The sequence below is a fragment of the Saccoglossus kowalevskii genome, chromosome 1 (assembly GCF_978046115.1).
Source record: "Saccoglossus kowalevskii chromosome 1, keSacKowa6.1, whole genome shotgun sequence".
NCBI lineage: Eukaryota > Metazoa > Hemichordata > Enteropneusta > Harrimaniidae > Saccoglossus > Saccoglossus kowalevskii.
In genome coordinates this window covers 19,766,129-19,910,307 of record NC_140641.1, presented here as the reverse complement: position 1 = coordinate 19,910,307, position 144,179 = coordinate 19,766,129, and the positions used below count along the sequence as shown (strand labels likewise).

The window sequence follows — 144,179 nt, the reverse complement described above, 5'->3', positions numbered from 1 at the left end:
AATTTTTTTTATTTTTCTATCACTACTCATAACATTAATCTAGTAATGAATTAGTTAAATTGGTGAATTTTAAATTGTTTTCAAATAAAATACCACACTTTGTACGTCCTTTGCGATTTGAATATACCTTCATGACCCACTGAATATCCCAAATAGTAAATCAGTGAAATTTAAACCCAGTGAAAATTAGTCATTTTACAGTAGTCTACTCTGTCCTGTTTGTAATTTTTTTATTTGAGAAGTGAGTATGAGTAAAAACAATGAATTAATGAAATATAAAGTTTGTGAATTATGATATCAGTTGTGAAAAGTGAGATTTGTTAGCGCTCAGGTGTGTATCTGTATTTCAATTGTGTAATCGTAATAATGACAGAAATATTGATGTAAATCTGCACCTTTTACACTATCTTTTAAACAGATTAGGCCAGACTTTTTTTATTCCTTGTTTCTCGAGTTTTTATAAGTCAATTTTTTTGAGGAGGGCGAAAAAAAAAAAAAAATTACTAGTAATTCTTTTTTTCCCATTAGATTTGTGTGATTCTCAAAGAATTGTAAGTGAGATCATTGATCGGAGAGAAAAAATGAAATAAAATTTTATTCCATGTGTAACCTTGTTTCTCATCTGCGCGAGACTTGGGTACTTTGATCATGATATTCTCACGAAAATGCAAATTGGGTTTGTTATGCGGCGGGCGGAAAAAAAAGGAAGATAAAAATAAGTTTTTTTAGCAATTTTTTGCACTTACAAGTCGGCGGGCGCGAGACATTATGCTGAAATGAAATTTTATTTTTATTTCATTTTCGGCTCGTGTTCATTCAGCGGGTTCGCGAAACAAGGGATAATAAAATTCTGGCCTTACTTACATAAGGGCATGCACTCTTAATAGAGAAAATATTATAGTATTCCTTATTGTACTTTTAAACAGTATTTATGTCAACCTTTGACTTTTAACCTTTGACTTTTAACCCCATTCAATTGCCAAAGTCAGTTTTTGTCGTCTTTCCCAAAATAATACATTTTTGATTCACACCTGTAGCCAATAAAAAAAATTATGTCCTTTTAGTTCAAAATTATGAGAAAAACTATTTAAGAAAGTACATAAAAGTATGCTTAATTTTGGACCAAAAATTTTAGTTGGAAAAATGTTGGCACCTTAAGGGTAAATCACTTATCACATGTCTCCTATGTTAATATTGACAATGAAACATACACAGTTGTAATACCAGATTAAATATGAAACATACACAGTTGTAATACCAGATTAAATATGAAACATACACAGTTGTAATACCAGATTAAATATGAAACGTACACAGTTGTAATACCAGATTAAATATGAAACATACACAGTTGTAATACCAGATTAAATATGAAACATACGCAGTTGTAATACCAGATTAAATATGAAACGTACACAGTTGTAATACCAGATTAAATATGAAACATACACAGTTGTAATACGAGATTAAATATGAAACATACACAGTTGTAATACGAGATTAAATATGAAACATACACAGTTGTAATACGAGATTAAATATGAAACATACACAGTTGTAATACCAGATTAAATATGAAACATACACAGTTGTAATACCAGATTAAATATGAAACATACACAGTTGTAATACGAGATTAAATATGAAACATACACAGTTGTAATACCAGATTAAATATGAAACATACACAGTTGTAATACCAGATTAAATATGAAGCAAATACACTTTTTTATTTTAAATGGAAAACAAATTTCAAGCAACATAACTGAAAGAAATAAGTTCTGTTCACAGTGCATTTCTTAAAAAGGCCACTTCCTGTGTAAATTGAAATACTGGCTTTTTTTTTATTAAATTGTCCCTATAATAGCGTCTAGTGTTGATATTATTGAGGTCAACGTTTGATGTCACCAGACAAACAACCATTACCATTTACCAATAACTGATTTGTAATAACTTACAATTATTAAACAAACCAATTGGTTATAACCTCTGGCTGCATTATAATAGTAATAAGGAATGGCCCATTTGATATCTGGGTGGGGTTAATTGCATTAAAGCCAACATTACATTGAAACAAATTCTTTCAACACTTTTCATGCAGCCATATATCTTGAGGAACAGGCCATTTAATATTGGGGGGGGGGGTTTGAAGTCATACATTACGTTGAAACAAATTCTTTCAACACTTTCCATGCAGCCATATATCTTGAGGAACAGGCCATTTAATATTCGGGGGGGGGGGTTTGAAGCCATACATTACGTTGAAACAAATTCTTTCAACACTTTCCATGCAGCCATATATCTTGAGGAACAGGCCATTTAATATTCGGGGGGGGGGGTTGGGGGTTGAAGCCATACATTACGTTGAAACAAATTCTTTCAACACTATCCATGCAGCCATATATCTTGAGGAACAGGCCATTTAATATTTCGGGAGGGGGGGGGGGTTGAAGCCATACATTACGTTGAAACAAATTCATTCAGTTCTTGACATGCAGCCATAAATCTTATTATATTATACATTTGTCGATTGTGATCTACTATCATGAGAATACTGCAAATTATACTCGGAGGCAGTACTGCGATCATATCGACTGGCGCTTAGATTTGATCAGTGAAATCATATAGTGCCTTAGTGCAAACTTCGTGCCATTCTTGTATTAACCTTATTATTATACATCTTTTTCTTTCATAGTCATTTATTTACTGAAAGATATCAGCCCAAAATGTTAATGAAAGTTGTTTTGTGCTATGCGAATGTTTGAGTTCAGAGACGGGAGTATGTAACCCCCACGTGTAGAAACAAAAGGACTTAAAAGTGTTTCCTTTATCCTTCCAGTCAGTTTACAACAAATGTAATTTTTTGTGTATGGCAAATTTTATTGTGGAGATGCGCTTCTAATAGAAAAAATACAGTTGATTTAAATCATCAAAACAGCAAACATTGCTAGGGATTACAGTAATATGAAATATGGAGCTTGTGATTGTGCAATAAAAGCAGTTTATCAGGGATTTTTTTTAAACAGGGTGCAGCGACCTCATGCCATGGCCATGCGCCCCCTTACCCTGGGGAGCAGATCCTCTGGCAACCATAAAATTCTGAATGACCAGGGATCACATGTGGCCACAGTCTTCAACTGTGACCTGTCTGATAGTAATTTTGTCCCGAAGGAAGCCATAAAATGCTCCATTTTAACCATACCCTGGTATGGAGAAACCTATCCCCCCCACTTGGTGGCACTGCTGAATTGCAGTTTTTTTTCTAGAAAAACCCCTGTTCATCATAATAAAGCCTCAATCCTGTCGCAAAAATGTATGTCAACTACAGATTACCTGGGTCTAGAATTTCTTTCTAGAGTGTCTTCAGGACTTCAGTATACTTTATATTCACAATAAAGATGTCTGTGATTACACCCTCACAGATGCTAACAGGTTAAAAAGTTTGAATCAAAAATGTCTGACTACATCATACCAAACATAATCAGGTTAATAAGGTTAAGGACCTATGGGTTGCTGCCTTATTTGATCTGTTTGTAACACACACGCCTACGTAAATGACTTGATTTCTTTCCAGCCACACAAAATATTATTATATTTCTTGCAATATTCCTAGAAACATTACTAACAGTGTGCGTTTCCTTCAACTTTTAAGAAACCAGGAAGTACGAACACTCATTTGCATATAGAAAGTTCCATGACTGTAAAATACTTAGCTGTAATTAATTTTCGCAGAAAAAAAAATTTGATGTTTTGTATGGAATTTTATTTTCACTGATTTTTGGCAAGTTGAATGAAAAATATAGGAAAAAAGGTATATTCACTTGATTTTATTTTCAATGAATAATTCATTCAGTAATAATAGTGAAAATTAATTCCAAGTGAAAATAAAGTATTCTACAGTACATTTGATGGGATAAGGGTGCTCAAATTTGAAATGGAATTGTATGTTTGTAATAAATAAAAATTCATTGTGTTCAAATGTAGAACACTCGCAGGATTATTTTGCTTATCATATACCTTGTATTGCCCCTCCTTGTAACGCTATGGGAAGTGCGCCCTCACATCTGGGCAATAATTTTCTGTATCACATCTAGCCCAGCGCTCATCATTCAAAACAAAACACGTCATTATAAATTACGAAATGTGTTTGAGGTCACACAATGGTAAAATTGTAATTGTAATTATACCTATAAGGTATATGATAAAACTTTTATAGGCTGGTTACTGCTTTTGCTGCCCTAAGTCGTACGGCTTACGCCTTGGGCCGCAAAAGCCGTATCCAATCTATAAAGAATATTAAAATCTAATTAATTTTGAATACAAATTCATGAATTTGAAAATGGTATGTCTTCTCACTATGTTATGTGCATCCATTGTGAAAATAATCTAGGAGGCACTGGCTTTATAGGATTGAGATTGTCAAAGTCAAAACAGTGTTGTAATGATAAACCGATAGGAAGATAGTAGATGCTGAAAACAAAACTGAATCCCAACTTTACAGATAATGGAATTTGTACTTCCCCCATTCTGCATTCCCAATTAATAATATATACTGCAAGTATTTACATATATTAATTTAATGTTAAACATTATGAACCACACTGGCAGTTCTTACTTACAAATTGCTTTGGAATACATTGCTGTGCTGGGAATTCAACTGTTGTTGATGGCTTCAACTGCACTTACCGGTAATACTAAATTTAGTACAGCTAGAATGAGTTGATGAAATGTCAACTCTATTTAAGCCTGATCTAATGCGCTATTAGATTAAGTTGTCTTGCAGGCGGTCATTATTGTGTAACCCCTATATTCTTGGAGTCAATTGGCATTATTAATGTATCCCAGTTGCTGATGGCAACGAAAGCTTACTGTGATTGAGGTAGATTGATCGTAGCTGAGATAGCAGAAACTTGGAAGTTATTTGTGCTTATTATATGTAGAGATACTTTCATCCCACATTACACTTGTCTTGCCTTCAGATAGTGCCATTATCACCTTTGCAAAGCTAGCATTATTGTCTCTAGAAACATTGTTTCAATCTGAGTGGTACCTCCGAAACATTGTTTCAACTCATAGATTTAGTCAAATCAACTTGTGTAGAAGTGAGGTTAATGGGATGCTATGAGGGGAGTGAAAAGTTTAGCTATTTGAATTCAAAACACAGATTTACTGACTTTAAAATTATTGACTGAATTGGAAATGAAACCATACGTGATGCGTACTGTATATCAGAATTTTTTCAAGCAGTCATGAGGAATTATTAGGAAAATAGGTGTCAAAAATACGATATTTTTTCCTAGAATGTGATAATCTTGACATTTGTATTATTTAGTATTAATTGTCATGCTTTTATAAAATGTGTTTGTTGTTGAAAACCTACTGTAAAACACTTAATTTTAGCTGAAATTAATTTTCTCTGAAAAGACTTTTTGGGTGTTTTGTATGGAATTAATTTTCACTGATTTTTGACAAGTTGAATGTAAAATTTATGAAAAAAGGTATATTCGCTGGATTTTATTTACTCTGAATCATTCCTTCAGTGAAAATAGCAAAATTAATTCCAAATGAAAATAAACTATTTTACAGTAATTGTGCTCAAACTTGTATGTATAGCCATCTTTAGCAAGGCAGCTTCTACACTAAATTGTGTTAAAATGATTTCCATATGTAGTGGCTGTACTTTGAACATCACATGAATTTTACATTGTTTAAATTTATGATATTTTGCTCTGCTTGGCTGCAGCACTTCAAAGTTGCACTCTCAAATCCTTCATCAAGTTTATTTGGATCATGAGACTGTGATGTGTAATATTTGACTGTCTGAATTTGGTGCAAATTACCGTGTATACTAAATGACTAATATTCAATGATTTTCAGCACGTCTGGGTGTTGTAGATCGTTTCGGCTTCTCATTTGATGCTTTATTTATTGTTCCAAAGTGATTCACCATGTTTGAAATACAATATTTCAGAACAAGAGTTTGCGTAGTGTTCAAATATTTACATTTACATGCAGATTCATAAAATTTAAATACGTATAAACATATGTAAATTTCCAAGAAACCAATAAAACTCTAACTCAGACTCAGACTTGAATACAGTTTTTGTTTTTCAATAAAATGAAATATTATGTGAGTGTATTAATAGTGGAAGCCTGGTTACTGTGAAAGCTAGGTCACCTTGAAACAAACAAGAAACTTGTGTCCCTTGCAAAGGTTCCCTTGCTGGTAATATTATTATTAATGAACATTTTTATTTGGCGTAATTTAAATGTCACAGAATTTTACAGCTAAATTACATATACCTATAAATTCTTACAAGATGGCTGTGAACAGTGAGTAAGCGAAGTACACTGAAAAAAAACGAGTATCACTACTGTTACCAAAGACTCAGAAATGGATTGTATGTGGGTTAAATATAGAAAAATCTATTCAAAACTGGCCTGAAGACGCTTGCCTGTAAAAAAAAAAATTGAGTTGGTCGTAGGTGATTTAATATACCAATACTCGCAGACCAGAAGTTTATGTATCAACAACCTCTTGTTGGTATTCTCAAAGCGATGTATAGCTTAGTGCATCTCTGATGCCGTCTTTATACAATGCCATCATAAAAAAATCTCAAAGAATACTGTGATATGCAAGCTTACGAAATTTCAGTTTAGGAGTGGTTTCTAATAAACTATTGAGACCAATGTTTGTCTATGAAAATTGAATTCTAATTTTGACACTAATTGATAGAATATAATTGTGCATCATCACTGATGTTGCACGGGGTGTTTACAAGGGACACAAGTCTCTTGTTTGTTTTGCGATAACTTAGCTTTTGCCATTTATACCCATATATTATATTTTATTGAAAAAAACACCCCAAAACAAAGATTTTATGCAAGAAATTGTTTGAAAGTGAGAAATTGTTTGTAGTGAAGAAAACACTAGGACTTAAGATTATTGCTGTGAACTTTACATTCATTTTAAGAATGTGCTTCAAATACTATGACGTCTGTGCAAATATCTATGTATGTAGAGATGTAGGTAGAACATCAATCAAGTCAGAATCCACACTTTAATTACATTGGAAGTTTGTGTGAATTTATAGCCATTTCCTCCAAAGGTCATGCAACACTACCTCCAGAAAACCATACCGTTAATTGCATCATTCATTACATAGCTCTGGGCTAATACAATTGCGCCATTAAAGTTAAGCCAGTTTACACTCCATTAACTTGCTTAGCAATTGCAGACACAACAGTTCATTGGGAGCTGGAAGAATATTGTGCCAATTATTGTTTCCTTTTCTTCAATTGCTTTTTTTTTGGAACCCCCCCCCCCAGTTTTTAATGGTCAACCCCTTTGTGGACAATTCTAAGAAACTTTTCTAGCTCATTTGGCCATAAAACACAAATAATCAGAGGCTTGGCCCTGAGACATAAATCATCAGAGGCTTGGCCCAGATATCTGAATTATTAGTCTCATCCACTCCCACTCTCTGCAGGTTTAAAGCACGTGATAATTAGTTACACAGCTCCTGCTGCTGTTAAAGTTGCTTGATCTCAGTTTGAGACCTCCTTGGGGAAACACTTTCACGATTTCCCTCCAGTGTGTGAAGAAATGTTTTACACACCATAGAATGTAGTTGTATACAAATACACAGCAAATGAGCAATAACTGAGATTTAGGTGATACCATTAATGATGGAGGGGTATAAGCTGTCCTCACTAGAGCTTCATCTCTAAATATTTTCACCTCAGCTCAGTGGTATCTCAAGCGTGATGATTTGGAAATAATTGATGTATTCCTGGTGGTTTTAAATGCAATTAATTTTAAACAAAACATTTTTATTAGGACTACTAGGAATTGATTATTCAAATTAGTTTCAGGTCACTCATGTTATGTTTTATTTAATGTTTTATGGTGTGTAACAAAAGGCCTGGGTTTTGGTAATATGCACTACAAGCAAATCATTTCATGTAAAAAAATGACATGAACACATTAACCATTTGAATGACAAACATTTTAATTATAATATTATTTATTTTTCAATTTTTGTAACACTTACATTTGCTTTCTAAAGACTAAAGATTGATTTTGTAAAATTGACAAAAGTTAACCTCAGTATTCAAAGGGTCAATTAGATGAAAAGTAGTCAGAATTTACTCTCTGTGTTTGCTTTATTAGTCCCCGTTCGGACGAAGTCCGAAAACGGGGACTTATAATTCGGTCTCCGTGTGTCCGTGCGTCTGTGCGTCCGTCCGGAGTCATATCTCAGAATCCCTTGGACCGATTCCGTTCATTCTTTGCATGTGCCTAGTACTTTATGTGGGACATATGCACATGCAGTGGTTTAGCGATTCGATTTAAAATGGCTGACTGGCAGCCATCTTGTTTTTTGAAAATGTTGTATTTTGGACATGCTATGCCAGTTTTCATTAAAACTTGGTACATAGATCATACATGTTAGGATACATGTCCCCGACCATCTGTGAGTTCCTGAGTCTGTCCGTCCGACCGTCCGTGTGTCTGTGCGTCAGTCTATCCAACGCCATATTTCAGAATCCTGTGGACCGATTCCGTTCATTCTTTGCATGTGCCTCGTACCTTATGTGGGACATATGCACATGCAGTGGTTTAGCGATTCCATTCAAAATGGCCGACTGGCAGCCATCTTGTTTTTTGAAAATGTTGTATTTTGGACATGCTTTGTCAGTTTTCATTCAAATCTAGTACATAGATCATACATGTTAGGATACATGTCCCCGACCGTCCGTGAGTTCCTGAGTCTGTCCGTCCGACCGTCCGTGTGTCCGTCTGTCCGTCAGTCTATCCAACGTCATATTTCAGAATCCTGTGGACCGATTCCGTTCATTGTTTGCATGTGCCTAGTACCTTATGTGGGACATATGCACATGCAGTGGTTTAGCGATTCGATTTAAAATGGCCGACTGGCAGCCATCTTGTTTTTTGAAAATGTTGTATTTTGGACATGCTTTGTCAGTTTTCATTCGAACTTGGTACATAGATTATAAATGTTAGGATACATGTCCATGACGATTTATTTCACAATTGGATCAAAGATGGCCGACTGGCAGCCATCTTGTTTTTTGAAAATGTCGTATTTTGGACATGCTTTGTCAGTGTTCATTCAAATTTAGTACATAGATCATACATGTTAGGATACATGTCCCCGACCGTCCGTGAGTTCCTGAGTCTGTCCGTTTGTCCGTCCGTGTGTCCGTGCGTCAGTCTATCCAACGTCATATTTCAGAATCCTGTGGACCAATTCCGTTCATTCTTTGCATGTGCCTAGTACCTTATGTGGGACATATGCACATGTAGTGGTTTAGCGATTCGATTCAAAATGGCCGACTGGCAGCCATCTTGTTTTTTGAAAATGTTGTATTTTGGACATGCTTTGTCAGTTGTCATTCAAACTTGGTACATAGATTATACATGTTAGGATACATGTCCATGACGATTTATTTCGCAATTGGATCAAAGATGGTCGACTGGCAGGCATCTTGTTTTTGTTTTTTTATGCGGTATCTTGGACGTGCTCTGTCAGTTTTCATTCAAATTTGGCACATACATGTACTTTATACATGTTAGGATGCATGTCCATGACAATTTGTTTCAAAATCTGGTCAAGGATGGCTGATTGACAGCCATCTGACTTTTTGGCCTTACTACTATATTTCCACAATTTATGTACCATTTTCATTCGTATTTGGCACATACACCATACATATCAGTGTGTTTCATAATCAGATCAAAGATGGCTGAATAACAGCTGTTTTTATTTTGGCTATATTACTATGACACGAAACAAGTGTTTTGATGTAAATAAACAATCTGTTGTATACGCCACTTGGAACTCAAGTTTCAAGGACACGCTCGCGACAACCCCTTCGCTTTAATATGACGAGCACAAAGAGAACTTAATGGGGACTGTGTCATTTTCAATGACTTGTTTATCATGAGATTACATAAAGAGGTGCATCTATACTCAAAATAAATTGTAATTTTAATAATCCAGTACACAATAAATGGAACAATTTAGTAACAAGAGTCAGTAAAATCTGCTATAATGCTGAAAAAGCAGAACAATAAAACCGACCAGCGGGGAAATAAAAAACGCACTACCGGTAATATGGAGATTGAAAAAACAGGACGTTTCGGGTTCAACCCTTCCTCAGCAACACAATAAATGTGTGTTTTTTGTTTGTTTTACATGTGCTTCTACTCTAGTCGCGTAATGCACTTCAAACAGAGTTTTTCTCGCATGCTGTACATGTTGGATGATGTTGGATGATGTTGAATATGTGGAGCGACGACTACGAGAACAACAAAATCTGAAAAAATGGGACACTATCAGCCCTGAGACTGATACAGTATTTAAATTGTCAATCGTTATGCATTCTTTGTATTTCATGAAAACAATGTATTTTACATGTGTTGTATAAATTGCATGGAACCCATGAAGGACTGTGTGAGATGACTGTGGTCCTAATGGTAGATTAAAATCAATCTCCGTTACAATGTTACAAAACAATGTAACGCTCTGTGTAGCTCACATACATGTAAGCCATGACTAGCCTCAGGGTGCTACGACTATTAAAACTATGAATAAAGTGGAATTATGGTGAAACTATGGCAACAATTATGGCCTTTCAACAATGAAAAATCTCCAAGGGGTAATTCTAACCACTAGCCATTCTTTCTCTTTATGTGTTGTGGTTGTTGTGGTAATAAAAGTGCTGTAAATGTCTAGTGGCTTCAGGATTTATGCAAATTAAAATTATACTTTCAATACTACTACATGAATGCAGGTATGTTCTGTCTCGTTTAATTTTGCCTGCTAGGATGTTTTATGATTCGTTGATTAATATGTATTCGTGCAAACTAAATTTTTAAAGAAAAATGACTCACTTAAAAAAAATACTTACTGCGACAAAAGTTTGTGTTTATCACTGACTCCCAAGCTGCTGAAAATTAATTAACACTTTGAGCGCCAAAGTCAACTTTTTCACCATTCTCAAATTAAAACTGATTTTTCCTAACTTTTGTTCAAGACCTGTAGCCAAAAGAAAATTTTGCCAATTTTGGTCCAAAATTATTAAATATAATAATAATGAATTTTAATATTGCATCCTTTGAAATAGTTTCCATTGGTTGTCAGCAATAAAATGTTAGTAATAAAGTACAATACATATAATACCAAAGTAAAATATTAGGTGCATTAGTTCATAGACCCTCTACTGGAGGGTTAGGGTTAGTTATAACTATTTTCATTTTTTTTACCAATTTTCCTGTAAAGTAAAGGAAATTATATGCATTTGATTCAAAAATGTTGGGAAAAATACCAAAAAATGAGCAAAATGTTGAACCAAAGTTTTGCTGGGAAAATTTGTAGTATACAAAAATGTAGCACACTTGAAACAGAAATTTTCGTAAAACTTTGCTAAATTTAACTTTTTCAAATTGTGAAGAAATAAATTTGTGTTACCAACTAGATTTTTGAACTATAAACCGGAATTTTATTTATTTTGCCCAATCCGAAATCAAAAATGCCACCAAAGTATGGGGAAATATCAAAATTATTATTTCCATGGAAACAAGTTTGAGCCTGTTTTCTCAGCAAATCAGAAATATCAAGAGTTTGCAGTGTTTGTATAATTTCAAATTTTTGACAAATTTGTGCAGTCAAGTGTATGAAAACTCTGTTTGCAACTTTACTTTGGTTACTTGTTGTCACAAATTATTTCACAAATTATAATAACTATGTTAGCTTTAAAAAACAAATGTTGTTTCCATTCTTACCATAGATGGCGCAATTCATACTGTTTCTTCATTGTTACACTTGCAATCAGGAAGTATTGGGTCAACTGGCTATTATTCTTTGATTTTAAGAAAATAGGCCTTATGCATGACCCCTGAAGGTCACACATCCTGGCACTTTAGAGGGTACTACACTGGCATGAATTTTCCAATGTTTAAATGTGTTAAAGAAAGCAAATTTTAATTTGTTAATAATATTTCTGGTCATGAATTATTTTTTGAAAATATTTGACAACAAGTAAATTCTGCAGATTTAATCAATTTGCCAACATCGGCCATCGTGAGGTGGTAGAATAGAATAAAATGGTTAACTCTTTTTTCTTTGTGAAGCACACACTGACAAGAAACATTTTTTTTTAGTTTGGCCTAAGACCTCAATGACAATTGCTGGCAATGGCAAAATAACACGGTGAGAGTGACTTGGTTCTCTCACAATGTATGTACATGTACATATAATATTTTTTACATTGTGATAAAATCAAAATGGAAATACATGGGTTAATACATTCATTTCTTTCCTAACTATGTACAATGTTTTCTATTCTTAGATTTTAGGTAGTGGTTTAGTGGCTGTTGGATTATGGCTACGTCTTGACCCTGTTACTCAGCAATATGTGAATTCTGTGGAGGGATTAGATCAATACTACTATGGCACATATGCAATGATGGGGTGTGGTGCTTTCATGATCCTGGTTGGGTTCCTAGGATGTTGTGGTGCCTGCTGTGAAAGCCAGTGTCTTCTCTGCATGGTGAGTTTTTTACTTGCATTGAATAGCATTCAATACAATGACAATTCAAAAGTAAAGTTAACCTTTTCACCACCAGACTTTCTCGTCCAAATTTTTCTGCACTTTTTTCTAATATTCAATTTTGGAGCCAACAGACAAAATTTTCAGTCTGTTTTCAGTTTGTACTCCAAAAAAATTTGGATATTTTTGTGCAGACGTACTATTGTGGAATACTTTATTTTCGCTAGAATTTATTTTCGCTGAAAAGGGCTTTTGGGCGTTTTGTATGGAATTTATTTTCACTCTTTTTTGATGAGTTTAATGTGAAATATAGGAAAAAAAGTATATTCGCTGGATTTTATTTTCATGGAATTGTATCTTCAGCAAAAATAAATGCCAAGCGAAAATAAAGTAACTTACAGTATTTGTGATAAAAAAGAGGGAAGTGGCGGTGAATAAGGGAAGTTTTGATTGGTTTCTTCCAAGCTTGATGGTAACACATTAGTGACATTATTTAGAATGTTGTATCAATAATATTGGTACATGACATGAAGAAAGTGTTATCATGTATTTGAATGTTGTTTTTACATGAACTGTTTACTGGACATATCATCTCATTGTAGGCGTTTAGACTCAGAGTGAAAACTTATGCATGTTTGGTTTGCTGAAATACTAAGCAAAAAATTGTTTTCGTTGTTCTTCACAGTATGTTGTTTTACTCGTCTGTTTGTTCCTCATGGAAGTTGGTGGCGGTGTTTGGGCTTACTTCCATAAAGATAAGGTGAAGGAAGTTATTACAGAGGGACTGATGACTACAGTGAAAGATGTCTATGGTAAAGAAGGGTCTGGCGAAGTGGCCACTAAAGCTCTTGATAGCCTGCAGAGTGATGTGAGTTAGTTCTTTTCAATATTATCATGTATCGTATTTACTGTAAAACATGTTGAAAAAGCGGCATGCAATTTTAGCGAATTGTGGTAAAATGACGTAATAGCGAATCTCTCTTGTCATTGTTGATTTCTTTGTTTGGCGGCCATTTTAAATTGACAATAAAGTCATTAGTGACATCTTGAATTAGCGAATCAGTTCTCTTGCTAAATTCGCGAAAAAGACATGCTCGTGAAAAAGACATGTTTTACAGTAATCTATTAGTAAAGCATGCATTTATGTAAATGACAAAGGTGTGTTTATTGTCATATTAGGTCACATTTTCATGATCCACTATACAACAAAAGCTCTTCTTTGTTTTTATTTAGAGATACTCTTCTAATAGAACAAATGTGATGTTCATATTTGTGCATTAATACTGAGTCGTAACTATTTATCTAGTTAATTAATGCTTTCAGCTTAATTAGCCACCAAGATTGGGCTCGATCACCACGCCGGGCTCGGGAAAATAATATTTATTTTTGAAAAAAAAATGCGTCATTGATTTCCACGACACTTATAATGAACTTGAAGAAACAAACATGTTCATAAAAAACACACACATTTTATTACAAAACGATTTACATACCGTCTGAATTTATGGTGAAATAACGGGTAGGGTCTGTGAGGAAACAGTGGACGAAGGCATTTATCATTATCTTCGTTTTGGTATGTTTTCGTTTGTACGCAAACTCTCGCAAATTTTCCACCATGAGGTTTTTCAGCACGATTTGACCTGGAACAACTTCCTTTGACCTAACAGGTCATGTCTTTCATTAACCAATCAAAATGATGTGTCATAATGATGAAATTTTCCGATTATTGACGATGATTTTTTAATGCAATGCGGAAGTGAATTACCGCAATGTTAAAATGCGATCTGTAGCACTGATTGCAATGAAAAAATGATGATTTTTTTCCCTAAAAACTGGCGATTCGCAATTTCCGAAATATAAACGACGGTTAATAGTAACTGTGGGTGAACTGAGTGTGGAGGAAGAATTTATAATAAACACCTTTAACGGTCGCCAACATCATGTCGCATCATTCAAACCCTAGGCCTTTCATGATAGTCTCAAAGTAAACCATGCCCAATAACCAGGTACATGACTTAACGATCACATTTTTGGCTTTTCGAAAGTTACTACTCAAAGAAATATGGATTACTCCAGTATTCCAAATCGGGGTTCATCCTGAGTAAATGACAGAATAGAAAGGATGCGAACCACGTTGTGTACGTTCGCCATGCACTCTAAATTTAATGCGAGTATTCTCATAAAAACTTAAAGCACGAACCAAACTACCATGCCAATCACGATTATTATAAAATGAAACACACCTTTTACACACATATTTTAAAGAATATCATCGACGCCCAGTAAAAACACTCTGGGCTTATAATCGTGAATGCCCTCAACTCGATAAATACTTAGTAAAAATATAGGGATGGGCTTCATACTCGGGAGGGGCTTACGATCAGGGAAGTACGGTACTTTAACACAATTGGGCTTCCACTCTCTGAATACTGTGGTTCAAACGCACAAGGCTCCAACCCAAGTTATAAAAAAGCACATTGTGCATATAAAAGTTGAGTTTATACTAGTAGTGCACAACGCTTGGCAGCATGCACGGCTATGTACAATGGCGTATACGAATGCGATCAGATACTAAAACGTCATAGCTTTGAAAAGTACCCGGATGTTAAATATTTTCGTTCGTTATTTATTCCCCTCCTTGAATGGCCTCCATGGTGTTTAATTGCAAGCACTTCAAATGCCTATCCAAGCTACAGTTATAATTAAAACAAAATTAAACCACTGCAATATTATTTCGAATACAGTTTAGAATATACACAACTATAAATTAAGGCCGCATTTAGGTTCGCTTTAATTCTCCAATTTTGGTGAATATTTTTGTAATTTTGGTAAAAAGTGATATTTTTGAATTCTTGTTGAAAATAGCAAGTCTGATTGCCTTGATACTATAAATATTGTTCATTTTCTTATGATATCTTCAGTTCTTTAATTAAAATGTGCATTGCTAACAGCGGAGCTATCTCAGCCGACGGGCTGCTTGTTTTCTTATTTAATTGACCTTTGACCGACTGGAGTGATATGGGTAAATATTACAACATTATGATGTGGTAAAAGCAAATATCATACCCTTGCCTTTTTGTGTGTTACAATACAAGTGTCCATTGTTTATAAATCTATTATAAGCTCTTTAGAGGACCACTTAAATTCATATTCAATTCTCTTTACTCATCCACAATCTCATGTTGTGATGTATATAGTGGTAAGGGGATAGTACTTCACAGATTTATTAAGCTCTCATTAATGTGGAAATAATAATTGATAATCTGAATTGTGATTGCCATGACTACACTAATTTATTCATTTGTTGAAATTAAATGTCAAAGTGTAAATTCAACTTGAAGAAATTAAGATCTAAAGTTCAAGAAAAAATATAAACAATCTTTGTGAGATTTTCACTGTTACAAAATGTTGTGGTTTACATAACTAACCTGAAATATCAATAAAACTTCATATCTATTATAATTATTATACAGTACCCTGTATATGTCTTGTATTTCAGCTAAAATGCTGTGGAGCCAGTGCACCAACTGACTGGTATAATTCGTATTACTCCGATGAAGTAAGCACTTTGTCTTTAATTTACTCGGTTCCTGACAGCTGCTGTAAAGATGTGACTGTCGACTGTGGGAAAAACAAAGGTGTTATTTCAATACTTGGAGATGCTCTGAATCTTCCAACTAATTTCTACAGCGAGGTAATTTATAAAGTATTTATTTATAATATTTATATATGCTAGGCCACACTATGCCACGCTGGGCCACACTATGCCACGCTGGCATATGACATTGACATGACTGACATCACTGGCTTTCAATATGACATTGACATGACTGTGACATCAGTGGCTTTCAATATGACATTCACATGACTGTGACATCAGTGGCTTGTCAATATGACATTCACATGACTGTGACATCAGTGGCTTGTCAATATGACATTCACATGACTGACATCACTGGCTTGTCAATATGACATTCACATGACTGTGACATCAGTGGCTTGTCAATATGACATTCACATGACTGTGACATCACTTGCTTTCAATATGACATTCACATGACTGTGACATCAGTGGCTTGTCAATATGACATTCACATGACTGTGACATCACCGGCTTGTCAATATGACATTCACATGACTGTGACATCACTGGATTGTCAATATGACATTCACATGACTGTGACATCACTGGATTGTCAATATGACATTCACATGACTGTGACATCACTGGCTTGTCAATATGACATTCACATGACTGTGACATCACTGGCTTGTCAATATGACATTCACATGACTGTGACATCAGTGGCTTTCAATATGACATTCACATGACTGTGACATCAGTGGCTTGTCAATATGACATTCACATGACTGTGACATCAGTGGCTTGTCAATATGACATTCACATGACTGTGACATCAGTGGCTTGTCAATATGACATTCACATGACTATGACATCAGTGGCTTGTCAATATGACATTCACATGACTGTGACATCAGTAGCTTGTCAATATGACTCTCACATGACTGACATCAGTGGCTTGTCAATATGACTCACATGACTGTGACATCAGTGGCTTGTCAATATGACATTCACATGACTGTGACATCAGTGACTTGTCAATATGACATTCACATGACTGTGACATCAGTGACTTGTCAATATGACATTCACATGACTGTGACATCAGTGACTTGTCAATATGACATTCACATGACTGTGACATCAGTGGCTTGTCAATATGACATTCACATGACTGACATCACTGGCTTGTCAATATGACATTCACATGACTGTGACATCAGTGGCTTGTCAATATGACATTCACATGACTGTGACATCACTTGCTTTCAATATGACATTCACATGACTGTGACATCAGTGGCTTGTCAATATGACATTCACATGACTGTGACATCACCGGCTTGTCAATATGACATTCACATGACTGTGACATCACTGGATTGTCAATATGACATTCACATGACTGTGACATCACTGGCTTGTCAATATGACATTCACATGACTGTGACATCACTGGCTTGTCAATATGACATTCACATGACTGTGACATCACTGGCTTGTCAATATGACATTCACATGACTGTGACATCAGTGGCTTTCAATATGACATTCACATGACTGTGACATCAGTGGCTTGTCAATATGACATTCACATGACTGTGACATCAGTGGCTTGTCAATATGACATTCACATGACTGTGACATCACCGGCTTGTCAATATGACATTCACATGACTGTGACATCACCGGCTTGTCAATATGACATTCACATGACTGTGACATCACCGGCTTGTCAATATGACATTCACATGACTGTGACATCACCGGCTTGTCAATATGACATTCACATGACTGTGACATCAGTGGCTTGTCAATATGACATTCACATGACTGTGACATCAGTGGCTTGTCAATATGACATTCACATGACTGTGACATCACCAGCTTGTCAATGACATTCACATGACTGTGACATCACTGGCTTGTCAATATGACACTCACATGACTGACATCACTGGCTTGTCAATATGACATTCACATGACTGACATCACTGGCTTATCAATATGACATTCACATGACTATGACATCACTGGCTTATCAATATGACATTCACATGACTATGACATCACTGGCTTGTCAAAATGACATTCACATGACTATGACATCACTGGCTTGTCAATATGACATTCACATGACTATGACATCACTGGCTTGTCAATATGACATTCACATGACTATGACATCACTGGCTTGTCAATATGACATTCAGCTCTGAGTGAAGGAATTAATTCATCTTTTCATTGATACTCACACCTGTAAATTGATTTATTTTAAAGGGTTGTTCGGAGAAATTGATTACAGAGGTTAAGAGGAATTATGTTTTAATTGCTGGTATTGGCATTGGTGTGGGCATTGTACAGGTATGTATTATGAGGTTATTGCCAAGGAGCCACAAATCACATCCATTCGTAAATGAGTCTTGGCCAAATTGGCTTTCCTATTGAATCTGTGGCACACTCATCCAGGGTAGGGAACGATCCCTTTTGGTGTTAAACCATTTCAACAGGGGAATGAAAAGTATGGCGTTCATTCATACATGTTAATTGAGCAAATTTTGTACACATTTTTTTGTATTATGAATCAAATTTGTATGCGAGTATAGTTCCCTTACTAGTGTCCCAGTATACATATGAAGGGATGACTTGGATATATTTATTTCGTGTTTAATCAACATACTCGTAGTACTGTATTTTCGCTGTAATTAATTTTTGCTGAAAAGACTTTTTGGGTGTTTTGTATGGAATTTATTTTCACTGATTTTCGACAAGTTGAATGTAAATATAGGAAAAATTTTACAGTATACCATAAATAACACACTCATATTATAGTTCATGTTTCTCTTTAAATAAAGGTACTGATAAGTCGTGTAATGTCTTTACAGGTACTGGGCATAATATTTGCACTATGTATGTGCTGTGCATTAAGAAGAGGTGGAAGTGGCAAGGACTATGCATAAAGCAGATTTTTTAGCTCAACGGCCAAGATTATAATGGTGTCTGACACTAAGATCAACTCATTGATGTATTTTAATGAATTTTTTTTTTAAATCTATTACCAGTGTAGGTAGGTAATAAATCTATAATCCCTGAAATTTAGAGCCAGTCCAAACTTGTGGCAGTTGGCATTGTATCTGTCAGTCGTAGTGTCAAATGTCATCACAAGTTTGTGGCTATTTCTCATTTTATCTTCATCATTAATTGTGCATATCAGTCAAATGAAATATATTACTTCTCTGAAACTACTGAAATTGAAAATTTTGAATGATGACTGCTCTGAAAACTACTGATAATCCAAATTTTGAATGACTTCTCTGAAACTACCAAAATTCAAAATGTTGCAGGACTTCCTTGAAATTAATGATATTCAAATTTTTGAATGATGGCTTCTCTGAAATTACAGATTTCAAATAACATAAAGCAATCTCTGCACAAGAGTACAAGAAGTATTGTTTTAACTGATTATTTAAATAAGCAGATGATCATGTTCTTTATTAAAAATTTAATTTGCTGAAAATCGCCCTCTAGAGCACTAAACTGCTTTGATTTCACATGTGATCAAAAATAACATGCATATTGAATGTTTTTACAGTTGAAATACTTTTTACTTCAATTTTGAACTTGAATATTCGAATATCATACTCTTTCTGAATTCTATTGGTTTGAACTTGTATGATATCACTGTTCCACCTGAATATGTGGGATTGTAGTACGGTATTTTTTTTTTTTTAAATTAGCAATAGTTGAAGACAGTTGAGGAAAACCGACTGTAAATCTGTGTATTTTCTCTGTCTACAATCTAGGTCACGAAATGTTCCACCCAAACAAGAGAAATATTTTTGTATGAATCATGTATATTAATTCACATGACACCAATATCAGTCACATTTATTGTCTTAAGCAAAACATGTTGAATTAAAAAAAAAGTTTAATAATAGTTTGAATCCACCGAGATAGTTGAAACAAAAGCATACAAGCGAGAAGGAAATATTTCCCTTCTCTGTATCCATAGTAACATCTATTTTCTGTCTGGTATTAGATACATTCCTAGAAATTCCAGCATTACTGTAAAACTTTTTATTTTGATGACATTTGCGAGGACGAAGTTTTGCGAAAAACTTGCTGTCATAAAATAACATGTCTACTCCCTGTTTTCAAATGAAATTTTCTACTTTAACAGTAAATTATGGTTTTACTTGGCTATTGAAATTTGTGTCTCTCACAAAAATGAAGCAGTTTAGAGGATTGAAAGTAGTTTTGGCACTATGATATTAAAATCATTAAATAAGTAACATGCTGCATTTCAATTATCGTCCATTTCCAATGATTATTCGCCTTTAATGCTGTTAGACTTGCCATCAATGTATTTAATTAGCATATTTAATCAGGATAAGTTTCATCAATATTTTATCATTTTTATGGAACTTAAAGTTAAAGGGTTGTTTTGTAGATGTATATGAGCAAGATCTTTTAATTACTTGGCGTAATATGTATTTTTTTTTTAAATTAATCTTAGAGATATTTTAATCATGTTCAATGTTTTATGAAACCATGGTGATAAGGTATGTTTTTTAAAGATGTGGGCGAGTGAGTGGGTTGGGGTGGGAGGCTGTGTGAGGGGAGGGAGCTGTAGAGGGTGTTGTATTCAGTCATAAATTAGATATGTAATGATTAACTCTCGTTAGACATTTGAATTAATTATTACAATGTAGGCATTAACTTACCGGTAGTTGTATACTGTGTATATTTATAAATAACTGCCTCAATTATCAATATATTGACATCAGCTGAAACTATTGGTTGGATAGAATCTCATGATGACCAAATGCATAATCTGCATATCCAGATGTTTTAACCAACCAGGAAAAGGTATTTGGTCAACTTTCAAATCATGTGACATTTACTAACCAATAAGAAACTGATGTATAATCAGAGAACATTTTCTTGTAAAAACAAAACAATATCGTAGTAATATAAGTTTAAAAAAATTACACATTTTCGGTAGACATTTATGTACTTTTTTAATTAAGATATCGCCTTTATGTGTAAAACCTTATAACAAGATTTGTAGTTATTGCAATAGGTTTATAAAAAAACATTAATTACCAGTGCACTGCTTGATTCACTTTTCACAACAGAAATTAGGGAAAACTATGAATATATATTAAGTACACATATAAATAAGGGCTTCTTTAGAAAATGTTTGAACACAATTTTAAGGAAGTACTGTTGAGTAATTCTGCCATACACAAAAAGCACCAAGGGTCGTGTAAAAGTATCAGAATGTGTGACCTTTAAGGGTCATGTAAAAGTACCAGGATGTGTGACCTTTAAGGGTCATGTAAAAGTACCAGGATGTGTGACCTTTAAGGGTCGTGTAAAAGTATCAGGATGTGTGATCTTTAAGGGTCGTGTAAAAGTATCATTGTGTGTGACCTTTGTCGTTCATAAATTAGTAAAACCTTATAAACACCTTACGATTTCAACTGTTCTATTGGTTGTAATGAAGTAACATACATGTACATGCTGCAGACACTGCCATCCAATGTTGAGGAGTGACAATTTGTACATATTCCATCCCATTATCAAACATTTAAAGGTATTAGAAGAGAGGATCAGCTATTCTGTTTCAGTCTGGATTTGAGAGAATTTGAAAATTACAAATTATTTCCACTCTCGTTGACAACATTTCTTGAAGGTATTGAACAAACTTCAGTTTGTGTTTGTGTAGATGGCCATGCGTATCAAAGTGTGTACATACCCATGTTTTTCATTATAACCATGAGAGTATTAAATATTAGAGTTAAGTGGATCAAGGAAAGTTTATGAACAATTAATCTTCACTACTTCACAATATAGATGCCAATTTACTATCATTGAGTCACTATCATTGAATTTATGCAGGCCTATATGTTTGTATAATCTGTAAAAATCAAAAATTTAACTTCAAGTCCGCAATCGTTGCACTGCGTCATGGGTCCCAACATGTTTACTGTATTTGCTCTATTATAAGTACATCATTAATAAAACTCACTCAACCCCAAAATTGCATTGCTTGTATCCTTGAGTACAATTTTACCATAGATACACCACTCATCAACGTAAACGCAAATATGGTATACATGAAACTGGTTGTTTTTCAAAGAATCTGAATACATCCATTGCACGGTGCCTGTGGTCATTTACCTGTAAGTGAATGTGGTCTTGTCTAACACAAGTTTTGTTTATCATTTAACAACTCATTAATTTTCTGGAAAATGTTTTAGTGATTTTACTTTTATCATTGTAAATTAGTTCAGGTTATTAAAAACTTTCACGACTTAACATTTAATATATATTTGCACTCCATTACTTTATTGTATTTTTTATTAAACGTTTATTATATACATGTAATTGTGATGAAGCATTTTTTTTGTTACCATGGCTACCATCCTAGAGAGAACATGTTTTTTAAGGGGCTAAGAAAATTATCAACGTTTTGATGTACCAGAAAGTGTGTATATTTTGATATTCATTAAACAGGAAATCTTAGAATAGAAGTCTACTTGCATTTCTTCTTTAACTATCCATTATGGTGAAACTTCTATGAATAATACTGTAAAATACTTTATTTTAGCTGGAATTAATTTTCGCTGAAAAGACTTTTTGGGTGTTTTGTATGAAATTTATTTTCACTGATTTTTGTCCAGTTGAATGTAAAATATAGAAAAAAAGGTATATTCAATGGATTTTATTTTCACTGAACCATTCCTTCAGCGAAAATTAATTCTAATTCTAAATGGGGGGGGGGGTTACATAGGGGCTAGTTTGCGCATGCTAATATTGCACCAAGATTGTTGTGCTCTATGGGTTAAACACACTGGTGTTCACGATTATATTAAAGTTCACATCTGCAACTACAGAGGGCGCTTTACAACAAATGGACAAAAAAGTTTGCACCATAGAGGGCGCCAATTCTTTCACTTCGTCCTACAAGTTAAATTTATACAATGTTTGCGCTTGGTTGAATTCTAATTCTATTTCTAATTTTCTGCAACATGTATGTAATAATAATCTTCAGCTGAAATGGTTACAAAATGAATGTAAACCAAAACAAGTTTTGTTTTGTCATGCCCATTTGATAGTTGCCAAGATTCACAGACTTCTAACAGCTGAGGTATTTGAATACTTTCTCTTGCATCATGTTTCAAATAAAATTTGGAGAAACAAATGATTTGATTAATCAATGATCATTTTGTAATTGACAAACCAGTAACATATACTGTGAATGCTTGTCAAACAAGCAGCCTCTCGGCTGCGATAGCTCCACTGTTATTCATCAAAATTAGAGAATTAGCGATATCACAAAATGATCAAATCTGAAAGAGGTCTACCTGTAGTACCTATATGTATAACAAAAAAGCAATCGGATTTGCGGTTTTTAACAAGAAATCGAAAATATCACTTTTTACCAAAAAAGACAAAAATATTCACCAAAATTAGAGAATTAAAGATATCATCACGAAACAAACAAATCTGAGAGAGGTCTACATGTAGTACCTATATATACGTAATATCAAACCAATCAGGCTTGTGGTTTTAAACAAGAAGTCGAAAATATCACTTTTTACCAAAAATGACAAAAATATTCATAAAATTAGAGAATTGAATAATCATCATGAAATGAACAAATCTAAGAGGGTTACCCAAGGTACATGTACACCAAGTATCAAAGCATTCAGACTTATAGTTTCTAAGAAGAAGTTGAAAAAGTAAAACACAGACGCCGACGGACAATCGCTCGTATGATAAGCTCCGCTCGACAAAGTCGACAGCGAAGCTAAAAATATCATTAGATGGACAGTCTTTATAGGGACTTATTCTCACACAATTAAGTGCGTCAGCCATGAAAATATATATTATTTAGCATCAGCATTGGTTCCTTTGGTGATGTATCGCCCCCACATTCCATTTGATAACATGGTATGAAAAACATTTTTTTTAAATATTTACTTAATTGAAACTGGTACCAGAAGTGTTTTTTCTGATAAACATTTATTACACAAATATTTTTCATACAGCTACATGTAGGTTTAACTAAAAACATACATTTTGTGATAAATCTACAAAAACCAGACCTGGCGAGTAAAGTTTGCTACCCCCCCACCAATATCTTGTTGAAAGTGAGGAATCCATGTGACTTTCCCTCAAATAAGGTACATGTATTCAGTGTTCCGTTGCATCTGTGTTTTATTCATTCAACACAAAAAAAAATGTTTCTGGTTGTAACTTTTCCCAAAAATGGGGTAGTGAGACTGTTTTGTTGTTGCTAAAACACAAACTTTTGCTGGTTTCTTCACTTCGTCAACAGAGGGCGCTGTGCAGTAACAAAATAAGAAAAATCAAGAGATTGGCTTGTATGCTGACAAGAAACATAATTTGTTTTTAGGCCTAAGCGGTCATTTTTTGAACAAAACTGAAATTTGTTTTTGATTCAGACTGTATTATGTAATGTTAAGTAGTTTACATAATCAACACAATAAACTATTTTCACTATATATTCTTTCCCGATATCATTCTTAAGTATTCTCACAAGATCTTGAATTGAATCTTAGACTACAAGTACCAGAATAATGTCAATCTCAAGCTCTCCAATGCCTATATTTTCAGCATGGAGCCTTCTTTTTTTTGTGCCTCAGTGATGCAACCTTACTTGCGCATAAGCAAGCTTAAAGGGCAGTGGTCATCACGCTATGTCATGTACGATATGGGACTCATAATGACGTACACAACGTGTGTAAAATACATTGTTTGCATGAAATTCGAACATGTGCTGCCCAATGCCACTTAAAAATCAATAGATCATTTTCCGTACACTGCGAGAATCACGCGTTATGCGTGAAATCGAACGTAAAAACAGGACAAACAAAGGTCATAGCATCGTAGTCGCGTCAAACATCGCGTGGGATTCGACAAACGCGAAAGTATTTCAGGGACACTTCCATGCTTAATAATGTGCTGTCCACATTTGATGATAGGCAATTTCGATTAAGTGAGGGTATTCGGAAGCAATATTCCTCTGTCGAAGATCGGCCGGTCAATGTAAGCTACGAAATAAAGAAATTCTAGTTCAAAATCAAATCGTTCGATTTTTGCGGCAGACGTTCGACGCGCGTCTTTCATGCATCTCGCGAGATCTCGCAATTGTTCGGAAAATCCTCTATTAATTTTTAGTCCAAACTTCAAGTAGAAAATCACAGAACTGGAGATATTTTTCATTGAAATAAATTTTAAGTTGTCTGCCACCAGGACTATTTGTAATATATGGGTTGGTCTTTTTATACCCAGGTATATTTGCACAGCCTCATGCATTTTGGTTAGTTGACCTTTGAACTGATCTCCAAATCTGTTACTTCAGGAATTCATGCAAGGTGCATTTCATACTGCCGTATTTGCCCTAATAGTAGCGCATACGCTTACATAAATTACAGAGGTATTTCAATGGTAAAACTAAATAACATTTTAATGATTCAGTATATACCAAATGTACTGTAATTGTTGGTTTATATGCAGTTCTATTGAAATGCAGTTCTAAAAAGCAAATAATTTAGTTGTGTCTAAATACATTGTATGTCAATCAGAAAATGTATCATATAATTTTATTAAACAATATTTCAAATTTGAGAAAATAAAAATCACATTTCACTTACAATACAAAATATTAAAAATATCGTAGAGTGAATAATATGGGGAGAAGTTACATCATTACAAAAACTGACAAAAAAACAGAAACCTAATAAAGTTACATTCACACTTTGCAACTATGTAAAACATCATTCCTTGAATAAGCTAAAAACATATAAAGTGTACATACGTTGTTGATTTTGCTGAAACATGAAATATCACTAGCACATGTACTGCCGTTCTCATGCATCTCATTTGAGCATTTAAGGTGGAAAACACCTAGCCCCCAATGTCAAAATAAATTACCTGGTAAGGCCAGAATTTTTATTCCTTGTTTCTCGAGTTTTTATAAGACAATTTTTTTGAGGGCGGCGGAAAAAAAATAAAATTCTTTTTTTTCCATTAAATTTGTGTGATTCTCAAAGAATTGTAAGTGAGATTATTGATCGGAGAGAAGAAATGAAATAAAATTTTATTCCATGTATAACCGTGTTTCTCATCTGCGCGAGACTTCGGTACTTTGATCATGATACTCACACAAAAATGCAACTTGGATTTGTTATGCAGCAGGCAGTAAAAAAAAGAAGATAAAAATAATATTTTTTTAGCAATTTGTTGCGGGCGGGCGCGAGAAATTACGCTGAAATAAAATTTTATTTTCATTTCATTTTCGGCTCCTGTTCGGCGGGTTCGCGAAACAAGGGATAATAAAAGTCTGGCCTAATCTACAGTATTCTTGTAAATTGAATTATTTTTTTCTCTAGATTAATAAATATCAGAATAATATATCTGGCAGTTTTTTTCTTACAGTTTTCCTTTCTCAATTATCAATGATGCATAACAGATTCCTAGAAAATAAATAAATGCTGTAGATAATCAAAATGTCTGAATCATAATTGTTAGTTTTGTCTAAAAAGTAGAAAGTAATTTAATAAATATCTCTATGAACATAATCTATAATTCATAAAGTAATATCTCTATAAACATAATCTATAATTCATAAAGTAATATCTCTATGAACATAATCTATAATTCATAAGTAATATCTCTATGAACATAATCTATAATTCATAAAGTAATATCTCTATGAACATAATCTATAATTCATAAGTAATATCTCTATGAACATAATCTATAATTCATAAAGTAATATCTCTATGAACATAATCTATAATTCATAAAGTAATATCTCTATAAACATAATCTATAATTCATAAAGTAATATCTCTATAAACATAATCTATAATTCATAAAGTAATATCTCTATGAACATAATCTATAATTCATAAAGTAATATCTCTATGAACATAATCTATAATTCATAAAGTAATATCTCTATGAACATAATCTATAATTCATAAAGTAATATCTCTATGAACATAATCTATAATTCATAAAGTAATATCTCTATAAACATAATCTATAATTCATAAAGTAATATCTCTATAAACATAATCTATAATTCATAAAGTAATATCTCTATAAACATAATCTATAATTCATAAAGTAATATCTCTATGAACATAATCTATAATTCATAAAGTAATATCTCTATGAACATAATCTATAATTCATAAAGTAATATCTCTATAAACATAATCTATAATTCATAAAGTAATACTATATTCACTTACAGTTACAAGTTAAAAAATAATTCAACATGTCTTTTAATTTTATCATAACCACTTCACTTTTAAGGGTGGTTGGCGTTGTGCCTCGCGTGTGCGACATTTCTGTAGATAAACATTGGTTTTCCCGCAATCCAATCCGCTCTTGTAATGAAAATCAAGAGTACATGTTTTTATCTGGGTGCAACATGCACTAATTACCGCCGGTGGCTCCTTCGATACCTTCCAATCACCAAAGAAATTACCTACTTAAAGCTTGGTAACATCTCAGTGTCACACGCAACGTAATATTACCGTAATTGGTATAGTACAGGTGTGATGGTTCAAATACCAAAATGGCAACAGTAACAAGAAAGACTACCCTGGCGGCGATGATAAAATACGAACATGGAGCCAACAGATGAGGTTTCAACTGGTACTGGTATTATTATACTCTGTAAACATCAAGTACAATAACGCGGTAAAACTCCACTACTCCAATAACTAGATACTTAAACTCCAATACAATTCAACGAGATCTCCGATCTGAACTCAGTGCTGAACAACTCCCCTATATATACCCCCACTGTCTATAAATAGACCATTACATCAGCATACATAATGAGCCTGGAACTTACTACAAATTTCTAGAATGTTCCATTACCTTCTATTGCCTCCTACAGTGTTCTATTACCTATTCAACCATTTTCAAAAAATATAGAATATTCCACCGAGACACAATACGGTTCTAGAACATTCTCAGTGACACGGAAGTGGTAAATAAGTCGTATGCGACACTCAGTTTGTACTCTTTGGTTAAAATTACCATCTTTGTTTATATGAGTCCAATATCTCATACATGTGTGACACAACGACCACTGCCCTTTAGGTAGAAGCCTACTCATGAAGAATTTATTCATTTTTCAATAAATTGTACTTTTTGAGAAATATGTCACAGTAAACTCAAATAAGAATGCTATATTATGGGTACAATGAGACAATATCTTCATGAAATAATACACAATAAACCAATGAACATTGCCATGCGATTTATGGTTTCTACCCTAAGTCTTGTCACTTAAAATGCCTTTGACCAACAAAGTAATTTTTTATTACTTTGCACAAAATATTCTCTCGAAATATTTCTATAATGTTTTCAAAAATTTGAATCAAAGCCACTGTCCAATTGGTACATTTGGTCTCAACCTAAAAAAAGAAATTACAGAAAAAAACATACAAATGTTGGTGGGAAAGGTATGGCATTAAAAGAATATTAAAACACTAAGAACAAACAGTTACAGTATTTGGTAGAAACTATTATTGCCATTTAGTGGAAAATAACAAATTGTTGTAAGCCACCAATATCTCACAGTATATTCTACATGTATACAGTAAGTACTGGGGTATTATCTCTACATTCATTCGTTACTTCATTATTTATTCACCGGGTTTTAATTTCGTTATTTTCACTGATGAGTAAAATTTGCTAAATTAAATCTACATGAACATGTAAAATAACAATAAATTTCATTGTTTCCTTCACAAATTTGTGAAATTAAAACACAGTGAATATGCTTAAAACATCAAAATAGTGAAATTAAATGTCAGTGAAAATATTAAATGGTTTTACAGTGTATAAGTATTGACATATTTAAAGATTTAATGTTTACAAAAACTTTTATTAGTTAAAAATACAGCTACTTGCATTATATTTTGGTCAATATTTTATATTGCAATAAAAATATGGAATTTTAAAAATACCCTTGTTTCCCCTCTCTGAAAAATATTAAAAATGAAGAGCTATAAAACTTAAACATCAACATTTGAACAATGTGAAAGGCACTAAGATGTGTTTATATTTAAAAAAGAAATATTTTGTTTTATACTGGTAGCTTATCATTCACATCTATAAAAAAAACTAACCTTTTCAACACCTTTTCCTGATTTACATCACAAATTCTCAAAATAGTCCTGTTTATAGTCTGCAATTTCCTTCAAAGATTGGAACAAAATAGCTCAATGTTTTGAATAAAAACTGAAAATTGACTCAAATTTGTTTCTGTTGGCTCCAAAATTAGTGTTCATGTCCAATAATATTGAGCGAAAAAGTGCAGAAAAATTTGGGCGAGTAAGTCTTGTGGTGAAAAGGTTTAGGCTAAAAAAAAGAAATAGGTTTTGTTTCTTGTCCCCGGAAAATGATATTGAATTACTTTATTATTCTGTACCATCAGAAGATATATACTTTAAGTATTCCATACGATATATGCACATGCACTAAAGGTTGAATTGGATCCACAAAACATCCTCTGAAGAAGATAAATAATATTTCTCCATTCTCTACTGTATGTTGTCCACTTCATCCTTTGGGGTGGAGGTGGGGGTGTGGGGTATCAAAACTGGGACACAATTCTATGACATTTCCTCAAAATAAATAATTGTGAAAGAATGGGAGATAAATATCTTTAGTAATGAGTCAAGTTTTCAACCTCCACACCCCAAATCTTTTTTGGGCATACAGAAATAAGTTTTCAATGTCACACCCCCAATAATTTTTTGGGCATGCAGAAATGAATTTTTAATGCCCACACCCCAATCCTTTTTGGGGCATACAGAAATGAGTCAAGTTTTCAACGCCCACACTACCCAACCACTCCTCATCAGCACACATGTTTATATTGTAGTCATGGCACCACTAACTCCTACCTGACTAACATTTTTCATATACATATTATTTTGCTTGTGATCTACAGCCAACGGGAAATTATGGCCAGTTGGTCCACATTTTAAAAAAAATACATAATAATGGGCAAAATATAGCACTAAAATGTTGGCATTAAAAGAGTAAACAATTTATATTTCATACTTATGTAATCATCGTAAAATTTTGCAAATTTATGATTTTGATTATCAGTTATATTTTCTTGAAATCAAAAACTTTTGTGAATTGTATAACCAAAATGTTGATATGTGCTCAAAATTGTACTATGATGAATAATACTATATCAACACGTATATTGCCTGAAAACACTCTGCACAAGGACAGAAAAAAACACAATAGTGAATTTTATAATACCAACCCACATAATTGTTTTCAAATTTTTTTCAAAAATTTTGAAAAATAAGAAAAATTTGCAAAATTCTGTGCCAAGAAATTTGGCGGGAACAGTTACAACATTCAAATGGCTAATTTAGTAAGTGGGGATTAATGGCAGTCAAAAAGAACCCTGATTTGTACAGTTTGGAATAATATATTGTGATTTTTTGAGGAGACTGAACTGAACAAATATATTTATTTGTATGAAACTAAAAATGTGAATGTTAAATACTGAATACTACCATTCTATCTTCAGGTGTGGTTCGGTAATTTCATCTAACATCTCACACTTCATCATTTTACACAACCTTTCTTTTGAAAAAGCTGATTAAAAATAGACTTCATATGAAAACGTGTTTCAGTATGAGTATTAATGTTTCGTTGTTCAATCTTAAAATATTATATTCACAACCATCCACTGTTATTCTGATAAAAAATTATCAGTAACTTTTTTTATATTTTTTTAAAGTTAAAAAACTCACAATCTTGTTAAATTGGATATGCTTTACTATATCCGTCGTCGCCTTTCCGTAATGAACAGCACATACACATAGAGAAGATCATGCCAAGTAACTGTAAATACAAAAAAAAAAAAATATTAGAAAATTAGAAACCTGGTTTCATACAATAATATTTCAAGTAGTTTTGTTTTCTTTAAATTTGTGTTCAAATCACATAAGAAATTTGTCATTGTCACTGTGACATCATTTTTTTTTATGAATGACTATGACATCATCATCTATGAATGATGTCACTATCCATATGATGATCACTATGAATGACATTCTTACTTTTGAATGATGTCACTAGTTATGAATAACTTTGTCAGTTACAATGATGTCACAATTAGTTTACATGAATAATTATGCAAAAAGTCATTAATGCAAGCAGGAACATAATAAACAGGTAAATTTACGGTTTTATGGTGATGTTTGATATATTTTTGAGAGGAATGCATGATCAAAGTACTCCTTCAAAACATTGTTGAATAATATTGTCAAATTCTGACATGTTTTACAATATTCTATGAATTATGTTATATATTGTTAAATCAATGCAAATGATTCTGAATATTAAACATTTGTCGTAATCACAAGAGCTTACTAAACTTAGAAGTTGCATAACCATAGTATGTAAACAGATCAAATACTTTATTTTAGCTGGAATTGATTTCGCTCAAAAGACTTGTTGGGTGTTTTGCATGGAATTTTTGACAAGTTGAATGTAAAATATATGAAAACAGGTATATTTGCTGGATTTTGTTTTCACTGAATCATTTTACAGTAAATGATTGAAGTGATTTGTTTTATCCCAAACAATTTTATTACTTGTCTTAAGCAAATTCAGCCTTGTTTGCTGCGTTATAATTTGGCCTAAGAGCTGGAAATTGCCTCAGAACACGTTAAAGTAAATGATTAGGGGAGTTGTGCTATTAAAATGTTTGTAGGTTCAGTCAGGCAATGTGTGGACCAAAACATCGCCCACTAATTGAAACCCCGCCCATGGGCAGGGTTCAGAATGGGTGGAGTATCAAACAAATCCGGTAAAATCTGTTTTATATGTTCTAAATTGGAAGTGTGATGATTTATGTAATAGTTATTGTGAGTTTTAATTTGGTCAGTCATCAGCGAGAAATGCAGCACTCTGAATATTACACCACAAAATAAATTTGTCTTGTTCTTTACTTGTGTGTTTGTCGAATGACGTTATGCATTCCTTATAGCCACTTCATTTGTGTACTTCCATCTTACCTGTATTGCTCCTATGCCTATTCCAATACCAGCCATCAACACATAATTCTTTTGTAATTCTATGATTCCATCTTACCTGTATTGCTCCTATGCCTATTCCAATACCAGCCATCAACACATAATTCTTTTGTAATTCTATGATTCCATCTTACCTGTATTGCTCCTATGCCTATTCCAATACCAGCCATCAACACATAATTCTTTTGTAATTCTATGATTCCATCTTACCTGTATTGCTCCTATGCCTATTCCAATACCAGCCATCAACACATAATTCTTTTGTAATTCTATGATTCCGTCTTACCTGTATTGCTCCTATGCCTATTCCAATACCAGCCATCAACACATAATTCTTTTGTAATTCTATGATTCCGTCTTACCTGTATTGCTCCTATGCCTATTCCAATACCAGCCATCAAAACATAATTCTTTTGTAATTCTATGATTCCGTCTTACCTGTATTGCTCCTATGCCTATTCCAATACCAGCCATCAACACATAATTCTTTTGTAATTCTATGATTCCATCTTACCTGTATTGCTCCTATGTCTATTCCAATACCAGCCATCAACACATAATTCTTTTGTAATTCTTTGATTCCGTCTTACCTGTATTGCACCTATGCCTATTCCAATACCAGCCATCAAAACATAATTCTTTTGTAATTCTATGATTCCGTCTTACCTGTATTGCTCCTATGCCTATTCCAATACCAGCCATCAACACATAATTCTTTTGTAATTCTATGATTCCGTCTTACCTGTATTGCTCCTATGCCTATTCCAATACCAGCCATCAACACATAATTCTTTTGTAATTCTATGATTCCATCTTACCTGTATTGCTCCTATGCCTATTCCAATACCAGCCATCAACACATAATTCTTTTGTAATTCTATGATTCCGTCTTACCTGTATTGCTCCTATGCCTATTCCAATACCAGCAATCAAAACATAATTCTTTTGTAATTCTATGATTCTGTCTTACCTGTATTGCTCCTATGCCTATTCCAATACCAGCCATCAACACATAATTCTTTTGTAATTCTATGATTCCATCTTACCTGTATTGCTCCTATGCCTATTCCAATACCAGCCATCAACACATAATTCTTTTGTAATTCTATGATTCCGTCTTACCTGTATTGCTCCTATGCCTATTCCAATACCAGCTATCAACACATAATTCTTTTGTAATTCTATGATTCCGTCTTACCTGTATTGCTCCTATGCCTATTCCAATACCAGCCATCAAAACATAATTCTTTTGTAATTCTATGATTCCATCTTACCTGTATTGCTCCTATGCCTATTCCAATACCAGCCATCAAAACATAATTCTTTTGTAATTCTATGATTCCGTCTTACCTGTATTGCTCCTATGCCTATTCCAATACCAGCCATCAACACATACGATAATTCTTTTGTAATTCTATGATTCCATCTTACCTGTATTGCTCCTATGCCTATTCCAATACCAGCCATCAACACATAATTCTTTTGTAATTCTATGATTCCATCTTACCTGTATTGCTCCTATGCCTATTCCAATACCAGCCATCAACACATAATTCTTTTGTAATTCTATGATTCCGTCTTACCTGTATTGCTCCTATGCCTATTCCAATACCAGCCATCAACACATAATTCTTTTGTAATTCTATAATTAATTTTTCACTGCATCCCTGAAACATATCAGTATAGATTTTTAAAAAAATTTTAAACTTAAATGATTTTTTATATGTAAATGTTTTTCTGATTTCCATGTTATTTATTGGGCCCCAAAGACACAACAAACATTGCTAACAGAATACGACCACAACTTTTAAAATGTTGATGAATATGTTGCTGGTGCTTTTGTAGAATAATACTAATTTATTTAATTTTCTTGAAACACAAAAATTAAATATAATATACACGAGTCGTCACCGTATCGCAATAAGTTACAGCCTACCATAATATTGCGGTTTTGAATGGAGTATCTGCATCCTACCATGTTTGGAAATGTGAATTCCAAATATGGAACAATGTTGGACCTTTTTGAAAATGTAGTTTATAATGAGAAAGTTCCAATAATTGTCACCAATTTACTTAGTTTTACTTTTACAAGTGATTGGATCGAGAAAATGTGTATATATAAATAAGATAATTGCAAGGATGCAAGTATACATTCAGACAGTATGCAGACACATTGACCTCCACAATTCATCAATCGATACTCCCACTGTACTGTTTTCATGCATACTTAGTGACATTCTTTCAATAATTTAATATTCATTCATTTGAGAAAAAGTGCAACAAAATATATTCAACATTAAATTTAGATAAATGAATTAAGAAAGATGAAATTACACGACTGACTCCTGTCAATCAATTCTAATTCAGTCAACAGTTTTAACAAGCAGCCTCTCGGCTGAGATAGCTCCGCTGTTAGCAATGCACATTTTAATTAAAGAACAGAAGATATCATTAGAAAATGAACAATATGCATAGTATCAATGCAATGGGACTTGCTGTTTTCAACAAGAATTCAAAAATATCATTTTTCACCATAAATGATTGTGGTTTTTAACAAGAAGAAAATATTACTTTTTACCAAAAATGACAAAAATATTCACCAAAATTAGAGAATTAAAGATATCATTACAAAATGAACAAATTTGAGAGTGGTCCACATGTAGTACCTATATACGTAATATCAAAGCAATTGGACTTGTGGTTTTTAACAAGAAGTCGAAAACATCACTTTTTACCAAAAATGACAAAAATATTCACCAAAATTAGAGAATTAAGGATATCATTACAAAATGAACAAATCTGAGAAAGGTCCACATGTAGGACCTATATATGTAATATTAAAGCAATTGGACTTGCGGTTTTTAACAAGAAGTTGAAAATAGCACTTTTAACCAAAAATGACAAAAATATTCACCCAAATTAGAGAATTGAAGATATCATTACAAAATGAACAAATCTGAGAGAGGTCCACATGTAGTACCTATGTATGTAATATCAAAGCAATTGGACTTGCGGTTTTTAACAAGAAGTTGAAAATATCACTTTTTACCAAAAATGACAAAAATATTCACCAAAATTAGAGAATTAAAGATATCATTACAAAATGAACAAATCTGAGAGAGGTCCACATGTAGTACCTATATATGTAATATCAAAGCAATTGGAATTGCGGTTTTTAACAAGAAGTCGAAAATATCACTTTTTACCAAAAATGACAAAAATATTCACCAAAGTTAGAGAATTAAAGATATGATCATGAAATGAACAAATCTGAGAGAGGTCTACCCAAGGTACATATACACCAAGTATCAAAGCATTCAGGCTTGTAGTTTTCAAGAAGAAGTCGAAAAAGTAAAACATTGACACGGACGACGACGATGGACAATCACTCATATGATAAGCTCCGCTTGACAAAGTCGACAGCGGAACTAAAAAGTAGGCCGAGTGAACATAAACAAGCAGACTGTCGGCTGAGATAGCTCCGCTGTTAGCAATGCACATTTCAATTAAAGAACAGAAGATATCATTAGAAAATGAACAATATGTATAGTACCAAAGCAATGGGACTTGCTGTTTTTAACAAGAATTCAAAAATATCACTTTTCACTAAAAATGACAAAAATATTCACCAAAATTAGTGATTTAAACATATCATTACAAAATGAACAAATTTGAGAGAGGTCCACATGTAGTGCCTATACATGTAATATAGAAGCAATTGGACTTGCGTTTTTTAAAAAGAAGTCGAAAAAATCACTTTTAACCAAAAATAATCACTAAAATTAGAGAATTGAAGATATCATCATGAAATGAACAAACCTAAGAGAGGTCCACCCAAGTTACATATACACCAAGTATCAAAGCATTCAGACTTGTAGTTTTCAAGAAGAAGTCGAAAAAGTAAAACATTGACACGGACGACGACGATGGACAATCACTCATATGATAAGCTCCGCTTGACAAAGTCGACAGCGGAGCTAAAAATTAAATGTTTCATTGCTATTGATAACTGTTGACATAATTAACATCTATCCATAACTGCATTTACACAAAGTAGCTATTATAATTGACCAGTGCTTTCACAGCCGACTACAATCATGCAATTTCCCCTCAACTATTAACTTACTTGTCTATATATTCCAACATCGATACCTAAATCTTCACCAATTATTTTTCCAACACCACATCCATTTGTCATATCTACACAACAACTATCTGGTACAGAATATTTGCGTATATTTTCATTATAATATGAATCCTTCCAGTCCACTGGACCATTTGCACCACAGCATTCAAGCTAAAAGAGTTCATTAAGGAGATCATTAATTAATTGCTCATCAAAAATCATACCAAATACCAAATTTGCTCTACTGTAAAATACTTTATTTTAGCTGAAATAAATTTTCACTGAAAAGACAATTTGGCTGTTTTGTATAACATTTATTTTTTCAGTGAATTTTGATAAATTGAATGCAATAAATAGGGAAAAAAGGTGATTTCATTATTCATTCATTCAGTGAAAATAGCGTAAACTAAATTCCAAGTGAAAATAAAGTATCTGACTCTATTAAATCGGGGGGAGTCGTCACTCGTGCATGCGTCAGATGACCAAAGTGTGTCATTGTTTACAAACAAGCATCTACCCATGAGCCTTTCCGTTTTTAACATGAGTTGTTATCGTCATTTGGAACTCAATTCCCGTGCGTGCGCAGGTGACGACCCGTCTGCTTTAAAAGTGCAATGTACGCATTGTACGCTGGATCATTATATTGTGACTTATTTTGATCATAGACATACCTTTATTTCGTACATAAGCGCATGCGCTTCTAATAGAGCAAATACAGTTTGCATAATAATTGAATAAAAAATAAAAATACAATATTATTTTAAGGGAAGTATGTTCTTTGCATTTATCCTCCTGAATGTCTCATTTATTAACCATGCAACAACAAGTGCATGAAATTAATTTCAGTGGCAGGTGAAAAAAACTTGTTTCAACTCTAGATGGCGCTGTTTGTCAAATGCATATCTGATCTTAGTTCTGAAGCCATTTCTCACAATGTTTTAGATCAATACTATATTGTGTGCAACAAGAAACCAGTGATCATTAAAATATCTAAATGAGAAAGTGTTACTATATACATAATTTTAATATTCAAGGTATGACCCCATTAATCAGAGGTCAATTACATTCATTAAATTATCAATTTCAAGATGAGAGTAATAATTTTATTTTTCAACTCAAACCATCACAAGGTTTAGTATAACAAGAAAAAATACAAAGACGCAACAACATATTAAAAATTGTAATTTTACAAGTGTTCTGCAAATTTTCCATAATCAGTTTTTCAAGCCCTCATTTTTCAAAAAAAAAGTTTTTGATTTTCATGGGCTTATAATGAAATGTTTTTTGTCATCAACAGTTTCATCACCTCACTTTTCAGTTTGAATTTTTCTTCAACCCTTTTTTATTTCTAGGGTGTGATCATGCCGCCTACACAAAAACATTTAATTCACAAACCTGTTTACAAATATGACAGTAAAATGGCGATTGACATTCTTAAAGGCTGGTGAGATCATTAACAAGTTCAAATGGACCCTCTACATTATCAGCTGTTTGGATGTCATTTGGTGTTTTTTGGATACCAAGCAGCTGGAAACATTTTGAGAAATAATTTATATGTTGAACTTTGACACCATAACCTAGAAATTACCATTCATAAAACATCTGATTTCTGTATACTTTGTTTTTAAAAAATGTAAAAGATTTATATCCAATGAGAAACTATGTCTATTTTGTCCAAAATTAAAAATATGTAAAAATACATAAAAATGTGAAAAATTTGGCACTAAGATTTTGGCAGGAACATTCCTGCTATTTTTTTATATTCAGTCATGTAAAATGGTAGTCAGTATTAATATATTGCATAAACATCAATTTGGTATTTTGTTTGTCAATACAAATATTACACTATAAAAACTAAGCAATAGATTTTGATTGTTTTCCAAATTGAAATGTCACATCATCACGATAGGCATCAATTGAGGAATATAAAAATAGCAGTATATAATATTTGGGTCACTCATCATGATTACCTAGATTACACTGAAATCATGGGACCAGCATGGATGGATATGTCATTCCATGTCACTTAGGTCAAAATCAGCATCCCTTTTACCTTGTCTTAGAGATAATTAATGCTATTACAACATACCCCTTGCTGCAGTGAATCAATAGCAGCCGTTACAGTCTCCTCAGTTCCCTCTGTGCCATATATATTGAGTACTGCATCTTCAAGGCCTTCGTTTATGATAGTAGCGACTTCTAGTCGGTGATAGTATGCCCAAACACCACCACCGACTTCAATGACAAACACACAAACCAGTAGCACAAAATACTGTTCAAGAAATACAACATGAATATTGTAAATGATTTAAAGAAATTAAAGAGCCTGTCATCATGCTGAATGTGATTAAACGTTGTGAAAACAAACACACATGTTACTATGACAGCAGTGTATCAGACTGGACGTAGGACTTGTGTATAAAATGATTCAATATTTGTTTACAAATGAAAAAGTTAATGTTTTTTACTCTATCTTTTGATGTTGTGTGGTCTAATATTGGTGACTCCTTTAGACTTATGTATACGCCATTGATTTAACATTGATTTAACATTGATTTAACAATGATTTAACATTGATTTAACAATGATTGAAGTTATCGGTAATTCATTGTCTGACAAATTGTTGGTTCAAGTTTTTGCACATTTTTCATTATTTTTGTATAATTTCTTCGTTAATTTTGGATCAAATGGACATAATTGGTCATAATTTGCTGTTACCTACAGATCTTGAACAAAACTGTTGAAAAAAGTTACCAATGTCTATTAAGATGTATAAGGTAAAACTAATTCATATATTATAAGGATCAAGCCTGAAATTCTTGAAATAAAACAAAAGGGATACATGGTTTATTTTTTGTTATTTGGTTATGAAAAGTGACCTTCCTATTAAAGCGATGGTACAATGGTTAACAAATTGGCTGCAAATCAGGAAGGTTTAGTGTTTGACTCTTAGATTAGTATGTTTGCTCAGAGTACGTCTGTCCCTGCCTTTCAAACATGCAGTAATAGATTAGGGAGGTTAGTTTGCTCTTGCATTCGCGATTAGCACCACATAATAAGTAGTGGGTTTAAATACGATCCCTGGTATAAATTTGTCCAAAAACTTCTACAAATTACAAATATGACAAACACGGATACTAATCAGGCAAATTTTTGCAATCTGTTTAAAGAAAGATTATACCAAATTTACTCAACAAATGTGGAAAGTCAGTTGAACAAAACTGGTCATAATAAACTAAGTACTTATAAAACATTCAAAAATAATTATAAATTTGAAAAATACTTGGATGATATAAAAAACAAAAAACACAGAGTAGCATTAACCAAATTTCGTATTTCAGCCCACTTCTTGCCAATTGAAATAGGTCGTCACAGGGGAATAAATAAAATTGACAGGGTATGTAACAAATGTGACACTAATGATGTGGGTGATGAAAAACATTACTTTTTTCATTGTGACAGTTTTTCTGAACACAGAAAAAAATTCCTCTATACATTGTTCAAATACTCACCTGACTATCAAACATTACCAAATGGAGAATTGTTTATTAATGTTTTCTCTAGTGTAGACAAATATATTTGTAGTATTTTAGCTAATTTTGTTTTTTCAGATTTTAAAATTATTTTAGATTAGTTGTGATACTGTATGTTTCTTACGTTGGACTTTACTCAAGCATTGTTTTTGTGTACGTTCCAAATAAAATATCCTATCCTATCCTATCCTAATAACAACGAAAAAAAACGTCAGTATATAATAGCAGTAACAATAAGGTCTCCTGGTACAAAAATACATAAACAAAGAAAGCTTATAAAGAACTCCTGTGTGCTGAGAAAATTGAATACATGAAATAAATATAGTTCTGCTGTGTGAGAATCACAATAGTCAACACAATTTGCTCCACAATTCGAGATAAGTATACATGTATCTACGTCAATTGAAGTGGCAATAGCTCCAACTATCCATATTTTATGCATGAATTTTGTTTTCAATAAAACATTACCTGTGTTATATAATAATAACTTTATTACACTACTAAAAACCTTCAGAGGGTTTTTGTATGGTAAGGAACATATTAAATACAAAGAAATACAAATACAAAAAATTCAAGAGAGATAACAGTTACCACAACTTGCACCATAGCATATACAATTAATTTGCACAGATACCAACTGAAAATTCATCAGGCCTATGATTTGTCCCGGGACACCTATGTTCCAAGTTTCATTGAAATTCACTGAAAAGTTCTAATACTAAAAGTGGCTAATTGTTATGCAGATTAGATGATAATATTCTAATCAGGTCTGTTGATTACCCCAATGCAGCTATATAAGTTTTATTAAAATATGTTAGATCTATATCAAACATACAGCTACAAATTAGGTAATTAATAAACACAGATTTATAGCATAATCTAACCATGTCTGTGAACCAAGTTTCACCAGTGGAAAAGTTGATTGCCTCATTATTATGCAAATAAAATCATCGATATGTGTGGTTGTCAACCAATAACTACTGGTAAACAGGTTGGCACATTATCCCAGTGTATCTACCGGTATATACAAAGTTTCATCGAAATCCGAACAGAGGTTCTTGAGATACTGGTGGAACAGACATACAGACAGGAAAACCATTGTGTGCTTCGCAAATGGGAGTAAAAAAAATTTCCTTCCTCAGTTATCAATTTGTTTTTGTATGAGTGTATGTATTATAGCCAGTAAAAGCAAATAAGTTAGTGACTGGGCCTTCAATAATACTAGTATATGTCCAATTACTCTAACATAAAAACTAACACGATTATGAAAACAAAATATTGAGAATACTCACCATACAGAGAAGACACTGGCTTTCACAACAGGCACCACAACATCCTAGGAACCCAACCAGGATCATTAAGCCACCGCACCCAATCATCACATACGTGCCGATGTAATACTCTTCTAAGTTGTCGATTGATTCCACATATTTCTGTGTATTAGGGTCTAAAAGTAACCATAGTCCTACTGCCGCTAAACCGCATCCTAAAATCTAAATAAAGAACAAATTTTTTTTTTTTTAAATGTTTACGAGTTCAAAGCCTATTCTCTAGCGTAAAAAAGTATCTGCTCTATTAGTTTTTAACTGACAAAGGTGTGTTTATTATGATTTAAGAATTTATTGGTTTAAAACAAGAATATTATAATTTGATATACAGTACATGTATTAATAAATTCATAAATGTATTCTAAACTCTATAAAAATATATTATACAGGTTTGAAACAAGAATATTTTATAATTTGATATGCAGTACATTTATTAATAAATTCATGAATGCAGTATTATGTAAAAGACACATGATTATATCTGCATCAAACTGCATCATGACATAGTGTTTTCATATTTCAATTTTTTAAGTTAAATCAGAGGAACATAATGCTGATACTTTATATTCTTGGCATTATGACCGTCTTTGTGCATGTGTGCAGCTGCGAATTGTTTTCAGTTCTGTTTACGTTTGCAACACGGAATTGTTTTTTTTTCAGTTCAAAGTTCATGTGTCTCATGAGTAAAAAGAATTTGTATTTGACACCTAAATCCTTGCTGTTTTCTTTTTTTGAAGTTGGATAATTGGATATGATTGTATATATATATCAGAAGTTGTTCAATTATTGTCACTGCACTAGAGGTGGGCCTTGTCTTATGAAGTTCCATGTTGAAAGAGACAATCAAAATAACAAGTACATAGAAACATACATACATGCTTCAGAAGGACATGTATAAATAAATACCAATGAGTTCATAAGTTTTGAACTAAAGTTTCAGACTGACGACAAGAAAAAAAGCAGTGGTTGATTTTGATATCTGTGACCTTTTTTATCTGTTTATTCTACTCAACTACAGAATTTAGCAATATCAAAAACGAATCCCATGAACATTTTTTAAAACCCAAGTGCGGTGGTCGTCATGATGTGTTGTATTCACCATGGGTCCCATGCAACACATATAACACATGTAAAATACATTGTTTATTTATACAAAATTTGAATGCGGGTTGCGAGACAACTTTGATCTTTTAATTGAAGATGCAATACCAACAGCTTTAATTATTTATATATCGAGTACCAAAAATAATAGAATTTACATATTCTATAAAAAACATATCTGCACTTGTTTCAATATTCAAAATTTTCCCATATATGGGACCAACATGTTTTGAACAATTTTCTTTGTTTACATCTTATAAAAAAAGCACTACAGTGCTTGGTGGAAATTAATCCAATTACTTATCACTAATGTTTGTACAGTACAAAACTTTTTTGTTGCTATTCTTGGCTGTTATCTCAAGTAGGAAAAAGATGTAAAGTAATGAAGTTCTCATGGGAATACTCTATACTGACTTTAATAGTGCATACTTCAGTAATCTTGAGATAACCTCATAGTATTATAAAATCATTTTTTTATATTGCATGGAAACAATAATGTGTATGTGTGATGTTTTTGGGACTACTTTATTTCATGTGTCAGAATACATACTTTTGTAATAAATGGTGTTACATATTATTATTATACATCTGTCATCGTTGCCATAAGTTACAGCATGCCGTAATTTTGCAGTATTTTATGTGGTATTTTCATCCTACCATATTCGGAAATCCGAATTCCAAATATGGAATGATTACGTGCTTAAGCATCCTCTAATTATGAAAACAAACATGGCAGCCACCAGAGTTTGACCAGACTCCACACAAAGGCATTCCTATGGTGTATCCTAGGAAGGAATAAGATGTATAATAATAAGGTTATTACGAGGATACCTCAAAGTAAACACTCAGACAGAACTGTGTTCGTGCATACTTTGAGGTATCTTTGTAATAACCTCATATTATAAAGTGCTTCGTTTTAACTAGGAATTTAATTTTGCTTATTGTGCAGAAGGGATGCACCAGTGAAATGAAAATATGTTTTTTCTTATATTTTAAATTCAACTTATCAAAAATCTGTGAAAATAAACTCCATACAAAACACCCAAAATTAATCCAGCTAAAATGTATTTTACAGTATCTGATCACCCAAGCGTATTGATATGAAAAAAGTAGCGTCTAGGTGGAATAAACGATACAATAATCATGAAATCTCTTGTTTTCTTTGATGTTTTGTGTGTTTATCATAAAGCAAAAATATTCGACAGCAGACAAATAATAGCTTCATGAATTGTTGATAAACACTAAAACCGACATACACAGACATAAGGTGGTTTGTTATTTCCATGGAAACCAAATATCCTTTTGCAGCAAAAAATCCATAGACAGGCAAGGCTGAGATAGTTTCTCTATGATTTCCTATCTGAAGAAAGTTTTTTATTTGAACATGTTATTATATCTTAATTTCGGTGATTGTATTCATTTAAACATTTGATTGGAATTTAATATTATTATGACCAATATTTTTAATTTGTTCATACCTACTTAAGGATTCACAAGTGTTGGAGAAAATTAGGTTGTCATGGCAATTTACCTCTTAACTCTTTGAATGTGAGAGTCATCTTTTGTTTTGTTTAATGTTGAAGTTGCACAAATTATACCTAAATATTTTTTTTCATATTTTCAAACATTTTTGACCAAGAGATGTAAGCAATGGAAAATTGTACCCATTCAGTCCAAAATTAGTAAATATATTATAGAAAAATCATAAAAAATGTGAAAAATGTTGCTCTGAAATTTTGGCGGGGAAGCAATTATGGTGTTCAAAGGGTTATGGTAAAATTCTTTATTTTCATTGCAGGAGTAGTATATCAGCAAAAATAAATACAGTGAGAATATATTTTTTCCTACTGGTAGTTACCGGTAATTGCATGTAATTTATAAATAATAATATAATAATAACAAGTCATTGAAAATGACACAGTCCACGTTAAATTTTTAAAAGGTCTCTTTGTGCTTGTCATATAAAAGTGGAGGGGGTTGTCGCAAGAATGGCCTTGAAACTTGCGTCCCAAGTGGCATATACAACAGATTGTTCATTTACATCAAATTCGAACACCTGTTGCGTGACGACCCTTCCGGTTTAAGACAGCAAAGAAAAACATAGATCACAAGATACTGTATAAAAAAAGAAAGAAAGATGCCTGCCAGTCGGCCATCTTTGATCCAATTGTGAAATAAATCGTCGTGGACATGTATCCTAACATGTATAATCTATGTACCAAGTTTGAATAAAAACTGACAAAGCATGTCCAAAATACAACCACTGCACGTGCATTTGTCCCACATAAAGAACTAGGCACATGCAAAGAATGAACAGAATCGGTCCATGGGATTCTTAGATATGACTCCGAACGGACGCACAGACAGACAGAGACCGAATTATAAGTCCTCGTTTTCGGACTTTGTCTGAACGGGGACACTTTTTCAGTAGTTGCTGTCCCTCAACATGTCAGTAACATGGCTGCCACAATTAAACAATTCTCACTAGCAGTCAATCTTGTGTAAAATATCACAAGAAAATAACTTAATACGTGGTTTTCAATGACAACATTTTCCAATGAATTTTTAATCCTAAAATTCTATTTTGCTCAATATTTGATATGAGAGTCTTCAATGAAATAAATATACATCACTTTCAAATTGGTGCCACCTACCTCTATGCCGGTAATTAACATCAGTTATAAATAGAATTTAATTAGAAATTAAATGCTTGAATTATCATTATAGCAATTAATAATCGTTAAATATCATTTTCCATGTATATAATTAGTCAGACCTTTCCTTTTTAAAATGAGTGATCGCTCACTTGCTCACACGAAAGTTTGCCAAGGGTATTAAAAACCCCCCTCAATTTTTGTTTGTTTTTTATTTATGCACATGCAAAATTATTTTTCAAACAGTGAAATCAATGTCATAATTCACCTTAGTACTTTTAGGAGAGCTATTTTTTATTCTCCACCAGCCATTTTCAAAGACTAGGCCTGCAAAATTGATCATGAACTAAAATTGATGCGTTATATTATATGATCACTCGTTATTTTCATTGTGTATTTTGACAATTCAGCATAGCACCAAGACATGATCAAGGACATTCACATAATGGATACTTAAGATGAAGATCCCAAAAGGGGGTTAAATTACACAGCATTCATGAGAATTCCCGACATTGTTAAATGAAGTCAAAAAACTGTGAATGGAATGTAACTTGGTTTTAGATACTTGAAAATTGAAATCCCAGGCCTTGTCGAACTGCTCAATAAGAGAATGAGAACTATCTAAAATATGGCAACAATGTTCATAACATCTTAGTGTGCAACATACATGTTTTAATTTTTTCACCACCACATTCTTCTTTTCATCCAAATTCACAAACTGACCCCCCTTAGAGTTTGCACTTTCCTTCAGAAGATTGGGACAAAAATAGCCACATTTTTTGAGTAAAAACTGAAAATTGGCTCAAATTTAGTCTTTTGGCTTCAAAATTAGGGTTTATTTTCAGAAATATAGAAGAACAAAATAAAAAAGTGCAGACAAATTACGACGAGAAAGTCTGGTGGTGAAAAGGTTAGAACTGAGATATTTGAACAAGTCATTATTGATAAAGTACCTGTATAAGCTTTGATTATGAAACTGTGTCAATAATAACAACATACATAATATATTGTGTATTACCTATATGTAAAATTTGGATGCCAACAACAGGTAAAAACATCATTTTCACCCTATTTTTTGATCAATAAATACATATTTTGATCAAAAAAGACCCCTTAATTCACTTTGATTGTACAACTGTGTCTATCGACATATGTAATGTAATGTGTGAAGTTTTAATGAAATTGGAAAGAACAGGTAAAAACACCATTTTCACCCTATTTTTATCCCAAATGACATATTTTAATCCAAAGAGACCAATTTACCAGACTTTGATTGCAACATTGTGTCTATCAACATTTGTAACAAACTGTATATTACCTTAAGTGAAGTTTTACCAGAAATAATCAAAGCATCATTTGTACCCTATTTTAAAACTACAATTACACCCAAAAATATACCTTTAAGGTAGAAGCCTAGTCATAATTTTTGTGAAAGTTGGCCATGAAAATGTTCATCGGTTTATTATGTACAATCATGAAGCTATTGTCCCGTGGTACTATGAAATAGCATTCTTTTGTGTGTTACAGTGACGTATTTTGAGAAATTTGTTCTAATATTTTTCAAAAATCGCTATTATTAGAACAATTCAATAGAGCACAATGATAAAGACAAATTTTATTTCCTGCCATTTTTTAAACCTAGATTTTTGAAATAATTGAGAACAACAAAAAGTACCCCATCATTCACAATATATAATTTTTTCAGCCTATGTCACCAGGCTAAATTTTGAGATCTCTGTCATAGAAATCTATGGTAAAAGCGTTATAATACTGCCAAAATGGCCGCTATCCACTAAAATACAACCATCATTTCCTCAAAAATTAATCTGGTGACCCCTAACTTAATTTAGTAGAAAACGAATAAGTGTGGGTATTTGAAATCATGAGTAGACTTCTACATTTAATACACTGTGATTGTGAAATTGTGTCTATCAACATACCGGTATGTAATCTGTCGTGTATTAACTACAACTGAAGTTTGAATGGACACTTGTGAAACAAAACTGAATTCATGCTTCAAATATGCCTAATAATAATGGTCAAGCAGTTTTGACAATCACTTCATATTTATAAAATATTTCTTTTAACAATCATACTTTTTTGTACACAATTTATCTTTTCTCTGTGATTCTTTGTAAATCACACAAATTTATGTGTTTTCACTGATTTTTGTTAAGTAGGATAACAGTATTTACAACAATTGATATTTCCACCAAAACAAAGTTATCCTGTCGTTCCGCCATGGTACTTACTACCTGTATCTCATAACAAAGTTATTCCATATTCATCCCACAGTACTAGTATTATTACATATGTACTGCAGTTTATTTTGATTCGTTCCTGAAATCAAAATCGTTATTTCCACACCTCATATGCAAATGAGTCTGAGAGCAAACAAAGTAGTCCCTTCAGGAGTACCGTTTTACGAAACGTAGCAGAAATAAACAATATTTAGAAGTGCGATATTTTACCCTTGGGGTACATGAATATACTTGCCGAGTGAAATGAAATTTGAACAACAGTAACGGTACTCTTTGGCAGTCACTTATTTTGACAAAAACTAATTTGCATATCACCCATGCAATAATGTTTTCGGTATTTTCACGGTCGATATGCAAATGAACATGGTATTTCCATTTGCTATCGAACTATTTTTATTTTGTAAACACATTTTCGTCTGCTATTTTGTCCGGTTTAAATCGTTCAGCAACGTTTTTAGCATGTTAGATGTACATCACATGGAATACTACGATTGGGAGAACTTAATGTATGTTGACCACCTGGAAACTGAGTTTTATAAACCTTGAAGGGCTCTCGGAAGATCCACCCGCCGTAAAATCATCGATTACTATGGAGATGCTATCATCAACATCGAGATACCAGGTTTCTGCTGGCGACGTTGCGGCGTTACTCAGTTCCAAATAAAGATTACCCGGTACCAACACCAAATGAGCAACATTTAAACCGGTAACCAAGACTCAGTCAATCCACCACCAGCAAGCAATATCACACACGAAGTTGTAGCGCGCAGCTCAGTGACGACCGCTGTCGACGAAAGTCATCTCATCAGTGGAGTACCGCAGTTGCACGGCATGTTTACCAATGCACAATTCTGTGGAGGAACTTTTAACTTCCACATAAATTGTGTATCATAGTCGTCCAGTTCAAATTCTGGTTCTGTCGTGGTCCCAACTAAACGTCCACGAGTTATTTATTCGGACAGTGACTCAGATTAGGCGTCTGATTATTTTATTTTCAAACAAACAGTGACACGCATTCTCTGGGCGCATTCTACACTGACACGCGTTCTCTGGGCGTAACACTATATTTGAACATATTAATGGGCAATGGAGTTTACGACCTAAATTCTATCCCGGTTTGTTGCACTTTTTTTCTTTAATATGAAATAATTAAATATGGAACATATGTAATAATAACAGAACCCCACACCCTGCCCGCTTCGCTCCTGAAAGTATGGCTACAGGATATACCGCATCACTTGTGAAAATAACTTCCATACGCAACGAAAGTCACAGGCAGGGTGTGGGGTTCTGTCATACTACTTGTCTCATAAAAAAGATATTCCATATTCATCCCACGATACTTGATACTACTTGTCTCATCACAAAGTTATTTCATATACACCTCCCCCATGGTACCTGGTACTATTTGTCTCAAAACAAAGTTGTAAATCATAGATTTACTTGTTTGTATAGTAACCTCAACTACCACAATCAATTCTATTAACTGGGCTAAAAATAAAATGTTGTTTGAGCGTTTTAATTATTAAAGTGAGTTTAAATCAATGGTGGTTCATGACTGGATAATTAACGAAGGTGATTGAGATTATATATAAAAAAAACACTGACAGAAAATCACAGCAGTATGGTCTCAAAAACTAAAACTAAGGCATACAAAATACAATATGACTAAGAATGATAAAACTACAAAAGTAAGAAATACAAATTTAATATTTCAGAGAAAATGACATATTGGAAATTATGACATTTAGATTAATTTTAATTTTTATATAGACTGGGCTTATTGTGCTCAGTCTGGTAGTTGCTCTCTCATACATAAATATTTTCTATGTACTTTGCTAACATAAAATTAAGAGATGTTTCATCTGAAGTCATGATTGCGAAGAATTCGTTGAAACAGAGGGGGTCTTAACTAACAGGAGGGGGTGTAACTAAAAGTATTACAGTATGTGCACGAGTTTTTTGATTAACTCATTAAATATTATAAGTTATTCAGATTATTGAGCATGTTTTCCATGTGTATTAATTATTGATAACAGATAGCACAGCTATATTCACACTACTCAACTGAAGAAATCGTATATTGTTTCTAAGTCTACAACTGCCTACCGACTTCTGTCAATCCAAAATTGACAGCACTCATAAGGTATTTAGTTTGGATACAGTCTGAAAATGAGGACTATTAACTTGTGCATACAGCAGCAACTATGAAAATAAAACCATGTAAAATTCACTCTCATTTTTGTAAAAAACTTCACCATCTCTACCATACAGAAGTTCATTGAACAGAAATTGAACTTAAAGTTTCATTAATTGTGCGCATAACATAACATAACAAAAGCAATTTTTAAAGGTCAAAAGTAAAATTATATAACATGCTGAAAATCTGTATATAACAATTAAAGGGTAGTCGTCGCTGCGCATGTGCCACATTTTTGTTGATAAACATTGATTTTCCCATAATCCAATGCGCTCTTCTAATGGAAATCACAAGTATGAGGATTGATCTGCGTGCGACTTGCACTAATTACCGCCGGTGACTGCTTCGATACCTTCCAATCACCTAAAAAATCACTAATTAAAGCTTGGTAACGTCTCAGTTTGTACTCGTATCTGCGCAACAGTCAAAGTCACCATCTTTGTTTATATGAGACCCATATATCTTGCGCATGCATGGCGTGCTGACTACCAGGGTACTGCGCTTTAAAATGCTGATTGATTATTGATTATTTTTTCATTGTTTACTCAATAATTCAGATCATTGAGTATTTTTGGAGTGCAACGGAAACGAATACTAAGGCTCACTTAAAATTTAGGGACACATCAATATTTATGCGGGTGGGAGCTATCTTACTCAGTAATATTATGCTGGGGTGGGTCACAAACTTTTTATTTATTTATTTATTTATTTATTGAATTCAAATTTATTCTAGCTTACTTTACCTCATAGAAAGATTTTTAGTGGATGGTATCAATTACTGTAAAATAATTTATTTTAGCTGGAATTAACTTTCGCTGAAAAGACATTTGAGCTGTTTTTATTTTCACTGATTTTTGAAGAGTTGCATGTAAAATAGAAAAAAAAGGTATTTCACTGATTCACTCCTTCCTTCAGCAAGAATAACGAAAATAAATTTCAAGTGAAAATAAGGTAGTTTACTGTATACAGGTGTGTTATACATTAATTAGCATTAATTAGAATTAATTAGCATTAATTAAATAATACATTATTGCAAAATCCTATATACCTAGATGAATTCCAAGATATAACGAACCATGAAAAATTCATACAAATGAGCAACCTAAACATTACATTAGGTAATCAGAGAAACCATAATGTACATTAAGAAGTGTTACAACACAAGGAACTCATTATAAAATACTAGCAGATACATGCATGTTTATTCTTTTTTTTGTATTTTATAATAAATGCAATTACGTAAAACCTTTTAACCAAAAAAGAAATTTCACATTAACTTTACGATGAATTCTATTCTATTCTATTCTAATAGTAGTAGTTACTCAAGGCCAAAGTAATGAAAGTTTATAATAATAATAAAGTATATTTTAGAGGCAGTATATTTTAGTTGAACTCCATGGTTGACCATTTAATTTACGGGATTACTCTAGGAAGACATGCACTGAACATCAAGGAATCAAACAAGTTTAACCTTCGACCCCCCAACTCAATAACATTTTTGTCACTTCACAAAATATATAACTTTGACATAATTTTGTCAAACTTCTGATGCTAAAAAAATTGATGTTCATTTGGTCCAAAATTAATAAAGAAATTATAAAAAAATAATATAATTTGCACCAAATTTTGGCGAGAAAAATTGTTGTTCAAATGGTTAAAGAGATGTTCAAATTAAAGGTATTTTATAAATGGGAACATCTATGGAGATCATCAACTGAAAAACTGCATGTTTTTATTAAAGGCCTTGACAAATTAAACTGGCTGTATGCTAAAATGTCAAGACTGTATATATGTAAGCATGGAGGTACCTCCATGATGTAAGTAAATACAGGATACCTGTTTATAAACAGATAACAAGGACTATATATTCATCGTCACAAGTATAAGAGATAAATCAAAGAAAGCTTAGAAAGAACTCCCGTGTGCTGAGAGTATTGAAGACACATTAAAAATTAATTCAAAATTACTTGTACATGAGATATTGATGGAAAAACTGAAAACTAATTATGTAAATCAGGTAACTAATATAAACAGAACAGAACAACAAAATTATGAATTATTATGCTAATTAGAGAATTAATATGAACAAATTTTAATCCAAAATTAATCAGGCCTGTCTATTGTCCTAGAGCATTTATGTACCAAATTTTATTCACATGTGATGATCAGTAATTGAGATATCAGTGTTAATTAATTATGTTAATTAGGTGATTAATAAGCATAAATATTTACCAAAAACTAATTGGGTCTCTGCATAGTTCTAGATTCATTGTGATGTGATGATGAGTACTCTTTAAAAGTTTCATTAAAATCCAATTTGTGGTTCTTCATATATCAGTGGAACATTCATAGAAACAATTAACTAATTATGCAAATTAGGTAATTAATATCCACAATTATTTACCCTAAAACTAATCAGGTCTCTGCATAGTTCTAGAAGATCTATGTAGCAAGTCTCATTGAAATATGATGATTAGTACTTGAGATATCAGACAAAAAGCTGAAAATTAACTAATTATGCTAATAAGGTAATTAATATGCACAAATATTTACCCAAAAACTAATCAGGGGTCTGCACAGTCCTTAAGTAAATATGTACCTGACCAGGTTTCATTGAAATGTGATGATTACTACTTGAAATGTCAAAAGCAGAAAATTAATTAATTATGCAAATTAGGTAATTAATATGTACCAGTACTGATATTACCCTAAAAACTATCAGGTCTGTGCAGTGCCCTATGACATCTATGTACCAAGTTCCATTGAAATGTGATGATTACTACTTGAAATATCAAAAGCTGAAAAATAATTAATTATGCAAATTAGGTAATTAATATGTACTGATAGTACCCTAAAGGATCTATGTACCAAGTTTCATTGAAATGCGATGATTAGTACTTGAGATACCCGTGGAAAAGCTGAAAATTAACTAATTATGCAAATTAGGTGATTAATATGCACAAATATTTATCGAAAACAATCAATCTCTGCATAGTCCTTGAGTATGTAAGTACCAAGTTTCATTGAAATGTAATGCTAACTACTTATATCAAATGCTGAAAATTAATTAATTATGCAAATTAGGTAATTAATATGTACTGATATTACCATAAAAACTATCAGGTTTGTGCAGTGTTCTATGACATCTATGTAACAAGTTTTATTGAAATGTGATGATTAGTACTTGAGATATCAGTGGAAAAGCCGAAAATTGATTAATCATTATGCAAATTAGGTAATTAATATTGCACAGATTTTTACCCCAAACTAATCAAAACCGTGCATTAGTTTGGAGCATCTATGTGCCAAGTTTCATCAAAATCCAATGAGCGTTTTTTTAGATATCATGGAACAGCTAAAAATCAGCTAATTATCATGCAAATTAGGTAATTAATATGCATGGATTTTTACCAAAACCTAATCAAATCTGCGCATTGGCCCAGAGCATCTATGCACAAAGTTTCATCAAAAAACAACATATGGTTCTTGATGGAACAGACACACACACACAGACAGACACACTAACTTGCGAAGACTACCTCTTTTTGTGCTTCGCACATGGGAGTCAAAAATAAAGGAAAATGTATGCGTAACAAAACATAACAATTCTATTTCAATGAAGTAGGCAGTTATGAATACATAAATGAGATATTTAATTATTATATCGTATGTGTTTTATTATTACATCCAGATTTAAATCTGGTACAGCTCAACATGTACTTGATTATCAAATGTTTACACTGGTGACAGACATTACAGCATATCATGTTATTTATAATGTGTTTATAGCGATAAAATACCACAATGTGGGACCATCTCTAGAATTTAATCTTAAACCAGAACAAAATAAAAAGAATTAAAGAAAGCCTTGAAGAGAAAGGTACATTATGTTAAGGTTTTCTTTCATTATGAAATTTGAGCAATACTTATTTTTTATTTCATGAAATTAAACTCTTAATTAAGCTTATTGCAAACAGGTGATTGTGGGCTTCTTATCACTTGTTTCTGACAGATTAGACTTTTAGTTCAGAGGCCATGTTTGCAGTTGTGTAAAATAAACATGCTTGTTTATTACTACCGTAAAATCTGTATTAGAAGCCGCATCTCTAATAGAAGTCGCACCCAATCTTTTTGAATAATTGAGAATCAAAAATTCATTATTTCTCATAAGTGTAGATGCTCTAATAGAAGCCGCATCCTCTCTGTTGCATTCTACCATTGTAATAGAAGTCGCGGCTTCTAATACAGATTTTACAGTAATAGGTATTTTCAGCTGACTCTTATACTCATGTGCAATGCATACAGTGAATGTCAGAAACCTGGGGATTTTATGAATAATTTTTTATATGTCAAAATTGCTGTTATATTTTAATTTGACCAATTCAGAAATTTTACTGTAATATCATCAGGAGTTAATTCAAATCAGCAAGCAATTCATTTTGGTTTTGTTGCAGTTGCCATGTCATGTGAAGGCATGTGCACGTATTAGGTCAGACTTTTTATTCTTTGTTTCTCAAGTTTTTATAAGGCAATTTTTTTGAGGAGGGCGAAAAAATAAATAAAATTAATTCATTTTTTCCATTAGATTTGTGTGATTCTCAAAGAATTGTAAGTGAGATCATCGATCGGAGAGAAGAAATTAAATAAAGTTTTATTCCATGTATAACATTGTTTCTCATCTGCGCGAGACTTCGGTACTTTGATCATGATACTCCCACGAAAATGCAACTTGGATTTGTTATGCGACAGGCGATAAAAAAATTTTGTTTGCAATTCTGAGATAAATTATTTGATTATTCTCAGCACATTGCTCAAAGATGAAACATTGCAAGACAAATTACTTTGTAATACTGTAAATCAAGTAATTGATATAGAATAAAATGTTGCATTCAAGGGGAAAATTTTGTAATAGTCACTGTTACTAAATTGTTTAAATATTCCAATAAAAATATTTACTGCTATAAAATTAAAATTAGATTGTTTCCCCATGCTCAAGTGGTTTATTCAGATTTTTATTACTGGCCATTTTGCTCATTTTAATAGGGAAAAACAATATGATCACAGTTAAAAAGTTTACAGCAGTCAAGATGTGACCTACTTTAAAGCATATTATGTCAGTTTACACAGAAGATCACCAGGCTATATACCATGCCTTTCAAACTCTGACCCAGATATTAGTAATGGCTATATATACCTGGTCTGTATACGTTAATCCTATACTAAGAGATACTGATTCAGCATGAAGTGAATAAAATATATCACTTTGGGAAAATCCATTATAAAATTATTGGAACTAATAACCATTGTAATAACTTATAATAATTAAAGATGAGTCGACATAGAATGTTTGTTTACTTTTAATATTTACAAGTAGGCTAATTCCTCTGTAACTGTAGTAGTTTACGGAAAAAAAAAATTCTTCAAAAGTGATATTTTATGATTCAACTTAGAGGTGAAATTGAAATTACATAAAACAAAAACAAAAAACATTTTAGTGAAATCATTTTAGAACAAAGCGAATGATTATAAAAACAAAAACATGTCAATGCATAACTATGCCCAAATTGTTAGAAAGTAAGAAACACAAGTGAATATTTATGGTAGAAGCCTTCTCATAATTTCTGACAAAATTGGTTATAAATCGCATGACAATGTTCATTAGTTTATTATGTAAAATCATGAAGCTAATGTCTCATGGTACAATGAAATAGCATTATTTTGTGTGTTACAGTTAAGCTTTTTGAGAAACGTGTCCCATTATTTCTTGAAAATCGCTATTGTTAGAACAATTACATAGAACACAATGTACATGTAAAATTTGCATTGTTGACACTTTTTAAAAACCTAGATTTTTGAAATAATTCAGAACAACAAAAAGTACTCCATCATTAACAATATATTATTTTTTCAGCCTACATCACCAGGCCAGATTTTAAGATATTGCATTATATTTCTGCCATAGGAACCTATGGTAAAAGTGTTATAATAGTGTCAAAGTGACGACTTTTCACTAAAATACAACCATCAAATTCTCAAAAATAAGGCTGGTGACCCCCAACAGGGTCCATAGCACCAAGAGCCAAATGATTTCCAAGACTTTTCCAGACCTTTTCCCAAACTTTCTTGCATCCCCCCCCAAGACATGTTTCCCCCTAGTTCAGGCTAACATCATCACTAAAGCTCATCAAAGTTCTGAGGATATTGTAGTTCCCTGGAGAAAACAGGCCTTTCTAAAATGAATTAATAACTATGAAGAAATTTATACACTTTTCAAAGATTTTTTTATTTTTCCTGTAATTTAAAGACAACTGAAAGACTTTCCAGACCTCAAAAAATCCAAAGACTTTCAAAAGATTTACCCAATGCCCAACCGTTTTTAGGTCAATATCCTTATATTGCCTTGGAGTACAGTTTATTGCAAAATGAATAAATTCTGGGTATTTTAATTCATGAGTAGGCTTCTACTTTAATGTTACTTGTCACAGATGAGTGGGTAAGCTGTAAATACTTGTGTTCACATACTTCACTGCACTGTAATATCTCACAAGTTGTTACTGCTAGTTCTATAATCCAACTAAATGGATGGTAATTCATGCATGCATGCATTTTGTTTAAATTTGTATATCAAAATTCATTAATTTTTTTTTTATATTTCATGAATTTTTTTGTTTGTTTATTGTTTCTAAAATTCTGACTACAAAAACTTTGACAGGAACATTTTTTAACTAGTGTAGTAACATTTTTACCAGCAGCATGAATAGTTTTTGGGCAAATGTGAATATTTAATAATTGTTATAACCTCAAACTAATGCTTACTGATTGGATGATTGTGAACTAATTCATTAATATTAATCAGAACGAACAGTGATATCATTAGTCAATTAGAATTCTAACATCCATTTCTATTATTAAAAATGTATTTTTATAGAACATTAATTAAGACCTTGGATTTATGACCTTCACTGTACAGTATATACTAGTAATCAAAACATATTACTGGTATTTTTTTTTTGCATTTTTACCCCGATTAATTAAAAAATAATGTAAAAGAAAAAAATATTTATTGGGTTCAATTCTAGAAGATTTTCTGTTGTATTCACTAGATTTTAATTCACTAGTTTGAAAAGGAAACAATATGCTCGTTTGTAAAGTTTGAGTATTTAATTTAGTTGGGTAATTTATGTTTTCATCTTACTTTGCCTTGTGCACATTCCAAATATTGTAACCTACTAGTATCTTATACTTTTCACCCATACATTTTTCTATATGAGTAATCCTAGGTGTGATTCTATTGCTATATGCGCCGCTGTCAACCACCAGTAATTTAACCAATGAACAAAATGTCAGAAAACTTGAGTAACCTTTTTTTTTTTTACTAGCATCACATTAATATTATATGCTACATATTGCAACATTACAATCATCCTGACATTGACCGAGAGCAGACATTCGTAAATTTGATGAGGGCGCTACCAAATCAATTAGATAATGGCTTGACATACAGTCGAAGGTAAGCGGGACAGTTAAACAATTTTTTTCTATTTCAAATTATAAATCGAAACGATGAACAGTTCAAATGTGAAGTGACAGAAACATTCCTTTCAATAACATTTCAAATGTTGACGAAATATTAACTAGACAAATTAAAGGTTAACTAGGGTCATAATTTACTAGCGCAGACGACAGGTCCGACAATAAAAACAACCACCATTCATGCACAAGACAAGATGAAAACTACTTCAACTAATTTTACGATTGTCGTATTTATATTGATTATAATAAACGGTGAACGAATTGCTGCTAATGAAATTAGATTTAATGTGAAATGGGAGGGTTGGGTTTCAATTTAAAGGTCGACGGTCGTGGTTAATAGGCGGTCGCGTTTCCCCATGTTTGTCGGGGAACTAGTGACCGGAGTCCACGTATAAACAAAGAAATCCTGAAGAAACTTTGATTGTATACACAATATAGAGAAGATATACCTTTTATATTCTCCTTGTATAAACTCACCAAAATTATAAAGTTGAAAATCAGCAACATGTACTTCGAGCACTGGTAACATGGATCGTCGGCCATTCTGGGCAGTTTTATCCGATTCCTTGTGTTCGTTAAAAATATCTCGAATAGTTCTTACAACAACTGACAGTCGAATGACGCGCGTACTCTGCTACAAGGAGATGAGTTTGGAGGTATCACTATTGGGACTAGTTAATTCTACCAATAGGGGTGGCCGGTCTTGGCGATAGCCCAACGTGGCTAGACTGAGTATCCTTCACGGGGAAACTGCCCTTACATGTAATTCATATCCACCAGATTCGTAGTCGTAGCCGTCCAATCACACGTGTTAAAACAAAAATGGGGCAATTTTCTATTTTTCGACTTGGCTGATCAAGACCCTGTACATTTATTGTATTCAACATCACACATTTCATTTTTTACTAGTAAATGATGAATTTGGCAGATAAAAGGGAAAGCCAAGCATCTCTCGGAGGGATAATTATACCCGGAGTAGAAAAACGTGTTCACTTGGCGGTTATGTGTTCCTCTACTTGATTTTCAAGTAGTAGGTTCCACAATACTGTGACGAGAATAAACCTTAGAATAAACCAAACATGTTTTGAATCTTAGATAAAGTACCGGTAATGCGGTGCAATATGGCGAATGTAAACACACCTATGATACTCGAGAAAACTATGTCGTGCTAGGTCGATACAAAATATGATGACAAAGCGGACGTGACCAATGGAACGGACGTCTGCCCATTGACGTCATTCCATGAAAACGAATGGTGACTTTGTCTAGTTGTCTAGTCTAGATGGCGCTATTACATATTCTCGGTCGGGGAAAATTAAAACATCTCTTCTTCGCGCCGTTATTTTCAAATCGACATAAGCTATAGATTACTGGATTATTTGCATTTTTGCAACTGTCTTCAAAGCTCAATTATAAATTGCAAAATGCAGTTTAGGTGATTTTTTGGCAAATGTCATGAAATATGCAAATTAACAAATTAAAATCTACTATAATCTGTATAATACTAAAAATTGGCTTTCCTTACTCAGTACTTACTATAAAGGATAACAAACACAGAATATAGAGATTCGCCGCTAAGACTCACAATATTAAGCGATGTCCGAATAGTGATAACACACTCATTGCGCCCTCTGTCGCCTGAGTTGGGAACTATAGCCATAGTTTCCATGGTTACAATGAGATAGAAATGCGTAATAAGTGTGTTCTGTTCTGTCCCGTTTTGTTTTGTTTTGTTTTTACGGCAGGGAATACTCAAGGAAGGATGACAAATTATGTTATACATCTAAAATACTACACTTAATTACAGTACCAACATCTCGGCAGTTCCTGTGCCAACCAAATAACACGTAGAAAAGCAGTAAGAAACGATTACTGTGACCTCGTTGAGTTAAAACGACAGTGGCAGCACCGTTAGTCTCTTATTATTTTATACTCAAAATTGCGGTAATTCTAAGCATATACCGAGTATCGACGGCTTAATTTCGTTTTCATAGTTTATCCCACATCTCACCCGTCTACTTTTTCACTGTTTATGTTTACACTGTCGTTGTTTACGCTTTGAACTGGGAGATAAAATCTCAAGGAGAACGTGATGACACATTCGAACGAGATCTGCGTAATTGGGGAATGCTTGTCATAACCATCAGAACAAGGTCGATAAACATAACGTTCTGATCGATGTCGTTTAAAATAACTGAGAGGAGAACGAAGGAAGTGAGAAGTCGGTGCTGAAATGCAGATTTTCTAAAACCAGTGTGATTTGTTAAAGAGCGGTGGTCGTCCCGCCGCGCATAGTATGCGACATTTATGTTGATAAACATTGATTTTCCCACAATCCAATGCGCTCGAGTACGAGTTTTGACCTGGAAACAATTATTGACTCTATTTCCACAACAGAAAGCACATTATTCGAGAACTTACAGTAAAAGTTGCAAAACAAGAATTATACCGATTTGAATCTAGGGCAAATAACACTCATAAAGGGGATTATAGTTGATACACGCCATGAAGAAATAATTTATTGCATGTAAGTGTCGTCTGGATATGCAACGTTAAAGACAGTAAAGTTCATTAACCTTTGTCTGAAAATGAAAACGCCATTAGCTTTACTAAGTGGCTTCGTTGGGACATAATATACACATAACGTATTGTAACCAAATAGGCAAACATTCTTTTCGGATTTGGAAGAACATATTGGACGTCTTGTTGATTTTATTGTAAAATGAGCGAGACATTCAAAGGGTCACGAAAACCACCAATTACGCTACTGTAAAAAGCGTTAACTTTCACATGTTTTAGTTGATTTAATCATGGTGTATGATCATCAAGTTTTCGATTCATGCCACGTGGCAATCACGTGCCTACGTTTGATAGCACCGGGAACAAATGTTGCCTGAAAAGAATACATATGAAGTAAGAATCTGTTATTTTATTCAATTAAAAGAATCAATGAAGAATTCAACATGAACGTGCTTTGAATTACTGGTACGTATCGTTAATTCAAAGTGCATGCCCGGTTGTCTAGCTCAACATCTCGTTTCTGTGCGACTATAACACCGTGTTTAACGATTTAATCGGTGTACAAAATCATCAGAGATTCAATTTGAATTTCGAACACAAGTTATGAATAATACATTTCCGTTTTTGTGTGTGTGTTTGTTTGTTTGTTTCTTTGTGTGCTATTTTGTTCATATATGAGCAAATACGCAGTAACGCTACGAAAATAAAATAACCAGAAAATGTGTAATGATGTGACGCGAGAACAAATGAGGTAAAATATACGACAAATTGTGGCTGACGAAATGCTCAGTTCGTGTCCCTAAAACAGAAACATAGATTCTGCAAGAAACTGTACATAATATTGACACTTCCAGATATTGTAAGAGCAAACATGTCCTATCAGTGAGATTGGTACCACCTGTCAATACTAAAACGACGTAACCTAGATCCAGTATGTACCCGCAGCGTAACCTGTACAAGGTTTGCTTTTTTGCCGCCTGTTGTCTGTAATCCCTTCTCTCCCCGCTTGTAAAAGTAAACGGATTCTAATGGAGTACATATATCCGCTGCTTAACAAGCAGGTATCAAGTTTCAGATGGCGAGTGGCGTTAATTCATAATAACATAATATTAACACTACACGTTTTTCGATTTGAATAAGGTGATGTCTGCAAAATCAGTGGAGGCTTTATTACAGTAAATACGACATATTTCATTGAAGATTTAATGTTGGAATCAATTGGGTATTTGACACGTTCCGTTTACTTAATGTGCACGTTCTGGTGTACCCGTCGTGTGAGAGTCCAATAATATTATTTTTTGAAGATGAGTTAAGCAACATAAAAGTTTTCATGACCACATGTTTCGTAGCATTCTTGCCGCCAGAGATTATTTCCGCTTCCAGACACCGCGAAACGCTTGCCAAAATAGGGCTGTGGTGTGCGACGCTGGGTTCGTAGACGACACGTTTTAGAGGTCCACTCAGGCTCATTTGCGAGATATTTGTCTCATATAATGGATATCTGGCGTTGCAAATCGCAAAACCAGAATTTAAAACTACTAAGACTTAGTTTGCTGTTACTCAAAATGGGCGTCACTTTTATGATATTCCCCTCGCGATCCGCCACATCATCAACGCATATAAGTAATGCATTCAGATTTATGAAAACGTCATGTGATGTAGTACATGTATATGTCTCGGTTAATAGAATATTCAGCTACATGGCAATGTTTACATTTTGATATTGATATTACTAGCGTTCGACGCTACGTGGACTGTGGGTGACACTCTGTATAGACTAAAATCTGCAAAATGCGATAATACTAGTATTACACAAACATACGATATTCAAATATGTTTCGATGAAATGGTACCGCTGGAGCTCCGACGCCAAAGCACAGAGTAGCTCAAATGAACAGATTAGACATGAACTACTAGTATGTTTGGAGTGTAGCGGATAAAAAAAACCTGCCGATAGAGAATGCCAGCAACATATGGCACTTCATATATATCTAAATTACTAAGTCGCCGCAGTGAACACGTCACTTCGTACTTGAACCGATTACAAATTTATCATGATCCAGGATGACCGCATGTGTCTGTATTTACGCGTAAATGAAATTAGCCAGCTGTGAGATCACGAAACGTTAATTACCAACTCAATACAATCGTGAATTTTGCGTCAGCTATGCCATATTTCATCACCGCAGCATAAACACCATACTGCGCCGGCGGAGTTCGTTTTTGACTGCGTGTTGCTGATCGCAGACGTATGGGTGTTTAGTACAGTCACAGTCCCTCGAACAGTCACAGTGAACAAATGTCTAAAGCGCTATAGTCATCCGTCGTACAGCTGAACACGTCGCATGGGTCCCACGTCGAACTCGACGTGATCAACAACATTTCGTCTCATTTTAAAGCGGGGCATTCGACACCTGCACCTGCGTCAGGTAGCCATAGCGTGTCATTGTTTGCAAAGAAGCGTCTACCCATGAGCCTTTGCATTTTTAGCGTTTGTTGTAATCGTCGCTTGGGACTCAATTCCCGCGCGTGCGCAGGTGACGACCCTTCCGCTTTAATGTCACTTCCATGGTTATATTATTATATTGCACAACGAGGATAACGTCTCGCTGTATGTGATAAAACGGCGCCACCAGTAATTATTGAGGCGTTATCCTGGGAGTACTTCATCTTTGTTTATACTTCAGTGTACATAAGCAGGTGCTATCAGTGAGTTCTCATCGCCAACGGTTATTTCATGTTGTTTGGATAAGGGTGGTCTTGGGCTAAAACTTCAAGTACCCAACTTCAGAAATGGGTTTTAAATTTCATTGCGACCCTTACACACGTGTTAACGAATGTAAATTCCCCATTTGCAAATTTTTCTGTTGTTTTAAGGCGCGTGAATATTTGAGCGTCTCGTGAATGTGGCTCGGTGATTCTATTAGGTGATAATAGTCTTTTCATCTCGTATTATCACAACATTGCCAAACATGATCGTAATCTTAGTTTATAGTCGAATATAACATTTTTATTGAATAAGCGCCATCACCCATTAAGTGTGACATGACGAAGAGTCATTTCAGTCGATCACTCGTACATTTCATTACATCCGTTTTTATGGGGATTCACTTTTTGTTAATGATGGCATTATGACGTCACTTCTGAAATTGTAGCGCCAACCATAACTAAGTCTAAGATACAACATTACCTAAACAAATGAATATACTAGTAAACTGACCGAAAGCGTTGACGCATTCGCGGTCACCATGATTACCGATATGACGTCATGATTGCATCTAGAAACGAATATTTTTTTACGTAGCTTCAAGTTAGATATATCTAATTTTAAAAGAGAAAAGAAATACGCGTACTAAAACATATCTCAAATCGTAATAACTTATGGTGTGGCCATAAATAGTTCACACAAATTTCATTATTTTGGTGAATAATATTTTCGAACACAAATGTCACGTGATACGGAGTTTGTACGTCAACACTCTCGTCACTAATTTTTTTTAGTAAACGTACGCGTGTTGTAACTTCACTCTAGTTGGAAATAACTGTTTATAAGAATGCAACTGCGTGCGCCGATTCATCGGACGACCACCGTGACGGCGGCGACAGTTCTCGTCCAGTGACGTCACTTTCATACAGCGTACTCTTTGAGCAATACCCTGTATTTTGTTTCAATTCTTACAGCGACATGTTAAAATAAGGCCTGACAAAACCTCTTCAAAAATGGAACAGACAGCGCAATGCAATACAAAGTCTTTTGGTGTCAAAATAAGAATATTTTAGAGTGGAATAGTGAAGCTGCTTGCATTAAATCCTAATTGACCCCGGGTCTTCTGAGTGTCCTCCTTATAGAGTACTCTATTACAGGGCAAGCAAACGGTGATAACAAACAAGAAAAGAGAAACAAGTTTTCCTTTTTTATGTTTTATACGGTTGTAAATTTAGGTAGGTGGCATTAGAGCATGCGAACCACAGTGCGTGGCTTGACGTTTTCATGATTATTCAAATCACTATCCCGAACATGAAGATACTAAGAAACGATGTACAAAAAAATATCGAAGAGCATTATGATTCCTTCTAGCCGTTTCCCACCGTCAGGTAGAATAGATGTTATGCGATTCCAACTTGTGGATTGTCATGGTCCTCGCGATGAGCTAAGTTGAATTGGAGAGTGGTTATTTCTATTGAAATTACAAAACTACAAATGTATGGTAACTCACCATTATGAAGACGCTGAAAACTCGTATAACATGCATGCAGCACCACCCCGTCTCGCTCAGTTCGTCTTTTTCAAACTTTTTCATCTTTTAACAGCGTTCGTCCGATTCTGGCAAAAATCTCCAGTCTTTTTGCAAAACCTATGTAGAGAGTTTTGTTTTACTCCAGTAAACAAGTCGGATGAACTCCTCCAAACAGGGGTTATCTCAATGTGGACTTTGTTGATAGAAATACCCTAACTAAATTACTTGTTATCCCCGCCTCTGTTAAATGGTACCATGTGCTATAAAGCCAAATTCCAAATCGCGCCCTCTGTAGTGGTCGATAGTAAAGAAACTGGGCACACATTTTCTCTATAAATAATCAGAACTATACCATTTTATGATGGGATTCAGCGAAAAACATTTTTAGTGATATCGTTACTATTTGTCAACAATACTCATTAATTTTAGAGATTGAAATGATTTAATGACGACAATAATAAAATGATCGATGTCCGATTTAATGGAATATGACTCAAATATTCGAAACATTTTACGCTACATCAAACTTCTTATATTTACAACAAATTTTAAAAGTCTATCAGACAGAGTGACATCATAGCTGTCAAAACATGCAATCGCCGAGATGAGTTACGACATCAGAGATCACGAACCCTGCCACTGACCAGATAGTAACTCAGTATATATTCCCGATTTACACACTGATCGTTTTTCACGATACTGAAGTGACCTTCTGATTCTCTTCCCACATATATACTACCAGAGGAATTCGTTGTGTTGTCACAAAATCACTTGTATGCTGTCGTAGTACACGTACTATGTCCACTTTTTTTTTGGGGGGGGTGACATTTTCAAAATTGGTTTAATTGGCGTACTTGCACTGGAAATGTTTTTTTGTTTTTGGCTCGTTTAAGACTGGGCTTTCTGTAGCACCTCACTAGTCTGTGTATTGTGGCCGCAAAAAGATGACACAACTAAACCATGGACGGATACAGGATTTTTTATGGTGGGGTGGGGTGGGGGTCCAAACTTTAAAATGAAAATGATTTTTTATATTATACAAAAACAAATTGAATACATTTTTCAACGGGGGGGGTGATCATCCCCTCCGTGAAAGGGGCGCCGAATCACTTGCAGACGACTTGGGTGTCGCTGCGATCTATTGAAAGTAAACCTCAAAGATCCGTTGGATTTTTTTAGACCCGCCACTGTAAACACATATCATATGATATGATAATGCTGTGGTAAATTTTCAACAGATACAACTTAATGATTATTTCTCCGAAGTGTTCTCGAAATTGTTAGCCCTCAAACGTTTTTAGGAAGAAAGTTTGTTTTGAACAAATTCAAGTTGTTGTTCCTTTTTTCGAAAGACGGACGTCTGCAAGCATGCATTGTTTAGATTTCAGTGTAGATTAGTTTTCTGTCGATTTGTTAACCAGTTAACATTAACTTCCACTATCTGGATGTTTGTGTCGAGGACGAGGATTCACACTACCAACACGCAAATTCAGGTATAACGCCAAGACTGAACACACAGTAAAAAACGTTTATAAAGATCTGAGACTGATGAAAATTGCACACGTTGCTTGCATCGTGTTTTGCATAAATATTCACACTATTGTTCGTCAGTTAATTTTGAACTGCCCTCTATCCACCACATGTAACAGTGTAGTGATGAATAAATAAAGTGTTTTTTATCAATGAAATCTCAATACAAATCTCGGACAGCAGATAAAAACATTTATTCGAGAATTCCTGTACTTGAAATCTTCTTTGTTTAGTCTGAAATTTGACGTAAAACGACTCAAACATTTGTAGCTAACTATTTATAAACACACTGTATTAAAGTTGTAATCACATTTGTGAAACAATAAATATTCCAAACACCAATCGAAGTTGTCTACGAAAATGGGCTAGTTGATGACGTACTATTTGATAAAAGCGGTGTTCCATTTCTAATTAATATCCTAGCACGTCTCCGTCGACCCCGACATTTCCCCTATTTGAATCCAACCTGAAATACTGTAAACACATCTTCGAATCACTATATGCATGTTGTTGTCATTTGGCAATACAGAAGTCAGCTATACAGTAACAGATATGACGCAATTATATACGGGTCTCTAATTTTCTGACTGATTAGTTGCCATGCGCGCAAGGGATTGGTGGGGGTTGATGGTCGATTGATGTTCAGGTCACTTCTGGTTAGCAGAATTATGCCGTTTCAGACAGCTATTTTACTGTTGTACTGAGCATGTTGATTGTGTACTGCGTTCCCAAAATATTGAAAACGTATTTTCATTCTTACATCCCCCAAAAAAGAGCAAAATATACATGTAATATGTACCACTTTAGGTAATTTATCTTGTGGGCGTGGGAGGGTTTTTTAGTCTCGGTTAAGCCCAGAACTCAGGTCTACATGTACTCAGTTGTGTAATGTTCTAGCAGTATTCATAATTATTACGATTCTAGCATAACTGTCCAGACGCAATTTAAAATGTACACTTAGTTCCGTTTTGATGGAAGCGGATCAGTATGCCTTCTATAAATTGATGCTGGGAGGCAACACGTTGCTATAGAGACAATCCGTCGTCTACTGTAACCAGGGCAACGCAATGTCAGGGACATTCAGTGGTATATGTGAGGGATACAACGCATGACCGGGAACAGCTCGTCTTCTCAGGATGTCTCGCCAATAGGAGTGTACTCACCAGCTTAGCAATAAACACCATGATAATATATGTATGTAACGTATGCTTTGACGTGAATAACTGACTAAACTTGGCGCATATTAGAAGGGATACCCCGGGTGAATCTGCCCCAGTGGCCGCTGAGAGGTCATATTCGTCTAAATATAGTAAGAAGTACACAATTTGATACTAAACTGAATTAATGAGGGGGTATTAACACGTCCAGAAGATGTAGTAGTAACGCACAAGGCTACGATCACAAGGGGGTCTTGTTTAGCCTAAATTTACAGCCATTCGGCGATGACTTCAAAGCGAGAGTGGGTCACGTACTGTATTCATACAAAACAAGTATCGATGCCATTCGTATAGAGTTTAACCACTGCAATCTCTGGGACGGAAAATGGTAAAAAAATTAAAAAAAAAAAATTTGTTTTGTTCTCGGTATATTATATGTAAAATTACTAGTTAAGTAGTGTTTTTTTTTACCTTGACCATATTGGCTTAAAGTTTCTTTGATGATCAACCCGTTCTGCAATAAAAATGAGCTTAAACAAATGCAAGCCAACCTGAAAACCCAGCAGACACATGGAACATAGCTATCAAGAAGAACACGTGACCATGTTACCATTGGACAAGTGTACTCAGGCTCTTTGGCACATTATGTTATGCATGTTTGATCACGAGATTAAGGGGCTGCGTTTTCACGTTTTTTTTAAATCTATGCAATTCTAAGCCAAATTTACCTTTGGTACTAAATGAGTAAACATGTGATATTTCATGTGACGTAGCGTATATTTATGATAATAATATGCAAAAAGTGATATATGAAACTTTCTGCTTACAACCACCTTCCATGTTACAACTCTTCCTAGTGGGATTCGGATTCATAACACGATCTCAATCCTACTTTAGTTCAATAAACTTTCTCTTGTGTTTAGTATTGAGTTCCTGTTCAACAGCAACTATTCTAGACTGTTGTTTTCCGGGGAAATTCCAACATGCCTTTACGAGGAAAACGAGAAAGCTCGATGGATTATTTATGTTAGTACATGTAATGTTAGTTTTTGAGGGCTGCTGAGTCCAAAACAGTACACTAAATGAACCAAAAAGCATGCTTTAGAGACGTATCTAAACAGAATTTCATTTGCCTTAATCCATTTTGGATAAGAATCCAGAATGGGTAAAACGCGCACCTTTCACACAGATTAAAAAAAAAGTTTTAGGCAGATATTTTTGGTCGAACATTATCTCCGACAACGGATGATCTGGCGTTTCGCGTAACTCATAGGAATTCAGTTTTCTGTTATTCACCCGTGACGGCGGTATCAAGAGTACCATTCTTAAACATAACTATTAGAAGGATTTCCTAATTCTCTGCAGGAGATGTACGTTGGAGATATCACAGAGACTGCCGAACCGGGCATGGTTTAGTGTAGTTCATGGGTTCAACATCTGGAATATACGAATTGTAAAAATAATGATGATAAAGTACCCTAGGATATCTGCCTGGATATGTGCGGGTATGTGCATGTTTATCTGTTTCGTCCGACGGTCTCTCCGCGATGCGCGAGAAGCAGTCGCACGCGCAACAAAAGTTCTAGTAGTGGATATATAGATCATCTAGCCCACCCCGGTGACGGTTGGAGTTTAATTGGCGACGGCGGAGATGGATGCATAAGAAGGCACCCCCACGATGCGCATGCGCCAACATACAGCATCGCATCTTCTTAATATACCAACAATGCCGAACTACGTGTCAAGTTGACAACCTTCGCTCTCAATACACTCGTATCTTTGTACAGGTATCTGCATCAATGTAAAAAGAAACACGATCAAGGGAAACGTCATTAAACTTTAAGGTCGTTTGATTAAACAACCAAAAGGTCAATGGTTTTTTTTTTTATACAAGAATTTCTAAACAGGGTTTGCCCTAGGCGATCTCAGAGGAGATTTGAAGGCGTGGTCTTCAGCCCACAACAGTTACCGCACCCGTCTCGCATCGTCTGCAACGACGACTAAATATTTATACAGTCGTGACCACTCTTCTAGTAGATTGACAAAATGGCATAAATATTTTCTAAACCTTTGTTTTAACGGGCCTTTATCTGCACATCGTTAACCCTCTGCATCCCAAAGTTAACTTCAGGCATCATCCACAAAATAGTTCCAATTATATTCTGCTATTTTTCACGAAAAATGTTGAATAAAATTTAAATTTTTTTTGTCAAAAAACAAGAAGGAATGTCACATTTTGTCTGTTTGGTCCAAAATTAAGATTGAATACTGTAACAGTGGAAATCACAGAAAATGTGAACACATTTATCCCATTTTGAGCGGGAACAAATTTGGCGCTCAAAGGGTTAATGAATAGTACAATCTAATACAACACTTCTATTTTATTGTACGAGTTCGTATAGACTGTAGAACTCGATTCGTGTTCTGTATGGTTCAATAAGATACATGTATAGTATCACTTCAAGTGTGCCATGCAACGTACCACATCTACAAATACCGGACGAGTGTTAGCATGACTTGTGACAACGTTTTGGGGGACAATAAACTGCACAACATGTTGTATCTACGAGTTGTTGTCGTCGTTTGGACGGATGGTGTGTTGATTGTGCAACCATATTTAAAGGGACAACAAATTTACTTTCTGGATTAAAATAACAATGGATAACAAAAGATAGATTAACATTGTAAACAACATAAACAGAAGTGTCCCATGATTCTTTGGTGCAATCCATGGGATTGAGCGGTTCCCTTTTAAAGTGTTGACATTTCGAGAAAACCGTGCATTTTAAGACGCGGTGTATGTGTCGCTTGTCATGTATACGGGGGTTCCTACCATAACGGTAAATAGTGTAGTACTAAGTACCGCAGGCCATTAACTGGTATGAATCCAGTTTTTTTCCAATACTGTCATTATCGAATTCTTCCACTATAATGGCTCTGTGCTGCACCATTTTGAAGGAGTATCATTATTGCCGTGTATTGGAGATGTGTATACAATTCAGACACAACCCTATCCTCCGTAAATATTCGACCCATAGCTTTTATTTGTGGTGTTATGGTCACAACTATTTGTGATACAGCTATTTCATTCTGGTGCACGTGTGTTCAGTCGTTAGTTCAGATCAGCGGATATATCAGCTGGCCACTTGAAGTAACAAGGTCATCCGGGATGGCAGTCATGATAACGAGTAAGAATACCATCATCGTTGTGAGGATTAAGTGGTTCACCTCCTATACAAACTTACTAAAAATTTAATGGCGTGATGAATATTTTATAGTTTACTCGCAAATTATTATGAGAATCACATGTCATCAAAGTCGCGACCTACCAATCAATCAACTAATCTTTAATACTCCGATCCTGAACGCGCCGCCATAACATCGCATCGTAACACCACCATTATATCGCACTGTGACACCCATCATGGATTCGCACTGTGACACCACCATGATATCGTACTGTGACACCCATCATGGATTCGCACCGTAACACCACCATGATATCGCACTGTGGACCCCGACATGATATCGCACCGTAACACCACCATTATATCGCACTGTGACACTCATCATGGATTCGCACCGTGACACCACCATTATATCGCACTGTGACACTCATCATGGATTCGCACTGTGACACCACCATGATATCGCACTGTGGACCCCGACATGATATCGCACCGTAACACCAACATTATATCGCACTGTGACACCCATCATGGATTCGCACCGTGACACCACCATTATATCGCACTGTGGACCCCGACATGATATCGCACCGTAACACCACCATGATATCGCATTGTGACACCACCATGGAATCACACAATATATGCATATATTAAACACAACCGAAATAGTATATCTCGTGGTACGTAGGTTTATTGCTTAGGCCAACAATAATCTATGATAATACAACTATGTGATAAGAATGCGCATGTGTTGCTAAAAATGTCCGATGTGAGTGTGCAATGTCGGCCACGCCTATTAATTAATTAAATTAGAGATTTTGTGACAAATTACATTGACTTTTATGTTAGATACCGAGAAGTCATTCAATGTCTTTCACCCCCGAGTAAAAAATGTATCATAGGAAAATTCAATTCAATTAAAACAACCATTTGACTTTTGACCGTGCAGAAATTTTGAACTTCGACTCCAGAAGATTAGCCTGCATCCAGCCATTCCGTTTGAAGATTTTTCAAAATTACATAATCATACACGGCATCTAGTCTACAGAAAAACCAACTTTAAATTCAAAAATATCTGTAACGAATCATCGAGCTTCTATGGAGAGAGTCCTGCAGCGCATGCGTAGTCTCATGTATATTATGAAAGTCCCCTTGTCAAGGGTCCTTTGGGACACGCGCGTCACATTTGAACACTCATGATACAGAGACGGCTTTTTTTTTGGATAGAATCAGTCCTTCGTTTACATAGCAAACTTAGCGCTGATATTGACTTTAGTTATTGACCGTGGCCGTCGGTGCTCTTTAGAATATCATAAAACAAGTGGAGGTATTTTAAACCACGTTAACAAGAATGTGGGGGTGGGGGTTACGATTTAATCAAAAACACGATCTCAGATTAACTTATCTTGTTTTAAATTCACAGAAATTCACACATGTTATAAAAAGTTATATGTTTGATGGACATGATTGACTCGTGTACAGAAATCGTTTATTATCTATATATATATGAACTCTTCCCTGTTTTAGTGACATGTCTCAACACACGATGAAAACAAGACAACAAAGCGGGACACATAATTGCTTACATAGTTTACTTTATATATGACGAGTTGGTGACAAGTAATTATTTGAGTTGAGTTTGTTAACACGTATGTACATATATAATAAAAAGAATTTGACAAACAAAAGGAATTTGCCAAGACAACAAAGCTGTAGGAAATATATTCCTTTGTGAATACTACGGTGCAGTTACATCGTACTCCGTGATTCTATAAACGACACATTCTCAAAATGACGGCGTCTCAGTTCAACATACTAGTAAACCACAGAATCACGTGTATGATTTTATACGTATATCTGGTACTATATGCCGGGGCATCGATCGTTGTCCGACATGACGGTGATTTTATCATCGGGGGTTTGTTTAACCTGCATAGCAGCACTTACATCGTCGATGATACTCTTTCGCGAGGGCCGATAGAGGAAACATGTGTTGGGTTCTCGTGGGGTGGGTTTCTACGCTCACAAGTTATGACCTACGCAGTCGATGAGATAAACAATCGCAGCGATATTTTGTGTAACATCACGTTAGGATACGATATACGAGACGTATGTTCATCAACATCAAAATCCCTGTCGGAAACTTTTGATTTAATGGTGAGAAACGAAGTTCAAGTCGGCGCGGTTATTGGGGCCGGCGGTTCGGATACAACCATGGCGGTCGCCGAACTACTGAGTGTGTACAACGTCCCGATGCTTAGTTACGCTGCGACTACGTCAATGCTTGACGACCCGGTAAAGTACAAATCTTTTCTTCGTACCGTACCAAACGACATTCATCAAGCTAACGCCATGGTTGAGCTTGTGACTTCGTTCGATGATTGGAACTGGGTAGGTATTATCGGGATCGACAATTTCTACGGACGGCCAGCCACTGCAGAGTTCGAGGTGCTTGCGAAGAAAAGGGGAGTATGCATTGCCTTATACGAACTTATTCTGCCAAATTGCAGCGATGACATCGTCGATGACGTCATCGATAAAATATATGAAAATCCATCGGCAAAGGTAATCGTCGCGTTTCTGTACTGGGATGAAATATCTAGAATAGTACAAAGAATGGCACTTCGGAATATAACAGGTAAGACGACTACTAAAATCGGAGGAGAAACATTCTCCTCACAGCCACAATTCTTCCATATTCCAAGAACAGGCCCGTAGCCAGTACTTTTGAATAGGGGGTTCGAAAACAACAATAAATGATATATTTGATGTGAAACGTGTGAATTTTATAATATTTAAAAAGTGTGTTTGAGCTCTGTTACATACATTTTTATATTCTCCGTTTTAAATTCAATTGTGTTAAGTTGGTAAGTTATTCCACATAATATTTTTGAACTATTTTACCATTTTATAGAAGGGGTCCTAGGCCATTCCCCACCCACAAACACACCCACACCCTTGATCCATTTCGGCAAAATGTTGTACACAAAAAAAGACAAGACTGTACGTATCTTAGCATTATTGTCCAAGCATTTTAAGGTAGAATGCTACTCACGAGCTTTTTCGCTCTTCACAGATGTTAGCGCACATAAAAGTGACACAATTTCATGTCGAAGTCTGTCTACAATTATTCATTTTAGTATTATTCAGTTATGTAATTTTATTTCTGTACAGGGCCTCACCACATCGTACAAAATGTAATGGGTAGAAAAGTGCATATCGCGTTTTAAACACAATACAACATCCATGTAAACATATGGTACTAAGTTAAGCTGGATTCATATTCATCTCATCGCTTGAAAACTTTTAAAAGATACAAAACTAGTTGATATATGGTGTGGCAGTTTGTATAGCGACGATCATTAGATCATTATAAAATGAACATATAAAAACAAAGTGAATTTCATTTTCTATCATGATAAATTCAAATGTATCACTGCAAAAACTAAAAAAATATTGATCTAACTGTATTTGTGTGTGTGTGCCTAATTCAACATTATGTTTATGGCCAAAACAGCGAAAACTCGTGAGTATATATTTTAGTCTATAATTGCTTGCCAATAAATCTCCTAGGTTATAATACTACATTGATTTTTCCGAAAGTACACAGCCTGGATGATTGTGAAATTGAGGCATGCCATTCTTGCTGACAACAATTTTTTTTATTCTTTGAGTAAATATCCCTAAGAAATTTGCAGTATCTGCAACTTGTTTTTCAAACCAGGCAATGCCGAAACCGTATTTGAACAGGAGATTTTTATGTGGGTTTCCCAAGTAAGTCTGCCGGTCTTGTCTAATCGTTTACGTATGATATAACATGTTTTGGGGCTCCAGCTATTTCCCAGACTTACTTGGGAAATATGTTCAAATATATCTGCAAAATGTTGCCTGTACCCTCTCGATTTTCGAATTTTGGTACCCCCTATCGCTACAATAAGAAATAGCTGGCACAATGATTGCATCAAACAAATTAAATGCACTAACCAATGGCATACTACCAAGTTTCTTGCAGTACGTGAATTTGTTGGTTTACTGTAAATCTGTTTTTAGAGGGCGGTAAAATAATATGCATATAGTAGCAGTTTAGCAGCGGTCTCAATAAACTTCAATGACTACATCTCCTTTTTATAAACCCACTAAAAATATAGAAAATTTTCTAAGACATCAAAAAAAAAACGTGTAAAAAAAATATGTTTTAAAAATATGGTTTATCGCATAGTTTAAGTGCTGAAGCAACACTGTGGGATAAATTTTTTTAATGATGTTTTCAACCCTTAGCTGTACACTATGCCCAATAACACAGGCTACACGTACTAATACAATAAGTTGACTACATTTGGCTGATACACTTAGAACAAAACAGTATATATGCCATCATTAACTTGAAGAATACAAAACTAATGAACCAATATGAAAGTACAGTGTGGTGTTGCCGTCTCAATCCCGTTCGAACCCCACACTTTACTAACTGAGCAAACACTGGCACAAGACAAACGGACCTATTCTGTCAGGACCACCACATCCTTCAGAGAATGACTACCATTACATTATTGTTTCAATGTTGCTTTAATATTTAACTGCAGCTGCTTGAACGCGATCTTCATTACACCATCGCGGAATCACCGAATAAAAGCTTGCCCATACATAACAATCTGTTTTGATTGGCTGCTGTTGAACTGAGACGGCGTAACTTCACGATTGACGTTTAAAGCTCATCATGATTGCCACCTAAATGCTCATTGCTATGCAATTTCGACCGAGTCGTTACCTCACTGAGTCAAGTGATTTAAACGATGATAATTATTTTAATTAATACTGTTTGTTTTATTATGTTCTAATCTACTATCATAAATCTATTCACTTCCAAAATTTAGGGGGTTCGATCGAACCCCCCGACCCCCCCCCCAAAAAAAAAAAACTACGGGCCTGTTCTATTTAGATTTCAATCTTAAAATCGGCCATATTTTTCGAAAGAAATCATTTTGGGTGCAAATCACCCTGGATGTGCTCCTGGAACGGTAACTCAATCATGCGAAAACCAAGTACACCGTCATTGTATCGGATTGTTACATATCAGCGTTTAGTTGATTTGGTTCTATTACTAGTATGTTAATTTTATTCAAAAATACATGTATTCTAAAACAGATCTAACAACTGTCACTGTGTCATTACAGATCGAATATTGGTCGCAAGCGAAGCCTGGTCGATGAGTACATCCATTGCCTCTACCGAACTTGAACGGCAAGTTACCGAAGGAAGTCTAGGAGTTGTTCTTCCAGCACGGAATATTCCAGGATTTTATGACTATATTAACAAACTTAATCCATTTAACGAAAATAATATCTTAGTTTCGGCTGCATGGGAAACAGCTTTCAATTGCAGTATGCCCATGACCGCGAAAGAGACGCGCCCAACAACTCAGGGTGGCGCAAGGAACAACACCGCAGAAATCATGACGTCATCAGTTGAATCACACATACAGCACTCTGGTTATATCACGCACATCCCAACGACAGTTTATTGTTCCGGTGAAGAATCTTTTTCAACGCATTTAAATGATAGTTTATCGTCGTCAGCTTTTTTATACCGCGTCTATCTCGCCGTTTACGCCATTGCGCATGCGTTGGACGACATAACTCGTTGCGAGTATCCTGATGGACTTTTATCGGGTGGCACATGTCCCGATGTATGGAATCTGAAACCATGGCAACTGTTGAAATATTTACAGAATGTGAACTTCACGGACGTTTTTGGACACCACATTTCTTTTGATGACGACGGTGGCGTTGGGGGCGTATATGACATTGTGAACTGGCAGAACGGCAACACCAAAGTTCCCGCCAAATGTGCACTCATGGATGATGGTCAATCTGACATGTCCAACTGCGAGCCATCCTGGGATGAAAACGACTCTATTCTCGTTGATGAGAGTAAAGAACACCCAGAGTATATTCAGGTTGTTAAAATAGGTCGATATGACCATCGTCAAATTTCAATGAACAATGGCCTACAAATTAATCATGGAGATATTACGTGGAAGAATTCGTGCAAAACAGTAAGTATTTTATCTGACACGTATTAAAACGACACTGTTCTCACACAGCGTGCGTTCCAATAATGTATTTTACACGCGTTGTATGGGACCCAAGTCGAAGACGCTACGGTGCGGCGTCAACTGTGGTTTCATTATCAGTAACAAAAAAAATGTATCTACGTATCTTTCACCCATTCCTTCCCAGATTCCCACATCACGATGTAGTGCCCCGTGTGATCCCGGCAAAAGAAAAGGAATATTATCAGGATTTCCAACTTGCTGCTACGAATGTATCACGTGCTCGGAAGGAACAATCACAAACGACACCGGTGAGTGTAAAATTTGAATTGTTCGGCGCCACTCAATTCAACACCTGGTCTTTTGTTTATATGCAGATTAGTAAAAATTTTATATGTTAATTAGTAAACAGTCATGTTATTTGTATATGCAGTTTAGTAGCCCACCACATTTGATCTAACATGTAATTTTTTTTACAGATTCTACAGATTGCACAAAGTGTCCAGAGGGCACTTGGCCTAACGACGAACAAACAATGTGTAAGGATAAATACCTCGAATACTTAGCTTGGGACAACCCCGAAGCTATCGCGTGCATGGTATTAGCAGGTCTCGGAATCCTAGCAACTGTCATCGTCATGGCAACATTCCTCAAGTTTCGCAACACTCCAGTAGTTAAAGCTTCAAATAGAGAACTGAGCCTCCTCTTCATGGGCAGTCTGATTGTTTGTTTTTTGTCTGTTTTCAGTTGTATGGGCGAACCAACCAATACTCAGTGTGTCATCCAGGTGCCTCTGCGCAGTCTCAGTTTTACAATGTGTGTATCCATCTTATTGGTTAAAACGCATCAGATCATGACGGTGTTCGAATCAAAAGTGCCACGCGCGGGTCGGTGTCTCTTCAAGGCCCAGTTACAGGTGTTTGTCGTATTGGTATTAACAGCTGGGCAGGGTATCGTAGTATTTCTGTGGCTATGTCTTAACCCTCCGAAAGCCGTGTATTTCCCGAATATAGCAAAGGAAGTCATTTATCTGGAATGCGATTCGGACTTCTCCGCACCAATCCTCGTAATGTTTGCGTACACCTGGGTTATTGCTGCTGTGTGTCTCGGTTTCGCTTTCAGAACACGAAAACTACCGGAAAATTTCAACGAATCAAAATTTATCACTTTTGCTATGGTGATATATTTCATGGCATGGCTGACTTATTTTCCCAGTTATTTCGGCACGAATGGCAGATTTAAAGCCCTCTGTCAGGTTATTCTGTTACTTGCCTCGAGTTACGCCATGTTGCTTTGTATTTTGATCCCAAAGTGTTTTGTCATACTCTTCAAACCGCATTTGAATACAACAGAGTACGTGAGGTCAACAACACTAAGTCACGCCAACCGTCGGGCATCGGCAGTTATGGACACGCGAAGACGAAAAAGTATGATTAATCCCGTGCTAACAAGCACAGAAAATATAGAAGATGGCGAAAATTGTCTTCACGTTGATACCGATAATGATGGAAAATCCACGCAATCGCCTTCCGAACCGAATCACAACCAGCATAGACACCACTGTCGACAGCTTTTCGGGGAAAATAACGAATTCACCTTATCACAGGTAGTAATATGCCATCATGACACTGAGCTAGATTCCAAGGTTAATGTCTTCAGAGTCAGGATAATTCCGCCGTCACCACAAAGTCATATCAGTAGGACGACGATGTGCCCTGCGTCTGCGCGCGATTCGATCGAATTGGTGGCATCACATGGTTTAGATAATCCTACATTCAGTTAATGAACGCCATTTCACACATTTTCCATAATATACCCGAACACGTGTCATGCAAACACATCAACTGTTGTTGGAAACGTTAATATTACGCAATAACGATGAACAATAGTTGTGTTCACGTTACACGAGGTACGGGCTAAGATTTGAGCTGATTTAAGTTTATCTAGCATATTTGCATTTCGCACAGCGAGGCTAAGGGGTGCCATCAGTCGGTGACCTTTGGCAAGCCGCTATTTACGAACGAAAAATACTGCTGACATGTTTCGTTTTGAAGCGACGTGCACAGGAGAGAAGACGGACCCAACTTGGATGCACAGAAACAGTATACAACGGCGTAACAGAATACAGAGTTTTATTAATGCATGTCGTAGACAGCGAACCAAATGTATTTTGTCTACACCCAAAGTTCGCCATAGAGGGCGCTTAGCCCCGGGCTAAGCGTTCGCGCACACTTTGTTAGCCCGTGCACGGTTACTAAAACAGAAACCGTGGCCCGTGCTAAGGGTCTAGATTTAACCCGTACTTAGCATTCCTTAGCCAGTGCTAAGCGTTCACGCACGTTTTCTTAACACGGGCTAAGGAATTTGACCTCTTAGCCCGTGCTAAGGAGCTGTGCATGAACGCAATTAATATTTAAAATCAAAAACAAAACGAAAACCTAGTGAAAATATATATATATATATATTGTTTACATGAAATTTGAACGCGCGACGTGGTGACTGTATCGCTTTAGGAAGCGATGTTATACACATATTTCATACAAAACAAAACTAATTAAACTTCTATATACGACAATGTAAAAACTAGAACAGCAGGACCACTTTACACGGAGCCAATGAGTAACGTTACCGACATTCTAAATAATTTATAAGAGATATTTGTTTAGGTTTTTAAAAAAACAAACGAATAGTTACTGTAATAAACAGATGTTGAAAATCCCAAATAATAAAACCAATACAACAACACTGGCCTTTCAAAAATTGACCCAGCTGACTCTGTCATAGCCCTGAGTACTGTCCTGTGGGTTGGCCTCCTTCCGCTGATCATTCGGCCCCCACAGTCCTGAGAAGTCGCATAGACCGAGGATTCGACACTATTTGAAGGAATGTATCGGGCGATTTAAGAGGCAATTAGCTTTGCAGTTAAAAAAAATAAGCAATCGATACGTCTAACTATTCTAAATGCATTAACTGGGAGCGAAATTACTTAAGATTCCCCACAAATCGACATTTTCCAACGTCAACCGAAAATATACACCGCCATCTTGTTTTTGACGTATGTATCTGATGTATTAACAAAACGTTGGTTCGTTGCGTAAAACTAGCTTTCACCAACGTTCCAGTACTGTAGGTTCATTTTTCGGCCATATTTGTGATCGCTAGATTGGTCGATAGATGTTTTAGCTGGTTACAATCATGAAAACTGCAGAACGGTTCTCCGCCATAAATTTGTAGGCGGGTGTCGAATCCTCGGTCTATGCACAGTCACTCTGCTAGTAGAGTGAATGTGGTCTATGCGACTTCTCAGGACTGTGGGGACCGAATGATCAGCGGAAGAAGGCCAATCTACAGGACTGTACTGAGGGCTAACTCTGTCAGTGCTCAATCTAAAAGTTTCAGTCCACCAAGGTTTTCGATAAAATTCCAATCACAATTTTAAAACTTGTTTTTTCTGATATAATTTTAAATAAAAAGTTTGAATACAAGCATGCCATCTCTTGCAATAGTTTTTTTTTCAAAATAGAGAGAATTACATTGTAATTGTGGTGTGAAACCTACATATAGATAGATCTATATAAACTATATGTTTGTCATCAGCATTGATGCGAACCGTCGACGTAACTAGCCTTTAACGTACACAAAACGTTTTATTATCACATGTCATTATCAATTAGTAGTACGCTTTGTATTGAACCAGGGAGCTTTCTTCGTAGCTTCCTGATTGAACTAAAATATAAAACAAGCAGCCTGTCGGCTGAGATAGCTCCGCTGTTAGCAATGCACATTTCAATTAAAGAACAGAAGATATCATCAGAAAATGAACAATATGTATAGTATCAAAGCAATCAGACTTACGGTTTTCAACAATATTGGAAAATATCACTTTTTACCAAAAATGACAAAAATATTCACCAAAATTAGAGAATTGAAGATATCATGAAATGAACAAATCTAAGAGAGTCTACCCAAGGTACATGTACACCAATTATCAAAGCATTCAGGCTTGTAGTTTTCAAGAAGAAGTCAAAAAAGTAAAACATTGACACGGACGACGACGGACGACGGCGGACAATCACTCATATGATAAGCTCCGCTCGACGAAGTCGACAGCGAAGCTAAAAAGGGGAACTACAGAGTACTTTCCGTAAATGCGAACGTGATAGACGAAACAACACGATATGACAGAGCGCTACCAAATTGCATGCTGTTCCCGAGTAAATATTACTGTGGCTGTAAAATACATGTATACATAGTATTATTTATCTTTCGAACAATTTTATTTTTCATAATAAATAAGTGTTCCAACATGTCGATAGTTAAGTGGATTGCACCCTGTATTATAATGATTATTAATAGATAATGTAATGCATGTTTGTGTGATTATAAGTATGTACAATAAATGCTAATATCGTTACAATAATTCTTGATTGTCGTTGTCTTCTTGGTGTTCCTCTTCAGAAAGAATGCGTAGACGTTCTTGCATATCATTTAGTTTACTTGTAAGACGATCAACTTCAGCCTGCAATTGTATGTTCTCTGCTTCCTTCGTTTCTAGTGACGTGTGACATTCGGCTGAAACAAACAAACAAAACGCCAGTTGATAATTAGACCATGCACTTAAAAAATACACTTTACACACAGTATTTTTTCGTTACACTTGTTACCCTTAACATTTGAAATTCGCTTTTTCATTCTCTTTCTCGGAGATCCTTGCGGCCAGAACACCGAAAGTAGAAATGGAAATCTGCTTGGGAGATTGGCCTTCGCTGATACTCGGCTATTTCGGCCGGGTTCTCGCGATATTTTATTAGACCAACTTCATTGTTGCTTCACGACATATATTTGCCATGGCAACCACTAGTGTTTACTATTGATAAATGTCTCGTGTATATTAACATCTGCACGTTCATGATTTTGTGGTACTGAAAAATACATTATTTTCACTGGAATTTATTTTCGCTGAAAACAGTTTTCAGGCATTATGTGTGGATCTCATATTCACTGTGTTGTATCAAGACTCAATGTAAAGTATAGGAAAAATACCATTTTCACTGGAATTTATTTTAGAGGAAAAATGCTTTCAGCGAAAATAGCGAAAATGAAATCCATTTGTAAATAAAGTATTCCACAGTACATCGAAATAACAATTTACAAGCAATATTAACTTAGCGATAAATCACTAGGATACTCGGATTCTTCTGCAATTAATAAATAATGTTTCTGGCCGACGAACATTATGGTGGATATAATAACTAATTGATGACGTTACCGGACACGTGACAAAGCAATTGGTAGATTAGTATTAGTTGGTTCAGCATCTGTTTGTAGGTCCATGTTTGACATACTAGCACATTTTTCCACTGAATGTACACAAAAGTTTTGTTAAATAAGCTTACCTAAGCACACCTCGTAGTTGTCGCCATTGCAGTTAACACTTAAAATACCAGGCACCCCTTCCGCTTCCTGTAAACAAAGAAATGAATGATTCAGCCACGCACAGTAACTCTACTAGTAGAGTGACTGTGAGCCACGGTTCTCTCACAAGAGACTGTGACGTCATCACGTATACATTTATGTATAAGGCCAGACTTTTATTATCCCTTGTTTCGCGAACCCGCCGAATGAACAGGAGCCGAAAATGAAATAAAAATAACATTTTATTTCAGCGTAATTTCTCGCGCCCGCCGACTTGTAAGCGCAAAAAAATGCTAAAAAATTATTATTTTTATCTTCATTTTTTTACCGCCCGCCGCATAACAAATCCAAGTTACATTTTCGTGGGAGTATCATGATCAAAGTACCGAAGCCTCGCGCAGATGAGAAACACGGTTATACATGGAATAAAATTTTATTTCATTTCTTCTCTCCGATCAATGATCCCACTTACAATTCTTTGAGATTCACACAAATCTAGTGGAAAAAAAGAATTAATTTTTTTTTTCGCCCTCCTCAAAAACATTGCCTTATAAAAACTCGAGAAACAAGGAATAAAAAAAGTCTGGCCTAACATATAAATTGTTATCTCACCTCTTCAATTCTTCCACATTCTTTTTCTGCTTCTGATTTGATATATAAGCTGTGAAGATAATCGGATGGACACGCGTGGTGAGTTAGATTGAAAGATTTGCATCAATCGACTATATATTTATTCTTCAAAATTTGGCGGTACTTCAAATTACATCTATTTTAAGGGATTTATTAGTGGCTATAACACGACTACTTGCAAACTAGGACGAACAAAATGGAAGATTTGATGACATACTCGAACAACAACCTCAGTTGAAAATGAAAGACGAAAACAATCCTCACCCGTCGCTTCTATTGCAGCTATCAATGCACGTGTCGTCTAACCGGTAGCTTGCACACGATCCACACTCATCCGCACCTGGGCCCCAGCATCCCATACTACTGCATTGTTCATTGCATACGTGCCCCTCATTTCCTGGAATACAACAAAATAGAATAGGTCATTTGCATTTGTAATTCTGCTGCCACTGCGCCGCGACACACATGAAACAAAAGAACAATTCATTCACGAATACTGATTTATTCGTAGTTCTTATATGTTAACACTTTGCATTTTAAAGGGCGGCAGTCGCTGCGCTGTGCATGTGCGACATTTGTGTTGATAAACATTGATTTTCCCACAATCCAATGCGCTCTCCTCGTGGAAATCAAAAGTTTGAGGTTTGACCTGGGCGCGACTTGCACTAATTACCTTTCAATCACCTAAAAGAATACCTAATTGAAGCTTGTTAACGTCTGAGTTTATTTGTACTCGTTGATATGTGCATCAGTCAAAGTCGCCATCTTTGTTTATACGAAACCCATATATCTCGCGCATGTGTGGCGCGACGACTACCGCCCTTTAAGTTTGTCACAGTCAGTCAAAATTCATTAACTAAAAGCTCATTTGAGAGTTGCCACAACACTGCCCTGAAACATCTTACTACAAAGAATAATTTGTACCCCCCTCCCTAACATTTTTAATGGTCAACCACATTACTTACTGCAAATATCTGGCGGTCTGTTATAGGCAATGAGGGCGCCCTGATTCCGCTGTACCGTTTCCGGTAGTATGCCCAATATAGGTTCCAAATAACACAGGAAAGGGTTCCGCCTTATGTACACGTTCCCCCTGATAATACTTGACATCGATTTCAAACCCAATGATACCAAGTTGGTTCCTGTTATAATCAGTGAATATCCACTAAAAGAAATAATATATATATATATATACGTAAACAATAGTTTAAAATGACTAAATAGTGAGATTTCGACTAGCGCCGCCACTATTATTGGTGTTGTTATTATTATTATTATTATTATTATTATTATTATTATTATTATTATTATTATTATTATTATTAGTACTTTAAGAACGAACGGCAAAACAATATAATATACTAATGAATCTATTTATAGTACATTGATTCAGCACAGAATGTTGACTCGAATGTTTCAAATGACTAAATTTGTATAAGCTGGAACATATATTGTTTGTCACCTCGACCGTTATTATTTTTTTTACTATAATCTGTTTACTATAAACACAGATTTTACTACTAGTATTTAGTAGCAATGCAGATCCCGATATTTGCAAAAAAAAATCCATTATTACAATAATAGTAATGGTTGATTTTCGAATTTTCGATTTTCGATTTTGTGAAACAAACCGAGTGTATGCCACACAGCTCATTCACATGTACTGTAAAATACGTTATTTTAGCTGGAATTAATTTTCGCTGAACAACAATTTTTTGGTGTTTTGTGTGGAATTCATTTTCACTGATTTCTGATGGATATATTTGCTGGATTTTATTTTTACTGAATCATTCCTCTAGCGAAATTAGCGAAAATAAAGTATTTTACAGTATTGCCAATTCTTTCCGTTATATTGCAAACGCCGTAACTTACCTTTCGAGCTCTTCGCCATAAATATATTCTAAATTACTGAAAACTGATAGGTCGCGCTGACCTGTGTCGGATGCAAGTACCATTAGATAGCCCGTTATTATTCTAACAGTACTGAATACATTCAGCTGAAATGCGTCAATTCCTACTAGGCCAAAGAACTGATTTCTAGAAGAGAATAAATATAACAAACAAACAAATAATAATGTTATATTTCCAACAAAATGTATTACAAGTAATATACCCTACATTCTGTACAACAAGTCTTCGATATTTGTGTCAAAGCACTTACGCTCATCTACTAATCCACGCCCACATTTGCAGCCAGCGACTACATACAGTTTATGCTATTCGAATCGTACATGTACCTGTCAAGTCAAGGTGTGGTAGATTTGTATATGCAGAACTGTTATAATGATTATAATATGACTAACTGTGAACGAGGATGAACGACATAGCAAATTTGATGACGTAATTTGACAACACATATCACGTGATACTGAAACCGGCAAATATTATATTTGGTTGGTTGTCGTTTACAAATTGACATTTTAGGGAGTGTACATGTTTTTTGTTTTTCTTCCCGATTTTTTTAATAAATAATAACACAACCCGGCCTACTAGATGTCTTATAAATGTTTGTTTACCGATTACGCTGATATACAATTGCTGTACATACCTACAATTCTTATATAATATATAACTTAAAAAATTTACTGAACAACATACCCTTGAAATGTAGCTTCTGTAATAACAACATTTCCATCAATAATACTGCAGTTTTTGAACATATCGATATTCAATTCATCCACTTGGTCATGCCCTCTAAGTTCTTCTCTTCCAAAACCAGGACATACTTAAGAAAGGAAAAAAAGTACATTACGTTATATCGTTATACATCTATTTTATTTTATACATTACATTGTTAGTATCGTTAAAGCGGTAATAGCTATGATTTTGATCATTTTATGAATTACCAGATCTTACTGACATATTGCTTTAGACATGCGATGTAGTCGTCATCGTTAAAATTGGTCACGTGATAGCGCGATCGTAGAAAATTATGACACACGACGCACACTATTATTGGAAGTGAGACATAAAATCATCAGTGAGAGACCGTCAGAGTGAGGTACTGTAAAATGACTAATTTTCACTGGGTTTAAATTTCACTGATTTACCATTTCAGGCATATTCAGTGGGTTTCAAATTCACGGTTTCGTCATTTAGATAATGTGTTCTATGCTAAATTTTACATATTCACTGGGTTTTAATTAAGCGCATTTTCCAGTCAGCGAAATAAGCTAAATTAAAACCCAGTGAATAATTACCCCATTTACAGTATTTGAAGTGATTCCCGCTCTCAATGGCCTCTGTAAGTTTTGATCTTGCCCGGGGTTCACAAACTGGATCACAATGAATAACGCCATCTAGAGACCTGGGCGCAATGGGCAAGGGGCCCTCTATTTTTCACTACGAGTAGTTCTACTACCTTCCATACTTTAAAGCGAAGGGGGGTCGTCACCTGCGCACGCGCGGGAATTGAGTTTCAAGCGACGATAACAACACACGCTAAAAACGCAAAGGCTCATGGGTAGACGAGTGTTTGTAAACAATGACACGCTATGGCCATCAGACGCATACGCAGGTGACGACCCCCCGCTTTAATGTACAATGTCGGTATATACACGGTTACTAGAAAAATATATTTTAGTAACCGGCGTATATGCTGTATAGGAAATATGCAAATCGGAGACAAAATGTCGATAGTTATAGCTATTGTCGCTTCAATGTATTTATTTATAAATACAAGAATATACAAACACTGTGACTTGTAAATTATTCCTGCGTAACATTCAATATCATACCATGACAGTTTCATTATTACTTAATTTCAGTACAAATTTGAATTAGGGGTACACTTCTCAATGAAAGCTCATAGTCATCCCCGAGTCGTGTTCGATGCTGGCGACGGACATTACGTACATTCGTCTAGAAAATAACACTCAATGTATAATTTATACAATCTACTGAGAGTGAACATCCAATGTGGTAACACGGTGGAATAATGTTTGTTTCATTGTCATCGCATTATTATTTACATATACATATGGACAAAAATGGACGTTGTTTGATGTAGCACATTAAGGGCAAAATTAGTGTGTGTGTGTGTGTGATTAACACTGGGCTGAAATATTTCCCTTGTACCACGCTTCGCAGTAATCCTTCGATGAAACAATTACATTCTGCAATGCTCATATGCAGAGATTATTGTACGTACCAAAATAAACAGTGCACATGCGCATTAGAAAATACTTAGTTGTGTCATGGAGCTAGAAAGGGACTTTTTACCTCCATGGTTGTGTAATGCACGTTGAGTTCGGATTCATAATAAATCATGTAATCTAATGTATTCATTCAAGAGCTCACATGTTTGGGACAGTATTATGAACACTTGGCTTATTTGTAAATATATTCTCTGTGTTATGTATCGCGACTATGCAAGGATTTGAGCCCGGATAATGACGTGACGTGTGGCTTGCTAGCATTGGCTGATGACGTGTTAGAAATGAAACAGATGCGGAAGATGTATTTCAGTTGGCATTCCGACGATGGGATTGGTTAGTAATAAAACTTGACTATGTCATATGTGAGGAACCGCTGGTAAGCGTTTTTAGGGGGAGGTCACCCAGAATCATAGTGTAATATTAGCCTGCCACTCGTAAAAAATCCATGAAATACAACAATATGACACACATCCCCTATACCCTGGCCTACGTTTGAGCTATATTATCTTAGTTGTTATAACTAGAAAGTGTCCTATTAACAAAAACAATTGAGGGTCTATGATCAGGATCAACGTCCATCGACGTTAGAAAACACTGTTTTCTAAAGGTGTTGAGGGAGCGTGGCAGAAACTTCCTGTGTTTTGACAAACGGTCACCGTAATACTTATCAAGGTCAAATGTCTATAACTGATCGTGATTGGCTTAGCCAATAAACTGATTGTATATTTCAACAATACTTGTTGTTGTGTGTGATTTATCAGTGCGTGTGTTCATTCAGATTTGGACAGTTTCCTTCAAACGTAAACATAAAATGCCATCATCCATTTCGATTCATAACCAAGTCTGCAGCCCATAGTAACTGTGTAAGTGTTGATATATATACATATATATATATATATATATATATATATATATATATATATCGTCAGTACAACAATGGTTCACATATACCATTAAATTGCTCTGAGCCATGGACCAGAGCGACGAGTATCTAGCAACGCATTTTCAGGAACGTCTCAATCAATCGATAGAAGCTCACAGAATGTTTGTTTCGAGATAGAACTTCGCTTACCTCGTTGTGTCCGAGCATACGAAAAGAATAGCATAAGCAGCCAATAGGTCAAATGTGAGGTAGACACCGCCATTTTGAATTAACAGCAAACTTTGTCTTCTGTACTGTACGACTGCTTATCTCGTTGTCTTTAACTGCAAATTGTTTGTATAATGATATGCAGTGACGTTGCAAACAGCGTGTGTGCTATCTATATCGAAATCGATAAACAACTGACCTATATACTATTGTATGTCAAAAATGTTGCTCCTATACTGTAAAATACTTTTTTTTTAGCTGGCATTATTTTTCATTGAAAAGATATTTTGGGTGTTTTGTGTGGAATTTATTTTCATTGATTTTTGAAAAGTTGAATGTAAAATCACAGTCCCTCTATCTATGATATCTATGATAGAGGGAATGTGGTAAAATATAGAACTATTCGCTGGGTTTCATTCGCTAGTATCGTTCCTTCAGCGAAAATAGCAAAAATAAATTCCAAGCAAAACTAAAGTGTTTTACAGTATTAGGGAAAACACGTGCGATTTCGCGGACATTATTTTCAGATACTAAGACAACAAATCGATTATTTTTTTAAGGATGTAGTAGATGTTATTGCTACTGCAATTGAATACCACATTTCTGAAGTAACATATTCTTTGAATCCCATCAAATTATATATTTTAAGAAAGTTTATTTTTTTCAAATAATATGAAATAAATATTCCAACAAAAAAATGGAACCGTGTAATCACGTGATCACTGTGCAAACAGAGAGGTGTTTTTTTCGAAGAAACCGGAATAAGGCCGCAGAAATCATGTTTGTGATACTATAAAAAGTTTGAATTCAATTTCCCAGTTCGTCTACTATTGCGTGACCTAGATGTTGACCTCATAACACTTTTTAAAAACATCGTCAATGTTGTTTTAAAATATGATACCCCGCGTCAGAGTTCACAAAGGGGCGAGTTGTGTCGTATTTTCTAAAGTCAAAGTGGTAGACAAACTGTCTTTGTCAGATTTCATTAGCAGCTACCAGAGAATACTTATTCTCTAAGACAGACCGGAAACGGAAACGAGACAAAAACAGAAGATTTTTCAAGTTAGCGTGGGAGAAATAACGTTGCTAAGTATTATCGTCAGGGAAAGCTATTGTTTAAGCTAGTCTGTGATTGGTTGCTGGCAATGTTTAGGGGATTTTGACCAGTTTGTGACGTAGGCTTGTCTTTGAGAATGCCAAATTCATCGTCGTGGAGCAGCTGGGAATCGAGATCAACTCTGTAGTCTAACCCACAGTCACTTGGGGGCTGAAAATCAATAAATACTAATTTTCAATAAAAATCATCCGCTATACGTATATAAATAAACAAGTTGTGAAACACGGCACCGAGTAAATCGACACCCTGTCGGTTTCAAATGTCGATTTCTTACCTTAAAATGCGAAACAAAATTTTTAGAGGGGATCAGGTGTTACGTTAATAACCATTGCTCATAATCGCTAACTTGGTTTTATTCAAAACTGCACAAATCCCGCGTTTTCTGATGATATCCGACGATTTCATGAACGAAAATGGCCAGCAGCCAGAATCAAGGGGGATTCGCATAGAGTTCTGGGTAAATCAAGGAAATACTCGCTGTTACGGCACGCCTGATTGGCTGAAAATGAGTATGCGCACTTGATTTACCCAGAACTCTGTGCGAATCCCCCTTGATTCTGGCTGCTGGCCATTTTCGATCATGAAATTGTCGGATATCACCAGAAAACTCGCGATTTGTGCAGTTTTGAATAAAACCAAATTAGTGATTATGAACAATGGTTATTAACATAACACCTGACCCCCTCTGCACTTTTTGTTTCGCATTTTAAGGTAAGAAATCGACATTTGAAAACGACAGGGTGTCGATTTACTAGGTGCCGTGTTTCACAACTTGTTTATTTATATACGTATAGCGGATGATTTTTTTCTTGAAAATTAGTATTTATTGATTTTCAGCCCCCAAGTGACTGTGGTCTAACCCCAAATACCAATGTTTTCTTATGCGTTAAAAATCACAAAAAAAAACATAAAACACACTGTATCTTAGACTTGCTTGCAGTCTGTTGCGATTGAGATGAAAAATAAATATAAATTGCGTAAACGAGGGATGAACGCAAAAGTCATGTGACCGCGAAATCCTAACAGACTTGCCATCAGTGTAAGCGCCCTCACATTACCGGCAAGATTCGGGCTTGTAATGATTGGAGGATTGACATGTCTAATATGTTTCAACCAATCAGAAGACAGGCTAATTAACATATCAACTGAGACCCCGGAAACCATACACACTTTCTCGGATAAACTTAGATCCCGAAAACTTTACCTACTTTCTCATATCCGAATCGCATATTAGTATGCCATTTTATTTTAGATTGAATTTCAAAACAAAAAAAAAAAAAAAAAAAAACGTGTAATGTTATCAGGAGAATGTTTGGAGCGAGCCATAATAGTATTAGGATACCAAAGCTGGATTTTCGCGGTCACATGACTTTCGCGTTCACCCCTCGTTTACGCAATTTATATTTCAAGAATTTTTCATCGGAATCCCAACAGACTGCAAGCAAGTCTAACTGTATCTCAGATTTACTCAAAATGTATTACCCTCTTAAACGAAAGACCTTTCTAAGGTCTGTGCTTAAACCATCACTACAATTGTGTTTTTCTAGTTGAATGCATGCTCTATATATCATTATAAGAGAATGTGGGAAAAAAAGTAAATTTGATATTTTTAAGGGAAAAAAATCTCTACTACATCCTCAAGCTTCCAAAATACGAACATCGATATTACGGGATGTTATACTAATAGTGAAGGTTCAATTATTTATCGGTAAATATTTTCAAGTACTAGTAGTGACAAACTAACACAAATATTAGCTGATTCAAAAAATACAGAAATTACTTTTACCATTGGTGGACTTCAGCTTGTAGATAACCAAACAGGTTTCAACGTGGTTATCTGATTGTACATAAGTGATCTATATATCTGTCTACTTTTCATGGAAAATTATTATTTTAATCTACACTTTAATTTTCAACAACCAGCATTATGGAGATTTTATTAAACGAAAACTTATGGAAATTTATTTTGTTATATACTTATTCATCATCAATTTTTCACTGCAAATTGTCACTGCCAGATCAAGTGTACGTCATTCCATGTATGAATAATTATGGGTAATCATGGTATTTTACTTTTATCACAGTCACTCTACTAGTAGTACTAGTAGAGTGACTGTGCCTCCAGGGCTCATACCACTAATTGAATTTCCATAAACGACAATGTTAACATATGACGAGATTGCTATATGAAAATGATGAAGAAAGTTGAAAACATGGCTCAAAAATGGGAAATCAACATGCCAGTAATCAACCATATGAAAAAAAACTAACATGTTGGCCAGCTCAAACTCTTACAAATCTCAGGTAAACAAGACACACCTACTGTATTTGGATTGCACCTAGAGAAATCACTGGAAAAACACCAAGATTAGAACATCCAAATACACACAGAATAAACCCACAGGTACACAGCCGCTAAGTAGTAAACAAAAGACCACATGTTGGTCTCACCTTTGACCCAGACAATTACGCCCTCAAACAGGGAGCACCTGAGAAAAATATTTAAAAAATTTCATTGGTTCTTGCAAGCCATTGGTTAACTAGTGGCATGAGACCTCCATGGAACAATGAAGTAGACTACGTTAGTAGGCCCTCTGGTGCCAAGCTATTTATTTATTTATTTATTTATTTATTTATTTATTTATTTATTTATTTATTTATTTATTTATTTATTTTGTCTCTACATGGCGAACAGACTTGTACCGAGGGCTATCGTAACTGGGTAGGTCGTTCTAATCATGAAATACTTGACTTTATATGTATGCAGAAATATAATATTTATGTTGTTTATGACGTCAGTGATTCGAATAAGGTTCGCGTTTATTACATGCTATTCGAGCCGTTTTAGGCAGTGAATGTGGGGTAGTCAGGTGACCGTCCACTTACAATGACGATTAACTGTGCCGGGTGTTTATACGCTCGTAATGTGCCGGTAACTTATATTGAAGCGGGAGGGTCGTCACCTGCGCACGCGCGGGAATTGAGTCCCAAGCGACGATAACAACACACGCTAAAAACGCAAAGGCTCATGGGTAGACGCTTGTTTGTAAACAGCTACACGCTATGGCCATCTGATGCATGCGCAGTTGACGACTCCCCGTTTTAACACATGCATTTCATTAAGGTGTTTCTAGAGAACCAATGGCTATAACATTCAGTCATTTACCCCAGACCATTCGTCCCGGTGTTATCGCTATCGCCACACGAGACTCCAGCTTGTCTCCTATACAATTTGACTGCGCACATCCAGAAAGTAGATGTAGCTGTGATTGGTGGAATACTAATGAGTTGAGTGTCAATCAAACGCCCACGCTATCTTTAGTAAACAAAGTCACGTGACACGCGCCATTTTAGTTTTGATTAGTTCATCGGATCGGAGTGTCGGTGCTCGCCATCCATAAATCAAATCAAAATGATTTCTAAGGAAATTGTCGCTAAGTACATTTGAACTGCGGTCATCATTGCAAATTGAATGTGAGAAAGTTATGGAACGTCGTTTTGAACTTGAACGTGGTCGGGCAGGCGATTTCAAGGCAGCACGCTTAACCCTTTCGTTCACAGGTTGGGAGATATTAGAATGACTGACAATTTCACGCCACTGTTTTACATTATTGGCGGATTTTTCTGCGCTATCAATCTTTCTCTTACAAACTAGACATAGATGAGACGACAGAGTCGCTCCTTTCACAACGTCGCACTGGATCAAATTGGAAAGACGATTTCCATAAGTTATCCCTCCTGCTTTTCCTGGCTTGAATAAATTCACACACGACTTTAACTGTCCACAAACTCGAAGACTACACGAACACAGTTTACAATAGTCGTCCGCAACAATATGTATGTATTTCTTCGGTGTACTGATGCACGAATGCACCGTGACACGGTGTTTCTCGGGTGTCGCCATCGCTGAGAATGCCGCCGGCGCAATTTTTCACCCAACTCGCGATTCTGTTTTGCAACATTTTATCAATATTCCCTTTGACAAAATCGCCGACAAAAGCACCGCTTTGCTGATCTTTCGTTCTATAATTCTTAATGCAAACACCGACCCTAGTAGTAATTAGTAACGTCGCCTAGTACATATGAACGGTCGTCATTGCAAATCGAACATCCTTTTGAAATCGGGCAGGCGATTTCAAGGCACCGCACTTAAATATTAGCAACATATTTTTCTGAGCGGTTGTTTATTCTCTTTCAAACGAGACATAAATGTGACGACATAGTCGATCCCTTATCCACCGCTAAGAATGCCGCAATGTTTCGTTCGTTTTGCAACATGCCACAAATCGTCGAAAAAAACACCACTTCGACGGAAGCTTGCGTAATAAGGGGGTTAAAACAAGAAAACAAATGCCATGTTTAATACATATCGACCTGTTTTACTTGCGAAAGATAACGGAACATGAACTCGTTTCGTGCGACTTCGGAACCCGAAGGAACACACCAACAACGTTGAATTTACCCGCTATCTTCCAAATATGGTATATTAATTTATTCAGTTGTTTATTTAGAGTGACGTCCGCGGTCGAATGCGATTGGCTATCGATGTCAGTGCAAAGGTCATATGAATATTAAAATTAAGTGGGCGGAAGGAAAATTGTATAGGAGACAAGCTGGAGTCTCGTGTGGCGATAGCGATAATACCGGGACGAATGGTCTGGGGTATCAGTCATTTGGTGATAAGTGAAATGAAACATTATACATGTACTTGTAAATTAATGCATTTACAGTAATCGAGTTTTATGGTTTCCCAAAAATTAATTTAAATTTTGCAGTGCAACGACCACCACCCTTTAATCATCAGAGATCATCTTACTGTATCTGCAATGGAAACGCTTGAATATTGATATAATACGTTTTTGCATCAGTTTTATCGGTAACACAATTATAGTTGATTTTTAACTGGATATAAATGTATCATTGTGATTCATTTTTTTAAAAACTCGAATCAGTATAAATCATACTATTCCGACAAGGTGTTTATTCACACTTCACGTAATTAGTCAAAGCACGGCACTACGTCACAACATTCTTACATATTATTTTCATTACTAGTATAATATTAAAATGAATGTTTTCTTGATATATTGGCTTTTTGGCTTTATGTTTGAAAGGAGTATCACATAATTCTATACTCATATGAGTGTGCCCTCGCGTTCAGTTTAGGATTGCGATTGAAATAACATCAGCGAAAACAAAAATATGCAGAGTCATTTGCAGGCGTTCAGTGTTTTAAGCGAGGCAAGAATACACGTATATCACTATAACGATTCCCGTGCGGGCCGTACAATCAATTGGCGCGTATATAACACACTGGCCACATGTTGTTCGTATAGATTAAATAGAGTGACAATTGACTGAAAAACAGATCGTGTTGAAAGTAGCAAATGTTCACTTACTACGTCATATATATATATTTATAGATATTAAAACAAGAAACAATTTTGTGTTGGAAAATGAACTTATATCTAATCACATTGTTAACCAACCAAGCATCATCACTCCCACCACTACAAACAACAAATATTTCAAATAAATAAATCAGTAGTATGAAAGGTGACACCTTTAAAACAGCAAACAATTTCACGGATCACTAATTATGTCATTCATCTGTATGTTAAAGGTATCAGCCACAATTTTCAATATATTGTCACAGCTTGACTGAAATAAATAAAAATGAACATTAGAGCCAGTGAAAATTAAGGATAATTTTTCTTCAACTTTCGATAATTCTTCTTCAACTACCCAAACGGTGTTCGTGGACATTCTGGGTGTCGACCAGGATACGTATTAAGGCATTTGAAGCTTAATATGTTAATAAGTCATGTGTATATTATTTCTTTTGGTGCGGTATGGGTTAACAATGGTATGTACATTATAAGTTTATAATCTTTTTAAATTACTCTTTTGCTGTGCCGACTATATTTTGACTCGATTTTCTTTCACATTATACAAATTGTAATGCCTCCGATGTAAGTTATGATAAATCCCTTAATCCTATTACCAATTTATATTATTACTTTTGCATTAGTATTATTTATTTCTATTATATTACCTCTTCGAAATGACACACTCTTTCACGAATTCTTTCGGTAACTGCTGTACGTTATCACTCGCCTTCCCGTTCCCATATGTCAACAGTCCGCAGGCATCGAATTCTTCTCCTGCAGCGATTGTGATTGTCTTCTCCTTATAATCCCACAAGACCCGGACTTCAATATTCGTAAATACCATTATGAATTTATCATTTCCAATAAACCATTCAGCACCAGCGTAGTGATCGTCATGCACATTCACATTACCACGACCATTTAGCTGTTGCAAAGAAAAAAAAACTTAACTTGGAAAGATATGAAACATTACAACAAAAGTACATTTTTGATGATACGTTGTATTCTGACAGTGGTATTTAACGCGAACATCTATCACAAAAACGTTTCATTTTAAGTGATCATGAACTGTTATCCAATTTTAAAATGGTACATGCCAAAGAATAGTCGATCTTCTGTCATGAATTAGTTTACGCGTATCTGTTGACCGACTTAATTAGCTGATTACGAGCCAATTGCTGTGTTAAGTCTGTCATCGTTTAGACCTATTTGAAGTTTTGGACATAACTTGGCTCAGTGATTTGGAACTAATTACGAGATAACCGTCGCTATTCGGACTACTATTTCTGACAGTTGGTATCCGTAGTTATTAATGTAGTGAACGACTAATCAATAGATATGACGTATTCAGTACTTAGTGTGATTGGCTTTATGATTGAAGGTTACGGCCTAGAGTCTTTTTACTGTTTTGTAATTGGTTAGAGTTTTGAAAATGAATAAAGAGAGTTTTAGTTGGTCTTGACGAGTACACGAGGATAGACGCAGTCGAGAGTCCAGTCCTGGAGAGTCTTGGGCGAGTCTCGGGACAGCCTTGCGATAGTCTTGGGGATTTTTCCCCAGGGCGCTGTGTCTTCAAAAGACCGACTAAGACGAGAGTTGAAACGTATTTCGTTGTGTGTGTCTTATTTGACTGTAAAGCTTATGTGACTTCCCCGATCCCGTACCTCAAGGGGACGAGATATAGAGACGAGACGAGATTCCCCTCTGACACGTGTGGAGAACCCCACAGAGGAGAAAATTTACCCCTGATACTTCCTTAATTCAATATATCGCGTGTGTTACATTTCCGGCATACAAACTATTTTTAATAATATTATTTTCGCTGATTGCACATCATTTACGACTATAGATTGAATTTGGCTTATTTAATAAAATTTTCTGTCATCCAGGAAATAGACATATGTCATGAGATCTGGTGACAACGTCAGCGCACTTAGATATGACTTACTTCCGGTACTCCTTGTGGATTCATGGTCAGTACATGTGGCGCATGTACAAGATTTGGAAAAGAGTATTGGACAGAATTGAGTTGTGCTGTTGGTCCCATCGAGGTCACACTTCCATTGATGGATATTCTTGTTTTAAGGATGTTGCACTCACGTAGGAATACGTAGTCTCGAGTGCCGGACTCCGATTGAGAAGGAAAAGTGTATTTTGCGCCGTTCATAGTTTGTAATTTGAATGGTTCCATTTCAATAACTGACTGTTCACATTTACAAGCTGTTGAACAAAAAAACAAACACACTTGAATATATTCGAATAGTATAGTAACCAAATTAGTATCTAGGAAAATTAAAACTCATTATAACATACCGATTTCAAAAGTGATATGTATCCAGGTAGAAGACACAGTTTTCTGCTTGTTTTAGCTACACTGTGATAACGTATCTTAAAGCGCGGTAGTCGTCGCGCAGCGCGTGTTCGAATTTCTTGTAAATACACAATTTATTTTACACGCGTTGTATACGTCGCTATGAGTCCCATATCGAACAGGACGCGGCGCGACGACTGCCGCCCTTTAACTATGGTGCGTAACACTTACGCATTTTTATTACTTGCTCTCCCTTCATGTTGGATAGCGGCCTCTCACTGGGAGTTCTTCTTTTTTCGTTTGCCGTCCACTTCATTGTATATGACTTACACGATTCGAATCCGGCATCATAAATTTTAGTTGCTGCACTCCCCAAAAAATTGTCAGTTACGTTGAGACCTTTTTCACCGGTTATTGTGATGGTTATATCCCACGTTATCTGTATATAGCGTATATAGTGTTCCATATTTCTCCGTTGAATATACAGTACAATCCGTCCACAGTCTAGCCAGCCAGCAGCAAATTTCAGTCTCTCGTAATCTAGAAAAGCAAAGAAGACAATAATGAAATAAAATAAATTCATTCCTATACCTGGGATTGCTGTTGCGTTTACTATCCATGTTGCATGTCAGTCCGTTTTCCCATCTCCGGGTTTCCACCCCAAAGTACGCGTATACTACACCATATTACTCCTGGACATATAGAGAGCCATATACTAGTATATTGGTAATTTCTATATGCTTCAGTTTCCCCCTGAAATCGACCAAAAGACTGGTGATCATAACCCCAAATCAGAATCAGTATTACGCACAGTCAGAATAATAATATTATACATTACCTGCGTATTTGATGTGTCGGAACTGAAAATGAAAAGAGATAAAATTAATGCATGCACCACGCAATGATAATACACTCAGCTTTACTGTGACTATCACAAACTAGTAATTTATCAGAACCAGTACTCACTCCGCCGTTCAGTTCAACAGTTTCGACACTGACCACAAATACCAGAAACAAGAACATTAACTGAAACATCTCGGGAAATATTAATAAATGTACGACGTCAGTAAATCACAGTACGGCTCTGCATTGAGTAATGTGCATCAGTGTTATAGATTATCTTGCTTGTATGCAAATTGAGTGCACAATCCCTTCCAATCTGGCAATCAATGGGCGCAGTAATACCATAAGCACGAACACAGATGTAAAAATAGCCCACTGGCTATTTGGTTTTTTATGGTATCCATGTTAGTTTCTCTGCTCAGAGGCGGCGGCCGAAATGTGTGCATGGGGGGGGGGGGAAGGTGAGATCTGCTCACTATCCCTCGCGGTTGCCCCCGGTACCGCCGCCACTGTTATAAAAACATTGACAGACATGATCCAGGTCTATAAAATGTCATTATTAACGTGTTTTCTTCACCACCATTTTTTCCATACTCATAGTCACCATCAATTTTCGTGACGGCCACTTCTTATTCAGTACCTCTTTCCTCTTCCGGTCGTTCATAATAGTACTGCTAATGCTGGTGAGTGTGATGTTTCTCAAGGCAGCCATGTCAACAATTGTTGATGGTCGTGCTCAATGTAGTGAGTAGTTTTGTTAGTGACTGTAGACAAAATAGTGGACTTGATATAGTTGAAGATAATTGAGTCAATATAACAATACACTACTTTCAATTAGAATTGCGCATTTTTATTCCTGGGAGTGGACTAAAAAATCATGACCCCTTCCGCGCCCACGCACAAACAAGACTGGTATAAAACATGCTTAACCCCCAGTCTAAAACATAGACATGAGAATGAACAATACTCATTCCCAGTAATGAATTTCTGTATATGTATGCTGCACAATCCTATATATCGATTGTGTGTAATCTTTGTATGGCTGAAATCAGTTATGACTTTTCAAATGTTGGTATTTGACTAGTTTACTCATACTTACCTTACCACAATCCAATGTAAGCATTGGTTATACATTCAGACAAACTGTCCAAAGTTAGCCCGAGTTCGGAAATAAAACACTTCCAATGTACCAATAAAATCGTTCACCTGAGGGGCTGAGCGCCCAGTTCCAGTTTTCCCGGCGTAAATAAATCGTCCAGAAAATGTAGGCTGTCATGTTGATAAAGTTATGAAGACCAGAACGTTCTGTCCCTGCCTGGGCGGATAAGTATATACTTGTGATTTATTTTCCTTCAGAAAATTGTTCAGAAGTGGTTGGATTTCCACGTGGTTGTGGCAGCCATGTTAGCTGGCACTGTTCATACTGCTATGTGTGTAATTACTAATATACTTCTATTTCTCATTTAGTGTGTGCTTGAAAATTGATTGACCGTATGGAATCTGGCATTATGCTCATTTTGTGTCAAGTAGCGGCTTTTCAATCTTCATATGTCCCCTCTAAGACACACAAATCTGAATCTTTTAATAATAAAGAGTTCTAACACTGAGAGTGACTCGTGACACATTTTCTAATTCATCTACCAGCATTCGCCAAGTATCACTGGCACTGTCACATGGAAATATTAATAAGAGGGCATTAGTGCGTATACCAAACCAGACTACTGAAAGTTAACGGTTATTGGTGAACCAGAAGCATCTACTGGGCTTCGGCTGTCTACCAGGGCGCCAATAGGACAACATGATCAGAAAATGAGTCAATTGTTACAAGCGTTGACCAAGTTGGCCGAGTTGAATATTGGTAGATATAATAATGTATGGATGGACTAATTTTTGTGGCAATGTAAATAATCAGGCAATGTAAGGAAGTGTTCTGGATAGATCTTGGTCTGACCTGACCGGGCTGTAGCTGGTAATTGTGAATCCGGTGACTAGTGAGGGAACCACAAGGATTCTGGAGGCGAGTAGTCAGGAGGTAACATGCAGGAATCGGGTACAGATGCACGTTGTTTAACTTTTTTGAAATTATAAAATATGGCCGACTGGCAGCCATTGTGATTGTTAATCATGGCTTTTGTCTGTCCATTGATATTTCTCAGAGATGCCTTGATACTAGGTACAAAGATACAGTGAGGAGGTATAGATATTCACATGGATTTATTTCCTGATTTGATCCAATAAGGCTGCCTGGCGGCCATTTTGAATGGGTAAAAATTTCGACATGCATCCAGGGCTAGTTATCCTGGTGCCAGTGTGGTGTCAAAAAGTCAAAGACCTAGTGGTTTCACTTTGCTCCAGTCCCACCACACAACTCAAACAACTGATGGGTTTTGTGGGAATGACTACATCTAAGTAAGGCCTGGTACTGCAAATGGATCTCAGGGTAGAACTGTTATTACTCAAGCCATGTGGTGTGGGGCTTCACTGGGAAGCCAGTTATCACGTACCCCAGTCTAGCCACCCTGTGGGAGACACGATTCATAGATCTATTTGCCTCAGGCAGAAACTTCATGCTCAAGCTCTATGTCTTACAGTTTCTGGATCAGTGATCAATGGAATACTCTGGATGTATATAGGTTCCCACAAATTACAAACTAATCCAGTATGCCTGCTAGACACCCCATCACTTCTGGTTTAGGAACACGGGGTTCTGCCCATGAGCTCAGTTCTGCTTGGCCTGACTCGGTTAGTGCCTGACAATATCTCAAGACTCTCTCATGGTGTAATCAGAGGCAGACAGATTCATTGCATTGCATCATTCTTCTACTAGCGGAGTTTTTGATATTTTGATTATTTTTTTGTTTTATTCTAAAGAAGTTTTGCTCACCAAACCAAGTCTGTGCATAAACCTATGTGTACCTAGGGTAAGAGACACAATGTATGCCTTTGTTCCGTTTTAATTCAAAGCAAAAACCAAGAAGCCCGCCTCCCAGGGGCCACTTGATTGGAGTATTAGTCTAGTCTTGCTACAAAGTACAAACCCCTTGAAATTAGCGACAATAGAACATTCGATACCCAATACAGTGTTCTTGCACGGGTAGGAGGTGAAGTGAGATATCATCCTTCTCGTTTGTGACCGCTGCGCATTATGGAGTTACCAAGGCGTTTTCTTTTGGCAAATAACATTGAACGAAAATGTATTATTCGTCGCAACTCCCATCATTATCCCCTTGTTATCACAAAGCACGTTTTAGCCGCATGATTTTTTTATATTTATTTATTACTCAGAACAGTATGAGCCGAATCACTGTATTTACTGTACGAGCCGCATTCTGCGACGAGGATACCTTGGTTCTTTCTGCAACCATAGCTTTCCGTTTTGAATTGAATAAAAAGCGGCTATAATTACGCATACACTATTTATAAGAGGAAGAACACCAGACTGCAGATTATATTGATGGTACGTACACTTTTTTATTTTATAATCTATTCCATCCCCCAAAATTAACCTCTGGTAACACAATGTTCACCCAGAGCTGACCATTGTCACGCAACGCAGTTCAATACTAATGGCGTTAACCCTACGAAGTGGCCCATTCGTTCACGAATTCTTTCGGTAACTGCTGTATATCATCACTCGCTTTCCCTTTCTTATATGCCAACAGTCCACAGGCAGAGAATTCTTCTCCTGCAGCGATTGTGACGCTATTTTTGCTATGATCCCACAAAACCCGGACTTCGATCTTTTTAAAAACTACTACCATGTTACCACTTCCGGAGAACCACTCGACACCAGCATAATGATCGTCATGTATATTCAAATTTTTTTGACCATTGATCTGTTACGAAACAAAGAAAAACGTAATTAGGGTATCATATCTGGCAAAATTCATGTAAACATTCCCTGCATCATGCAATTTCATTGGACGCCATGATTGATAACCTGGTACCGTCGAAAACAAATATAGCCAGTTAGCTGAGGGTGCGGTGATAAGTTCCATTGGTCACGGTTACTAAAAAAACGTGCATTGGTCAATTGCTTGAAAGCCGTTCGTCATGGTATATTTGTTTTTTTAGCTCCATGGTTTCAGACATCACCGGAATAATGTATTCATGTAACATGTAAACACTGGGAGATGGATTGAAATGTGTACATTTACGCAAACACAATGTACAGTTCTCACGATGAGGACACTGAAAAAACGCCCGAATAGCAACGCCATATCTGTAATTCATTAACTTAATGAGTATAGATATTTACTATATGCAAAAAATGCAATATTCTCGGGAATAATCACATAATTTCACTGCCTGGTAACCACAACCCGTGAAAACAATGGCCGAAAATGTTTTTGTTTTTTTTGTCATTTGGGCTAGTTGTTGAGACTCTTGAGCAGTGTAACAAGATTATCCCCACATGTGCAATATATATATATTTGGTTGTTCAGGATTGTCACATTGTTGAGTTTCTGTTTCATTCCCGACTCTTCGACCAGCGTTCCGAAACAGCTAGCGCAGATCTATGATGAATTTGTTTTCGCGTATCTGTTGATCGACTTAATTAGTTGATTACGAGTGAATTGCTGTGTTATGTCTGTCATCGTTTAGGCAAGCGAGGTCCTGGACGGAACTCGACTCAGTGATTTGGAACTAATTACGAGATAACCGTCGCTATTCGGACTACTATTTCTGACAGTTAGTATTCGTAGTTATTAATGTAGTGAACGATTAATCAAAAGATATGACGTGTTCAGTACTTAGTGTGATTGGCTGTATGATTGAAGGCCACGCCCTAGAGTCTTTTTACTGTTTTGTAATTGGTTAGAGTTTTGAAAATGAATAAAGAGAGTTTTGAGTTGGTCTTGGCGAGTACACCACGATAGACGCAGTCCAGTCCTGGAGAGTCTTGGGGCGAGTCTTGACGCAGTCTATAGGCAGTCTTGGGTCAGCCTTGCGATAGTCTTGGGGATTTTTCCCCAGGGCGTTGTGTCTTATAGAGTGCTCGAATGACCGACTAAGACGAAAGTTGAAACGTATTTTGTTGTGTGCGTCTGTTTGACTGTAAAGTTTAAGTGACATTCCCGATCCCGCACCTCAAGGGGAGGCGATATAGAGCCGAGACGAGATTTCCCTCTGACACGTGTGGAGAACCCCGAAGACAAGAATTTCCCCCTGATACAGTAGATCCCATGGATCTGAGATACTAGCACATGGTACAGTGATGCGCGTCTTAGCAACATAGATGTATGTATACTCACCGTCGCTACTCCGTCTGAATTCATGATTAAAGTATGGGGGTCGTTGAATTGGTACGGGAAGAAGAATCGCACCAAATCTAGCTTTGGTTCATCAGACCCTGTGGTGGTCACGCTACCATTGAATGATATTCTTGTTTTGGGGTTGTCGCACTCCCGTAGGAATACGTAGTCTCGAGTGCCGGCCTCCGATTGAGAAGGAAAAGTATACTTTGCGCCGTTCATAGTTTGTAATTTGAATGGTTCCATTTCAATAACTGACTGTTTACATTTACAAGCTGTTGAAAGAAAACATTTTATATATTTATTTCCAAAAATAAATGTCCCCGTGCAATTACCTGTTATGTATATTGAAATAATTGGCATATTGGTATTAAGAACATACAGCGAAGAATAATAAGGATTTTAATGCACAAACATTGAGTCTATGGTTAAAGGGAAAGTCAAGGCTAACAACATAATGCTTCCAAAATAGCCCCGAAAATGTAAGAAAATACAATTCATAATTTTTATACCACTTTGCATTCTCTAGATAACATTTAATCAGTTTATGTAGCCCCCTTCCATCTTGATTCTTCAGCAAAGAATTATGGGTAAAATATGACGTAATACACACTGTTGTAGAAAATTGAGAAAATGATTTAATCTATAAAAGTTGAACCTCAAATTGGTTGCAAATCTATTACATGGTAACATACATGTACTAGTGCTGGACATGCATAAATCAAAGAAAGCTTAGAAAGAACTCCCATGTGCTGAGAGTATTGGAGACACATTAAATATAATTCGAAATTACTTAGCTGAAAACTAATTATGCAAATCAGAAAATTAATATGACCAGATTTGAGTGTAAAACTAATGAGGTCTGCGCAATGTAACAGAAAATCTATGTTTAATTGAAATGTGATTAGAACCAAAAAATTATGAATTATTATGCTTATTAGGGAATTAATATGAACAGATTTTTACCCAAAACTAATTAGGTTTGTACATTGTCCTAGAGCATCTTTATACTAAGTTTCATTGAAATGGAATAATTAGTACCGTGAAAACTCCAAAATTTCGACCCCTCTAAAAATTCGAACGCCTATTTATTTGCCGGTTTCTGTGTTTTATTTACCTACAAATTTTCGACTCCACTAAAAATTGCCGACTCATTCTTATTCGAAAATTGCGACCAGTTTTAGTTTTCCCCCAAACGAAAAAAAAAAAAACGATGTGAGCGTTCAAACGGGACCTTCCTCGAAGGCATGAATCCGGGTTTCTGATTGACTGAGAGATTTTTATTTTATTGGTAACGAAAATATATTCTAAATAAACGAAGTTTCAAATAAAAACGAACACAAAAATCTCGGCATGCTGCGTTTCTGAATTGTTGATTATTACTGTACTCAGTAGTGATTATAATAATGTACACAAAATAAATTTGTTGAATGGTTATGAAATAGAAATAAAAGTCAACTTAGTTTCATCGTAAGCGAATGATTCCGGTCTCGTATAAACGTTTGATGCTGTAGGATATCCGCCATGTTCTCTTAGGTCAAATAGGTCAAATCGCTAATTAACCAATCAAAAAGCTGGATGATGCCAACGTGTTCAAATTACCATAGCTTATTTAAATATGTTAATGTTATTGAACGCAATGCGGAAGAAATTGGTGTTGTAGTACGATATTTTGGCTTGGATTTTGATGCGAAAACGGCATGATTTTTTTTAAATAAAAAAATTAGTTGTTTTTAAAAAATAAACTGGTCATCTGAAGAATAATTTAACATTGTTCACAGTGATAACAGCTCATTCTCGAAAGGAAGCTTACCCGCTCACGCTAGTCACGATAAAAATCATACACGTGTACTCTTGAATAGACAAACGTCAATGACTACAGTAAAACTTAGACTCTATTTTAGCCGGCAGGATTGATTGAAATGTCCGAAAAATGATGCCAAAATACACCTTAAAAGTCCCATTTTATTTTCTTAAATCCCATTTTATTTTTTAATCCAAGGGCGAATTTACGGCAGAATTTGGTCCCTCAAATAAGGGACACGTGAGCTTTGATTCTAACCGGATACATTGCACTGGGTCGGGGAGATAGTCTGTGGAATATTTTATTTTCGCGGTATTTTATTTTCGCGATTTTAAGATACCCGGCATTTTCGCGGGATTTTATTTTCGCGGAGTTGAATAGAGAATTCGCGGGATTAACTTCCGGGATCAACACTTGCCCAGTTGGGCAGGAAATGCTCCAGATTTTGATTAGTGAAAGCAGAAGCTACTTATTGTTTGAATGAAAAATAATCACACCTTCCTAGGTCTAGACATCGATACAAAAGTCAGTACCTGTTTTAATAATAGAACACATTAACGCCAAAGAACAAAGGTTTTTACCTTTAAAAACCAGTGATTTTCATCAAGTTTGTCAGTTTAATTTACGTTCGAGTACTGTATACACCATGTCTCTTTTAACGAACTGGTTAAAGCAAGTTAATCCACCGTCATCCCCGGGTCTCGGTCTTCCTGACCCACGTGAAGAAGTATCCCTCGTCGAGGCTAAAGCCATCGAAGCTGCTAACACCGCTGTTGAACAAAGTGTTTCTGTGTCCCGCAAACGAAAACGTGGTGACTACAATTTTTATTCTGATGAAGTTCGTGCAAAAATTGGACGATCGGCTCTTGAAAATGGTGTCATGAAGACTGTTCGAAAGTTTAGCAAAGATCTTGGAAAAAATGTTTCTGAGAGTAGCGTCAGAGGCATGAGAGATTCTTATGTAAGGAAACAAAAACAAGATTCGAGTTCAATTGTCACAGCTTTACCGAAGGGTCAACGGGGTCAACCACTTCTCATCGGCCGTGAGCTCGATATCAAGGCGCAGCAGTGGATTCGTAAAGTGCGTGTAAGTGGTGGGGTAATAAATACAAGAATTGTTATGGCTGCAACACAAGGAATAGTGCAAAAAGTCGATAGAACAAAACTTCAACAGTATGGGGGAACAGTAAACATTAGTAAATCCTGGGCGAAGTCACTTCTGAAGCGGATGAATTTTGTAAAGAGAAAAGGCACGAAAGGGGTAAAGAAACTTCCAAGTGATTTTGACGATATCAAATTTGCGTTTCTCCAACGATTTAAGAATGTGGTGTCTGAACATGATATCCCGAATGAGTTGATCGTTAATTGGGATCAGACCGGTGTTAGTTTGGTTCCTGGCGGAGAATGGACTTTGGAAGAACGAGGAAGTCAGCAAGTTACAGTGAATGGCATTGACGACAAGCGGCAAATCACCGTACTGTTGGCGATCAGTAAAGCAGGACATTTACTGCCACCTCAACTCATTTATGCTGGGAAAACTGAACGTTGTCACCCAAAAGTAAATTTTCCCGAGTCTTGGGATATCACACAAACCATTTCTCACTGGAGTAATGAAGATTCCATGATTCGGTATGCAGAGAAAGTAATTGTGCCGTACTTCAAAAATCAACGCACTCTACTTGGCCTCCAAGAAAATCAACGAGCTCTGTGTTTGTTCGATGTTTACAGAGCCCACCGATCTAAAGAGATGCATGAAATACTGCAAAGAAATCATATACATGTGGTATATATTCCAGCGTGTTGCACCGATCGACTACAGCCATTAGATTTGGCAGTCAACAAAGAATTCAAAGACGAATTAAAGAACTGTTTCCAGTCTTGGTATGCAGACAAAGTTACCGAGTCACTCGACAACAGTGTAGACGTTACAGGTATTGACGTTAACCACGTAGATCTCAGTACATCGCTGATGAAACCATTGCATGCTAAATGGTTGATTAAATGTCATGATATTTTATCCAGTCGTCATGATATTGTCGTCAGTGGATTTACACAGGCGGGACTTGTTTAAGAAAATCGTGTAAAAAACTAGTACTAGTATTGGCTATGAATATTTGCCCTACATCGGAACTGAACGAACTTTTGAAATTGTGAATTACTAGTAATATTGCCATTTTTTTTACTGTACTAGTATTTGTATGTATAAATATTTATGTAAAGGAAATAAAACTTAATTTTGTCATTTAATAACTTGTGTACTGTTTTAGAGTGTGTGTAGAAACGTAGCGTGTTATTCACTACGATCCAATATGGCGGCAAGCTGGCCTAATTAATTATTCATGAGATGCTAAAACAACACTTCGCGGTGTTTTTATTTTCGCGCTAATTTCTCTACCGCGAAATAAGCGAAAATAAAATCCCCGCGAAAATAAAGTATTCCACAGAAAAAGGAATACTTTATTTTCGCTGGAATTAATTTTCGCTGAAAAGACATTTTGGGCGTTTTGCTTGGAATTTATTTTCACTGATTTTTTATGAGTTTAATGTGAAATATAGGAAAAAAAGTATATTCACTGGATTTTATTTTCACGGAATCATCCCTTCAGCGAAAATAGCGAAAATAAATTCCAAGTGAAAATAAAGTATTCTACAGTAGTTTGCTAAACTTCCATGCATCTTTTGTCCAATGGGTACCTGTACTTCGAACATTCGCAAGTTTTTCTAGGTAGTGCGAGACAGCTTTGTCTTTTGACCTATTAGTTTTGTGCTGACCTCTTCTCCGCGTCTTGATGTTTTGTTTTGCTTGTCATAATACTCACTGATTGATGACTTTGTTTAGATTTTGAGTTACAACTCGGCCACGACCTTTGCTTTTACCGTGAAACATGAAGAAGTTTACGTCAATTGACGGACATTGCATTTTTTAAAAACTAATGAAGCACACTGTCTATCATCCCCATTTTTTCATTTGCTGATTTCTATTCTGAAAAATTCGACCGTCCGAAAATGCACCTTAATTTTGACTATAAAAACACGTCACATATCGAACACCAATTATTTAAAACCGGTCAAAATTTTGGAGTTTTTACGGTACTTTAGATATCAGTGTGAAAGCTTAAAATTGGTTAATTATGCAAATTAGGTAATTAATATGTACAGATTTTAACCCACAATTATTCAGGTCTGTCTATTGTCCTACAGCATCCATGTACATTCATTGATATGTGATGTATAGTACCCGAGATATCAGTGTGAAAGTTGGTTAATTATGCAAATTAGGTGATTAATATGCACAAATATTTACCGGAAACTAATTGGGTCTGCATAATTCTAGATTCATTGAAATGTGATGATTAGTACTTTAGATATCAGTAGAAAAGCTGAAAATTAATTATGCAAATTAGGTAATTAATATGCACAATTATTTACCCTAAAACTAATCAGGTCTCTGCATAGTCCTAAAGGATCTATGTACCAAGTTTCATTGAAATGCGATGATTAGTACTTGAGATACCTGTGGAAAAGCTGAAAATTAACTAATTATGCAAATTAGGTGATTAATATGCACAAATATTTATCGAAAACAATCAATCTCTGCATAGTCCTTAAGTATGTAAGTACCAAGTTTCATTGAAATGTAATGCTAACTACTTATATCAAATGCTGAAAATTAATTAATTATGCAAATTAGGTAATTAATATGTACTGATATTACCTTAAAAACTATCAGGTCTGTGCAGTGTCGTATGACATCTATGTACCAAGTTTCATTGAAATGTGATGATTAGTACTTGAGATATCAGTGGAAAAACCGAAAATTGACTAATCATTATGCAAATTAGGTAATTAGTATCCACGGATTATTACCAAAAACTAATCAAAACCTAGCATTAGTTCAGAGCATCTATGTACCAAGTTTCATCAAAATCCAATGAGTGGTTGTTTAGATATCAGTGGAACAGTCATGGAACCACTAAAAAATAGCTAATTATCATGCAAATTAGGTAATTAATATGCACGGATTTTTACCAAAAATTAATCAAATCTGCGCATATGTTCAGAGCATCTATGTACCAAGTTTCATCAAAATCCAATGAGTGGTTCTTTAGATATCAGTGGAACAGTCATAGAACAGCTAAAAATTAGCTAATTATCATGCAAATTAGGTAATTAACGAGCATGGATTTTTACCAAAACCTAATCAAATCTGCGCATTGGCCCAGAGCATCTATGCACCAAGTTTCATCAAAAACCGATGTATGGTTCTTGAGATAGCAGTGGAACAGTCGGACACACATACACACACACACACATACACACATACACACATACACACATACACACATACACACACACATACAGACACACTAACTGCAAAGACTCCCATTTTGTGCTTCGCACATGGGAGTCAAAAATAGTTGTCGTGGCAACAAAACTGAAAACATTAATTGTTGTGTTTTTCTACCAAATGCTGAATTTTTCGTATATTTTATACAATTTATCGATGTGAGTATGTTATACAGGTAATAAAATAATGATTTTTATTTAATTTACGTTTATTATTATAATAATTATATACATGAGTAATAAGTACATCAAATATTTTAACTAATTCGCATTAGTATTTCTGACGCTATGGATGAAAACAGTATCTTAATTTTTAACAATAGTGGATATGATGTCACACTTTACCCACAATCCTTTGCAGGAGAATCAAGATGGCAGACAACATAATACTGATGAGTAGTTAAATATATAGATAACGTAAAGGTATATACAAAACCTAAAAATTACTTTCTCTTACATTTTTGGAGCTTTTTCATTTGGAAATATTATGTTGTTCGCCTTGACTACCCCTTTATGCATGACTCAATATCACGTATACATGACTCAATATCACGTATATATGACTCAATGACACGTATACATGACTCAATGACACATATACATGACTCAATTACACGTATGCATACCTCAACGGCATGTATACACGACTCAATGAAACGGATGCATAACTCAATGACACGTATACATGACTCAATGACACGTATACATGACTCAATGACAAGGATGCATAACTCAATGGCATATATAAATAACTCAATGGCACGTATACATGACTCAATGACACATACACATAACTCAATGGCACGTATACATGACTCAATGCCACGTATACATGACTCAATGGCACATATACATGACTCAATGGCACGTATACATGACTCAATGACACATACACATAACTCAATGTCACGTATACATGACTCAATGCCACGTATACATGACTCAATGACACGTATACCGGACTCAATGACACGTATACATGACCCAATATCACGTATACTTTACTCAATGGTTCGTATACATGACTAAATGGCACATATACCGGACTCAATGACACGTATACATGACTCAATATCACGTATACTTTACTCAATGACACGTACACATGACTCAATATCACGTATACATGACTCAATATCACGTATACATGACTCAATGACACGGATGCATAACTCAATGACACGTATACATGACTCAATGACACGGATGCATGACTCAATGGCACATATACATGACTCAATGGCACGTATACATGACTCAATGACACATACACATAACTCAATGGCACGTATACATGACTCAATGCCACGTATACATGACTCAATGACACGTATACCGGAGTCAATGACACGTATACATGACCCAATATCACGTATACTTTACTCAAATGGTTCGTATACACGACTAAATGGCACATATACCGGACTCAATGACACGTATACATGACTCAATATCACGTATACTTTACTCAATGACACGTACACATGACTCAATATCACGTATACATGACTCAATATCACGTATACATGACTCAATGACACGGATGCATAACTCAATGACACGTATACATGACTCAATGACACGGATGCATGACTCAATGGCACATATACATGACTTAATGGCACGCATACATGACTTAATGACACATACACATAACTCAATGCCACGTATACATGACTCAATGACACGTATACCGGACTCAACGGCACGTATACATGACCCAATATCACGTATACTTTACTCAATGGTACGTATACATGACTAAATGGCACATATACCGGACTCAATGACACGTATACATGACTCAATATCACGTATACATGACTCAATGGCACGTATACATGACTAAATGGCATGTATACATGACTCAATGACACGTACACATGACTAAATGGCATGTATACATGACTCAATGACACGTACACATAACCAATGGCACGTATACATGACTCAATGACACATACACATAACTCATTATCACGTATACATGACTCAATATCACGTATACATGACTCAATATCACATATACATGACTCAATGGCACATATACATGACTCAATGGCACGTATACATGACTCAATGACACATACACATAACTCAATGGCACGTATACATGACTCAATGCCACGTATACATGACTCAATGGCACATATACATGACTCAATGGCACGTATACATGACCCAATGACACATACACATAACTCAATGGCACATATACATGACTCAATGCCACGTATACATGACTCAATGACACGTATACCGGACTCAATGACACGTATACATGACCCAATATTACGTATACTTTACTCAATGGTACGCATACATGACTAAATGGCACATATACCTGACTCAATGACATGTATACATGACTCAATATCACGTATACATGACTCAATATCACGTATACTTTACTCAATGACACGTACACATGACTCAATATCACGTATACATGACTCAATATCACGTATACATGACTCAATGACACGTATACATGACTCAATGACACGTATACATGACCCAATATCACGTATACTTTACTCAATGGTACGTATACATGACTAAATGGCACATATACCGGACTCAATGACACGTATACATGACTCAATATCACGTATACATGACTCAATGACACGTATACCGAACTCAATATCACGTATACGTGAATCAGTGACACGTATTCATGACTCAATGGCACGTATACATGACTAAATGGCACGTATACATGACTCAATGACACGCACACATAACTCAATGGCACGTATACATGACTCAATATCACGTATATATGACTCAATATCACGTATACATGACTCAATATCACGTATACTTTACTCAATGACACGTATACATGACTCAATATCACGTATACATGACACAATATCACATATACATGACTCAATGACACATATACATGACTCAATATCACGTATACATGACTCAATATCACATATACCCGACTCAATGATACGTATACATGACTCAATATCACGTATACATTACTCAATAGCATGCATACATGACTAAAAGGCACGTATACATGACTCAATGACACGTACACATAACTCAATGGCACGTATACATGACTCAATATCACGTATACATGACTAAATATCACGTATACATTACTCAATGACACGTATACATGACTCAATATCACGTATACTTTACTCAATGACACGTATACATGACTCAATATCACGTATACATGACTCAATATCACGTATACATGACTCAGTATCGCATATACATGACTCAATGACACGTATACATGACTCAATATCACGTATACATGACTCAATGACACGTATACATGACTCAATGACATGTATACATGACTCAATATCATGTATACATGACTCAATAGTATGTTTGCATAACTCAACTGTACATATGCAAGACGTTTCACTAAATCCTAGATCCAATTGTAAACAACTGTATTACTACATTTCAAAACGTTTCGAACGGAAACTGGCGTAGACTGAACAAAACGTATGTTATAAAATTATGAAGATACGTACCACGCTTACAACTAAGTTTTGATGACAATACAACTTTAACACATTTAATCTTTTAAAAGAGTTTCTACCAGAAAACCAGTGTCGAAGTTATAATAATAATGAAAACTCTTACTAGCCCTTCCCACGGTGATGGTAATTATTCACTGAGGTCATATTTCACGTGTAATTTACAATCAAGAAATCAGACAAACCACATATACTTACGCATTTTGATGGCTTGCTGTCCCGTGATATTGTAAAGCGACGGCCCTTGCTTTACGAAGTCTGTCGCCTTCCACTTCACAGTGTATGATTTACAGAGTTTAAAACCCTTATCATAGATCACTGTTATCGGTGTTCTCATTTGCCTGAGACGGTCACTTCCGTTAAAAACTCCATCACCGTCAATTCGGATATCAACACGCCAGTATATATTTGGTTGGGGATTGAAAATATCAAGTCGTCGACTCTGGAAATAAAGTATAATCCGCTCACAGTCGAGCCATCCAGCAGCGACCTCTAGTTTCTCGTAATCTATGAGGAGAGTAATAATAAACATTACAACAAAACAAAAAATAGAAACCGTTCTCAAACTATTCGTTTATATACAATGTCGGGATTTCCAAGTTGGGCGTGTTTTCTTGTATGTCTTGCTAAATCTCATGCATGTATGAATCGTAACACTAAAACTCAGTGATAGGAGGTGATAGTAATGCAAGATGACTGGGTACTACAAGTAATATCGCGGGAAAGTACCAATTAACACATGTTAAATAAATAGTAGTATAATAAATGAACATCGCAAAAACAATAACCATAAACTACGAAACCAAAATATAGCACATGCCTAACACGTGCAAAATATCTACCATCTGTCCGTGTTTTTTTGTCACGTGTTATTTTTTTTTAAAGTTCTAACAGACATATCCGCCATTTTGTGTTTTTCCAGTCGCCTTATTGTTCCTAAAATAATTCAATAACACCATGATTTGGCACTGACTTATTGTTTGAATTGAAGTACTGATATATGATAAAAATAATTGATACTAGTATGGAACTCATAGCGACGTATATAACGCATGTAAAACACATGTTTGTTTACGTGAAATTCGAACACGCGATGACGACAATCGGCCTTTAAAGCCGCTCATTGTCGCTATATGAGGTAACCAGGACTGCACTGCATTTCGAACGGGATGCTGACGCTGATGAACTGAATTATACCAGGCACACCTCGTGAAACCAACAAATGGTGTGTGAGGTAACGCTTTTGACAAAAAACAAAACGAAACAGAAACACAATAGGGAACACTATCTATGCTCAGGTTTTAGATTTTAGATTTGTCAGACCGTGTGTGTCTTATCCAAACTCTGACGCCGTCTTGTGATACTACTCATAGCCTGGACATCAAAAATGTGTTATAATATTACCTTCATATTTAATGCGCCGAAACTGAAAATAAAAAAAAATACGTTATAATATTATGTCAAATAATATATTAAAACGGCACATCTACAGCCTCAATTCATAAAACAAAATTTTCTTCATAAAAAAAAAAAAAGCTTGATATTCAATATAAAACAGAACAACAACTTACTCCACCATTTAACTCGACGCCGTCGGCGATCAATGCAAGTAAAATCAACGAAAAAATAAACCGAATCATATTTGTTACTATGGCTACACCCTTCGAATAGTAATATAAATATACTAAATTTACCACGCAGGGTAGAGTTAGTTAGTATGTTAATTAGTGAGTCTAATCTGTTACATCTCATAGTAACTGCGATTGATGATTTTGATAAAGTCACGAAACGAGGACGCAGATGTTAGATGGATTATTACAACACCGCCAATATGTACTGGGTGGACGACATTTTTATGTAGATGAACCAATTATATTTTAATAAAATATTACATAAAGCATCGGTAGATCTTTTGTTCCCAAGATGTAAGAACTTGTCTGATTGATAGAATATTATAAAATTACCCCGTCCCGTTTTATCAATAATATTGCTAGTAAACCAAGAACTAAAAAATCCTTCGTATGTTTCGTCAATTATTTCATTTACCCCAGCATACTCTCCGATTTTCAAAAATCCCTCAAAAATCGACAAATTGTATAACTGAAAGCGTTTACGAGTTTGTGACCATATATTTATAGCTTTTGGTCCCAAATATATATTTTAACTATCAAATTTCACGAAAATATATATTAAGTTTACCGTACCAATCGTGTCGGAGATATTCAGAACGACATACGCATTTAGTGTTTCCACTAAGCTAGCACTATTTATTTCCGCCACTTACAATTTGTTGATGCATTATATATGTTAGGCACAGACATTAAGTCCATTCTATGCAAAGCCTTACCCAAACACTAGTTAATATATGACCTGACCCCCGAATTCACCACGCCAAACAGTAACAGTAAGTATGCCATGGCCTCAAACTCAAGTGTATATATGTCATCACCCCGTAACTTAAAGCGAGAGGGTTGTCACCTGCGCACATGCAGGAATTGAGTCCCTAAAAACGCAAAGGCTCATGGGCAGACGCTTGTTTGTGAACAGTTACACCAATCCAATACAATGAGTATTTTCGTATCCTTTTTCAAAACACTTAATTAATTCAACGGTCGGATGTCACAGGTTGTGCATAAATCCGTTACTTTATACATCAATAACTTTCACTGGTGCGTGGTAGTGCAGAATTCAGACATGTTTTGGTTTGCGTTCCTTGTATTATTGGCACCCTTCGGAGTTGAGTGTGCTGAATTAAAAGGAGGGGTAAGTAAATTTGATTTCCGTGTTTAACAATATTAATAGTAGAATTGATGTTTGCATGTGAGTGGTGGACATATAATATTATGCCTTGGCATATTGAGTCGGAGTAATATGTTATTGGGTCGTGTTGTAATTATTATGTTATTTACACTATCTACTTGTATTTTTTATTTTCAGTTTCGTCTCATTAAATATGAAGGTAATGTAAACATTATTCATGTCCTGACTATCTGAATCCTGTCTGCTGGATTACGTGCGTGAGTTGAATATCGACTGTTTGTCAGGTGCACCAGTGCTTTTAAAACATGGCATCGATTGCATGCCCTGTAGTTCTGCAATGATTTGATAGTGTGATTTGTAGGTATTCATTTTTTGTGTGGAGTGGAACAACCCACTTACATTTCATAAAAGAACCGAGATCGTTAGGTCTCACCACTTTACTTCACCTGGGTTTCTCGAACTTTCGTCGAATACTACTACTTTATTAATAGCCTCTCCCTGTCGCCCGAGACAGAAACCAGCTCTACGACTAGCCCCCATGAAAGAACGTCTTGTTCGATATGGGACTCATATCGACGTATACAACGCGTGTATATATTATTTGAAAAGTAACTGACAAAAATAGTTGCTTGCAATGTCAACCATGTTGTCACAATGTGTGATATTTTTTTATTTTCCTTTATTACCTTTTCGATGTTGAAAGTTAGGCTGTATGCCCCAAAAATTTCGTTTCAAGATTAGTAATACTTCAATAACCCTGAACGTCAGCATAAATGTCGATTCGGGAGGGCCACGATTCGTACAGCACAAGTATGTTTACGTTTACTGATTGGGTAATGGTATGTTATTAACACGATAGCTAGGCGTTTAGTGGAGTGAGGCATAATGGGTCGGATCGAGTTCTTTTGGGCAATTACAACAAGAACCGATGGGTGTACACATGTATCCATGACAATAGTTACGTATCGATAGTTACGTAAGATGGTTGGATCTATTCCTTCCTCCCTTCGTTCATTCATTCAATAATCGACACCCCGCACATATACCCGCCCTCCATCCACCATACAATACAGCTTATACGTCAATGTCTCCCACAGATTACGAGAGACTTAAGATTGCTACTGGCTGGCTTGACTGTCAACGAATTGTCTTTTTTATTCAGCGTCGAAGGGTGGAATTTTTCAAAGAAGCCAGGAACATAAACTGGAACACCACGCTTACAATCCGAGGAGACGGAGGATTTCTCAAGGCTGACAATTTTACTGTAGAAACAAAGGCAGCAACAAAAACCATAATCTACGATGACGAGTTCAAATCATGCAAGTCATATAAAGTAAAGTGGTTAGCAAAAGAGATTACTAAAGCTAATGGAGTCCCTCAACTCGTCATACAGGGAGAACAAGTTGTAAAAATGCGTAAGTCTCGAGTAAGGCAAACACAGTTATATCTGTTTCTGGTCGGCACGCGGGTCATTTCCAAAGCATCTCGGATTTTTATTTTAAACACTAAAAAGGAATGTTCTTGTCGCTAGTGGCGCAATATCTTGCTCACACAAGCACAGATCGACCTATTTGATGTATCCTATTTTCAAAAAATGAAGAAACAAAAAAAAAACATCTGACACCGCATAATTTTTACAAGAGATTTTGGGACCAGAAGCATTGCATTGTGGGAAATCAATGTCTGAATACGGAGGCGAAACGTGAATTCGTATCTGAATAGGCAATGAGGTGTTACAGGCACCGTATATAGGCGTTAGTGGAGGAGGCATAATTACGTTAGTCGGGAATACGTATCTGAATAGTTAATGAGGTATCACTAACACCGTACTTAGGCGTTAGTAAAGTAATGCATAATGAATGGGACCCCGCATAGATACTATGCTACAGTGGGGTATGTGTGGGGTATGTGTGGGGTATATGTGGGGTATGTGTGGGGTATGTGTGGGGTATATGTGGGTATGTGTGGGGTATGTGTGGGGTATATGTGGGTATGTGTGGGGTATGTGTGGGTATGTGTGGGTTGGAAATTATTTCAATTATGTTAGTCGTGAATTTGAATTATTAATGTTTTTTGTTCAACAGCTTGTAAATGTAAACAGTCAGTTATTGAAATGGAACCATTCAAACTACAAACTTTGAACGGCGCAAAGTACACTTTTCCTTCTCAATCAGAGTCTAGTACTCGAGACTACGTATTCCTACGCGAGTGCAACATCATTAAAACAAGAATATCCATCAATGGAAGCGTGACTTCGACAGGATCAACAGCAAAACTCAATTCTGTCCAATACGCTTTTCCAAATCTTGTACATGCGCCACATGTACTGACCATGAATCCACAGGGAAAAACAGTAGTAAGTATAGGTTTAGGTATAAATTGAATTCAAATCTAAAATGAAACAAATCATTGTTAATGGCACAGTCCCCGTTATTCATGCCTAAGATAAAGTAATATGGCCAAAAAGCCAGATGGCCCCAAGTGTGTCGTCTTTTATCAGGTAAATTGTTTCTGAATGGATTTATTACATGAATTTTAAATTTGCACTTTAATATATGGTAACATATATTTCTATTTGCTATTGCGCATATTTATGCAATTTTTATATCCAAACCCAACTGAAGTGCATGTCTCCAGTATCGCAAGCAAGTTCTATCTTATTTGTTTACTTTACAATTTAATGAGAACGAAGCATAAGTCAAACATGAATGTGTACCACGTGATCAACACACATTGTATTGTTTTGAATATGGACTTTGAGTGTCAGTTAAAGTTTACTTTACTGTTTGACTATGGACATTTAATACAACCTTTGGATAATATCATAGGCGCGTATTATGATGAATGTGACAAAACTGTGAGACTGTACATGGGTATCAGAGATTTAGTACTTATGCCAAACAAAGAAGATTACCAGCAGTAGACCAGCAGTCACCATGCACACGTATCCCTACATGCTAAACAATCAAATCACAAAATTAACATGTATATATATATATATATATATATATATATATATATATATATATATATATATATATATATATATATATATATATATATATATATATATCAATGAAATGGTACATAGGTGAGAGAGATACAGTATGGCCAAAAAAGAAAATGGCTGCCAGTGAACCATCTTTGATTCGATTATGAAACTAATTGTACGGGCATGTATCCTATCATGTATAATTTGAAGAGAAAAAAAAATGTCAACGATACACTTTCAAAACAGATCTCAACATGTATGATGTATGTACCAAATTGATCAAAAACCGACAAGGCATGTACAACATACCACAATTTCAAAAAAACAAGGTGGCAGCCAGTCAGTCAGTTTTTTGGTTCTCAAAATAGTTAGAAGTTCATGAAACTTGGCTCTCAAATGCAAAACCATGTGTAGATAGCAGGGGCGGATACAGGATTTTTTTATGGGGGGGGGACTTTAAAATCGCCAGACTAAGTTAATGATTTTATTATATTAAAAAAAAAATTGAATAAATTTTCCAACGGGGGGGGGGGGCGTACGGACCCCAAGAACCCCCGTAGATCTGCCACTTGATGATGACCTGACATCTGCAGATTTTCTTGTGATATAGTCCGATTTGGATTCGAAAATTCGTTTTTATTAGAATTACTAAATATCTATGAATGTAATCACTAAATTTTTAACAACTAATGAAGTTTCAATAATGTGTCTTGAATGTTCATAATCCGTGTTCTCATGTACCTTGTCAAAAGAGGTTCTTTTCCACCGATTATACCTGCATTCAATCACGCACGAGGCGCGTGCGCCCTGAATTCACCTGTAGGTGCTCCTGTACGTAAGGTAATTCGAAGCACTGGGTCTTTAATTTCTTCGAAGGAATCCTGCTGTTAATTATTTAAACATGCTCGTATGGAATATACCTATGTGTGATAATATGTGCGTCATATTTAATTATCTAGTTTGTCTTACATAATAGTTTAATGATCGTGAAGGAGTGAATGCACATGACGATCACTATGCCGGTGCCGAGTGGTTCGACGGAAGTGGTAAACTTTTGGTGGTCTTCACGAATATTGAAGTCCGTGTCTTGTGGGATTATAAAGAGAAAAGAATCACAATCGCTACAGGGGAAGAATTCGATGCCTGTGGACTGTTGACATATGTGAACGGGAAGGCGAGTGATAACGTACAGCAGTTACCGAAAGAATTCGTGAAAGAATGGATCAATTCTGAGGATTAATATAATGAATCTTTTTCACTTGACAATAAGAATATGTACTAATTCATATCAACAATCAACGATAAAGATGCAATACAAATTTATACTTCAAAAAAGCAAGTTTTGGAATGTTGTTGTGAACTTACTTACGTAACTTACGTTACGTAGATACTTAGTAAACATTTTAAATCAGACTATGTTGTTATATTCATCGTGAAACTAAAAATATCAACAGTATTGTTTATTGACTAAGTACTTAAAGCGGGGGAGTCATCACCTACGCATGCGTCAGGTAGTCTTAGCGTGTCATTATTTACAAACAAGCGTCCACCCATGAGCCTTTGCGTTCTTAGCGTGTGTTATTATCGCTTGGGACTCGATTCCTGTGTGTGAGCAGATGACGACCCTCCCGCTTTAGGTTGATAACATCCGTGTCATCTCGTATCATCCGCCAAAACATAATATGCATTAATCAATAGCATTAATCAATTAACAATTCATTAAGTGCTGATATGGGTCAACGTCATTAATGCAAAGATTCGTAATCATAAATAAAGCAATTCAGAATTTGTTCCATTATGTCTACTCTCAACCAATAGATGGATATGTTTAACAATTGAGGCCAACAATCTGTTGTTTTTGGTGATTGAGAATGCAGTAATTACAGTTTTTGTTATCAGTTATTGGAATTTGTTATCGTTACTTTATATGGCGTGCATAGGGGAATAGAATTGCAATATACACATCAAAACTGAGTTGGTACATTTTGTTGTTTTATTTTTTTTTTTTTAAATCTGGGTTGTAGAAATAGTTGAAAAGGCTTTATCACTCATAATATACAGTTTTGCATAATATTTTGCCTGTTTTTCTTTTCTCAATAATAAGTATTAGTAGGCTTCTGCCTTAAATGGAGTAATAGTCATCCACATACATATATATCACTAACAGAACCTGTTTAGGCTTCTCAAATCCAGTCCGTCACTGCCACCCACTCATAAAAAGAAAGTTAACATTATTTGTATTGGCAAATACGTATTGGGTGCCATCAAAGACAATATCAAAAAATCCAAATTCTGTCATATCTTCAAATAGTGCGACACAAACAAAACTAGATCGGTATCTTACCCACACACACGGCGTTTCGCAAGCGCGCGCGTAACGTTTTGGGGTGTAAAGTATACTATTCTGTACGCAGCTGCTGATTGAAAACGTAAAGTTACGTTTTTCAAAATTATAACCAAAATCATAGAACGCTTAGAAATAACTACCATGTAATAAGAGTATGGGAGGCATATGAAGTAAAGCCAGGGAATATTTAAAATTAATTTAAAATTTAACTTGAAGATCTAATTTAGCCTTTAAACCAAGAAACCTGGTGACTAATATATGTTTTCTATTTTGAGATGCTCAACGTGGGAGCAATGCGATCGACACTAATGAAGTATCTTTAATTAGCAGAACGAACCATTTACTGATAAATCCTCGTCTTTTTGACAAATCTTTTAAGCGGTTACATACACATATATATGGATATATATATTACGTGTGATTAACAATTGATTAGAAAGAGCTCCCGTGTCAAGTGAATTTTGTATTTTTTCATGTTTACTGAAAATAAACATACAACCATTTCTGCCTCTTAGCATTAGTCCAGCTGCTTTATAGCTTGATTCAAAACTAAAGATAAACTGTGATTCAATCTATTTGACTAAACTGTTCTTAGAATACTAAATAAAACAGGTGAATCTCAACTATATTCACTAATTGTGTATGTGCAAACTAGTCACTCAACTACAAAAAATAGCATGTACCAAGTTAATTTTTTTTTGAACAATGATTGCTTGGATAAATTAAACCAGATTGAAGTAATTATTTAGTATGTAAATTAGTTAATTAACACAAGCAAACTGATTACAGGGTGGTGTTTAGAAATCCACATACATGCACGTAAGAATCCATTTGAGCAAACCGTTGATATTGTCAACAAATTCGATAGAGGTCCACCTACATATTAATGCGCGGTGGTCGTCGCGCAGCGCGTGTTCGAATTTCATGTAAATAAACAATGTATTTTACACGCGTTATATACGTCGCTATGAGTCCCATATCGAACAAGACGCGGTGCGACGACTGCCGCCCTTTAAGTAACAAAGCAATCGGGCCAGTGGCGGATCCAGAGGGGGGCCATGCCCCCAAACGCATGACGATTCGTATCATCTGGATTACGCATAGCTTCTCTGCGATTTATGGTCCGTATATCTTAAGCGTAGCTTGGACCCCCCCCCCCCAATACATTCAAGTTGCTAGATCCGCCACTGAATCGGGCTGACGGTTTCCTGAAAAAAGTCAAAAGTAGCATTTTTACCAAAAATATTCTAGAAGAAAAGAAACATGCAGATATCGTCACGAAATGAACAAATCAGACAGAGGTCATCCACGGTTCCTACATGGCAAGTACCAATCGGGTTGACGCTTCAAGTCATTTATAGCAAAAGTTGGCACAGACGTTGGCTGGTCCCCGACTCTACGCGCAAGCTCAGCCGGGTCACGTGATCTAACGCACAGTTCAGCGAAGCACAGACGCAGAACGCACACGCGGAACGGACGGTGGCGAACAATCTATTTAGGAGCGGACCATTTGATATCCTGGGGGCACGAAGATTGAAATGAAGGCTACTTTTTTTTTCCCTACCTGATCAGCAGACCTTGTCTCTAATTTTTTTTGCACTCAACAGTTTTTATTTTATTTTCAGCATTTTAAGTAAAGTAGATGGCTTGTATAATATCCCTCTTTAACATCATGAAGGGGTTTTGCTATTATTCCACCTCCTGGATGTATTCTCTCTTCCAAACCAGGCTTCTAAACAGAACACTAAACTACTTGACATTTATTTACCGACCCACCTGAAAAAAATCCAGACCATTATAGTAGAGAAGAAGGAAGCTTCTGCATATTTATACGTGTCGTAATCGATTAAATCGAGATTGTACATTTCTGTAACGAGCTCATGGACCAAATTAGTTGTAACTATGGTATATTTACCACTACTTTTAGTATAGTATTGTTCGTTGTTTAGTTGACGAAAGTTTTCATATATATAGTCAGTTGTATTCAAGATTGCAATGGCACGACCTTTGTCGACTGTTTTTTTATTACAATTGTGTTATCATGATGTATTCTATTTATTGCTGCTCTTTCGGCAGAATTCATGTTTTGTTTGGGTTTATTGGTAGTAATTTTGGATATCTTAACTTTGGTAGCCTCAATGTAATTTTCGATGCTACTGTTATGATGGATTTCATGTTGATTTTATTTTGAAAGGATGTTGTTGAGATTGTTTATTGCGCATTAAAAAGTTGATACGCATTCTCCTAGATAGCATAGACACACAGTCAGCTGGCGCACACGTGATAATAAAATAAATATGATATTTACTACATGGGGGTCGCCATCTGGAATGACACATAAAACTAAATAAGAGACAAGTTGTGAAACGCGTTTTTCAGATTCCTACAAATCAGGACAAAAATACCAATCTTTCACAAAAATTTTTGTTGGGGTTATATTAAGCCAACCGATAACAAAATTCGGCCTAATTCGTCTTTTTTGTGTGGAAAAATCTCTTGCATACGAACACCTAATTACTCGAAGAACCTAGAACACTTTCCTGGGGTATTTAAAACTAAAAAATTGCATTCCAGCTCAGCGGCCAATCAGCGACGGCCTAACGCTTAGATGACAATTTCGGTTTCAAATACCCCGGCTTAGTGTTCCAGGTTCTTCGCGTAATTAGGTGTTCGTATGCAAGGGATTTTTGCACACAAAAACGACGAATTCGGCCGAATTTTGTTATCGGTTGGCTTAATATAACCCCAACGGACCATATTTTTGTGAAAGATTGGTATTTTTGTCCTGATTTGTAGGAATCTGAAAAACGCGTTTCACAACTTGTCTCTTATTTAGTTTTATGCGTCATTCAAGATGGCGGCCCCCATGTAGTAAATATCGTATTTATTTTATTATCACGTGTGCCCCAGCTGACTGTGCATAGACATGTCTCTGAGCAAAGTGTGGTAGGTTGGTATAAATTTGAGTCCGTTGCCAAGGACAATGACCTCTGATGGGGTTAAAATTTTACTCGAAAAATTCCGAATAAAATTTGAGACCAACTGAGCTTGATCTGCCAACCGTTTATCTTTAGCCAGTTTTGCATTGTATTTCTTTATTCGTTTGCATCTTGCATGTGTTTCTTGCGTGAGAACTTAGAATTCCTCGAATGTTTGAAGAATTGCCTTAGTTTTTCAACAGCCAAAGCCTGATGTTCTTCTCCAGCCAGCAGTTTGATATCTGCAAACGCTTCCTTCTCCTTTACCATAATGGTCTGGAATTTTTTTCACGTGCGTCGGTAAATAATGTACTGCTGAAGAAAAAATTCCATATTAGATAGTGGAAAAGTAGGGTTCATTTCAATCTTCCTGTCCCCTCCACGATATCAAATGGTCCGCCCCTTACCTGTAACTTTAGCTGATATCGCCAATGAGTACACAACAACAAATACCGTTCACAGGCCGTTGGTGTAGTTTTTATATCAGTGAGTATGCAAATGAGGGATTCTGAAGCACTGAAGCGATTTTTCGTTCATAATTTGTAACTACTTGTTGCAAATTGCGGATTCTGCAGCGCTATTCGACTAATTGCGAACGTGGGAGAACACATCGTCTGTCAATTTCTTCCAGGCAATTATGCAAAATAGCGCAATGTTATTGGTCAGATTATTTTGCTTATTCTGATTGGTCAAAAATATTCTGCTTCTGAATCCAGACAGCGACTATAAAAACTGTGGTTTTTGCGCCAATGTTATCATTTCACGTAATTTAAATTTGAGTGTACAATGTCTGGTCGCGGTAAAGGTGGTAAAGGGAAGAAGGGCGGCAAGGCTAAGACTCGTTCCGCCCGTGCTGGTTTGCAGTTCCCTGTCGGCCGTTGTCATCGCTTCTTGCGTAAAGGTAACTACGCCAATCGTATTGGCGCTGGTGCCCCTGTCTACATGGCAGCTGTACTCGAATATTTAACTGCTGAAATCCTCGAGTTAGCCGGAAATGCTGCCCGTGATAACAAGAAGGCAAGAATCATTCCTCGCCATATTCAGCTTGCCGTACGGAATGACGAAGAATTGAACAGGCTTATGGCTGGTGTAACTGTTGCACAAGGCGGTGTGCTGCCAAACATCCAGGCAGTGCTTTTACCCAAAAAAAAGTAAACCTTGTGTCTATACACACGCAAACCAAACGGCCCTTTTCAGGGCCACCACATCCTTCAAAAAGAGAACTATCGTAATGTATGTGTTTATTATTTGTATGAATATGTACAAAATATCAAATGTCGCTCACTGTTTACGGTTAAAATTTATTGTTGAATCTGGTGTGCAAAATGTTGTTCGCGGTTACGTTTGCGACTTCTGTTCGATTCGCTGAACCAATTTCGCTCACCATTTTATATTTGTGAGGTAGGTAAATGTTGAGCCAAATTTAACAAGCCTGAGAATTTGGCCACCGAATCAGATTTATAAAGAATCATAACGAAAACAAAATATCCCCTTAAGATATATAAAAAGTTATGGATACATGTGTACGTGTAAAACTATTTCTCTTTCATTTTAAATGGTCAACTCTTATTAATATATTCAAGAGAGAATTGTGCCTAACGTTGACAAGGGTGTATTTTATTTTGTGAACAAAACTTTGCTCACCTAATAAATAGTCTAAAAAATAGCCTATTCATTTTAAAAATAATGGGTTATAAATGATAAAAAATGAGTGCTATTTTGCTTCACTGCTATTGTAAAGTTGCGTTTTTTTTTTTTTTTTTTGGCGCAGTTAGTACGGTACTGTTAGTATTACGCATTATTGTACATCTAGCAATGATAACAATACCGTTTCCTGTTCCGCGAAAAGCACTCGTTACAAATCGTGTCAACACTCGTTCAAATTTTCCCTTATTCTCAGGCGGCCACCCGGGCATTTTCACCGCATGGCAACCTTCACGGTGAAAACAAAGGCCAAAACTCGCAGAAAACGGTACTTTGCGATGGTTATTGAGACTCCCCTGAACAGGGTAAAAAGATTACCCCTGCGTGTGTAACGCATATAAATTTGATTGTTCAGGATTACTTCAAAGTTGAGTTCCTGTTTTCTTGAATTTTCACCGGCTCTTCGCTCGGCGTTCCGTGTTTCTCAGCAGCGCGCGCAAAGCCCAAAGAAATACGTGGTACAGTGGTGCGCGTCTTAGCAACGTGGAATGTCTTGAGACTTAGCTCCGCCGGAGGATTTGGGGTAAACCGGGGGGGGGGCGTTGTGTCGTCACCGGAAGCGCTGTCCCAGCACAGACAAAGGACGCCGACCTGCAGCGTCAACGGGTAAACTACGTTATCATCATAGTCAACTTCAATTAGTTGACCAAACTGTTACATTTGCGCAAACACAACAAAATTAAAAAGTGAGAAAAAATAATCGAAAAACTGGTGTTAAAGTGTTTTTGAGGCACGTTTTTTTATCAGAGATCAGCAAACTGTTAAAAAGTAACCACAAGTTACGAAATTCAGAGAAGCTCGTTGATATTTCACTCTAGTACTAATGCTCAAAATTGCGCAGTGTTTTCAATAACTTTTACCCAGTACCAAGTTACCTAATTAGTATGTATTTCGAGAAATCACTGTGTTTGAGAATGAGCAGTTTGAAATGAAACAGAATCGTGTTCAGAACTTGCGCTTTTGGTCGCGCGTGAATTCAACATTCTATCCTCGGGGCGGAGCTACGTCACAAGATGTTAATTGTTGCTAAGACGCGCACCACTGTACTATGTATTTCTCTGCGCGAGCTGGTGCTCGCACTAGGGGATTCACCGTCAGTTGACAAACTCCTGTGTTATCACCAATAACTGAAATGCAGATGTTTGCTGATGGGTCTACCACTTCATACTCGTCTCGCCTTCCACTTTCATTGTGGATCTAAAGTCAGTTCGTTTTTGGTACAAGCGATAATTGTTGTGTTGAAAACTTCACCGGCAACTTTTGCCCCGAAACGTACGTTGCGAGTAACCCCCGTGACCTCGGCAGTAAAGCTGGAAATGAATAATAACAGTTGTCGCGCTGACTGATAACTTCAAAACAGTAGCGCAAATCCAGTTTTAACCGCTAAATATATTCTAAAGTTATAAACCGTGTATTCCTTGATGTTATGTTTCGGGTAAAGACTCGTGATTATTAAATGTTTATTCGTTGCAATTTTGAGGGTGCCATCCATTACACTTGTAATTGAACATCGAGTTACAATTTGGCTGTGGTTTCGCAAAGGTGGGCGTGGTTTCTAAAAAAATGGGCGTGGTTCTTTTTGTAACTCGATGTTCGTAACTGGATGACCGTAACAATTCAGCATCACGGCAACAATGTATATGGCAAATAACAGACAGCTTTACAGTACATTGTCAACTTTGTTTTGAAGAAAACGCTCTATAAATGTCGCTCATATTCTGGATAAAGAACTGATCAATTGTCCTATGGCGAGTAATGTTCTATATGTATTAACTCAAAGTTCATATTGACATATATTTTGCCAACTCTGTATTTACATGTAATTAGTGGATCTAAATGTCGTATTTTGGTGATCATTTCTAATTGGAGACGTGAAGTAAGGGAAAAATCAAAATATGTCGGTGATATTTAAAGGGCATCAGTCGTCGCTCCGCGTCCTGTTTGACATGAGACTCATAGCGACGTAGACAACGCGTGTAAAATACATTGTTTATTTACATGAAATTCGAACACGGGCTGCGCGACGACCACCGCGCTTTAATGACAAGGTACATACATGTATCTTGTGACGTAATCTTCAACGTTTACTATGGTTGTCGCGAATTGGGCAGTTTCGATGTTGTCGGTACTTTGATCTCGCCTGTCAGATTGAAAATAGGTTTTCTAGGTTTTCGTCCACAGTGCAGCTTCAAATAATAATAACCAAAAATGATTTTTAAAACAATCTTAACATATCAAACATGAGTTACACATCAGGTTTCAAATTGTGAGAACCAACGTGCAAGTTTTAGTACATTCAGTGACAGAGGTATTGGACTGTTTTAACGGCACGTACGTTCCTAGTCTCCTGTATTTCTCGAGATTGAAGTGGATGCTTCATTCAAGTTTGCTGCTATTAATACTCCTTCCCCGAAACTCCAAAAAATAATGTTCATGTTATCGAAATCATGAACTTTTAGACATCCTTTCAAGTCGTGTAAGACGGTTCATGGCTGCAGCAATCCTTCTAGATACGAGAATATCAACGACGGACACGGGTGAAGTTTTTACAAATAGCCAGTTACATGCTCAAAATAATCCATGGGAAAATACAGTCTTACTGAAATAAAATGATGGTACTTATTTTTAGCAACGTGCCTTGACGTGCGAGTTACCGCTAAGCTTTAAAAAAGTACCACAAGAAACAATATTAGCATGGCTGAAGGAAATAACGATAAATCGATTTACCCACAGCCTTTATTCGATCAAGCTGTATTCACTCTGAACAATGAGGTGGTAAATTATTGGCTGTTACGTAAGTGCCGGGTTAACGAGTTGTTGCGAACATTTTAAGCACCCACAGTAAGTTGTACTGATTGACAAGAAGATCACAGCTCTGCGCATATACTGTGTTGGATAAACCGCGACCGAAGCACAGCCCACCAAAGCTGCCCTTCATGTGGACACATGTTAAAGTAGGCATTTCCTTGTTGTTATGCTAACACTGGGTAGTGATAAAAAGCTGTTGCACCGTGGTATCGATTTATTCATCAAAAAACAACGTTGCCAAGGTATGTATTGTATTCAATTTATTCAAGTTCACAATTTGTTTTCCAAAATGTGTTTCCGTCCGAGTTCTCACTTTTCTAGTCAGATACACACTAGTCAGTATACTAATGAACGTTTTCGTACGTCCACGATGTACTTAAAAAATCATTTAGGTTATGACTGGATTGGTCGAAGTGACATAGAAATGTTCCCATAAAAATACTTGCCAAGACGAGTTTTGAATATCGACGGTATTTTGCACAAGTTGGTGGACTAAACAATATAACCGACGAGGTGTTCCACGATTGACGCAGAATACTGACTTGATAATCTAGCTGTGGTCTGCACGCTGATCATTCGGTCTTCCATTGATTTGTAGGTACTGTAACCACACTAAAATAAGACAATGCTATCAAGGCGAACTCCCATCTCACAAATGCCATCTAGATCGGTCCTAGAAATGAGGAAGACCTGGGAAATGGCATCCGAAGATGGATCTGTGCCATCTATGATAGAGAGGTTATCTCTGAACATCAACACAGTCTACAATTTCTCCAAAGACGACTTTTTCCAAACACGCTGTGGGAAGGCCGTGCGCGCAGTGATGATGTGAGTACATTTTCTCTTTTTAAGAATTACATCGGAGTTTTGGCGTTGTTTCCCAGATATAGCCCGAGTAACAATGTTGGTGGAACGTTTGAAGTTCTTGAAGTTCATTTGTTTTATTTGACGACTAACAATTCAGCGAAGCTTAACGGGCGATAGTCATCGCGCCGCGCATGTGCGACATTTGTGTTGATAAACATTGATTTTCCCACAATCCAATGCGCTCTTCTAATGAAAATCAGAAGTATGACGAGGTTTGACTTGGGCGCGACTTGCACTAATTACCGCTGGTGACTCCTTCGATACCTTCCAAGCACTTAAAAAATACCTGACTAAAACTTCTCAGTTTGTACTCGTTGATCTGTGCAACAGCCAAAGTCGCCATCTTTGTTTATATGAGACCCATATATCTCGCGCATACGTAGCGCGACGACAACCGCCCTTTAAGTCGGGATTAAATTGTCTTGCTTGTGTATGTGGAAATTTTGCCCACAAATGTGACATATTGATTTACAGACGATTTGTCCAACCACAATCCCATAGTGTCTAAACATTTGCATACGTCGGAATGGGTACTGAGACATTCCTGGAAATCCACATAGATGTCTATGATATCCCATTGTTGATTTTTGCATAAATTTGGATAGGAAATGAGATGTTGTTAGCGCTATACCTATATATTTGAAAGCCGCATATATTCTGATTTGAAACGTAAATAATTTAGTAATGAATGCGGTTTCCGCAAGTAAATTTTCATTTAGAATTCAATTATTATAGTTGACGCCCAAACAAACGTTGTTTTATTTTATTTTATTTATTTTTATTTTATTTTATTATTTTAGACATAATTCAAACACAACAGATAGTCAGCAGAATGTCAACGACGTCAAAGGACGCCAAGACGCCAGGCGCACGAATTTAGACAGCGGGGAGACGGGCGTGAACCTAGCTGTACCAGAAGCAATAAAACGTCTCTCCATAGAAACACTGCCACTAAGAATCACTGAACGTCGCCTTAGCAACACTCGGGATCCCGAAGAGAGGTCACGCAGTGGTTTGGTTACAGAGTTGAACGTGTTCCGAGACGAAATGCTTGAAAGGGCGGTGTTGAATACTGATAAATATCCTCATATTATGCGTACCATGGTATGTCCCCACATTGACAGAATATATGGACAGTACTGCGAAGTGCTGGGACCCAAATCCTGTGCATCGTGCTTAAAGGAGGCGAACAGAAAACTAGTTCAAGAATACCACAAGGAACATTCCCCAGCTGTATGTGTGTCGCCTTCGCGCCTTGTAGCTCCAAGCCTTTCAAGAAAGCTTATGACAAAATGGCGATGCCGCTGTGAGAAGAAACCAGCGATATGTATCAGTAAAAATTCCACCACCGTTCCCATTGAGACTTACAACAGCGATCCACTGCTACGACGACGACGACGGTTGTCCGCTAAGAGGGCCGATGACACTAACCGAAAACTCGAAGTGTGTAAACAGTGTCAAATGCTGAAATTGTAGGAGTGGGGTACGGAGAGCGAAAATGCAAATATATGATATACAGTATATGATTGCACTCATTGGCTGTTGCTACTGGATTTAAAATGCGGTGATCGTCGCGCCACGCATGCATTATATGTGGGTTCCATACGAACAAGAAATGTTTTAACATTAATTCTGTCATACTGCAGTTCGGACACATTAATTAACAGAACAACTTCGAGTATTCCATAGATCAGAGTGTACTGTACAAAGGTACATGTATATAACAAGATTTGGACTCCGCTGCCTGTTCATCAAAATGCCACCGTGTCGATTTCACGTAGATCATAGAGAGTATAATACAGTATTATACCTTCATGCAGATCAACAAGTATACTTGCTTCAATTTATCAACTCGAATATCGCGCATGCGTGTCGTGGCGACCACCGCCCTTTAAAATATACATTATTCCTATCGCACCACCACTTTATAATTTTAGAATTTCAATAAATACATAAATTAGCTTGCAGAAAATACAATTTTACAATTCGCTATGTGGAAAGGGAAATGTGAGATTGTGTAACAAAACTGTTCCGAAACCGCCGTAATTTGACAGTGTTTTATATCAATTCGCACATTGAGCCTATCCTGTATTGAAAGTTGTGTTAACATCAACTATATATACTGTATATGCGTTTATAAATACGTGAATGATCCGAGAATATATCTTATAATATTGATGTAAACAGTTGGACCAGGTGTCTGTATAATATTTATATCAATATTTACATATCAGAACACTATAATTATACACATCAATCCAATGGCAAGTAAATGTATGCAAAAGTACACAGACTGTCAATAAAATTATACTATATTAAATCCCTGACAGACACGCCAACTAATATGTATTTGGGATACTCTGATAAAAAAAAAAATCCTTCAAAATATTCCTGATTGTTCTCCAGACCATTTTCTTTCCTTGTGTAATCTAATTCACGAAATTCGGATAACATCAAGAATCACAAAATCACATCCAATTTGTAGTATAAATTCAACTTCCATCTAGTGCCATTTTTTTCTTTGAAAAAAAAGTTTCTGTCTGTATCTGAACTTTCTTTGTACTACAAACTTCCATTTATTTGTTCACTTGACACAAAAGTTAGAGCATTCCAATTGAAATTGTTTCACCGCGTACTTTGATTTGTTTAGAACTCTTCACATGTTCACGACTCCTATGTACATTTATGTACAAACAATTGTTGTTCTGATTAAAAAAAAAAAAATTACACCATAAATACAAAAGTGAACTTAACCATAAAATTATGCCACTGGGATACAAACTGTAAAGATACATTTAAAATACTTTTCCACGAAGGGAATTTTGACTCTGTATTTACACGGATTAAAAAAAGAAAATGAAGCTCATGACTCTTTAATAATCTGCTAGATATTCAGAATTTTTAGAAACAAAGAACCTTATAATAATTTATGAATTCCGTACATTTAAAATATCTTATTAGTATGTACAATTGTTCTCAACAAAAGAAATCAAAATTGAGATTTAAAAAAAAAAAATTTCTATGTAATTTACAGCGCCAGAAGTAAGCATATATACATGTACAATGTATTGACAGCGTCTTTAACCCTTCTTGGTATCAACTTTGTCAGAATCAGGCGTGTTGTTGAGGAGCCAGTATGTTGTCATCTTCCCTTTCCCCTATAAAACGTTCGAAAACAGACATGTACAATCATTACTATACAATACCATACCACATTATATAGTCTGTACGATTGGATCGTTTCGTTGACGATCGCGCAATCAGAAATACATGTTAGTATGTAGATCTCACTGCGACTGCAGTTATGGTTGATAAAAATAACGCCTGTTACTTATATTTACTACTCGTATTTCTAACACGTGTTTCGCGAATTGGCATAGACGTACACATGGGTATAGTGCACAATGCTTTTGTGGACGTTGTATGCTGTCGCGTCTGTTCGACATGGGTCGCACGCAACGTTTACAAAGCATGTACAATATATTGATTGTACGTGAAAATAACGAGTGGTGGCTGCACGACGACTAGGGCTCATTAAAATGTGTGCAAATGTGACTACTCAGACAATTTGTATCTGACCAAAGAAGCGCGAAAGGCAGAATGAACACAGAACATCTACAGTGAACTCAAGCTGTGCCGTTACCTTTATTTCGATTTCACCGCGACTGTCAGTTCGGAATCCCCCGATTGATGCCAACAAATCGTGGGTAGAAGGACTAATGTGGATCTTTTGTGCTGAAATTTAAATAGAATATTGCTAATTCAGGATGTGACATCTTGACAGAATTATACAAACGAGTCGCGGTACACAATGTACCGTACACAATGTAGCGGAAATCTATAAAAAAAAAAAAAAAAAAAAAACGAATACCAAATTGACCGACTTTACCTACGCCGTTTGATTCCATCCTAGAAGCAGTGTTCACTGTGTCACCAAACAAACAATAGCGCGGCATTTTCAACCCTACCACACCTGCTACAACTGGGCCTGAGCAGGAAATAAGAAACATTCGAATACAAATACAGCCTCTATACAAACATAAATGTTGAATTGATCAGAAATAACAAATTTACCACTGATGGCGCATTATACGCGTATCATTAACGCTGTAGGCTGCATATATTGGTCCCATACCACTAATCAACCAATGACCGTTCGTAGCCCATTCAATTTAAATGCCTTTGAAGAACCAATGAAATTGTTTTAATATTTCTTTTTCTCATAGGTGCTCCCTGTTTGAGGGCGTGATTACCTGGGCCAAAGTTGAGACTAACATGTGGTCTTTTGTTTACTACTTAGCGACTGTGTACCTGTGAGTTTATTCTGTGCGTATTTGGATGTTCTAATCTTGGTGTTTTTCCAGTGATTTCTTTAGGTGCAATCGAAATACAGTAGGTGTGTCTTGTTTACCTGAGATTTGCGAGAGTTTGAGCTGGCCAACATGTTATTTTTTTTTCATGTGGTTGATTACTGGCATGCTGATTTCCCATTTTTGAGCCATGTTTTCAACTTTGTTTATCATTTTCATATAGCAATCTCGTCATATGTTAACATTGTCGTCTATGGAGTTTCAATTAGTGGTATGAGCCCTATTGTATACACCTTAGGACGTAAATAGCCCCTGAGATCTCATTAAGAGAGCCAGAGTCACGAAAATCTTTTTGTGTTCACTTTCTTCAGCCATCACTTCCGCTCTTGAAATACTAGGTAGACGCGATGACAGGATATAATTGAACACTGTTTGATAGGTAAAAACAAGTCTCGTGGTTATCTCGCTCCCAACGAGATATCGGCGGCCATTTGCAGATAAGGTATACTGGAAGCCATTGATATATGAAATTGTATGTGCTCTGTGCAAAATGAAACAGTTATCCTAACATAACCCCATGTTGGTCAAAATATAAAGGGCTATCTATAACAATCTGCTGTTGCCAATAATTATACGTTAAATGATCACGAATCAAAAACTTTGGTATTGTAGCACACAAATCAGTATTCGTTCGAAGAAACTGGAGGATTCCCTAATACGCATGCGCGTTCAATAATTACTGCACATGCGTAATAGTGTTTTTCGTTTTCCTCGAACAAATACTATTTTGTAATAGTTTTTGATTATAATAAACATACTTTCGTCATCAACATGCATCATCGAACAATTTTATTAAAACAATATATTTTTTTCGCCCATATTGTATCTTTAACAGTCAGATATGTGCGCACTTTGAGTGATAGGCAGTTTTACATCTATCATTGTAAAACTAACTATGCACGCAATGAACTATTTTGGGATAGTTTACGGTTACACCACTATTACCTGAATGTATACCAATACGAAGCTTAAGAAGATCCTCCGGGCGATGTCGAATCTTGAATTCTTTAATAGCATTGAGCAACGCTAGTGACATTCGTGCAATCTGTGTCACGTGGTTGTTCTCGTTGCGGAGTGGTAGCCCGGATGCTACCATATATGCATCGCCAATCGTCTCAACCTATAAACCAAAAAACATTGACGTAGCAGAAGTAAAACGTGCAGACATTCTCTAAAAGTTACTAAAAATATTATTATAACAAACTATATATCATCTGATGGCTATTTTTTGAACATTTCCACAGAGTACTACATTAAAACAAACACGTTTTGCGAATGTACAGTTCTCCTATAATCCTATAATCATTAGCAGTGATCATAGGAATAGTTGCGTTTATATCATGGTGATGTGACCATTCATTGCTGACAATGTACTATACTGGGAAGAGAATATTTGGTTCAATCGGGGAAAACCAGATTTCAGTATGTATACTAGTATTGAAATTATACAAGCCATCTTAAAGATATAGGAGTTATTAAAGATGCTCGAAATGAATATGACATTAGTGAGGAATCGGCATGGACATGAATAAAAACAAATGGCCGACCATTTTTATTCGAACCTCGAATACAAAGTTTGAATGAAATCATCCTGAGAAATGGTTCTGTACACGTTTACAGAGTGACTGCGATTTAGGACTTTAGACAAAATGGCCGTCAACTTGACACATTCGATAACCTGTGTGCAAACTTCCAATTAAATCAGGCGATATATCAGTGTGGAATCTGCATGCATGCATCTGTATCTCAATATGAGTGATCCCAATACAGACAATCCTAACAAAGACAATCGTATTAACATACATATGTCAGTAATTATGCATGATTTTTGTGTTGAGTTTGAATGTGATCGGTAAAAGCATGACGACGAGTAACACTTGTCACATTGCCACCATCAACTAAAATACATAATTATTTCGTAAAATAGGCTGGTGACAGCAAACATTTTAAAAGTCAATCGGTTATTTTGATTTCGGTCTCAGTGAACTTGAACTATTGACGGTTAAAAACCTAAATGAGGATAACCTTCCCCCGCCAACCATTAACCTTTTCACCACCAGTTCCCTCTTTTCCGATCTCAAATTCACAGAATAGTCCTGTTTATACCCCGCACTTTCCTTCAATGATTAGGACAAAAATAACCAACTTTTTGAGTAAAAGCTGAAAATTGATTCAAATATTGTCTGCTCCAAAATTAGGGATCATTTCTTGAAATATTGAAAAACATAAGAAAATAAGAGCAGAACAATTTGGACGAGAAAGTCTGGTGGTGTAATAGTTGAGTTATCATAATCACGGTTCCATCAATGACGGACAATAAAACAGAAAATGCCTACCTTATATACATCAAAATGACCAATGATGTCATCGAAGCAGACATAAAGGTCATTGAGAAAGGTCACAACCTCCATAGGAGTACTCTGCGCCGACATGGACGTAAACCCCACTATATCACTGAAATATATCGTAACACATTCGTACGTCTCCGCTTCAACCCGATTTCCTTGCTTCAGCTGATCAGCTACCGCCCTGCAAACAACAATACTGTATCATACCAACACCTAAGCCAACGTGGAGCGCTGTGGGTTGTGATTTTGACGACTACACGTTTTCTTCCAAATTTTGAAACCAAGGCATGCATAATATGCGTTGACTTAAAGAGCGGCGGTCTTCGCGCTGCGCATGTGCGACGTCTGTGTCAATAAACATTGGTTTTCCCACAATCCAATACGCTCTTCTAATGGAAATTAAAAGTATCTAGTTTTGACCTTGGTGCAACGAGAACTTAATACCGCCCGCGACTCTTTACTACCTTACAATCACCAAAGAAATTGTCTATATAATTAAAGGGCGGTAGTCGTTGCGCCACGCATGCGCGAGGTATATGGGTCTCGTATAAACTTTGACTGTTGCGCAGATCAACGAGTACAAACTGAGACGTTACAAAGCGTTAATTAGGTCTTCTAAAGTTCAGTTCCACTTACTTTGGCAATAGTTGATGCAGCAGTTGCTCAGACTTTTTCTGTTCTTCTGCAAGTTGTGAAGTTCTTTCCGTGACGATGGCTTCCAAGTTATTTGCATAATGTTCCATTCTCCTAACCATATTGTCCATGATATTCTCACTGTTTCTGTCACAAAACAAAATAGCAACAAATACGTAATGATGCGTTAGTAATTGCAAGACAGACAAGCGTTATTTTGAATTATTAATTCTTGACCGAGTACTTTATTTTCGCGCGCCTTTCGATATTTATATAAAAAAAATGTTTTATATCGCGACACAATGCAGTTTAAATAGCATAGAAAGACCTCACTTGTGTTGAGGGTAGGATGCATGAAATAGAGAATATTTTGGATTATCTGACAGTATCTATGTACCACATTTTATTGAAATCTAATAATTACTTGATATATATCTATGATATACCAAACCATATTCTAATTTATGCAAATTAGATAATTAATATACACGTATTGCATTATTATGAAACACTACAAGTACATATTTACGGTTTTGCCCACTCTCTTCACAGTGATTATTAAAAGACTGTACACGCTTTCCACCACACTAAACTGGTCACCAGATTTGAGGGGGGGGGGGCAAGGGTTATTTTCGTTCAACGTAATTACAATATTTTTTTGTTCGTACAACGTAAATTGAAAAAATAAATTCCGTAATTCTGTAATCACAGGTTAGACGTACAACGTAATCAATCGAATATTTTGTTCGTACACTGCAAAAATGTGTCATTTTTCTCAGTACATACAAGAATTCACATCCAAATAAAAAAAAACGTCGTAAAGAATAATCAAGGGAAATTTCATTTTCGAAACTGTAAAACGACTAGATGACACAATTCACTGCAAAATTCAATTTTCACTGTAAACTGTAAAAACGTCTTTTTTTCCTTGTAAATTGTGAAAAGCCTTTTTTATTTCCCGTAAAACTGTACCAGCTACCCCCTTGCCTCCCCTCCGATTTAACAAGTGCTGCTGCGTTTTATACTTTAAGTCTACCTTTGCGATCCACTAGAGATTTCGAAACTACACAGCGCCACCAGTGGCTATTTCAGGTTCTACGCACCAAGAATGCCCGTTTCTGCTCAATCAAACACGGAATGACCAATATGGCTTTTTACTACTTACCCATATACGGAATTCATTTTCTTAATTTCTAACCGAATTCGGTGGAAATCTGGTCGACTGATTGGATCTTCAGCCCAACATGCCCGCATAAGATTTTTTCCACCTTCCGTACAGTCAGTCATACCAAGAACTGGTCGACATAAAGGTTCCCCTCCTATTCGAACCTTTTCAACTATTTCTGGTTATATATCAATTGCAAGAAATTGGAACAATCAGTGAGTTTGTTGTACGGGGAAATAAAATCAGTGAATATAAAATTGCAAATGACACAGTATGTTTGAAAATAACAATAATTAGTATATACCTTGACGCCATAAGATAAAGCGCGCCTTAATTTTCGGTATTGCACTGGCTATTTTTATTCTACCATATTAAGAAACGCGAATTCCAAATATAGAACGATTACGCGCGTAAGCGTCCTCTAATAATAATAAAAAAACAATCATGGCTGCCCCAGATTTTGACCGGACCCAACACAAAGAAGTTCTCCAAATCCGTTCGAAACGTTTTGGATTTCGGCATTCCCATGATGTATTCCTGGGAGGAAAAGATGTAAGCGGTCGCATTGACCTCCACTGCGCGTTGGTCGATACTCCAGCTGTACTGTCTTCGTAAATACTTTTCAGTATCCTCGTAATAACCTCATTTTAATGTACAGTATATATATAGTATAATTTGTGTTGGCTTTGGTGAATTTTGAGTTCAGTTCCGTTCAATTTAAACAATGTATTTAATATCCATAACTTCGTTTATAGTCGCTGCTGATTCACCACATTATTACCCAATCATTAAATGCATAATTCATTTCAGTGTTTATCGTTATCGGTTTAATGCTTTTGCATATTGCGCGTCAATCCGTCAACGGGTGTCATTTAGTGTCGTGGGGTATGTCCCTTTCAACATTTGGTTCAACATTTTAGTATATTTTTCAATAATTTCTTTGTTTTGGAAGAAATACACCCAGGACTTGATACACGTTGATTGTGAAAAAGTGGCTAAAAGGCTTAAAGTTCATACCCTGGGGAGAAAGAGTTATGTCGTCCTCTTCATTATTACCGTATGGCCCGCACCTCGTCACAATCTCCTGTAGAACAATGGCAAAACTGTATACATCCCCTTTCTGAGAGCCACGAGTTGGCGTCTTGGTTCTGAGTAGTTCTGGTGCTCGGTAGAGTAATTCTGAAAATAAAAATAAATAAATAAATAAATAAGTTTAGTAGCTAATCAGTGGTCAATATTCGCTTAGTTGAGAATGTGATTCACTGAGACAAATACAAGAATTACAAAAATTAATTACGAAAGGTTGTTCACAGATAATTAAACATAAATATGAATACATATAACGTGTTACAATTCAACTTCTCATTTTCTAAAACCACCAAGTGAGTTTTTCGGATGAACCGGACTTAAAATCACACTACTAGAAACCGCTTAAATTCAAGCGCTTGAAAAATGTGTGTTTCATTACTATGCACACACACAAATCTTTATCTTTCTCAATACATGATGATGTATAGAGATATTGTCGTGAAATATTGATTTTCTTGAAAATCAGGCTCGGTTTTAGAACATAACAAATACAATTAGAACACATCATATCAAATATTTTCAACTACGAAGCATAGTCTAGCATGTGATTATCATTCGCCTTTTTTTATTTTATCCAAAGAACTTAAAAACAAAACAAGTATACATACTGGCATAGTCAGCGTAGGAGTCGGCTATATCAACTGTCAACATGTTATTTGTACGCAACTCATTCAAACCAAAGTCGGTGATTTTCAACACAAATCGACTGTCAACCACACAGTTAGACGAGGTCAGGTTACCATGAATCTTTATAACACTGTTATGAATGTATTGCATTCCCTGAAAAGATGGATAAATGTAAATCCACACACAGCCCGGAGACAAATACTATTTCTTTCGACAGTATAATTGGTTTGTATGATTGCTCCTTCGGGTTAATTCAAGTGAACGGAGCTGTACACTGCCATAGTAAAAATAATCTATACAAGAAATTCTACAAATTCCCACGTATTTGAAAGTAATTTCATCTACCTTAACAATATCGAAGATTAGAGAGAACCGAAACATCCAATCCAGGTTTATCGACTCATTCTCCAATATATCCTGAAAAAATCAAATGAATACACACAACATCTGACATCTGTAGTAACGTTAAATAAACTAGATTTCTCCCACTGGTTAAATTACCAAGGAAGCATGGGGGAATGTTAACAAAGCACGAACAGCCTGATTTGTAATGTCACCTTGGTAACGTATCTGTATAATCATATATATATATGATATATATCAGATATATATATATATATATATATATATATATATATATATATATATATATATATATATATATATATATATATATATATATATATATATATATATATATATATATATATATATATATCAACTGCATTCGTAATCTAAATTTACATACCGCTAAGCTGCCTTTTGGACAATATTCCGTTACAAGGCAACACTTTGGTTCCACGCATGCGCCAACAAATCTCGTCAGATTTGGATGTTGTATGCCATGCAACTGCGTAAGAGAAAAAAAAAGCAAAAACACTGGTTGGGAAAAAATAAATTTAGTCATGTAACAGCATATGGAACAGAATATAGACGATAAAATATTATACATGCGTTGTTTACTTGAAAGTCATAACGAACATGATGTTGTGGACGACATCTGCGCACGCGTGGGAATTGAGTCCCAAGCGATGATATAACAACACACGCTAAAAACGCAAAGGCTCATTGGTAGACGCTTGTTTGTAAACAATGACACGCTATGCCCAATTGACGCATGCGTAGGTGACGACTCCCCCGCTTTAAACTTGGAGATACATTTTTCGCGTAAATAATCATTCAAGCACTAACTTTCATATAACTGAGCTAGATTAAATGTCCATTTTTGTACCACCGTAATGCAAAAACTAAAGGTGTTCCAATGCCATATAAACAAGCACTTACGCTCCATCATAACAACACTCGACGTACTTACCTGTCTCAGTTCGATAAGCGTTGCACGTGTCAAGTGAAACTTGGAATGGTCCAAATATTTTATAGCTTGTCGTACTCCCTGGAAAAATAATATTATAATAATATTATATGATACTATTTTTTTTATCTTCACTTGAATAACTGTTCTAAGAGTCATGAACAACTACAGAGTGTTATTACAGGATAAATTGCAGATAAAATATTTATGAAAATAATATTTAAAATTTGATATCATATAGTGTTAACATAAACATAACACTAAACGGTGGGTGATAATATAAAATAATTGAATTATAAATTGATTTTCGGAAGACTTCGTCTACGTGCAGTATATTTGCTGAATAGCCACCTAGTAAACTAATTGCCACACGTTGTTATATCAAAACAAGTATTTTTTAGAACAGTGGGTAAACACCATACACAGCTAGAACACTTATGACGCTTACTTTGTATATTCCAGTCGTTGTAAACACTTGTTCCGCAACACTTTTAACAGATCTCGCAGATGAAATCAATGATAACTGGAAACAGAGTACACATAACATTACTTCACTATCATAGTTTTAGTTGCTGGATTGAAGGATTCAGAAATTCTCGGTTGTATTCAGTCGGAAGAACGGATAACAAAAATGAGATTCAATTTACAAGACAAACTTAGTATATATTAAATTCTGATAAAAAACAACTGAAGGATTGAATCTAGGAAAGATTCCAGTTAGAGCTAAATAAATAAATAAATAAATTTGTCATTGTCATAAATTTTGCTCATAACATTTCACACATTTACTCTGCCACCCCCACCCCCAAGTTAAGAAACTTACGCCGCCTATCGTATATCGGAAATATTACAAGTCTATGACTTGTTGTTTTTATTCTTTCTTGATAACAAACGCAGTGGAAGGATGGCAGGTACTGCTAAACCATATTAGTGAACCGTTTAAGCACCTGGCCTCTGAACGCCCAAATGAATCAGACCACACAACAAAATAATTAAGCAGAATATCCAACAAATAACAATGTATCACGGAAGCACGGATGGATGATAGGGCGGACATGATTATTCAGTCCAGTTAACTCCACATACACACATTCTCATCTGTTAAATGTTTCAACATCTCGCTGGCATATACTTTATGATTCCTACAACTTAGACCCCATTCACAACTGATGATGCACCTTGGAGGAGAATGACTCCGCATCTTTCCTATCACTAATGATGATATCGTGAAAATCTATCTTCCATAGCATATCGGCGATATCCTTCTGTTGCCTATAACGCCTATATGATCAGAAATAAAAGTAGGAAACAATTATAAAAGTAATTTTCCAGGCTATGACAATATCAAACTCAAATGAATTACAGACATTGTGAAAATCGATTAAACTATTCACGATGCTCCCTGCCTTACGTTAAAGCGGGAGGGTCGTCACCTGCGCACGCGCGGAAATTGAGTCCCAAGCGACGATAACAACACACGCTAAAAACGCAAAGACTCATGGGTAGACGCTTGTTTGTAAACAATGACACGCTATGGCCATCTGACGCATGCGCAGGTTACGACTCTCTCGCTTTAAAGCCGTTATGTCACGTGTCTGTCCACGTTAATCATTCAAGTCAGTAATTGTCAAAATATCACATCATGGAATTCAAATGTATCCACTGTATTTTATTATCCGTCGTATAATCCACCCATGTAAATGGTATGATGCCTACCTGTATAGTATTATGAATAATACTAGTAGAACGACAACGAGTATCGCTAGAACTATTCCTATGATAGGCAGAACACCTAGTGGCTCTGAAAAGAAAAACAAATGTTTCATTAATTTGTGCGAAGAACTGTATATGCTTGTGGTACTTCTGATGGATGACATTGATAGATGCAAACACATAACAACATGCACAATACATACAGAGGAATTAGATTCATCTTGATAGTTTAATTTTAGCAAAGCCACATCCGGTAGGTTTTGGGTGAGATCAAGGTCTAAATAATTTTATTAATATTTATTCATGTTTATATTTTTTATACATATTTCACACATTTTAAGCTTTTATCAACAAGAATCTGTTGTCAAGCCGGTAGCGCGTCACGGTGTTCATCAAATCAGGGCGGTGACTAGAGTGACATTTATTAACTTACTAGTGTCTCTGCATAATTCCCCTTTGTATCCGCATATAGGCGTATCTAGTGGTGGTTCTGTTGCTCCTCCTGGCCACTGTATTTCCGTGTCAGTTTTCGGTACGTACACTTTATCTTTCCCGTAATAGTATCCAACTGTAGTCAACTAAAGATATACAGCATATGTTATTGCATCATCTAACTGCTGCATATCTCGTAGAATTCGGGATCTCGCGTTCACACACTAATTAATTTACATCATAGACCTTAAAATGTTTACATATACTATACTTTGTTTTTTTCAAATATGGAATTAGAATCTATAACGTAACGAGAGTTTTGTCATCTCTGTACACTATTACACTAGATACATTTTATTTAAAGTTGTAAGTATCGGAATAGTACGCGCTGTATCTTCAACTCACCTTATAACTGTCGTCGTCATGATACTGCATATCTAACAGCATATAGTCCGAATCAAGGTCACCATTATCATCTATTGTCATGCGCAGAACACCTGGAAAATCACGACATGTATGCATGATACTTATTCAATTTTTACGTTTTATGTTTCATTCTTTCCTTGGTTACCATCAGAATGACACGGAAAATAGAGTTATATATCAAATAAATAATCGAAATTTTTTATTTACTGTCGCCCACTATTAGTTTGACTTCTCCTGTTGAGGTTGGTTTGACCCAACTTGCTCTAATCGCGTAACGATCTCCGAACATGCTTAGCAAACCAATCAGCAACTTAGCTGGCAATGTTGCTGTTCTGGTGTTCGGAACAATATGGCGGCGACAGTAGCTTCCATAATATTAGTTCAGATCTATCTGTGATTTATCTGTATAAAGATGGCAATATCCTATAACGGGATACAGTAATTCCCAGAAATTGCTTCTCACAAAAATCTGAAGTATAAATCTGGTTTGTTGACCGGACATGTTCATTCTCACGTGATCGTGGACGATGCATTGTGGGTAATTTAAAAAGTTAATTATTTCATGTGATATTTACGGAATGCACGATGGATAACCAAAGAAACTGACGATTACATTTGTTTTTTACCTGGTAAGTCTGTTCGACTGTACACCCTATGTGCTATTGTTAGGCCGTCGTATGGATTCCCTCCTTCGTTGATGGTTTCATTCAAAGCCACTGCGTACAGATACACTGCGTCGTGGAGATAACCGGCTATAATCGACACCTGCATGTAAAACAGAGGTGTACTAGTAATGATGAGGTAATACAGAATAAATGACGATGTAATACACACATTATATGTAAAAACATTATTATAAATTATAATTATAAATTTCTAAAACCTGCAAGTTAGTATTTTTTTCAGATGCTTAAATTTAAGCAGATAAACACACACAACAGTTTGAATTCACAGCATCTGAACAAGTCGTGTTTTCCAACACCGTACAGGAATTGTTCTCAATACACAAATAAAGATATCGATTTTTCTATAAAAAATACTTGAAAAGGACAAGATAAATTAAAACATTTTTATATGGGAACAGTCATAGTAACCATTATTATACATCAGTCACCGTAACGCCATAAGTTGCAGCGTGCCGTAATTTTGCGGTATTTTACTGGGTATTTTCATCCTACCATATAAGGAAATACAAATTCCAAATATGGAATTAGTACGCGTGTAAGCGTTCTCTAATAATAAAAACAAACATGGCTGCCACCAGGGTTTGTCCGGACTACACACAAAGAGGTTTGCTGTTTCTGTTCTAAACTTTTTGGATTTCGGCATTTCCATGATGTATCCTTAGAAGGAAACGATGTATAATAATAAGGTTATTACGAGGATACCTCAAAGTATGCACCAAGACAGTATAGTGGGAGTATCGACCGACGCGCAGCTATTATTGTAGTGCAAAATAACGTATGCATTAGCTTACATCTTCATCATCCGCATAAACATAACCATATACGGACGATGACCTTGCTTTGACCTCTTTTGTAAAATCCGTGTATTCGTCGTAATCTGGTATTAATACTGCTAAAAACATTAATGCCTAGATAGAGAGAGAAAAGCTATGAATCTTAGAGATTAGTGAACTGGAGTATGTGGTTTATTACATATACGCAATCTACAATGCGTGAACGTCAGTAAGTCGGTCATCGAACTCTGGAGACCTCAGTACCATAACCCGAATACAAACTGTCATGCGCAAAACACGGATAGGTAAATAACATTGAAATACCTCATACGCCTTTTTGGCCTTTTGATTTTCCTCTTCGTCAGTGCCTTGGTCCCAGGAAAAGTCACCAAATGAAACGACGTCCTTGTAGTGATATATACAAATAAACGCATATTCTCCATTTATCAATCCTTGGTCATATGCATGGATCATGAATTCCCGTACCTGATGTCCCCATGCCGACAATATGATGACTGAAATGACAAATTCGTACTTTGTGATGTTT

At 35.7% G+C, this 144,179-nt stretch overlaps 9 protein-coding genes and 1 long non-coding RNA gene across 13 annotated transcripts in view; 4 read left to right on the top strand and 6 right to left on the bottom strand.

Moving 5' to 3' along the window:
* LOC100368405 (CD9 antigen-like) overlaps window positions 1-22,701 on the top strand; it is a 91,814-nt gene extending 69,113 nt beyond the window's left edge. For all 3 annotated transcript variants that reach the window (XM_085499770.1, XM_085499771.1, XM_085499772.1), the window contains exons 2-6: window positions 12,379-12,579; window positions 13,265-13,447; window positions 16,079-16,273; window positions 18,443-18,526; window positions 19,048-22,701. In XM_085499770.1, the coding sequence (XP_085355896.1) occupies window positions 12,379-12,579; window positions 13,265-13,447; window positions 16,079-16,273; window positions 18,443-18,526; window positions 19,048-19,122 (738 nt within the window). In that variant the 3' untranslated portion in view covers window positions 19,123-22,701. The remainder of the gene's footprint in view (window positions 1-12,378; window positions 12,580-13,264; window positions 13,448-16,078; window positions 16,274-18,442; window positions 18,527-19,047) is intronic.
* An 8,163-nt stretch (window positions 22,702-30,864) lies between these two features.
* On the bottom strand, window positions 30,865-33,498 carry LOC146750422 (uncharacterized). Of its 2 annotated transcripts, none has more exons than XR_014930712.1 (2): window positions 33,190-33,498; window positions 30,865-31,099 (listed from the first exon to the last, which is right to left on the bottom strand). It is a non-coding gene; the product is annotated as an uncharacterized LOC146750422 (long non-coding RNA). The 2 variants fall into 2 exon arrangements; XR_014930704.1 differs by lacking the exon at window positions 33,190-33,498 and adding an exon at window positions 32,278-32,391 and having other exon boundaries at window positions 30,940-31,099.
* Window positions 33,499-33,769: 271 nt separating this feature from the next.
* On the bottom strand, window positions 33,770-63,852 carry LOC102802208 (CD9 antigen-like). The gene is made up of 5 exons (XM_078014244.2): window positions 63,769-63,852; window positions 41,247-41,447; window positions 38,511-38,693; window positions 36,422-36,592; window positions 33,770-33,962 (listed from the first exon to the last, which is right to left on the bottom strand). The coding sequence occupies exons 1-5, from the start codon at window positions 63,850-63,852 to the stop codon at window positions 33,786-33,788; spliced, it is 816 nt and encodes a 271-aa protein (XP_077870370.2). The 3' UTR covers window positions 33,770-33,785.
* Window positions 63,853-71,458: 7,606 nt separating this feature from the next.
* On the top strand, window positions 71,459-77,502 carry LOC100368557 (extracellular calcium-sensing receptor-like). Its single transcript, XM_002731558.1, has 4 exons — window positions 71,459-72,305; window positions 74,842-75,722; window positions 75,907-76,030; window positions 76,199-77,502. Exons 1-4 carry the CDS (start codon window positions 71,459-71,461, stop codon window positions 77,500-77,502), a joined length of 3,156 nt encoding a protein of 1,051 aa, XP_002731604.1.
* A 2,472-nt stretch (window positions 77,503-79,974) lies between these two features.
* On the bottom strand, window positions 79,975-87,066 carry LOC100367805 (receptor tyrosine-protein kinase erbB-4-like). Its single transcript, XM_002731553.4, has 8 exons — window positions 86,994-87,066; window positions 84,363-84,489; window positions 83,637-83,801; window positions 82,730-82,929; window positions 82,029-82,161; window positions 81,747-81,795; window positions 81,116-81,182; window positions 79,975-80,291 (listed from the first exon to the last, which is right to left on the bottom strand). The coding sequence occupies exons 1-8, from the start codon at window positions 87,064-87,066 to the stop codon at window positions 80,131-80,133; spliced, it is 975 nt and encodes a 324-aa protein (XP_002731599.1). The 3' UTR covers window positions 79,975-80,130.
* Window positions 87,067-93,570: 6,504 nt separating this feature from the next.
* On the bottom strand, window positions 93,571-96,934 carry LOC102802569 (uncharacterized). The gene is made up of 6 exons (XM_006812482.2): window positions 96,796-96,934; window positions 96,668-96,689; window positions 96,061-96,369; window positions 95,467-95,738; window positions 94,184-94,443; window positions 93,571-93,789 (listed from the first exon to the last, which is right to left on the bottom strand). Exons 1-6 carry the CDS (start codon window positions 96,862-96,864, stop codon window positions 93,768-93,770), a joined length of 954 nt encoding a protein of 317 aa, XP_006812545.2. The 5' UTR covers window positions 96,865-96,934; the 3' UTR covers window positions 93,571-93,767.
* Window positions 96,935-100,118: 3,184 nt separating this feature from the next.
* LOC102802688 (uncharacterized) lies at window positions 100,119-113,272 on the bottom strand. Its single transcript, XM_078014238.2, has 5 exons — window positions 113,174-113,272; window positions 113,007-113,028; window positions 111,801-112,109; window positions 101,928-102,202; window positions 100,119-100,508 (listed from the first exon to the last, which is right to left on the bottom strand). Exons 1-5 carry the CDS (start codon window positions 113,240-113,242, stop codon window positions 100,251-100,253), a joined length of 933 nt encoding a protein of 310 aa, XP_077870364.1. The 5' UTR covers window positions 113,243-113,272; the 3' UTR covers window positions 100,119-100,250.
* Window positions 113,273-114,251: 979 nt separating this feature from the next.
* Window positions 114,252-119,324, top strand: LOC144363722 (uncharacterized). Its single transcript, XM_078014245.2, has 5 exons — window positions 114,252-114,365; window positions 114,540-114,561; window positions 115,460-115,777; window positions 116,447-116,718; window positions 118,331-119,324. Exons 1-5 carry the CDS (start codon window positions 114,297-114,299, stop codon window positions 118,592-118,594), a joined length of 945 nt encoding a protein of 314 aa, XP_077870371.1. The 5' UTR covers window positions 114,252-114,296; the 3' UTR covers window positions 118,595-119,324.
* Window positions 119,325-123,465: 4,141 nt separating this feature from the next.
* Window positions 123,466-123,834, top strand: LOC100367961 (histone H2A-like). The gene has a single exon (XM_078014246.1). It carries the CDS (start codon window positions 123,466-123,468, stop codon window positions 123,832-123,834), a length of 369 nt encoding a protein of 122 aa, XP_077870372.1.
* A 6,416-nt stretch (window positions 123,835-130,250) lies between these two features.
* Window positions 130,251-144,179, bottom strand: part of LOC144363615 (atrial natriuretic peptide receptor 2-like) — a 24,409-nt gene continuing 10,480 nt past the window's right edge. Inside the window, exons 3-22 of the mRNA XM_085504100.1 lie at window positions 143,957-144,147; window positions 143,651-143,767; window positions 142,800-142,938; window positions 142,153-142,244; window positions 141,749-141,893; window positions 141,319-141,403; window positions 140,781-140,883; window positions 140,051-140,125; window positions 139,606-139,683; window positions 139,039-139,140; window positions 138,636-138,707; window positions 138,272-138,443; window positions 137,592-137,753; window positions 136,575-136,752; window positions 135,413-135,556; window positions 134,765-134,957; window positions 133,374-133,548; window positions 131,948-132,046; window positions 131,702-131,793; window positions 130,251-131,216 (exon numbers count right to left, since the gene is read on the bottom strand). Coding sequence (XP_085360226.1) covers window positions 131,139-131,216; window positions 131,702-131,793; window positions 131,948-132,046; window positions 133,374-133,548; window positions 134,765-134,957; window positions 135,413-135,556; window positions 136,575-136,752; window positions 137,592-137,753; window positions 138,272-138,443; window positions 138,636-138,707; window positions 139,039-139,140; window positions 139,606-139,683; window positions 140,051-140,125; window positions 140,781-140,883; window positions 141,319-141,403; window positions 141,749-141,893; window positions 142,153-142,244; window positions 142,800-142,938; window positions 143,651-143,767; window positions 143,957-144,147 — 2,492 coding nt within the window. The 3' untranslated portion in view covers window positions 130,251-131,138. The remainder of the gene's footprint in view (window positions 131,217-131,701; window positions 131,794-131,947; window positions 132,047-133,373; window positions 133,549-134,764; window positions 134,958-135,412; window positions 135,557-136,574; window positions 136,753-137,591; window positions 137,754-138,271; window positions 138,444-138,635; window positions 138,708-139,038; window positions 139,141-139,605; window positions 139,684-140,050; window positions 140,126-140,780; window positions 140,884-141,318; window positions 141,404-141,748; window positions 141,894-142,152; window positions 142,245-142,799; window positions 142,939-143,650; window positions 143,768-143,956; window positions 144,148-144,179) is intronic.

Bases quoted from the DNA above. Each gene is read 5' to 3' on its own strand.
- LOC102802208 (XM_078014244.2), bottom strand. From the start codon at position 63,852: ATGAAAAAGTTTGAAAAAGACGAACTGAGCGAGACGGGGTGGTGCTGC. The intron at 36,593-38,510 runs GTATGTTGTAAT...GAACTCTTTTAG, and splicing joins TTGATTCACTGCAGCAAGGG to CTTGAATGCTGTGGTGCAAA. The intron at 33,963-36,421 runs GTAAGTTAATAG...GATATGTTTCAG, and splicing joins ATGTTGGAATATATAGACAA to GGATGCAGTGAAAAATTAAT.
- LOC100368557 (XM_002731558.1), top strand. From the start codon at position 71,459: ATGACGGCGTCTCAGTTCAACATACTAGTAAACCACAGAATCACGTGT. The intron at 72,306-74,841 runs GTAAGACGACTA...GTGTCATTACAG, and splicing joins GGCACTTCGGAATATAACAG to ATCGAATATTGGTCGCAAGC. The intron at 76,031-76,198 runs GTGAGTGTAAAA...TTTTTTTTACAG, and splicing joins AACAATCACAAACGACACCG to ATTCTACAGATTGCACAAAG.
- LOC100367805 (XM_002731553.4), bottom strand. From the start codon at position 87,066: ATGGCGGTGTCTACCTCACATTTGACCTATTGGCTGCTTATGCTATTC. The intron at 83,802-84,362 runs GTATGTTGTTCA...ATTCTCTTCTAG, and splicing joins ACAGAAGCTACATTTCAAGG to AAATCAGTTCTTTGGCCTAG. The intron at 82,162-82,729 runs GTAAGTAATGTG...GTTGTATTCCAG, and splicing joins CAGACCGCCAGATATTTGCA to GAAATGAGGGGCACGTATGC.
- LOC102802569 (XM_006812482.2), bottom strand. From the start codon at position 96,864: ATGTTTCAGTTAATGTTCTTGTTTCTGGTATTTGTGGTCAGTGTCGAA. The intron at 95,739-96,060 runs GTAAGTGTTACG...TTTGTTCAACAG, and splicing joins AGAGCAAGTAATAAAAATGC to CTTGTAAATGTGAACAGTCA. The intron at 94,444-95,466 runs GTAAGTCATATC...TCTTTGCAACAG, and splicing joins ATCCACAAGGAGTACCGGAA to CTAAATGGTCGTGGTAATGT.
- LOC102802688 (XM_078014238.2), bottom strand. From the start codon at position 113,242: ATGATTCGGTTTATTTTTTCGTTGATTTTACTTGCATTGATCGCCGAC. The intron at 113,029-113,173 runs GTAAGTTGTTGT...TTTTATTTTCAG, and splicing joins GCGTCGAGTTAAATGGTGGA to TTTCGGCGCATTAAATATGA. The intron at 100,509-101,927 runs GTGAGTATACAT...GTTTCGTAACAG, and splicing joins ATTCAGACGGAGTAGCGACG to ATCAATGGTCAAAAAAATTT.
- LOC144363722 (XM_078014245.2), top strand. From the start codon at position 114,297: ATGTTTTGGTTTGCGTTCCTTGTATTATTGGCACCCTTCGGAGTTGAG. The intron at 115,778-116,446 runs GTAAGTCTCGAG...TTTGTTCAACAG, and splicing joins AGAACAAGTTGTAAAAATGC to CTTGTAAATGTAAACAGTCA. The intron at 116,719-118,330 runs GTAAGTATAGGT...CTTACATAATAG, and splicing joins ATCCACAGGGAAAAACAGTA to TTTAATGATCGTGAAGGAGT.
- LOC100367961 (XM_078014246.1), top strand. From the start codon at position 123,466: ATGTCTGGTCGCGGTAAAGGTGGTAAAGGGAAGAAGGGCGGCAAGGCT.